The sequence below is a fragment of the Adiantum capillus-veneris genome, chromosome 7 (genome assembly GCF_014529385.1).
Source record: "Adiantum capillus-veneris isolate H3 chromosome 7, ASM1452938v2, whole genome shotgun sequence".
NCBI classification, from domain to species: Eukaryota; Viridiplantae; Streptophyta; class Polypodiopsida; order Polypodiales; family Pteridaceae; genus Adiantum; species Adiantum capillus-veneris.
The window spans coordinates 52,785,733-52,929,911 of record NC_140937.1 but is presented as its reverse complement, the minus strand read 5'-3'; the positions used below and the strand labels follow the sequence as shown (position 1 = coordinate 52,929,911).

Below are 144,179 nucleotides of genomic sequence, written 5' to 3'. Positions count from 1 at the left end.
ATGTAGAAGAAAGTTAGGTAGTTGGGTTCCTCTCGAGTCTGAGGAAAATTGTCTAAAGTTTGAACTAAAGGTCATAGTCCATTCACACGCTGAGCATAGAAGCCTTATAGTAACAAAAAATTGGAGAGTACACAATGTTAGAGAATCTCTTGAGTTTCTTGATGAAACATCTGAGTATAGATGCAAAGTGGATGGAATTTTTGTGAGCACAAGGATGGAGAATTCAACCTCTTGTGCATCACATGTCTTCCCCCAAAAAAGTTGTATTTGAACCACTTGCAAGGTCTTGACAAAACGGGCGTTCAATGCTGTAATCATTGCATTTTGCAAATATACATGTCTTTTTCACCTTATCGTGATCATTATTTATGTTGTTTTAAATTTACATGACACCATGATACATAGTCAAGAATCGAATGGTTGGAATTAAATTTTTAAGTACAAAATTATGAACCACCAAAGGGTGTATGTTCATACAGACAAATTGAACAAAAGTGTACATAACTTTTGTGGAGTAATCAATCATGAAAAATCACTTTTCTTTTTGCCTGGGAGGATCTTGCCTCGATCTTGCATCCTCAAAGACCCTTTTTCTTTTGTGTTCAGGAGGGGGTGAAGTTGGTTCAGGAGGGGGTGGTGGTGAGTTAGGTTCCTTGGGGGGTGATGACTTGGGCTCCTTAGGGCTTGGCATGGGGGAGTTTGCAGTGGGTTCTATGGGGCTAGTGCTTTGGGCTCCTGAGGAGTGGTTGGCTTGGGTGACTTGGCAACCTTCTTTGGCAACATTATACTCAAAAGAAGATTTTTTTCTTCTATTTTTTGTATGGCATCGTTCCCTCTATATGATAGTATTCTCCAAAATGTTTGGGTATTTCTTCATTTAACAGAGTCCTTACTTTCCCAACAATGTGAGGCCTAGGCAATCAAAATATTTAAGCTTGTAATACTTAAGGACCTTAAACCAGGTTTTAGAGATGGCCCTAAAACCCCTTCTACTCACCCCCACTCTGCTACAAACTTCTTGCATTTGAGAAGGTTGGACCAATAAATCCATAGCTTTCATTAAATTTTGAACTACCAATTTCTTTTGGGTTTGATTTGGGAAGTTTCAAAAGTTTCAAAATGTCACTCCTCATTCAAGAATCTCACCCTTTCTTGAACATTGGACATATCAAATCCTAAAAGGTTGGTCACATGTTCTCTAGTAAGCTTTTTTTTCTTTGTCCAGAACCTTCTTTTAAGTTTACTACATCTCTCATTCATTTTACTGGTGCTCTTAATCCTATTGGAGTTTATTTTAAAGTTTGAAGCTGATGATTTTCTTGTTTTAGAGATGCTATTTGGTTTTCAAGTTCTATAATTCTTGTTGCATTTGAAGACAAAGCAATTTGGAGATATTGAATGTAATGTGTATGATTAATGTGTAGCTGAGATAGCCTAGAACTATATCCTAGTAAGCCATCAACCCCATCTTCAACAAATCTCATCAAATCATGAGGTGTGTGAAAAGATGGATACCTTTTAATGCTCGGATCCAATGGAGACAAGCTTCCATCTGTCCATAGATCAATGTGTTTCTTCCCCTAGTTGCAAAGTTGTTGTGCTTCATTTGCTTTTGTAACTAGTCTTTGATAGACACTCCGCGTAGTAGCATATTCTTGTCTTAGCTTAATGTTCAAGTGAAACTTGCGATTATCACTATTGGAAGATGTATTACTCATTGTAAGTAATGAAGATCACACAAAAACTATAATGGAGATAACGTAGTAGCAGAGCTACTAGTATTAGAAAAGAAGAGAGAAAGCTCATGAAAGGTCAAAGAGAAAAAAGAGGGATTGAGTGATTCAAAAGTGGAAACAACTATTGGCCACCAAGTGAAGTAAATGAGAACAAAGTTCAAGGTGAGCCGCAAAGCAATGGGTTGAGATGATATCGTTTTGGATATTTAGAGATATGTACTTAGATACGCTTTAAATTGCATAGATATGCTTTAAATAACCAAAATGGACAAATTTGGAACCGTTTTGATCGTCAATGGCTCTGCTAATTAGTAAGTTAACCAATTCCTTACACATCCCTTTTTGAATTTTTTTTGGCCCTAATGCATTTCCCATACTGGAATGAGGGCTCTTTTCCTCTAATAGGGTAAAGATAATGGGTAGGTTCAAAAGTTACAAAGAATGTTAAAGGCAAAAAATGTGATTATATTATTAGAAGCATCCATGAAAGAGATTATTGTTTAGAGTATTGCATTGAAGAACCTAAGGCAATTGTCCCATCATGCACTGTCCAGAGAATTCATATTGCTGGTGGACAAAGTACTCACTAAAGTAGTCTTTTTTGCATCACAAGACATGTGTAAACAGCTAATCTTGCTAGAACCATAAGACTATGTGTGTTTGAGTGTGGGTTATTGGTATGTCTACATGTTGTCTGGAAGCATAGGTTGATGGTGTTATTCATCATGTACCAATTTGGGATTGACTAATATCGTGTGTGTGTGTGTGTGTGTGTGTGTGTGTGTGTGTGTGTGTGTGTGTGTGTGTGTGTGTGTGTGTGTGTGGACAAGGCCAAATTGTACTCGCTAGGGGGCCAGTGGAAAGGTCTTGAGATACACGACTCTACAACTCATTGGTCTCCTTGGCTATCTAAGGTGGGGAGCATCCTTTTCCATTATGGAGGGAAGTGGCCAAAAAAATCAATAATAAAGGTTTTCAATGATTGGGATAGTTTTTGGGACATCAGCAATAGCAACTAGAAAGGAATAGACCCACTAGCCTCCCTATTACATCTCAAAGGGACTAAAGAGTTTTTGACCAGTAGAGATTTAGAATGGCTTCACGGATGTTGGTTGCCTATCAAATCCAAATTTGAGTGGAAATATTGGCAATGGCCAAGTAAAAAACATTTCCTAAAACCACAAATCAATGAAGTGTACAACACCCTTATGATGTCATCAGATTGGTTCTTCCCCTTGAACAAGCAGTGGAATGAGCAATGGCCAAAATCAAGAAGGGTGGCTATTGCGAAGAACATTTGGTGCCCAAAATGGCCACTTAGGATGAAGGGTAGAAGGTCCTTTAGACCCATTGGGGTGAAAATTTTGGCCAGAGGCATTGTCCTAGATAGATGCTTGCAATGCAACATAGCTAGTGAGGACCTCCTACACTTATTTAAGGAGTGGCCGACGATATGTGGACTAGCAAGGAAGATTTCTAAATGGGTTCAAAAGGTTTGGAAGATAGGGTTCTTTGAAAATGATCTATTTCTGGGTGGGAAGGTGTTCAAGAGTCAAGAACTTCTCATCCGCAACCAAATTATTAGATTTTGCTACTTCAAACACGTGTGGAAGGCTAGGAACTGCCAGGTTTTTGAAAACGCACTTGAAATTGCTAAGTTCTCAGAGATTATACAAGAAAGTAGGATAGCAACGGTCAGCATGTCATAAAATCTAATATCTAGCTAATCAAAACTATTTTCTCATATTGAATTGATCATTTAATGCTGGCAAATAAACAATAACAAGAGTTAGAATATAGACATATTCTTTTAGATCTATCTCAGCACGGGACCAAAGGGAGAAAAGGCAATGGGTACAAAAGGGAGATACTCTATCAAAGAGCAATGACCAACTATGGAGCTTAAAAGACCTTAGGGTTAGCTTCATTAAAGACCTCCAAAGGTGAGTGTTAAAAGTCCTTAGACCTAGGACCTTAAGCAAGCTGGGGCTGACCTTGAGGTGGGAACCTTTACCAAGCTTGAGGTGCTTGTCGTGCTTGCTGACTAAGGTACTTGAAGTGCTTTTCATGCTTGTTGGCTAAGGTGCTTGAGGTGCTTATCGTGCTTGGTGACTAAGGTGCTTGAGGTGCTTGTCATGCTTGATGATTAAGGTGCTTGTCATGCTTGAAGCCTAAGGATCTTGAGATGCTAAAAGTCAAAGAGGATCTCTACACAAGGGGGGGCAAGCCCTAGAAGTAGGATCAAGAGAGAGAATACTCACACACTGTAACATTTAATGGCATAGTAACTTGTGTGTAGCGAAAAATAGCATAAACATAGTGAGCATTTCATTAGAATAGATTCCTAATGAGAATAGCAAGTGTGCTTGGATGGAGAGAGAAAGAAAAAGCATAACACCTAGTTAGATAGGCATGAACAATACTTCAAAAAGAGAGAGAAATTAAGCTATTGACAACATTTGAGGATCGGATTTACATGGAGCCGGTCCCCCCTCCAAAAGGCTTTGTATTTTAGGTTCCCCCATCAAGGGAGACATTTTACAATACAATACTTTGTGTTTTTTCAATAACTTGCTAGTGAGATGAAGATGGAAGCTTCAAGCACCAAGCTAACACTTGTTAAATACAACATCAATTCCCTCACGGTCTCAGACCTAAGACCTCACACACCTTCGAAGATGGTGAGAGCTAGTGGGGTATAAGAGTAGAAATTGAGAGGAAGAAGGAGTATTCTTACGAGAAAGAAGTATATCTCCTCACTTAATCACTCATAAAAGCTTAGCATAGCTTAGTAATTAGCATGGTAGAGGAAATGAGCATGCATTGTATCTTGGATCTTGGTTGGATTTGCATCACAAAGCCAAGAGTTGTTGGTGTAGGCCTCCCTTCTATTAGCGGGTCGCCGTGACGGACGTTTGCAGCATAGCTCTTTTGCACTAACATAATGTCAATATGCAAGGAAGCGACTCGGGGCGGGGCACGAAGACTTAATGAGAGTGTCAATCTCACCAAAGTGAACTCAAGGGCTATTCGTTCTACGACAAAATCAAATCAACCACTTCCTAGTCAGACAATCAGTATGCGTCCAATCTCAACACTCAACGTCATCACGCCCTTTCGGTATCCTAACGAATCCGGAATGTCACAAAACTTAAGGAGAGGTATCACAACACTTATGGACTCAATCCTACCAAGTTCTGTCACCATCTGGAAAGGTACATAAATCACGATCCATCACAAAAAATGTGTAGAAAATTGAAACCAAAGTAATTGGAAAGATCTACTTAAGCATAGAAACACTTATCCATGGTCAAAACAACAAAAAACAACCATTTTAACTCCCAAATCAATGCATTTATCTCACAAACGATTTGTCACGAACCACAGCAGAATTGGAAATGATTACACTTATATTGTAGAGCAAGAGACAAGGAACGCAATGTGCTATTTGGAATAGAGTTCTGATTACCCGTTCAGGAGAAAAGAGGATTACAAGTTGTAGTCACAAGAAGCCTCCACAGTGCACGTTTTCTTTCTTCAGCTAATGATAATTCTTCCTTCAAAACTAAGGGTTTTGACTTTAAAAGTTAGGGGGCTTTCCCATGGCCATCCGGCCTCTTACAAGGGTTAGACTCAAAGAAAATAAAAAAGGGTATGGTCTAATCTCATCATGATTACAACTCATCTTAGGCTGAATTACAAGGTTTTTTTTTTTTTAAATAGAGTGTCCATCGGGTTTCGTGTGCATACGCCTGTATGCACCCGTATCCACCAAACATTCCCCCCTTCCTATTCATTGCAGGCCCTCGTGCAAGATGTCTCTAAGGGAGTCCACTTTAGTGCCTTCTTTCAAGCATTGCAATGAGATTTTTGAACTTTTGAGCTCTGGCTTCGATCTCGACTTTGGTTGCTAGCTCTCTGAAGAGATTATTGATGATGGTACTTTGGTAGGTGATGTGGCGGGCTGGCAGATCTTTCATCATTGGATTGAATATGGAAGAGTCCACTTCGAAGAAACCTGTCATGAAATCTTCTTCGAAGGTCTGCATGTAATGAGAGGGCAGAAACATGACTCTTGCATATAATCCCATGATAACATTTCTGCTGGGGATTTCGGTCTCCATATTCCAACAAATACCCCACGTCCCCTCGACAAAAACCTGCCATGGATGCTCTATTGCTTCAATATCTCTAAAAGTTGTAATGCACTTGATGAGCATTTTGGCAATCTTTACCAGCATCTGACAAGCAAGATCTGGGATCTCTTTCATCATATTGATTACTCCTTTCACAGATTGCACCATGTAATGCTCTAATGGAGGGTTGTTATTAAGCAGCTTGGTAATTACCCGCAAGTTCAGCACTGCCGGTCTTTTGCTTTGCCAACTATAAAAAATGTCCCAAGATCGCCGTCTGTTGATGGGACAGTAAGTGGGGTCGATCTTGAGATGTTGGGGGGCGTTCCTGTAATAGGTTTCGTTAGTTGTTGATCAAACCATTTTTTTCTCCAAAGTGGTTGATTGTCGAGGATGGTTTCAATTTGAAGGGCTGTAATCGGAACCTCTCTGTAGCCCCCTCTACTGCTTGTTTCAATTTCTAGGAGCATCTTTTGCTACCATAATCAAACGTCTTGCCGCATCAATGGTAGTGCAATCATTTTGTGCCCATGATTTTTTGCAACCTCATCTGGAGTGATCATGAGGAGGGCAGCCGATTCCAGCACTTTCAGTTCATATTGCATATACGCCTTGTGTGAAGGGTCTTTTACTTCTGAGTGTTGGAGCCCCATTGGTCCAACTGTTGTAATGAGCCCATCTTGTAAAGCATATCAAATTCCCGTTTTATGTCAAAGACGTCTTATCATTTTGATCCATCTAGGTTATGTAAAGATTAATCAGTTAGTCAGGACTCAGATTTGTTCCCACTTTGTAATAATGAGTAAGAGAACCCCATGTACATTTTTGAGCTAAGGTGACTAAAAGTATAAAAGTCACCTTAGAACCATTTTTTGAATAACATTTGAATATTAATCCTATGTCGTACGAGTCTGAGACAGAGAGAGAGAGAGAGAGAGAGAGAGAGAGAGAGAGTGAGTGTGTCTTATCCTCTTCTCTACGCACTTCTCCCTCACCGGATTCACAACGCGACCACACCATCGCGGTAGTCTCTCCTAGAGCTACGCGCCCACGCTACGCATTCACCGTTTCGAGTTGATCACGATCGATCCTTCCTCGAGCTTGTTTTGCTTGTAAGTAGCACAAACGGTGTCTGTTTTCAATAATCAAGTGCTTTATGGAATGAGAAAGATATTAGCTACACATAGATACTCATAAACTTAACTTTCGCCCACTTTTGGATTATGACCTGTTAGTCTATCGCGACTGTATTCGAGATAACTAGGGTTCAAATCTGGTGAGATTAGACTTATAGGTAAGTATATCCTAGTGAGAGGATGGTGCCTAGTAATTTTGATGCGATTCCGAGTTCATTGGACGTGTAAACTGTGTTGTGAGCGTTTAGGGATAGAGTGGGTTTCATTCTACCAGGGTTAGTGATTGATGCATCATAAAAGTGTGTATGTGTAGATTGGTCTCAGCCTGACAAGCTAACGAGATTGCCTACATGCACCTACGGGTTAGTTGTGTCATCGGATGATAAGTATGTTGTCTGTGTCGTGCTCGTGAGTATGAACAAGGGAGTAGTTTTGCCCTAAAACATTGGCGCCGTTGCCGGGGACACAAGACCTTAAGTAGGGAGATCTACGTCACTCGTGTGATGGTTGGCTTACTTTAGTTGTGACTAGAGAGAGCTTAAACTTTTAGAACAAGATCCAGGATAGAGTATCCTAAGGTCTAGTGGATAGCCAGGAAGCCTGTGTCTTGCCGAGGGTCTGCGACTAGTTAGATTTAGGTTAAGTAGGATAATGTGGAGTTATGGTTTTTGGTTTTGAATGCTTGTTATACTTGTGAAGAAATAGAGTAGAAAAACGTTGTAAAACCGCAAAAAACAAACAAAAAGAAGAAACAATAAGGCAGTTGCTTGCCTTGAAAGAAAAACCCACCCCATATACCCTTGAAAGGGGTGAAAAGAGTCGACATTGAAATTTATGATCCAACACTCTAGAAAACATAAAAACTGCGACCAAAACCAACAAAAAAAGAAACAGGTGATTGTCATAAGAAAACACTAAGTGAACCTAAAGAGTCCAAGAAGAGATATAACCATTAGCCTAGGGTAAACTGAGTGTGTCATGAGGTACGACTGGTGTTCACAAGTTTAAGATGAAGTGTCATCAAATTTGTATCACTTCAAGTGCAATGGAGTTGTGAATTGTCAGAGAAAAGTGAAAATTTGTGAAATGCTTGAGTTTGAGATCGAAATAAGTCCAAACTTCATAAAACTTGGGGGATAGACTTATATGGGCACAGGGAACAAGACTATGCAAAAACATACAAAAAATTAAGTCCCCATTGCTCTCTTCCTGGTCTATCGTGATAGACTAATGAAGGTGGTGATTGACTAGCAACAAGCAAAAAAACCTTTACACCACAGGTTTAACACATCAATACAAGGGTACTCACAAAAATTGAGTGAATTTGAACACCATTTTGACCACAACACTTCAAAACTGGTGTTTAGAGTCTGAATTCAGAGACAAGGGCAAGAAGTCTTTGACCAAATGTCCAAACAGTGCCAAAATTGGTCAATGCACTACACAAGGGGAGGCTGAACCAACTGTGGAGAAAACTTGGGAAAAATGCTAAAATTGGAGAAAGTGCCTAGTCTATCGCGATAGACCAAGGAAATTGTTGTTGGGGAACTTTTCTTTCAAATTTTCCCTAGGGAGAGTTTTATCAGGGCCTAAATAGCAGACACACCAAAATTCAAGGCATTTAGAACATTGAAGGTCAATCTGAGGGTCAGATAGAGAATCAAGCTCTGACTGAAATACTAAAATGGGACCAAAACCCAACCCAAGTGTCCAAACTTCATAAAACTTGAGGGATAGGCTATAGAGGGTAACTAGAACTCAAGGGTAAAGTCACAATTTTGAATTGACTTGTGCTGAGCAAATTGTCAGTCTATCGCGATAGACTAAGAAAGTAGTGAATTAGACACTTTTTGCAATTTGTGACTATACTGCTAGGACATACTCTCTATATAGATCCCAGCCATCATTTCATATTTGAAATTGGGCCACTAGAAGACTGACTAAGGGGTTGCTGTATATACTTGAAAGATTTTTGGTAATTCAGGGAAAACCCTTGTGAACAGACTAACCATCCTTGTGTAGATCCCAGAAGGAGATCAGCACAAAGCCACACAGGAAGAAGGAGTCCAGGTAAGCTTTAAGTTTGCAACCAAACTTTCATTCTTATGTATTTAAGGTCACGAGCCTTTGTTAAGTCAGGAGCTAAAAGTGTGAAAAGTCAAATTAGCACCACGTCCACCGAAGAGAGTGTAACTCAGACGAGGCTAGACCCATTAGCACCAATCATTGAAGAGGGTAGTGATACGGACACTTCGTCGGAAAAGTCCTTCTTCATGATGGGGAGTCAACAGCCAGGAGGTTTCAACGGTGAAGGACCAATGCCAGGGGGGAGCACCTCCCTACATCCTTTAAACGAAACCAAGTTCACTATAATCTTCTTGGAAGGATCTAACTCGAGGGGAGCCATAGTTTATTCTGACTATCGGGGATGCAAGTGTATTTGTATTGAAGAAAGACCGGCTCAAAGACTAGAGATAATTCGAGTCTATGATGATGGTGACAGATTCCGAGACGAAAAGGGAAACCACTATCTGATAGTGAGTAACCTTGAGGATTACAACAGATATGGGGATAACGTGGCAAAAGGGAAAATGGTTTCAAAAACCCAAGAACCGCCTCCTAACATCGATCGACCTGGAGCACTTTTTATGTATGATAAGAAAACAACTAGGGTCCCAACCTATAATGAGAATGTAGGGATTTACAAGCATGAAAGCGAGGGAATAGTCTCTTACTTTCGATGCAAGAAACCCTACCCAAATGAATTAAGCAAAGACAAGTTTCTTTACTTATTTTCTTATGAAACTGCTATGGGGAAGGATATTGTTTTTGTTGACAGATACGGGCGATAATACAAACGTATTCTCCCAGAAGAGGTTGAAAGGGCAACAGTTCCGAGAGCATCGACCTATGGCCCCGACGAAGTACCAAGAGCCACCTTCACCCCTAGCAAGTCGACTAATCCCTTTTCAGAAGAGTATGACACTACCTCACATTCTACCCGACCACCGACGTCCAACTACTAGGACCAACCAGCTACTCAGACATCATTGCAGGCATGGCTTCGGTAGAGTGTTACATTAGAACAAGACCGAACCCGAGAGGGTTATCAAACCGCACGAGGATTAAGGGATCTACAAGAACCACCACTCTATGCACAGTATCAAGGAGAGAGTAAGACTCAGGGGTCAACTGAGCTTGGAAGAACACCCCGAGAACGAGTTCGGAGAGATGAACCATCTCTCACGAGAACTGTTAGAAATTATGGATTAGGAGCACCACTGGGAGAGGAACCTGGCCACTACAGAAGACCAGAGGAGGTATATCGACTAGGATGGGGAGATCCCATGATGAGATTTGTAGACCATCGTAGAATTAGACCTTCTCAAGTGCAAAAATGGGTAAACAAGAAATATACGGGAAGCAAGGATCCAAAAGATCATGTAACAGCCTTTGTGCGTGTAATTAGAGCTGAAGAGGTGTTAGACTTTCCTACCCAATTTGCAGGATTCGGTTTAACCTTAGAGGATGATGCTGCTACATGGTTTGACTCGGTGGAGCGAAGAGACTTTGAGTCTATGGAGGAAGTGTTTGACGAGTTTATCGAGGAATTCTCACAAAGAGGAATAGCTCATAATACAGTCTCACAAATCCATAAATTCAAACAGAAAGATGGAGAGTCTGTGCGAAAGGCAGCCCTCCGATTAAAAAGATATGTTAAGTTCTGCCCCGTGGAAGAACTGCCAACTCAGTCCAGACTTATGCTTATATTTATCCAAGGACTAAGGAATGCAGATCTTCAAAAGGACTTACATATGAAAAGGAGCACGACGTTGAATGATTTAACCAAGAAATCTCTATACCTTGTGGACAATTGTGCGGTCTACAAAGAGGGTGAGTTCAAGGATCTTGATGATGATTCTTCCTCGCAATAGAGCGGAAGCAAATCTGCTAAGACAACACTGAAAGGAGAAGTAGAGGTAAGCCAAGGGCAGCTTGTAGAGGAAGTGCTTAAAAAGATTAACTTGTATTCCAAACCACAAGCTAAACAACCAAAATGGTGTGCGATTGAACGAAAATGGACAAACCATGGGACGGAGGAGTGTTATTATAACAAGGGATATGTGAGAGAACGACCATATGCTCCGCAAGCTCAGGCGACATCCCCTCAAGTCCCACCGATGCCTAGATATCAGACTGGCAACCTACCAGGACCTGTAGGCGTAGAAAGACCACAACCAGTGTTGGGACAACAACCACCCCTACCAGATTTACGACCAGTCGTCATACGATACACACCCACAGTAACTGAGTCGGATGAGAAGGCTTTAGTACCTATGCATGCATACTACGACGAGCCCAATGGATATGCGGAAAACTCTGTCTATTATCCACCGGACGAACCCTCGACACTAGAACCATGGAGCATGATAGGAAATACAGGACCACCAACTACTGCACGGGCAGCGGGAGAAGGACGATATAGCCTGGATGAAAGAACATTGTTGTTCATAGCCAACGGAGGCATGAGCGGGCAAAGAATTGCACACCAACAAGGAGGAGCTCCAGGAGCACCTCAACAACCTAAAGGACCATGCTACAAGTGTGGTGGAGACCATTGGCTGAGAGACTACCCTCATGACGAAATCGTTAGGGTCAACACATATTGCACCGAGTGTGGAATTACTCACTTGATCCCTGATTGCCCTAAAAACCCGAGCAAAGGAGCAAAAACTACCTTGAATATACTGGGAGCGCTACCTTCCAGTGGAGGGTCAGAAAACGAAACTCCGATTCCTGTTAAGGTCTTGACGAGAGCCCAAGCAAGGAAAAATGACAAGCATCCCAAGAGTAACGATGAAAATCAAGAAGAAATCAAGACTGACAAGTCTAGCGTCGGTCGTGATAATCCTTGGAAAGAACGAAGAGCAAAAATGAAAGCTAGACGTGAGTGAAAACAAAAAGATGTAGAAGCTGAGCTAACGATAGCTCGAGAGCAACTTAAACAGCAAAGAGAGTCCGACTCTCTAAAATCAATGGAGGGACCAAGAAGTGCAAGCTCGGGAGGGTCGGTATGGTAGATAAGATCAATGAACCCTTAGATGCAATCTTGCAAGCATATGAAGCAAGATTGAAGAACAGACAGACTCTAGAGCAAAGATGGATGACATATCCATATCCAGAGATAGAAAAACAGAGACTAGAGATGTGCAAACAGCTGATTGAAATGGCACAAGCTTTACTGGAGCCTCCACCTATGGAAGCGGGAGATAGAGTAATCAAACCACCAAACAATGAAACACCTCACAAAACCAAACAAAGGATACCCAACAAGATAGAAAACGTTAAATCCTTGCCGGATGTAGAGGATGCAAGAGACGTACCTAATAGCACTGATGAATCACTGAAAGATTTTTCACCATATTCCCCTATTGTGGAAGAAAATTGGCCTGAAGAGCTATGAGAAACTGTGCGAAAAGCTCAAGAAAAATATGAGACAAAAACAGTCGAGTCAGCGCCTTTCTCGGAGCTGAACTTGAATAAGCCTCCATGGGATTTAGACGTTAAATCATTTCAAGGGGATAATGGTTCAGTTGCATCCGAAGATAGCAGACCACAATCACTCAGAACTTTGCCATCATATATGGGGAACTATGAGGCAAGATCAGAAATTCGAAGAGTACCTTCTCAAAGAATAGGCGGGTCAAATCAATTGGACACTAAAATCCTGACAGACTTGTTGACTACTCCGGCCAAGTGTACAATCACATTGGCAGAATTGTTAAAAATTAGGCCAAGCATGTGGACGGAAGTGGGAAAATGTCTTGAAAATTTTGGCATAAGGAAGCCTCTTAAGTTCTTTGAAACTGAGCTTAATGACACAGAACCGAAGAAAGTCAACACTAGACCAGTGCGACTCAACAAGGTAGGAGAGTATTGTGAAGGTGAAGACAGCAACACAACCCTACCAGTTGAGTATAACGGCATAGAGAATAAGGAAATACTTGATAGTGGAGCTGGCATTGCCATTGCAACCAAAATGCTATGGGAAAAATGGGGAAAAACAGCAATACGAACAACTAGAATGAAATTGCAACTGGCGGATGGGCACATAGAAAGGCCTATAGGATTGCTTGAGGCAATTGTGGTATCTCTGTGGCATAGATTACGAACATAACTTTGCCATAGTAGATTTCAGCAAGAAGAACAACTATGAAATTATCCTTGGTAGGCCGTTCATGAGGCAACTCAAAATGGTGAAGGACTGGGGGTATGATTATTTGTATCTAAGACATGCTGAAACTACTACACGCATAAACATGAAAAATCATAGCTACCATGATGTCACGAGGACCCCTGTGGAAGAATTTGACTCAGCCACCATTAGTGGATCAGAAGTCCCAACGTGGCTTTGTAAGAAAAAGGAGATATGGATGTGCGGGGCATCTCAATGTAGTGAATTTGACCACAATGAAAGGACACTAGAGAGGGTCTTGGAAGACGATACCTATATAAGAGAACCTTTTCCTGAAGAGAAGCTCGAACCCCTAGAATGGTCTCAAATTTTGGCTGCATTGGATGTATGCGTCAATGAATTCACTCCCACCAAATTTTGTGATGAGAATGGCTACGATATCATACCATACTACATGTTGAGCAAAATTGTGGAGGAGGATAAGAACGATGAAGATACTGAGAATATGAAGACCAATAAAACAGAAACGAAACTTGAGATTAAGATAGTGGGCTATGTGGACATCCCCACTAAAGAAATCAAGCAGGAGGGAGAAGAATTTTATGATTCTTCTTATCAAAGTGAAAACAAGGATAATGAGGATGACGAGAAGTCAAAAAATACGGAGGAAGACGACAATCGAGATCAAGACAATGACGTCTTCTACAATTTCCCAAACCAAAGTGAGAGACGCCAAAAAAGATACAAGAGTAAACGGCACCATATCAGTCCACCAACCAGGCTGAGACCCATGCCGGAGTTTAAGGGTAAGACACATTTCCTTATAAACATTCATGCTGTTGATTGTGCTAAGGATAAAGTGTCAGAAAGATTTCTTAAGGTTGTTGACTCAGGATTTAAATCCAGACTGTTGAAACCTAAGAAAACTAGCAAACCAAAAAAAAGAGTTGCAATAGAAAAACTGAATGTCTGTGGTAGCCCAATTATGACGAAAATTGAAAGGAAAACGAGATACAATGAGTTGAAACAAAAAATGAAAAATGTATGGACAACTGAAATGGAAAGTAGCGATGGAACGAACGAGAGTGATGGGAGTAAAAAGATAGATGTACCTCCTCACTATTGTAAGTACACCATTCAGGAAAGAGGATTGGTGGTTCAGCAACCAATGAGGGAGCCTAAATCAAACGAATCCTACGATGGACCAGAGAACGCCAAGAAAATAGACTTAGCAGAGCCAGGAGAAAATCCTCGACCTGCTTACATTGCCACAAATCTAAGTCGAGAAGAAGAGGACTTACTGATCAAAACACTTAAGGAATTTCGAGATGTATTTGCATGGTCGTAAAAAGATTTGAAGGGAGTGGATGCTAACATTTGTGAACATTCAATCCCTCTGAAGTCTGATGCAAAGCCAAGCAAACAACGTCCATACACATATAATGAGACATTCGCCAAAAGGATAAAAGAGGAGATAGACAAACTTATGGAGGCTGAATTTATTTATGACATAGAACACACGCACTGGGTGTCCCCAATAGTGGTGGTACCCAAGAAAAACGGGAAATTACGAGTGTGTGTAAATCTCAAGAAGGTAAACGCAGCCACGATAAGGGACAACTATCCTCTTCCTATCACTGAACACATCCTGGAGCGAGTGGCAGGCAAGCAAGCCTATAGCTTTATGGACGGATTCTCTGGTTATAACCAATTGGGAGTCAAACTAGAAGATCAATACAAAACAGCATTTGCAACAGAATGGGGCATATATGCGTTTAGGGTAATGCCATTTGGCTTGACCAATGCTCTAGCCACATTTTAGAGATTAATGACACACGCTTTTAAATAATACTTGCAAAAATTCTTGGATATTTACATGGACGACTTGTGTGTCTATTCTCTATTGAGAGAAGACCATATAGATCATCTGAGAAAGGTATTCGAAAAATGCAGAACGTATAGGATTTGCCTCAACCTAGAAAAATGTGTATTCATGGTACGACAAGGTAAAATCTTAGGCCACATAGTGTCGGCTAATGGAATTACCACTGATGAAGACAAGGTAAAGGTGATCATAGAATTGCCAAGACCAAACATTGTACGAGAGGTACAATCATTTATGGGACATTGTGGATACTACCGACATTTTATCTACATGTACGCTATAATAGCAAAACCCTTGTATAGTCTAATCACGCTCTTCATTGGACAAATGAATGTGAGGAGTCATTCCAGAAACTGAAAGCTGCACTGGTATCTGCACCAATTCTAAAAGCACCAGATTGGTCAAAGATCTTCCATGTACATGTAGATGCTTCGGCATTTGCAATAGGCTGTATATTAGCACAACCAGATGAGGGTAAGACGGAATTTCCAATCAGTTATGCTAGTAGACAACTCAACAGTGCAGAAAAGAATTATACTACCACTGAGAGAGAAGGATTGGGTATGATATATGCGCTAAAGAAATTTCGGCATTACTTACTCGTGAAAAAATTCACATTCTTTGTGGATCATCAGGCACTCTTGTACTTAGTAAACAAACCTTGTAACACGGGACGAATTGTAAGATGGTTCATTGTGTTACTGGAGTTTGATTTTACGATAGTAGTTAAGAAAGGAAAAACGCATCAAAGAGCAGACCACCTTTCTCGACTACTACATGGCGAAAAAGCTGCCGGGGTAGATGATGATCTCCCATACGCATACCTGTTTAATATAGAGATGATACCGAAATGGTCATAGCAAATTATTCCGTTGCTGACATATGGAATGAATCTTGACAACAAACACACGATGGAAGACATTAGACAAGCACGAAATTACACAATGCTTGCGGGAAGAATGTACCATCATGGAAACGATGGGATTCTAAGGTTGTGTATAGGCCCAGAGGAGTACGAAACGTATCTAGAGACAGGGGGGTTCCATAGAGGAAATCAAATGATGTATGAACAATTAAGAAGACTTGGAGTGTATTGGCCATGAATGGCAGGCGATGTAGCTAATTACATCAAGAAATGCGACTTTTGCACATCCAATACCGCTGTGGATTATGCCACATTATACCAAGTGACAGTAGCACCCGCATGGAGTCATGCTATTGTGGAATATTTAACTAATAAGGAGCTGCCAGGAGATTGGTCTAAAGCCAGACAAAAGGCTCTACAAATCGAAGCGAATAGGTATACCCTCATTAGTGACCAATTGTATAAAAGAGGAACTGATGACCAGCTGAGGTTAGTTCCTCATGAAAATGACTACTTTCCATTATTGGAACAAGCTCATGCAGGCATAGCAGGAGGTCATTTTTCAGCAGAGAGAACCGTAAAAATCATTATAGTTGCAGGTATATGGTGGCCGACCATGATTCAAGATGCAGCAAAATTCGTGAAGAGGTGTGATGAATGTCAACGCACTAAGGTACCAGTTAAAAGAGACGAAATGCCCTTAAGACCAATGATGAGTGCTCGAGCATTCGCTAAATGGGGATTGGACTTTGTTGGTCCTATCACTCCACCAGCGTATCGTTCACAAGCACAATATATCATAGTGGCCACGGACTACATGACCAAATGGGTGGAAGCAAAAGCCACAACGAAAGCAGACGCTAGAACCACGGCACAATTCTTATATGAATATGTGTTTACACGTTATGGCCTTCCAATCGAGCTGGTGAGTGATAGAGGGACACACTTTGTAAATGAAGTTATCCAACATCTCTTAAATGAGTTTATGGTAATTCATCGCAAATCTGCACCCTATCATCCACAAGACAATGGCCAAGCGGAAGCGACCAACAAAATATTGTGCACGGTTCTTACAAAACTGGTTAGTGAAACAAGAACAGATTGGGATCAAATGCTCTATTCGGCATTGTGGGCTTATCGAGTTGCATATAAAAAAACACTCAATGCTACACCATTTAATATGGTATATGGGCTAAATGCAATATTGCCTATTGACTTTTTGATCCCCACACTAAGGGTAGCCAAACAATTGGACTGGACGGGGCATGAACTTTCCAAACGGTTAGAGGACCTTGAAAAATTAGATGAGTTACGACTCAATGCTGTAGCGGCCATATATGCAAAAAAAAGACAACAAAAAGAGTTTTTTGACAAACATGTCAAGAACAAGGACTTTAAAACGGGAGACTATGTCTTGGTATACACCCTTAAACAACATGCCAAAAAGCTAAAGAAAAGGGGAATGGGGCCTTATTTGATCCAAGAAATATCATCCAGCGGAGCAGTAAAACTGTCGACACTAGATGGAAAAGAAATGCCAAACTGGATTAGTGGGTGTCGTTTAAAAAAATATCATCTACCTTTAACACCGGAAATGTTGTTTCAACTGCATTATGGAAAAACCTATAGACAGGAACAACAAAGAATTCAGGACCAGGCACAACAAGAAGCAAAGGAATGGATTGCTAAACGAAGGCAGTTTCTCAGGACAATAAACATGGTCACCCCAATGATGACTGACGAATATCCTCTTTCAACATCCCAAACAATTGAAGCGGATATACAAAGCGACGAATTAGAAAAGACCATGACAGACCTTAGGGCTCAGGAAGATAGCATCATCAACGACTTGGAAGATACATGGTGTAGTCCTTACATAAAAGCTTATGCAGGCACAAAACAAGTTGAAATCTACGCATTGCTTGACACTCGAGCAAAAATGAGTGTCATCAGCTTTGAGCTCTTTCAGAAACTTGGAACAATGAAGACGATCCCAGAGACACACCGGTTGAAAGTAGCATCGGGTGATGAGGTGACCACGTTGTGGTCTATTATAATACCAATCACAGTGCAGGCACACCCGTACACTAAAAAATTCCATGTACTGCCACCAGGTAGATCAGCAACGCCGTGTATCTTAGCAGTGTCATGGATGAAAGCTAACAGGATATTCATTGATTTGGATACTAATGAAGCACTGTTCAGAAATGAAAACTTTACAGAACCCTTCTTATCATATAAACAATTCATGTCAAGGAGGAAACAAAAGTCAATACAACCGCAAAGATCTGCCCAACAACAAACAAAGTTTACAAGTCCAGCAACGTCTTATCAAAAATCAGCAACCATGCAGGGAACCAGGCAAGTTTGGGTATGGCGTAAAGAGATGACCGAGACACAATTACATCAAAAGCGGAAATACAAAGTTTGGATAAGGCACGATAGCCTAATTCCTATAAAAAAGGAGTCAGAAGAACAGACAAAACACTGAAAGCCATCAAAACTTCAAAGAAACATAGTCAATCTGTCAAATACGTAACAGACTATATTGGTATGGCGGCCAAAATTGCCAATTCAAAACGAGCCAACAACACAAGAAGGGCGGCCAAAGATGACAAACGAGCAGTTATCTACAACTGTCAAGGTCATGCAACATCATGCAAACAGCACGAGGAAACAAATAGAATCAACAACAAAAACTACAAGGATGTCTAAGACCGAAGTCATCAAGGCAGAAAGAAAGAATGTTCCACCAGATACGACAATATCGACTTCAAAGGAACCACATACGCCAATTCAAAAGCAGTCGAAAACAATCAAACAAAGAGCGGCAGATCTATAACTACTCCTTGCAAAGAAAATCTGCCAGCCAACTCAAGCTACCACAGGAAGCCTCAACGACAAATTCCAATAAGCGAATCGCTTATAACTTCCTCTTGCACTGCATCAATTCTTTCTACATGCATTGACTGCAAAGGCATATAGGGCTATATTACAAGGCCTGCATTAGCACGAGTTCACACCCATGCACAGCACATACCCTTGACGATACTCTGTCATCCGGGAGGACTCCAACTAGGAGGGGGGGAGGCATTCCAAATGCGGACTCATGTCATATATTAGAGGGCAATGTTTGTGAGAAATTTTTCAACCATTTTTGCGTTTTATTGTGTGATTTTGGAAAAAAAGAATATGCCCTTGTAATTAATCTGAATTGGGGACCAAATCATCATTCATGAGCCCCTAGGGATGTGTATAGACTATAAGGAGAGTCAAATCTGGCCAAAAACTGTCTAAAAACAGCAAAAAATAGGCCAAGGTTGACGATAATGAGCGAGATTGTACATAAACGAGAGAAAAGTGAGCTACAAAGTGTTTTGCTTTTCATTGGTATTTTTCTAGGTTAGAATTGTTATTTTCGGGTTATTTTGGGATTTATTTGCTTTATTTTAGCCATTTTCTAGCAAAAATTATAGAAAAAAATATGTAATCCAGATGGATACACAAAAGAAGAGACGCCTGATCAGAGCAAGGTAAAGAAGACACGGAAAAAATAGGGACTGCAAAGGTGACAGGGCAAAATGACCATCGTCATGAAGGGACCTCCAACAGGAGAAATCTACAAAACTGGTAAAACTGGAGCAACCGAAGTCCAAATCAAGAAATTTGCGAGCCTAAACCGCATCTCGCAAAAAGTTATAACCACAGGTAAACGATTGGAAAATTTGGTGTCGGAGTTTCGATTACATATAGAGAGGCTAGGCTAGAAATCCCTCATTTGAGTCATTTTCCATAGTGAGAGAGAGAGAGCTTACTACAGCAGTTGAGACTTCCAGGAGCTCATCCATCGCGCACGGTCACCAGATCGACATCAGATATGAGAGGTATGCTCGTCAACACTGACTCTAAGGGTTGTTTACTTCAGTTAGTCGCAAAAACTCGCCGGCATCACAATCACAACCTGTGCCCGCATACGGTAGACCGGTTGTTAGGGAGACATAGAGGCCACCAAATGGAACAAAATTGAAAGGCACAATGCCTATAGCTTAGGGATCGAGTCTATGACCTCGGAAAGCGTGAAGGAAGCCGCTCGGAAAACCCTAATTTCACAGGACCTGCAAAAGGGCAACTAAACCAAGGTGATCGGAAATGAGCCAAAATTCATAGACAGCGAGCCAATAACCTAGACAAACCGACTGAAGGGTTAGACTATGAAAAAGTTCGTCAAAACAGAGCCTAAAGTCCCTATCTAACGAAAACCGCACAAAGCGTCACGATACTCTAAAGGGCCGACCAAGTGACAAAATGACACCAAATTCAACAAGGTACATCCTAAAGAGGTCAACTACGAGATGGAATGTGTCCACTTGGGAAAAAAACTCTTCCACTAGGGCAAATGCCGGCAACAGACCAGAAGGATGTCCAAATGGTCGTTCTTGGTGTTGTAAACACCAAAACAACAACTGACTGCTTGGATGGAAGGTCAAAAGGAAATAAAAGGCAGCTGGAATGATACAATGACCAAAAGGAACCGCGACCATCACCTAAGTGGTCCACTTCGACTCCAGGACCAGCTAAGTGCTGCAAACAGGGAGTACACTCTACTAAATTGATTAAAACTTGATGTGTGTGTCTAGGAGGGCCTATTAAAACCATGGTGGTCAACTAACATCAAGAAAAAACTGGTAAAAATGACCAAGTGCTAGTCTATCGCGATAGACTTGAATTTACACTTAGACAAGTGAAATTTTGACTTTAACTTCATGAGGGGTGCTAACAAGGATTATTAACCACCAATATAAAGTCAAAGTGCAAGAAGGATCTTTTCTGGTCAAAAACTTAGTCTATCGCGATAGACTTGCTACCAATTATTGGGGGAAAGACTTTTCAAAAGTTTTACAAGCTAGACTTGAGGAAGCACATGAAGGCAGTACACCAAATTTGGTGACAAGATGGACTCCTATGGCAAGCTGAGAAAGACACGGTGAAAACTCAGAGTCAGAACAGGACATCTCAAGGGCAGACAGGTAAAATTCTCATGTGAGGGGTCAAGAAACCTTGCATCAACTGGGAGAAGGCAGACAGATGGTCACAGAGCCAAAAAATGACAAATTGGCACTAAGTACCAGTCTATCGCGATAGACTAAGCAGAGAGATACTGGACCATCTTATCAAAAATTTGAAATATCAGTTGTCTTCAACATGATGCAAGAGGACCACCCAGTAAGTTTGAGCCCAAAACAACACAAAATGAAGGAGATAGACCAACATCTCCTTGGCAGGAATCTAGAAAAGTGAGAGTTGATCTAAAAAGGGGTCACTTGACATTCATTTGAGGTGAAAATGAGATCAGATCATGTGCAAGGTATGGGAAACCAATTGGTGGAGGCACAACTGCAAAATAGGACCTTGGTCAAAAAAAAAGGTTAGTCTATCGCGATAGACTGAGCAAAAGCTGCAAATGAACAGATTTTGAGCCTGGGCTTATAGAGTGACCTTACATGCCTTGTGAGCATACACCACACCAAATTTCAAGGCATGTGGACTTGTTCTCCTTCACCAACAACATCAATTTGAAGCCGCCAAAGTCGCACAATGGAAGAGCTTGTCTATTTGCTAACATTTTACCTTAACTAATCTTGGGACTAAGAAGGCTCATCTAGATGCATGATTAAGTAATAATCAATTTAGGAGAGTAGTACTATGTTTGTGCATTAACTGTTAATTGTGAATACAGGATCTATGGAGGCTTCTCCGGGAAAAAGAAAAGGCAAGAACCTGGCAACGGAAGGTGCAGTACCCTATGCACTTCTATCCAATTCCTTAAAGCCAGCAGCCACCTGGATACCTGCAGATGTGCAACAAGCAGCAGCCTTTCAGATCTATCAAGGTTCATATGTGGATGACAAAAGGAACTTAGTGGATACAATGATGATTCCCAAGGAGGCAGAGAATTACTTGAAAAGATCACCGCAAAGGTCATGGCTCAAAAAAGTTGGCTTGTGGAACTTTGTATCACTACCATCCGTAGGGATAGATTTCAAGAGGGTACAACACCTAATAGAGACTATCCAAGAAGATGGAACTTGCAGAGTAGCAGGCATGGATAATGAAGTGATGGAGATCCAGATCACCAAAGAGATCATCAAAGAGGCATTGAAATTGTCAGATCAAGGAGCCAACATGAGGGAAAGAAGGAAAAACCTCACAGTCTACTTGCAAAAGTCCAAACTACCTTCTTTCGAACTCATAGCAAACCTGGAAATAAGAGAACTGACACAGATCTATAGCCAGTGTTTGTTGAGCTACAGCAAAAGACCGCCAAGATACACTACACCACACGAGATCATCTCAACCACACTGACATGGGCTATGGGAATGACCCATGAGTTCTATATAGATCATGCGTCATATCTGTTTGAAGAAATGACAAAGCTAAGGCAGGACAGACCAAGTTACATTGCAGGAGGAGAAGTCCTAACCAGATTAATATACCATGCCATAGGCGCGGCAGATTAGTTGCCACCTGCCCCTCATCAGAACGACTGGCTGGTATTAAGGGAGAATATCGAAGACAGATCACAAACGAAAGTACCGGCCTCTATTAACACCATTGGAGGACGCAAGCTGGAAAGAGTAACAAGAAGTACACAAGAAAAGATGGAAGAAGAAAGAAGAACCCAAGAGGAAGATGCCCGACTAAAGAAGCGGAAAGCAGAAATGGAAAACAACACCAGGTTGCAGAAGATAGCAAAAATGGAAAGGATGCTAAAAGGATTTTCTCTAGAAAGATCTTTACGAGGCGATGTAGGCGCCACTTGGAAACTTTCTAGTAGCACTTACACACTGAGAACGAAGAATAGAAACAACCCAGCTTTTGAGTTGGACTGGTTCGAGAGGTACATCCAAGAAAGAAATGCTAGGGACGAACCCGAATTGCTACTAGAAGAGGAGGATCTCCAAACTTTGAGAGATCAGTTGAGGCCAACTTCACGTGATCAGGAAACACCGCCGCCATCTCCAAGGCCAGATACAAGTGAGAGGCAATCTAGCCCACCTGCTGACTCTACTTTGCTTCAGAAACTTCACATCGTGATGACAGAGTTCACACACCTCCAAGTGAAGAAGAAGAGGAAGAAGAAGAAGAAAGAACAGATGGACACCCAAACACTGGAACCATATCACAAAGTGATAAAGGCAAGCAAAAGGAGGTGGATCAAACTAAAGATAAAGCTTCCTCCTCTCAAGAAATTGAGCTGGAAGCTACTATAGATGAAGATTTGCAGTCAATGGCGACAATACTAAACAGAACAAGACTGCACAGTCAATGGTTAGCTGATCAAAACCGGTCCAACAAGATGAAGTTACAAAAAACCCATGAGGAAGTTCTGAGACTGCAAGAGCAAAGGGAGGACACTCTAAAGCTGATCAGCATCAAAGATGCTGAGATCTTGGGGCTCAAAGGCACAGTAAATCTTCTCAAAGACAATTTACAGGAGTCTGAAGACTTCAATGCCATATGTGAAGATACAATAAACGTATTCCTTGAAGATGTCAGTGACAGAGATGAACACATCCAAAAGTTGGAAAAAGAAAAGCAAGATGCGTTGGAGACCATCAAAAGTTTGCAAGTCTTCATCGATGACTTACAAATTGAAGTCAAAGATTTGAGAGCAGTAACAAATATACAAGTAAGAGAAATCGAACAAGCTAAGAAGCAAAAAACATCGCTACCAACACCACCGGTAGTCCACCCAGAAGAAGAAGTGGCTGCACTGAAGAGGGAGTTGGAGTTGGAAAGAAAACAGCGTTTAATGATAGCCGAAAGTGCGGTTAGAGCAGAAGATCAACTACAAAGACAAATTTCAGATTTACAAAGTGAACAACAACAAGGACCAGCTCCTGACACTGAAATGGAAAGCATTGTTTCCAAATCACTCAAGGAAGAAAATGAAAACCTGCACATTAGGTTAAAACAGTTAGAGGAGTCTGCCGCTCAAAAGGAAATGGAATTTCAAGCCCTACAAATCAATAGTAGAACAATATCCGCGCAAATTGCAAGTCTACAAACTGCAAGGCAACACCAAGGACAGGTACGAGTGCACCTGGAGCAAGCAACAACAAATTTGGCTGGACTCGCCGAAGTATATGGGGGTCAAGATGAGTACGAGGAAGATTCAGATGAACAGGAGGCACCAGATACACAGACTGATCAAACCGGCTCCAAAGACCAAGAGACAGAAGAAGATGCCGTCACAAGATTGGAAGAGCAGAGGCTGGCCGAGCAGATGGAGAAACAATCAGAAATGATATGGTACAAGGCGATGCAACTAGAAAAGGAGTTGCTACAAGGGCTCTCCAGATCAGGGAAAACGGCAGCAGAGCTACGGAGTGAATGGAATGCCCCTATGTTACCCTATGCTCTGCTGATATACGAAACTCTAACACATCAAAGGCAGCTCGAAAACGAAGCACAAGTGCCAGTGTTTGAAGGAGAAGCACAAGATCGGGAGCAGCAAAATAGAATAGTAAACAGCCAGCCAAAGTGGAGGCGTCAATGGCTCTTGGATCATCCTAATAACCTGATCCACTTAGTCAACGCACCGCCCGAGCTGAGGAATGACAGAACTTTTTTCCCAACTCCACGGGCATACACCTATAGCCAACATAAAGCACTACAGAGCAGAAATCCGACATGGCTAAATTATCCAGTATTGCCAGGGCCAGCAGAGGGAGAGAGAATATCCGGTTCTTACATGGTGAAAACCCTTCAGGGCGCCATCGCAGAATTCGGAGGCTCTCCCGACCTATCCTACAAAATGCTCTGCAAAATAGCTCGAACCTTTTTGGCCTGTCTCACAGTCTTCTCAGAAAGCTGGACGTCAGAGTATGTGAATACCGAAAGAAGCATCTCGGAGTTGTCATACGATCTAAGTGGGCCACCGACGGAGCCAGTATTGTATGCCTTTTTCAAACGGCTAATGTTTATGCCAAGCTACCATCTCCAAACCTTTGAAGAAGCATTTTACACAGGCTTTTTCATGTACAAGTCAAAAAAATTTGGCCCACTAATGGAAAGCGAGTCTATGCGATATGATGCATTTCTACATCAAATTAACCAAGAAAGACGACAACGACAATGAAGACAAAGACGATCATGTCGTGGTAGACATGAATTAGGAGGGGGGGAGTGTTGGAGCCCCATTGGTCCAGCTGTTGTAATGAGCCCATCTTGTAAAGCATATCAAATTCCCATTTTATGTCAAAGACGTCTTATCATTTTGATCCATTCATCTGGGTTCTGTAAAGATTAATCAATTAGTCAGGACTCAGATTTGTTCCCACTTTGTAATAATGAGTAAGAGAACCCCATGTACATTTTTGAGCTAAGGTGACTAAAAGTATAAAAGTCACCTTAGAACCATTTTTTGAATAACATTTGAATATTAATCCTGTGTCGTACGAGTCTGAGAGAGAGAGAGAGTGAGTGTGTCTTATCCTCTTCGCTACGCGCTTCTCCCTCACCGGATTCACGATGCGACCACACAATCGCGGTAGTCTCTCCGAGAGCTACGCGCCCACGCTACGCATTCACCGTTTTGAGTTGATCACGATCGATCCTTCCTCGAGCTTGTTTTGCTTGTAAGTAGCACAAACGGTGTCTGTTTTCAATAATCAAGTGCTTTATGGAATGAGAAAGAGATTATCTACACATAGATACTCATAAACTTAAGTTTCGCCTACTTTTGGATTATGACCTGTTAGTCTATCGCGACTGTATTCGAGATAACTAGGGTTCAAATCTGGTGAGATTAGACTTATAGGTAAGTATATCCTAGTGAGAGGATGGTGCCTAGTAAGTTTGATGCGATTCTGAGTTCATTGGACGTGTAAACTGTGTTGTGAGCGTTTAGGGATAGAGTGGGTTGCATTCTACCAGGGTAGTGATTGATGCATCATAAAAGTGCGTATGTGTAGATTGGTCTCAGCCTGACAAGCTAACGAGATTGCCTACATGCACCTACGGGTTAGTCGTGTCATCGGGTGATAAGTATGTTATTTGTGTCGTGCTCGTGAGTATGAACAGGGGAGTAGTTTTGCCCTAAAACACTGAGATGGAGTGCTGAATTTCATCTTGCGTGCCTTTTCCAGTGCTCGTAGTAGGCATTTCTGTTTGATGAGTTTCGAACGCTGATTGTTCGAATCTTTCACCCTGCTCAAATTCTCTTGGGTCCTATTGATACTTTGTTTGATTTGCTTTCAGAGCCTCTACTTCCTTTCTTGCCTCAGCCAGTTGCCTCTTTAAGTCTTTGATTTCCTCATCCTCGGCCTGTTGTAGGACCCTATGACCTGCTGTCATGATCTGTCTGTCATATCTTTTTTGTTTTAGGGCCTCCTTTAACTCTTTGATTTTTTGGCTCAAGGAAGTAGAGCCTGCAGTCATAGTTGAAGAGAAGGGTGTCTCCTGTATGGCCGGGAGTTGAGTGAGAGACCTCCTAGCCACTGCAAATGAGCCTTGTAGCTTCTCATTTTGTTCCTTTTCTCTGGTTAGCTCCTTCTCAAGGCGTTGCTGTTCGATCTGTAATGCGGAGTTCGCCTCGTTGAATTGTTTCACTTCTTTGTAATAGTATGTTAGATTTTCTTGTTCTCTCTGCAACTCCGATTGCGCCTGGACTTGTGCTTTGATTTGTTGCTTTAACTGCCAGGATTCTACTGCTACTCTACATGCCTCCTTTTTGTTATCTTCTAACTTTAGCTCCTTGAGGTTGTAAAGAGCTCTTTGACATTGGAATTGCAGTTTGATCTGCTCTAAGTGACCGTCAATGTCAAATGAGCTAACTATCTCCGCTCCTTCTTTTATGGCCGCTTGTGTGCGTGGCCTTCTTGGCCCATGCTGGTCCTTTTGACTCTCATCCGACTGCTCAGCCACCTCACCTTGCTTTTCCTTTTGTTTCAAACCCTTTAATGCATCAGAGGTTGTGGCAGGCTTTGTCTGTGATTCTGTTTGTTGATCCATTTGCTGTTCCGTCTGCTTTTCATCGACCCTTTGCTCCGGCTGTCCTGCACTTTCTCCTTTATCTTGTTTAGACCTCTCTGAAAGTGTCTCACCATCCTTGGGAGAACCGAGGTCTTGATCTTGTTGGTCCTATGTGTTGCGTTGTCCCTCTCCTTGCAAGTGACTTTTCTCCTTTTAACTCTTTCCCAATTCGTCAGATGATTCTAGATCATCGACACGTTGCTTCTTTGGTTCTTCTTGCTGCCTCTGCTCCATCTTTTGCTCGAGCTCATTGTGAATTCGTTGCCACATGGTGCTGGCAATTTCCCGTTTCTCTTCAGCTTCCTTCCTCTTTTGTTGCTTGATCCTTTCCAAGGCCTCTGTTTGCCTGCATATCAGCAAAGCATTCTCGACTTCATCGTCTTCTTTCTCGTCATCCGCTTCTGTTTCTTGGATTTTATGCTGATCTTTCTTTTGTTGGCGGAGCTTTTCCCTCAATGCCTGAGCCTCTTCCATTGTCCTCCTGGCATGAGTGATGGGGATAGCTTCTACCAAATGTGCAGCCTTTTTCTTTAACCGAGTATATCCCAGGGTGTATGGGCTATCCTTCTCTTCCTCAAAGACTGGTATTTAGAAGGAGTATCTCTTGGGTGGGCTCCCTCTTCCTGGCTGCTCCGAGAATTTGACTCGGTTTTCTCATTGTCAGAATCCTTTAGATTTGCACTTTGTCTTGTTTGTTCGACCCCAGGATTTGGCCTTGTAGAAGGTCCTGCCACTGGTCTCACAGCTCTTTTGGACCTGTGGATTAGATATTTCTGTGCTTCGGTAGGTGGTAGATCGTCGATCATGCCCAGTGCTTGATAGGCTATTCGTGTGAGCATTGGTCCTCCAGATGTTCATGTAAGCTTTACTTCTTTGACCGCCCTTTAGGATTGCTTTGCTTCCATGATCGTGTCAAGAAGATAATTGCCAAAGTTGCAACTGACCACCCTGCCTTCAGCAAAACCCATCGCCATCACCACTTCCATATGCAACAAGGGTTCAGTATATCTAGGCGGCTTCTGCACCTTGAAATGTTGTGATATAAGACACAATGGCAGTTCTGTTTCTGAGTATATCGGGTCTTGATATGTCAGCTTGTGGCCGCGTTGCTTCAAAAAGGCTTTATCATTGTCGATTTCCTTCGTTTTCTGCAATAGATTGTGCATCCCCCACGACAGATGGAGGGCTTCTCATTGATTATTTCAGTTGTAATTTTTACCTTAACAACTATCCCATCCTTGTCTGTCAGAGTTGCTTCCCCATTGTATTGAATTGTACTTATGAGCTCGTGAGCTCGTCTGAAATATGTTCCCCAAGGAGGCAGTCTTAAGAAATTGTCGAGCTCTAGGCACCTAACCCCTGCTTGCACTTCTGGTTTCTGGTGCAAAGTTCACATTTCTTGGGGGAATATGGTGGTCTTTACAATTTCTCTGTTTGCGGCTTGGAACCTTCCGATGAATATGTTTGCCGGAATTGCTTCAAGTACTTGTTTGGTGAGGTGAGCTTTCTCATTTGATGAGATATCGGTTATCTCATAGGGTGCCACATTCCACTCCCTCTGTGCTTTCCTTCGAGGCATCCTGTTGCCAATTTGCAAGTGAAATCAGGTTTTAGCCATTGATCAAAATTGTCGAAAAGTGTAAACTTGACCATAAGATAAAAAAGTGAGCTTAACCCTGTCAAAACTACTCCAAATTTCACCAGTGCACCTAGGATTACTATAGGCACAAAACTATAATGTAACAGATGGATTTTGGCAAAAGGAACATGGATCGCGATCCATGTTGGGAAGCATTTGAAAATTCTAACTTTGGGAAGTTGCCCCTGGGCATAAGGGGATGCTACTGAGCAATTTTCTCTGGATTTAGAGCTTGAGGTACATGGATCGTGATCCATGTTGGGCAATATTTTGGAAATCTGATGATACCATTTGGTAGGGTTCATCTTGATTATGACTTGGTCCAAAAAGTTTGGGATTTGGATCAACGGTTTGACACTTGGGCTAAATTTTGGAAATCGTGTAGAGGTTCAGAGATTTTGGCTTTTGGAAGTGGATTTTTGGGATTCAAATGGCTTGAAACTTCATGGCTTGGCTTTCTTGATCATACTGAATCAGATGGCATGGGTTTTACTTATTTTGGCCAAAAAGGTACATGGATCGCGATCCATGTTGGGAAGCATTTGAATACAGTTCTTGTGCACATTGGTTCCTATAGGTTTTTCTAGTACACTGGTGAAATTTTTTCAACTTTGGACATCTTTTTCCATAGTTTGCCCCATTTTTTAGTTTATGGCCATATTTTTTCCGTTTTGACCAAATCTATTTCTGGCAACCACTTTTGGAGTCATGTTTTGCCTGAAATCTCTCCTTGCTTTGATTTCTGATGATTGAGGTCTGATGATTGAGGTATGTAGTTCATATCTTTGCTTGGTTCCTTGGAAATTTTCCCCTAGACATTGAATTCTTTTGAGAAGGCAAACTGAATCCTGCAAGTTTCACCATTTTGCAAGTAAACTTTTGCTTGGTTTTGATCCCATCACCATTCTTAGGTTACGTATGCTTGTTGATAGGCTTTGAGGAGAGTTTGAAGTTTCCCAAAGTACTTTAGCAGTAATTTTGACCAAAAGACCATTTACAAACTGAAAGTAGCAATCCAGGTGGATTTGATAATCTGTAGATCATTTTTTGTGATCATTTTGCAACACCAGTACTATTTGTACATTGTCCAGGTAGTGAGCCACTTTTATCCTGATTTTGGCAAAAAGGTACATGGATCGCAATCCATGTTGGGAAGATTTTTGCACAAATAGTCATGGGGTTTTGTTCCTGAGCCTCTATTGTTGCTCCTATAGAAGTTTCCTTGATTTTAGGGTTTTGGGAACATGGATCGCGATCCATGTTCCAGCACCTTTTCCTACTGTTTTTAGCTTGGCTAATTCTGCCAAGTAGTTGGGGTCTACTGATGAACTTTTTCTTGTTTTTGATGGGTTTTGGACTTCCTCATTGGCCCTGTTAGTTTGCTGATTTTGTGACCTTGCACTGCTTTGATTTGTTGTTTTGGTTCTGTTGATACAGTATGGGTCACACACACATGCTCTTGCAAGGTTAATGATCATACTTGACAAATCTGGTGTAGTGAGATCCACCAAGGTGGTCGCAACAGGCAGAAGCAACTCCGCAAACTCTATGCTCCTGTGGCTCTCTCTCTCTCTCTCTCTCTCTCTCTCTCTCTCTCTCTCTCTCTCTCTCTCTCTCTCTAAATGCAAATGTTGGGAGAAGAGGGGGAGATTGACCGCTTAGAATATTCAACACAAGCTTTCAAGCCATCACCATCAAATTGTCCACCTCTTCTTCCAATTTCCAAGCACACACACTCACCTAGACTATGACACACACACACACACACACACACACAGAGTAAACATAGAATTGACATAGACAAACTTGTAAGAGAGGTGTAAGAGATGGAGACTAGATTAGAGAGTACACAGAAAAGTAACCATAGCTTAAGAGAGTAGAGAAGAGAATCTGCAAGAGAAAGGCCTAAATCTAGCCCCAAACTCCACGGCAATACTCTTGTGGAGTTGGTATTTAATATATTACTTTGAGTTTTAGGTGCCAAAAATTGAGGCCCCTCTTTTACAACCACTTTACTTTTGCAAATGAGTGAAGCTCATTAGTTCTTGCATGACCCATAAGGGGAGTTCCCACTACAACTATTTACAGAGCCATAGTGGCTTATTGAAATGATGTTCTAAGATACTGTGCAATTATAAAATGGCCAAGAGTAATTACTGTCGCCTCTTCGTCAACTCTCCGCATTCCACTCTACAAAATTATCATCAACTCAACTAGTAAAATAAATAGACAGCACATAATTAACCATTATGCCCAGCTATCCCAATTGCATCTAACCACTACAACAGGAGGGTGCCCAGTCTCGTAACATCCCTCCCACCAGGGATAGCAACTGTCCTCAGTTGCTCAATAGAGAAATCAACTGGACCGTGAGTGATGGAAAGTGTGGAGAAGGTCGGGAAAGTTGCGAAAAAACTTTTCAGGAATCCATTTGGCATCCTCTCTATGGTGGCCCTTGAAAGTCAAAAGGTAACGGTTATAAACCATTCCAGTGCGTGTAGTGGTGGTTTCATGGTCAACTATTTTATCAGGGATGAGTTGCTCTTCTTGGTCTAGTGAAGGTGGGTCTTCATAAATGTGGTATGTAGGTAGGGGTCCTCGGAATGGGCGTAAACGACTAATGTGAAAGGTGTTGTGAATGTGCCAATGTGCAGATAGGTCTAAACAAAAAGAAACATCATTAATGACAGCTGAAATTTTGAATGGTCCATAAAAACGAGGAGCAAGCTTAACAAAGACATTAGTATCAACACTTTTGATCCTTCGTTTTTCGATGCGAAGTAAAACATGATCACCTTCTTTGAATTGGTGTGCCTTGCGGTGCTTGTTAGCATGCTTGGTGTAAAGTTCTTGTGAGTGTTTAATGGCAGAATGCACACTTGCATAAATATCATGAAAGTCAGTAGTGAAATCATCAGCGGCAGGCACAACATTAGAAAGGCGTGAAGCAGGAGTAGGAAGTGAGTGACCATATACAATTTCAAAGGGAGATTTACCCATGGCAGTGTGAGTGGTGTTGTTGTATGCAAATTGCAGAATATGTAGGAGTCATCCCATTTCTTAGGTTGAGAGGAAACATAAGCTTTCAACAAGTCAATAATAGTGCGGTTGGTGACTTCGGTTTGACCATTAGATTCAGCATGAAATGTAGAAGTGAAGTCAAGTGTAGTGCCAAGATTTTCAAATATAGTAGTCCAAAAAGCACTACAAAATTTTGAGTCTCAATCAGAAATAATCACTTTAGGCAAATCATGATGTGGAAAAACAGTCTTCAGAAACAAAAGTGAAGCTTGATGTGTTGTGAGTGTTTTCTTACATGGAACAAAGTACGCTTGTTTAGAGAAACGATCAATAATAGTCCATATCATGTCATGTTTGTGTGTTGTGAGTGGGAAACCAGTAACAAAATCCATGGAAATATGTTCCCAAGGTCTTTCAGGAATGGGGAGAGGGTGTAAAAGTCCCAATTTCTTACCTGTAGCTGCTTTGATTTTTTGACAAATCAAACAAGTTGAAACATACTGTTTAACATCCATTCTCATAGTAGGCCAATAGAAATCACGACATAAATTTTGAAAAGTTGCAGAAAATCCTCTATGTCCAGCATAAGGTGGTTTGTGCAATTCTTCAATAATTAATGTACGAAAAGGTTTAGTCACACACAATTTTTGTTTGAAATAAAGGAAGTTTTCTTGAATAGTGTATTCGAGAAATGTGTGTACAGAATTATCAAGCATGTGCAACCATGTCGTTTTGAAGTCATCATCATGTGCATAAGTGTCAGGCATAGTGTCAAAGGAAGTTCTCGTAATGGTTGATAGATGATTAAGTGAGGGTCTTCTACTCAAAGCATCGGCTACAACGTTTTCTTTACCAGGTTGGTATTGAATGTTGGGTTGGAAACTTTGAATAAAAGCGGCCCACTTAATATGTCTATCATCTATTAAGGGCTCAGAAAGTAAATATTTGATACTTTGTTGATCAGTTTTAATGATCAAGTCAGTACCCATTACGTAGTGTTTCCAGATTTTCAATGCATGTACCACAGCAGTCAACTCTTTATCATAAGTACTGAACTTTGTTTCAGATGGTTTGAATTTACGACTTTCGAAAGCAATTGGATGGTTATCTTGCATAAGGACTGCACCGATACCTTTTTCACTAGCATCAGTGACTACCACAAAGAATGGTCTTTCAAAATCAGGCAATTGCAATACAGGTGCATTAGTCAAAGCATGTTTAAGTGCATTAAATGAGCTTTCTTGCAAATCATTCCATTCATAAGGCGTGTTTTTCTTCAACAAGAGAGTCAAATAATGTGCTTTGTAAGAAAAATTACGAACAAATTTCCTGTAATAGCTACAAAGACCAATAAAATATCGTAGCTCATGCAAGTTTTTGGGTCTAGGCCAGGATTGAATGGCTTCAATTTTCTTTGGATCGACATGTATTCCCTTACCCGATACAATATGTCCCAAATATTCAATTTTAGATTGGAAAAATGAACTCTTTTCAGGATTCAAATACAAGTGATTTTGTGCAAGCAGATCAAATACACGTGTTAAATGCTGCTTATGCTCTGCTTCAGATTTACTGAATACCAAAATGTCATCAAAAAATACATTCACAAAATCTTGATGGTCAATGAAAATGCGATTCATCATGCGTGTGAATGTAGCTGGTCCATTTGTCAAACCAAATCACATGACAAGAAATTCATAGTGTCCAGTTTGTGTTCTGAAAGCAGTTTTGTAGATATCATGTTCAAACATTTTGCCTTGGTGATACCCTAATTTAAGGTCAATTTTGCTAAAATGTGTGCCGCTTTCAGTTTGTCTAATAGGTCATCCACTCTAGGAATAGGAAACCTATTCTTAATGGTGATCTTGTTTAAAACCCTGTAGTCGATACACATACGAAAGGTTCCATTTTTCTTCTTGACAAGAAGTACTGGAGCTCCATATGGTGAACTACTAGGTCGGATTAGGCATCGGTCAAGTAAATCAGTGATTTGAGTTTGTATTTCCCTGTGTGTGGTAGGATTTACACGATAAGGTGCTCTACAAGGAGGTTCGCTACCCGGTATGATGTCAATTTTGTGGTCTTCGTGGCGTGATGGTGGAATTCCAAGTGGCAGATCATGCATGAAACAATCTTTAAATTGTGAGAGAAATTCAGCGTGTGTGGAATTACGTGAAGTTTCAGTTTCAGCAGCAATTTGATTTACCAAGACTAGATATGTTTTAAACTGTTTTCGAATTGCTCGTTTGGCTTGAGTGTGAGAGAGAAGTGGAAATTTTTGTTGTGCCAGTGTTGCTTGGATGGAGAAAGTTTTATTATTATGAGTGAGAGACATTGTACGTGTTTTATAATTAATCAACGGGTCAAATTCATGACGAAATGGCATTCCCAAAATCATATCAAGACCATGCAATGGTGCTACCAAAAATGTACGTGCTTGTGTGAATTCACCAATGCAAACTTCAATAGTGACTTGAGTTTCACAATTAAAACGTTGATTATTAAAAACAGTTTTGACCTTATGAGGTGTGGAAATGAAATCATGGCTACTACCATCATCTAGAAGAATGGTGACATTTTCACCCTTAACAATGCCTTGCACTTTAAACAAAGTGTGAGGAGATATAGGAGTACCTGAGGATGGGTTGTCATCGTTATCATAATCAGGATCATATCCCTCACCGTAGTTAACTTCCACTTCGTTGTCGTCAGGTATAGCATCTTCGATGAGGTTAAGAGTAGCTCCGTTGGGGCGGTTGTTGTTGAAGGGTTTTTTATTTGAATTTCTGTTGACTCCATTGGAATGGCTATTGGATTGACCATTGCCCTTAGCATGACCATTTGGGCACTTGTCTGCATAGTGACCATATTGAAAGCATTTAAAACACTTCACCTTTTTGTTACCATTAGAATTTGGAGGAGAACGTTGGTTGAAAGGATGTTGGTTGCCTCGTTGCTGAGTGTTGTTGTGGTTGTTGCTCGTATGAGGTTGAGCAGTGGTAGGAGGATTGTCAAATCTTCTTCTTTTGAAAAAGCTACGGCTTTGGTGTTTACTTCTGTCAAAGTTATGAGAAAAAGGAGGTCTCTTGTTACGGTTAGTGTTAGCAGGTTGATCAGTGTGAGAGGAATGTCCACCTTTCTTCTTTTCTGCGTTGAGAGCCAAGTTAATGGCCTTTGACAGAGAATCTGGTTCGAACATATCTACCTCAGCACTAATTTGTAGTGCCAAGCCTGATATGTACTTTCGCTTAAATTTCCTACGACTAACATGTTCAATAGCTTGCAATTGAATTAGACAATTCCAAAAACGGTCAGTGTAACCCTGTACATCTTCATTTCTACCCTGTCGAATTAAATCCCATTGACGTCGTGCTTTAGCTTTATACTGTGTGGGCAAAAATTGGGGTAAAAATACTTTTTTAAATGCATTCCATGTGCGTTGTCTTCTTCCATGTTGTTTGGTGGCATTCCACCACAATGCAGCGCTACTAGTGAGATGATTGGATGCACACTTTACCATTTCACGCTCGGGAAAGTCTTCATCATGAAAATAGTCATCTAGTTGACTAACCCATGCTAGAACCGTGCTAGCATCTTTAGTGCCATCAAAATCTTTGAAAGTGAAGGCTTTTCTGCTAATTTTGTTTTTCTTGGGTGCCGGTGCAGATTCGGTGCGTGCAGAATGCAATAATTTATCTTCAAGTTCTTGCCTTCGCATGCGTTCATATGTGAGTGACTGCTGTAAATTTTGAAGTTGCTCTGCAATGGTGGGGGCATGAGGAAGATGTGCCATGATTGCGTGCTTTTCTTTTTCTTTTTCTTTTTTTTCCTTTTTTTTAAATTTTAATAAATAATTAAATGGTAATGCTTAAAAAGGCTATTTGGTGGTATTTGCAGATGCAATATGCGGAATAAAATAAAATAAATAACAGAAATGTAATGTACTTAGCTGAGAACGAGCGGTGGTGTCGAGTCCAGAATGGCGATGCGCTAGGAAATTGCCAGAGAATAGACAGTCCGACGGTGCGTCACCGAGCCAGTTGAATTTTACAACGTCCAGTCCTCCTTAGTCCCAAAATTAATGGCAGTCAGTTGGTAACGAAAAGGAAGGTTTACCGTAGCTTGAATGAATAGAAACGGCTTTCGTGAGACGTAAAGCCAAAGGTCATTGAACTGGTGTATGTACGTCGATTGAAGACGCCGCCCTATTTGAATTATGACTGTGAGCGTAAAAAGGGCAAAGAGTGGGGTTGACGGCCTTTCGAGAATAACCTACGAGGTTTGTATGAAGTGGGTAGTTAATCGAGGGATTTTTGAAAATGAGGAACAAAACGGGTCAATTGCTTTAATGCTTGGTACGCAACTGATCACTTTTTTTTTTGTTGAGGAACAAGGGAAGACTGATTGCATAAATAAATGGGTCTTTTGCCTCTCTTTTTTTGTGTTTTTATAAAACAATGCTTGCAATGGGCAGCCCTGGACCATCCAGTGGGAACTCACTTTGCATGAGGACACTATATTGAGAGCATAAAGTGTTAAAAAAAAAAAACTGAAAATAGACTGCAGGCAGCGAGGGCGACAGCGCTGATGGATGTTGGAGCTTTGGTGTCGTGCAGAAGCCGTTCTAGGCTGCGGGGAAGGAGGACGAAGTGAGCAGCAGACCAAGGCATCCCTACTGGGGTTAATTAGGTGGGTTTTGGTGGAGGTCGACAGAGGGGGGTAAGTTTGTGTGTAAGCAGGGATTCACACAGACTTTCCTTGATGCCTTCCTTGCCTTCTCTTATGCCTCCCGATGCCGCTTCGCATTGACAAGCCGAATCACGACATGACTCAATTGCCTTGTTTCCTTCAATTCTTGCTCTCCCTTTCCTTGCCGTCAAGGAGTTTAGATCCGAATTCCTAATTGCTATTTCCTTTCCCACAATCCACGAGAGTTAGCCAAAGAATTGAATTTTTAAGCTTGCCATACCAATTTCGATTGTCGATGAGTAGAAATAATTAGCCGATTGCCAATTAGTCGTCACGTAAGCCTTGATATTGCAAACTTGGTGCTGCAATTTCGTAATTTGCTCCTTTAAATTTGAATTCAAATGCCGATTAAGCTTCCAAAGAAGATTTGATTTGCAAATTCGATAATTTGAGAAATCGAGTTTGTCGAATCGAAAAGTCCCTCCTTGAAATTGAAATCTGATGCCAATTCAACCGAACTGTACGCTCTGATACCACTGTTGGGAGAAGAGGGGGAGATCGACCGCTTAGAATATTCAACACAAGCTTTCAAGCCATCACCATCAAACTGTCCACCTCTTCTTCCAATTTCCAAGCACACACACTCACCTAGACTATGACACACACACACACACACACACACACACACACACAGTAAACATAGAATTGACATAGAAAAACTTGTAAGAGAGTGTAAGAGAGGTGTAAGAGATGGAGACTAGATTAGAGAGTACACAGCAAAATAACCATAGCTTAAGAGAGTAGAGAAGAGAATCTGCAAGAGAAAGGCCTAAATCTAGCCCCAAACTCCACAGCACCTCTCTTGTGGAGTTGGTATTTAATATATTACTTTGAGTTTTAGGTGCCAAAAATTGAGGCCCCTCTTTTACAACCACTTTACTTTTGCAAATGAGTGAAGCTCATTAGTTCTTGCATGACCCATAAGGGGAGTTCCCACTAAAACTATTTACAGAGCCATAGTGGCTTATTGAAATGATGTTCTAAGATACTGTGCAAATATAAAATGGCCAAGAGTAACTGTCGTCGCCTCTTCATCAACTCCCCGCATTCCACTCTACAAAATCATCATCAACTCAATTAGTAAAATAAATAGACAGCACATAATTAACCATTACGCCCAGCTATCCCAATTGCAGCTAACCACTACAACAGGAGGGTGCCCAGTCTCGTAACAGCAAATGAGCTTTTGTTGCCCTTTTTACTATATGATCCCAGTCTACCCGAATTGCCCCATTTATACTTATCTTCATTGCTGATATCTTGTTGGACACATCACCTGCGGTTCAAACCGTCCATCATTCTGACACTCGGTTTACAAATGGCGTTCGATCTGCAGTTTTGATCCTTCAGAAGTTGGCTCAAAATTCATATTGTGTTGAATTTTTCCATATCTGCCATGTTTGAAGTCCTTGCTTTGAAGTTTCAGTGTTTGCTTTCAAAAGTCGATTCTAACTTTCCTGGCTCGACTTATCAATTTTCTGTTGATTACCTGTCATTTTTTTCTTTTTTGTAAAAGAAAATTATTTACAATGATTATTAGTCGGCCAAAAAGTAGCCAAAATTAGTGTCACCTCCCTTATATACATACTCTTATTCTGGTATTAGATGGTGATGGTATGGCTCATGATTATACCAACTAAGAGTCTTTGAGGCTCTGAAAAACTTGTGTTTTTTTAAGGAAACGAAAAGAAAAGAAAAGAAGTAGGATGATAATAGTGGTATATACAAATGATACTCCGATCGCATTTCCCCCCTTTCGAGAGTGAGTCGTCCGCGACAAGCATGTGTCAGAGTGCATGGGAATAAAGCGCGTGTCTATGCATAGCCATATAGTGTGGCTCTATGATGCTCATGGAGGATATGCATGGGAAAACAAATTGCTGTGCAAGAGATAGGTGCTGAACAATATGTTCAGGGACTGTTGGTGGCGAGGTTCCTTGGAAGCTGCGTGGTCCGAACAATAGTAACTGTAGAAGGCATGCTCTGTGTTTGACTGTGACCTGCAAAAGTTTTGATGCTGCCGATGGGGTCGATTGTTGGCATTTTTTGGGTTGCCATCAAAATTTCTTAGGTATTGGTCCACTAGAAGAGGCATCATGAAGGCGATGTTGTTTTGGTTGCCATACCCATCTGAGTGTGGTTGAATGTCGAAGAGAGTGGTCCATCGGGTTAGGCTGTTTGACAACAGCGATGGGCAATTCGTGAAGGTTTAATTTTTGTGTAGGCAATATACGTTTATGTGTATTGATTTGGCGTTTAGGTATCCACAATTGCCTAGGCTTGGTTCCATGATTGATTTCTTAACCCATATTTTCGTAACCATGGTGGTGGATGATCGCTGAGCTGCCACATGTGGCGATGGTAGAGGTTCCCATTCATAGTCCATTTGTACGAATGGCGTGGCTAAAGATTGGACCTCATGTTCGATGTGTAAAGTGTTGTCTTGTCAGTTTGGTGTGACCTGATAAGTGTGCATCCACAACACTCCCAGAATAACTGCTTCGTTCAAATGATGATCTTCGACCACATGAAATTGATGTCGATAAATTGTCCCATCAATGTTGATTAGCAAATTTATGTGGCCTAGACTGTCCATAGTACCTCTGTTTGCCACCTTGAACCCCATAGTGTTCGGCATTAGAGGTTCCTGTGTGATTTTTCTAAAAGTGGAGAAGTTAACCACATTAGCCATGGCCCCTGTGTCTACTAACGCTCTTTCGGTGGTGTCGTCGGCAAGTTGTAACTGAATGCGTAGGTCCATTCCTCCTAACCATGTAGTCTCCATTTGTATGGATGCTATCGGAGCATCCTAAATAGCCACGTCCTGTTGTTCTTTCCTCTAGAATTTTGCTTGTTCCCTGCGTTTCAATATTCTAAGTTTGGCCTCTTGTTGTGCTTGTTCCCGAATGTCCTGTGCTTGACATCTGCGTTGAGTTGTTGCATGGAGTGTTGCGAGTTCGTCTGGTGTCAGCAAAAGAAGATATTTCTTTAACCTGCAACCACTCGTCCAATTAGGCATCTCCTCTCCCGCCAATGTTGCAAGTTTAATGGCACCACTTTGTGATATATCATGGATCACAAAAGGCCCCATTCCTGCTTTTTGAGTTCTTTGGAGTGTTGTTTCAGGGTGTACATGAGAACGTAATCCCCTTTTTTGAACTCCTTACCAATCACGTGTTGATCATAAAAAGCTTTCATTTGCTTTTTTTGAGCATATATCCTAGCTATCGCTTTAAGTCTAGTTTCATCTAACTGCTCTAGGGTGTCTAGTCTCTCCAATAGCTCTGGCCCATCCTAATTGCATTGCCACTCTGAGGGATTTGATTAGGAATTCCAATGGTAGTATCGCATTAATTCTAAATACCAGGTTAAAGGGAGTCATTCCAATGGAGGTTTTAAAAGCTACGCGGTAAGCCCATAAGGCGGTGTGTAGCTTTTGATCCCAATCATTTATTGAGTCGGTGACTATTTTGGTGAGCATTGTGCATAGGATTTTGTTGGTACTCTCCTCATGTCCGTTGGCTTGGGGATGATAGGGTGCTGACTTGCGATGGACCACCATGAATTCATCAAGGAGGCTCTCAATGATGTCGTTCACAAAGTGTGTTCCTCTATCTCTTACTATTTTGATTGGTAGTCCATACCGCGTAAAGACGTTTTCGAAAAGGAACTGAGCTGTAGTCCTTGCATCATTTTTTTGGGTTGCTTTGGCTTCCATCCACGTCCTCATGTAATTTGTTGCTACGATGATGTATTGTGCGGGTGTCCTATATCCTCAAGGGTTGATGGGACCAATGAAGTCAATGCCCCATTTGGCAAAAGCACGTACTCCCATTATCGGCCTCAGTGGCATTTCATCTCTCCTCAGGGGTGGTTTTGTGCATTGACATTCATCACATCATTTGACATATGTGGTTGCATCCATGAACAGGGTCGGCCACCATATGCCTGAGTGTAGCACTAGCTTTGTCGTTTTATCAGTGGAGAAGTGTCCTCCGGGTTGTCCCGAGTGTGTTTGATCTAGAATGACGTAATATTCGCTTTCTGTAGCACACAGTCGTACTTGTTTGTCCTTTCCCCGCCTATACAGTTGGTTGGCAATGAGCAGATACTGTTTGGCCTCTTCCTCAACAGTTTTCCTTCTTGCTTTGTCCCATTCCGTTGGAAAGGTTTTTTTTTTTAAGTACTCAATTATGTGAGCACTCCATTTAGGTGCTTGTACTACCCGAAACATTGTGGCATGTTCCATTGGGGCTGTATTATACATCTATCACAGGATTTTACATATTTATGGACACTGTATTCCATGTTTGGCCAGTAGACGCCCAGTCTTTGTAACCGTTGGCATGTCTGTGTTTCACTAGTGTGAAATCTTGTATTTTTTATATGAGCTTGTTTGAGGTAGTAGGTGGTATCTTCAGGCTATACACATAGTCTCAGTATCCCATCCTTACCGTGTTTGTACAGCCGTCCTGCTAAAAGGATGAGATTTCGTGCTTGATGGATCATTGACGGTTATCTTTCTATCTGCAAAGAGCCGATTGTGAGAAGAGGCATGATCTCTTCGCTCCATCTCGGCACCATTTCTATGTTAAACAGATATGAATCAGGAAGTTCATCATCAACACCCGCAAGTGCTTTCCCATGAAATAGTCGTGAAAGATGGTCTGCTCTTTGGTGTGTGGTCCCCTTTTTTACAACCACTGTGAAGTCAAACTCAAGCAACAGTATAAACCAGCAAACAATTCTTCCAGTGTTGCAAGGTTTATTTACTAGATATAGCAATGCTTGATGATCCACAAAGAAGACAAACTTGTTTGCTAAAAGGTAGTGTCTAAATTTCTTGACAGCATAGATCATTCCCAGACCTTCTCTTTCCGTAATGGCATAATCTCTCTACGTCGTTTAGTTGTCGACTAGAGTAGCAAATGGGAAAATCCATTTTCTTCTCTCCAGGCTGGGCTAATATGCACCTGATGGCATAGGCTGATGCATACACATGGACATGGAAGATTTTGCTCCAGTCAGGGGCTCGCAAAATTGGAGCTAAAATTAAATATTGCTTCAATTTTTGAAAATCTTGCTCACCTTCCTCCGTCCATTCGAACTTAGTGATGAGGGCGTACAATGACTGAGCTATTATAGCATACATATATATGAAACGCCTGTAGTATCCACAATGCCCCATAAATGCTTGCACTTCTTTCATCTTCGTTGGTCTCGGTAGTGCAGCAATTGTCTGCACCTTTTCTTGATCAATTGAAATGCCGTTTTTGGACACTATGTGGCCCAAATATCTACCTTGTCTTACCATGAAGACACATTTTTCCGGGTTTAAGCAAATACATACGTTCTGCATTTTTCAAAGACTTTTCCTAGATAAGTGATGTGGTCACTTTGTCGATGGGAATGAACACAAAGATCATTAATGTAGATCTCCAAAAATTGTCTGAGATATTCTTTGAATGCGTGGGTCATTAGTCTTTGAAATGTGGTCGGGCATTGGTCAATCCAAAAGGCATTACCCAGTATTCAAATATACCCTACTCTATCGCAAAAGCTATCTTATGTTGATCTTCTACCTTAATCGTCAACTGGTTGTAGCCTAAGAACCCATCCAAGAAACTATAGGCCTCTTTCCCTGCTACCCTCTCAATAACATGATCAGTTATTGGCAATGGGTAGTTATCCTTGATGGTGGCTGCATTTGCTTACTTGAGGTTTACACAAACACGCAGTTTGCCATTCTTTTTGGGTACCACCACAATTGGGGACACCCACTCTATGCTCAATCTCGTAGATAAACTCAGTGTCCTTCAGTTTGTCTATTTCCTCCTTGATTTTCTTTGCAAAAGTTTCATTATACGTGTAAGGACGTTGTCTGCATGGTCTGACATCACTCTTAAGGGGAATCGTGTGCTGACATAGCTTTGGATCTATCCCCTTTAGATATTTGTATGACCATGCAAAGACATCTTTATATTGCCTGAGCATATCGACTAGAAGTTGCTCTTCCTCTTTAGTAAGGTCTGTGGCAATATATTCCGGTTTAGGCTCCTCACCTGGTTCTGCTAAGTTGATGCTTTTCGTGTTTTCAGGCCCATCATATGAAGTTCCTGGTTCTTTGGTATCTCGTTTGGGTTTTTGCACCACTATCTTCCTATCCTAAATGGTATACTTCTTATAGTGGGATGGTGCATCGAATTTATCATCATTTGATTCCTCGTCAGTTTCCATTTCTATTGTCCAAACTTCTTTCAAAGCTCATTTCAAATCATTGTATTTGACTTTGCGCTCCATCTTGGACAACTTAAACGGTTTTTTGGTATTCTCCTCTTTTTTTGGTTTTTGTTTTGATGTTGTTTTGGTTGAGTCAGGTTTCATATATCGCCCTGAAATCCTGTCCTTGAGGCAGTCAGTCGCTTCGACTAATCTCAAGTACTGTGTTTTGTCAGTCAATTGAGGTACTAAGTCCTCATTGTGCTTGTTGTGGTTATTTCTACGTTTATCTCGATACCTGCGTTCTCTTCGAGGGTTCTGATTTGGGAAATCATAGTAGATCACTCAACGATCCTTCCGTTTGATGCTCTGGCTCAAGCTACTAGACAGCTCATCGTCCGCATTATCCTCTAGCATCTTATCAGTCGAGTCTTGAAAATATTATTCGTCATTCATTTGGACAAGGTCCCTTATAGAGATTTCGTTCACTATGCGTCGGCACTCGGCCACCCCTTCCTTGTCAGGTGCATCTTCCTCTGTCTTCGAAGTTAGGCGGACATTCATCATCTAGAATGGAATGATATCATACCCTTCCTCATCACAAAATTTGGTGAGGGTCACTTCATTGACACAAACATCAAAAGTAGCTAGTATTTGTTGCCATCCAAACGGTTCGAACATCTCTTCTGGAAAAGGCTCTGGTATGTACGCTTCATCTTGTGCAGTCCCATCAAGAATGCAGTCTTCCTTTTTTAGACTTCCACAATCCAAAGCTTCTCCTATCCATCGGTGAGCTTTGTTCTGGAGCCAAACCGGTATTCCTCCTTCTTGGTCAGTTGTGGAATGCAAGTCTTCTCCTGGGGCTCTTTCTACTTCTTTATAGCTATGATCTGTGACACTAATTTTCGTAGTGACATCCTTGTTCCTGAGATAGATATAGTCGTAGCCCCAATCTTGCACCATTTTGAGCTGATGCATGAATGGTCTGCCCAATATGATGTCAAAATTGTTGCTCTCATCGAAATTCATAATAGCAAAGGTGTGCTCATATGCAATTCCACAAGAGGTTACCGCAATCTGCTCCAAGATGCCAATAGGTCTCTCCAGGTACCCATCCGCTAGTTGAATTTTCATTCTCGTTTTTTTTAGAGCAGGTTTTTTCCATTTTTTCCACATTGTTTTGGTGGCTATGGCAATTCCGGCTCCACTATCCAATATCGCTACAGATTTTACACCCTTGTACTCTATCGGTAGGGTAGTATTTCCTTCTTCACCTTCACAATAGTCCCCTACATTGTTTACTGGCACTGGATCATGTTTAGTTTGCTTCGAGGGTTGTGTCTTTAACATGTTTTGAGAAGCCTCGGGTGAAGGAATTACAAGCCCTATTTTTTCCAATTTTTTTGCGAACTCGTCCCAAAGATGCGGTCTAATATTCAGCAACTATGACAAAGTCAGTGTACAATGGATAGGTGATGACATCAGCTCATGAAGAGTTTTAGTGTCCATCATCTTAGGATTGGCTTTCCATTGATATGGAACTTTCCTTACCTCAGATCGAGTTTTAGGGTTACCAATAAATGAAGGAAAAGTCTTCAACGACTGTGGTTTACTGTCTTTCGATATCGATGGGCCTGCATCTCCATACAATGATCGGATGTCATTTGGGTAGAGATGATGCTCCAGGTGGATTTCCAGGATAGGAGCTGACACAAGTGTGGCACTTCCATCTTTCCTATTCCTAATGTGTTCCCATAGCTCTTGAGGCCATTGTTCTTCTACCTCCGGAATTGGCAGTGATACTTGAGAATGTGTTCCATCTGTTGTATTGGCTACCACCCTCGTATCCAAAGGTGTTTCGCTGACCAGATTGGGTAGGTTATTCGCTTCAATTCCCCTCTCATCTAACTCCCAAATCTTTTCTCGTATGAGTACCTCGGTTTTTGGAGTCGTAGGAACTGATGGTTCCATAAGCGCTTGAGCGGCTTGAATGAGCTCTTTGCACATCTTTAGCCTCTCTTTCTCATAGCCTGGATGAGGGTACATTAACCCTCCTATCCTCTTGGGTTTGGTTAGGCTTTAGACTTGCCTCGTAAGCTTTCAGAATTGCTCCAAGGGTTCAACCACCTTGTCTACTAAGACTGACCCTCCTGATGGTAGTTCCGACAGTTTCTTTGTCTCGTTGTTGCCCTTAAGGTCTCTTTCCTTTTGAAGTTGTTCCTCTGTTTTCCGCAATTTGTTTTCCAATGCCATTTTTTCCTTTTCTCTTTTGGCTTTCATCTTGTTTTGTTTTGCCTTCCAAGATTTTCTAGGGGTTTGGACAGACAAGTTGTCTATCTCTGTTTGGCTGGCCGAGACATTCTTTGCTACCTCATTTGCTTGAGCTCTAGTGATCTATTGGAATGTTCCGTTCTGTTTTTGATCCACTTGAGCTTGGCACAATCCCTATTTTGTTCATGGTTGCTTTTCCTTTGTTTTCGGGGTTTTTGGGGCAATGTGGAATAAGATGGTTGGACGTGCATCCGTCCACAGAATCCAAAAAATTTCACCCGCTCTCCTTTTTTTGGACACACTCTAGCCCTGTGATCACCGCCACATTCATAGCATGGTCCTACAGGTGGTGGAGAAGCTTGTGGAGCTCCCATCAGTTGTCGTGTTCTAGGAGGGTAGCCTCTAGGTTTGTAGCCCTGATTTTTCATAAACATGAGCATATTCTCATCGACCAAGTAATGATTTTTGGTTGGTTGTGCTATGTATGCGGGGTCGGGCATTTCTTCCGGAATTATCCATGGATTATGTCCCTCTAGAGCATATGCATTCCTATCAATTTCCCTTTCATAAGTATGGTCTGAATCTTCTCGGTATGAGACTACCAAGATCATACTCTAATCAGAAGGTGGTTCTATGGGTTGAGAAATCCTTACCATAGCCCTATTTTCTTGGGGTAAAGGAGGTTGATGTCCCAACACCGGTTGAGCTTTTTCCTAAACCAAGATTGGGTTATTTGGCCCCACTTGGTACCTTGGAGGGGGCGGAAGTGGTTGTCCCCCATGTGGTCCGTATTGTCTCTCTCTAACATAGTTCTGATTATAGAAACATTCGTGAGTTTTGTGGTTTGTCCATTTTTGTTATGTAGCACACCATTTCAATATTTGTTGTGCGTTCGCTCCTGGCCTTTGTTGAAGGTTGTACCACTGGGTTGGATGGTCATCTCCAGTATCGCATTTTTGGGTGGGCGGTTGTCGTGTGTTTAGGTTCGTCCTATTTCCTTGGTTCATCCTTCTGATCACTTCTTCGATCATTTGATCAACGCTGTTAACCCTCACGGCTCACGGACACCCCATCACCTACGACGGACGTGTATTATGTATTTGGTAGAGTCAGGTACCGGGCTTGTCGGTCCAATAGGGAAAGGTAGAGTGATCGTCGATGAGAGGCGCACTTTAACTTGGACATTCAAGGGATTAGTTGGCTAAGCATGGGCGCCCAAGTGTGAATGGGGTGAGCTCCTATAAAAGCCAACTAAACCTAATTTTTACTCATTCTCTCATTTGTGCAATTGAAGAGTGCTCTTGCTCCATCTCCATCTTCTTCTTCTTCTTCACCTCCTTGTGTGTGTGTGTGAGAGAGAGAGAGAGAGGGAGAGTGTGTGTGCGATCGAGCATTACGAAGGAACGACGGCGGCGAAGCGGTTGAGCGCGGCACGACTGCAACTTCTTCTTCATCGCGGCGAGGAATCCACCACGAAGGCGAGCGTAGAGCAGTGAGTGACACACCCTTTGTTTTCTTGAGCTTGCTAGTTTAGGCTTGTTGTGTGCTTGGAGCCGTTTGTGGCTCGCACACGGTGTATTGGCAAGTCCCTTGCTTCGACAGTGCGGCAAGGAGCGCACATTTTTGGCGCCGCTGCCGGGGATATGCCCTACACTAAGCTCGGTTAGCACTTTACGCTTCCTTGTGGTGCAATTTCTATCATAGGAAAGGCAGGGAAGGAGTGTGTGGACATTTCTGTTTTTTGCGTTTTCTGCATTTGCTGTCAAGTTTCAATTTCTACTATTGTCTGCATTTTTTGAATTTCTGCAATTTCTGCATTTTCAAGTTCGGCGTTTTCAAATTCTGCAATTTTCTGCATTTCTGCGTTTTTTTAATTTTTTGCAATTTCTGCATTTTCTGCAATTTCTTCGTTTTTTCTGCAATTTTTGCATTTCTGCGTTTTTCAATTTTTTGCACATCTGCGTTTTTTCAATTTCTGCGTTTTCTGAAATTTCTGCATATCTGCGTTTTCAATTTCTGTATTTTCTACACCAAAAAGAAAAAGGAAAAAAAAATCGGAAATTAAAAACGCGAGTGAGCGGGCGGCGAAATTTTTTGAAAATAAAAAACGTGACTCTTAAAACGGACGGGTTGGTTTGTATAAAAGATAGATCGGGATCGGGATCATTTTCCCAAGCCCAAGCCCAAGCCCAAGCCCAAGCCCAGGTCCCAGTCCTCGGTCTTATGATATATACTAGACTCACTCTTATATATATACCCTACCCCCTCAAGAGAGAATGAGAGCATGTGGGACAAGTCCTCCACTCTCCTCCTTTCTCTTCCCACTTGCACCCTTAGACTTTCTAGTTTGGGCCTAGTTCCCTACTGGAAATTGACAATTTTAGGGATTCCGAGGGCATAGAGTGACCAAACGGAGGGCTGTAAAGCACGGCACGACCCTCTGACCGATACGCTCGTTTCGAGCTATCACACGGCCCATTCCATGACACACTCTAAAAAATCTAGCAAAAAAACAAACAAAAAACACGCTAAAAACTAGTCACAAGGCCTCCTAGAGCAGCTTTTTGACACCTTAGGGTATCAAAAGCACATGCACTTACGCTCTGGGCGGGTGCTAGAACACGAGCATATTGAGAGTGCCTCTGTTCATACGGACACCCATTACCCATCCACGATAAGCTCTAGACCCTCAGCAGGGACACAAGGTAGCACCACCCAAGACCCTAAAATAGCCGCTAGTGATTCCTCCTCCGACTCAGAAATCATGGAAGCATACCCTACCCAAAACACTGAGAGAGAAGGCCATGCACCTCCCGAAGCTCCACAGCCTAGTACTAGTATGTTTAGCCGTTTCATGGAAACATTAGGTAGAGCTACTCGCTCGGAACCTAATGCAAATGAAGCACACGAAGGGGGTGGGGAAGTGGACTCTCCTTTCACATCGCACGTGGACCCCACACCCCCAAAGAGTGTCCATGTGGATATCCTGCCAACTTCTTACCAAGAAGGCCCTGTTGAGCTGCCTCCTTCAGAAGTTCCCTCTAGAGTACCGTTGGTGACAAGTAAAACCACGGGGAGCAATATTGCTTCTACCTCACAAGAAACCGTTAACACGTCGACTCTAGAAGGATGGTTCATTAATGATCATTGGACATACGACCTCCACACTGAGGTGTTGACGGATCTACACTCTGGCCACGCCTACCATGTAGGATGGATAGAGATTGTACAATGCACCTCTAGTGCCACGAGCATCGAAGATCAACAGAAAATGATCTGTAATGTTATCCATGGCATTATTCAATCAAAAAGGCAAAACCGAGGGGTAAATATACTCTCAACTAGCCCCATGAGATTTCTGGATACGAGCAAGGCTCAACAGCCTACTCTATCACAAATGGAGACTCCTCTAATGAGTCCCATGGACCCATCTTACGTCATTTCACCTGGGGTCTCTATGCAATCTGAGCCTCCGAGCGAAAACTTTAGCTTCCCTAACTTGGCTCAACCCTCTATCAAGGAAAACACAGTGCTCACTCCAGGGATAAGCCTGACAGAGAATGTACCGATGACATCTACGGTTAGCGCAGTGTCACTACCTAGTGTCGTAGTACCTAATATGGGGCCTCGACCATATGTGCCTCTAGCCCCTTATGCACACATGGCCCCCACACCTCCAATTGTACCACTTGCTTATGCTCCTCAAGTGCCGCTCTCTAGCTCTTATCCGAGTGGGCCTATGCCCGGTTATGTTCCATATCCTGCATCATCTACACATATGCCAAGACCGGCACCCGTTCCTCTCCCACATATGATTCCAAGAGTACCTCCACCGGCCCTACCTCCTCACATAGGTGACTTGGCAGCGTTTGCTCAAACCATAGGTCGATCTATCGCGAAAATATGCGTCACGCATCTGATAGAGAGCCTAGAAGTAAGGCAGTACAAATTGCCAAACTCACGCAAAAATTCAATGGGGATGAAGATGCTAGGAAACACATTGAAGTGTTTGAACAAGTATGTGATTCCTTAGGGGAACGCAACGAACTACATAAGTGCAATTCCTTAAGCTTGACATTAAGTGGGAAGGCTGGAGATTGGTATAGAACCCTAAGGGTGGACGAGAAAACAATCTACCCTACCCTTCGAAGGTTGTTTCTAAAGGAGTACATACGAGAAGGTGTGCTTTGGGGTGTAGCATCTCAGCTACAGAAGGCCGACGTAAGGAAGGAGAGTCAGTAAGGGACTTCATTAGTTGTCTAAAGCACTTAAACTCTCGCTGCCCTGTAAATGAGCGCTTCAACAATAACCAACTGCTTGATCGATTCATTCGAGGGTTGAGGAATGAAGGAATCTATAATGGACTAGTGATTAGAGGTATCACAACCTGGGAAGATGTCACTGCCAATGCAATCCAATTAGAGGACAACTTGATGATAGCATGCATGAGGGTGTCTACTGACACGAGATCCACTAGCTCACAAGCCATTGAGTATGAACCCATGACTGCAAAGCCCATTGCCAATGAGCCAAAGGTATTTGAGACATTCTTGACAGACCTCACCAAGGCAATCCAAGAGTCTCTTAAGGATAATCGACCCCCTCAAAATAGTCACATGTATCCAAGAAGGGAGCAACAATGGTGTTCCATTTGCTTAGGTCCACATAACACTAGTGAGTGCCCTACGTTTAGAGTAAAATTTAATGGAACTTGCAACGCATGTGGTAGGTATGGTCACCAAGCTAAGGATTGTTTAATGATCAAACGTATGATGGCAAATAGACCACCTGTAGCCTGGACGGATGCGCCTCGAGCTCCTGTATTGATGCCTGCTCCACCTGTTGAGCAACTACCGCAACACATGGTCCCTAGATCTCAAAATGTTGTACAAGCTACACCGTTACCACCTCCTGTGCTAGGACCGCAGCCCCCGCATCCAAGAGTCGCCCCTATGAACCAAGTGGGTTGCGAGCCATCAAATGCTTATCCAGATGGCTGTGAGGAGGAAATAGACACTAGTATTGCCTACGGACTTGATACATTGGAAGAGTGTCCTATATACTACATGGAAGATTGTTGGGGACAAGTCAAGCCGGTTTATCAAGCTGCTGCTCTCGCATCCAGAGGTCAAAATATCAACACCCAGGCTAGGAGGCCACCTCTTCAATGCTACGAGTGTGGTGGACCACATCGAGTAGCGGAGTGCCCTATTAGGCTGCAAAAGAATGCTGCACAGATGCAAATGAATCAAGGGAGCACGTCTGCAATGCCAATACTCACATGTAATCGTTGTGGCATAGATCACTTGATTGCCCAATGCCCCTATAACCCAAATGCGCCTAAAATCACACCCCTGAATTTGGTCGAAATTGCTAGTGTGACATCGCCAATACCACCCGTCGCACCCGCTTATGCGATTACACGGTCCATGCTTCAAGGGCCAAGCCATATCCTCGAAGAGAGAGATACCGCGTCAGTTATCCAAGCAAAGAAAAAGAAGACACGAAGGAAGAAGTCGCAGAATATGGAAAATTCAAAGCCAAGTTCCAAAACAAACATAGGAACAGGAGATGACCCCGTGTATATGAATGACCTCGAGGATGATTCAGATTCAGTCGAGACAATGGAGACTAGAACCAATACCACAAAGGGAAAGACCGACAAAGAAAACCGTAACATGGAACCAAATGAAAACCGAATAAGAGAAAACCATAAAGAGCCTCTGAAAACACCACAAGTGTTTCCAAATCCAATCCAAGACCCCCAAGATAAACCGCAGGGGCAAAAAGGGAAAAATCGTAAAAAGAAGATTGGGACGTACCCAAACCCAGTAGACGAGATTGAGCAGGTGAAACATCTAAGAGGTTTAGTGGAGGAGACTCAAAGGAAACTAGAACCAGAACCCATGCATATCAAAATTCATGACACAGTGTTTCCCACGCAAGTTCATCCACCCCACATGAACCATAGACCGTTAGCCATTTCTAGTATCATCCAAGAAGGGAGTGAGGACGGGACATCAGAAAGTGAGCATACACCCTTCTTGTTGGAAAGGATGTTTAACGAAGGAATACCTGATCCCATTGAGGAATATGAGATTCCATCCTCACCAGTTCCTAGTCAAGGACCTACACCCTGCAAAACACCAATGAATGTTGCCAAACTAGTGGACTTCATGTCTTCTGAGGTCCGAACCACGATCATAGCAAAGCTGTATGGAGATCCTGAGTTATTCCTTGCACTTCGAGCATTCCTTAACGGAGAGCTACGAACGGGATTACCGCAGTTTGCGCAACCAAATAGGCCTGACTCGATTATGATTGATGAGGAAAATCATGTGCAATCACTTGACTTAGATGGACACGAGTCTGTGATTGAGGTACCCATTAACGAATTAGGGCAGTATTTTGAAGGCGACGAGTCTAATGCGACCCTACCCATCACTACCAAGGGATTAACTATAAAGGGAATTCTTGATGGTGGTGCGGGAGTTAGCATCGTTACAAAAGATTGTTGGGAATCCATGGGAAAACCCCGCCTCAGTGTTACTAACATTGTGGTAAAGATGGCAAATGGTACCATAGCCAAACCTATGGGGATGCTCAAGGATCTTAAGATCAAAGTTCTAGGACACAAGGTACGACATACGTTCATTGTAATGGATTTCTCTAAACACCTTATGTCATATGAAATGGTTTTAGGACGACCATTCATGAGGGAAGCACAAACAGTTCATGATTGGTCTAAAAATCATGTCTATTTGCAATTCCAAGACTCTGTCCTTAGAGTGGATTTGGTGACTGGTAAGGTACACCCCTTAGGGAGTAAAACCATTATTGATCATCGCTCTGACACCACAGTTCACTCAGCCCCACTACAATATTGTTACACTTGTAAGAAGGATACAGACATTGGCCAAGATTCTCCTTACATGGATGTGTTACCGGGTATGACGGAATCAGACAATGTGGATTGGGTCCACCTAGCATCAACCATAGACACTTGGGGAAATAGGGGGACGACCTGGGTAACATCTGAGGGGGATGAAATGCCTATACCCTTAAATATGCTACAAGCAATGCATATCGCTTTCGACGAGACTCATCCTAAGGTAACAAAGAAAACATACAAGTGGGTCCCTAAAGCTTCTTTAGTGACCATATCTAGTGCTAAAAAACAGAAGCCTTGTAAGAAACGTACCACTCGCTCCAAGAAAAGTAAGAAAATGTTGCGATGGATCCCTAAACGACTATTGGAAGCCCAAGGCTACTATCAAGGAAATGATCAAATCTGGGTGCCAAAACGTAGATTGTGCTCTTACCTATCACCTAACCCAAGTGAGCCCAATCCCGTAGCTCCAAAACGAATCAATGATCGTGGAAAGAAAAAAATCACAGAATGCTACACACCTACTCCCGAGCTAGTTTGGGTACCAAAGAAAGAACGATTTGTTCCACCTAGCTCAGGAAGGGGGGAGTCCCATGAAGATTCTAGCTCCTCATGTAATACATCCATAGAGGTAAAAGCTTCTACACAGCCTCCATCTATAGTAATGGACCTCAATGAAGCTACAAAAGAATCCACACCTCCCAGTGTTCAAGAATCACCTGATGAACCACTTCAAGTTCAATCCTGGGAGAGTACCTTACCACCCTTGCAGCTTGACAAGGCACCTAGGGTAGTAGAAAACTACTGGCAAAAATCCTCACCTATTACCAACTGGAATAATTGGTTTCAAAGGGTGACAAGCTCATTTCAAACGGTATGATCTACCCAAGGAAGGGGGGAGTGTTTGCTGACAGTCATCATTCATTTGTTTCCCTCTCAACCTTTTTCCCTGACCTCTCAATTCCAATCTTAGGGAATGTACATATAAAGCTTTATACTCACAAAAAAAATAAAAATAAAGAGCAAGAGCAATTAGCAAACGAGTATGCACATTAAAGTCAAAACATTGACTCAGACCTACACATGTCACATCTGGTACAGTGAAACAGAAACCTATGCCATAAAACACCTTTTGATCCTCATCACTTGAGTGATGGAGGGTAGGTAAGATTAGTACGATAGGAGTGTTTCTGTTTTAGAGTTGCGTGATTAGCGAAGTTCTCTTTTTCTACTAATGTGCCTCCTGGAGGTATTCCTTTTGTTTTCTAGTGTGTACAGGAGCGTGTTGCTATTGATAGGATTTGGACCTTCATGGAACCTTTCTCTCGTTCACACTTCAAATCAAGCGCGACCATCAACACAAACAGGTGTTTCTTATCCATTAGCATTGCCCTTATCTTTTGCATCCATGTTTGTCTGCTTTGATTGTGATTGGTAGCATAATATTCAGCGCATTGGCTTAGTATCAAACATTTAATTCAATGTAATGTTTTGTCATAATCACTTGTCTAGGTTTAAAAATCAAGCAGTCCGACTAAGCTAGTTTGACCAAGCTAGGTATTAGAAATCTTCTCTTAATACCATGGGGAATGCCTTCCTAATAAACAATGGTTACTTAGGTTCTTAATCCGATTTAGGGCTTTCTAGGGCTTAACCCTATTGACCTTTAGCTTAAGTATTATAAAGGGAGTTTACTAATGTGATGAGCCTGGGGAGGGTAACAGTGTTATATGACCCCCCGAAGTTACAAAATTAAAATGCTGAAAATGAACAAACAAAAAATCAAAGTGCCACAATGTAAAATTTTAAGCTGGAAGAGAAATCTCAGCTTGATTTGGTACTTCACTCACATGTATCGCCTATGGTACTAGAGCCCTAGAGGTTCCCAGTGTGGGCGCTTTTCCTTGAAAAGCAAAAAACCCAAGGCATACAAAATAAGCACACACATCATAATTGAATCAATGTGAAAAGACTTTGGGGGGTCAAAGAAAAAGTAATCAGTCAGGCGATGATTTCATGAGAAATTCCTTTTATGGTAGCTTAACTACAAAGTCTTCTAGGTATAGCCTCTAGTCAGCCCTCGAACATGAATACTTGGCTCTCGCGATTAAACAACTTAATTGACCACAGAAAATTAAGAAGCTTACCCATGGTATTAATATTCGATCTCTAGTGCTTTTCGACCGTCAAATTAGCGACCCCAGACTTGTTTAATTTTCTACCTTTACATCTGTTTATGCATTTGATTACATTGCAATTTAATGTTCATTGCTGACAAATTGTTTGAAATTCTTTGACCAATCAATGTGTCTACCTAAAACTGCATATGCTTTTTAAGAGAATGCAATTACTGTGCCAATGTTGTTTGATTTTGCAGTGACTGAAGAAGGCTAAGGACATTCATCTCAAATGCTCTTCCACCTCGACGACCCAGCTTCAACTCAATAGCTTCCGAGGACGGAATCTACATCAGGAAGGGAGGCATGTTAACCCTCACGACTCACGAACACCCCATCACCTACGACGGACGTGTATTATGTATTTGGTAGAGTCAGGTACCGGGCTTGTCGGTCCAATAGGGAAAGGTAGAGTGATCGTCGATGAGAGGCGCACTTTAACTTGGACATTCAAGGGATTAGTTGGCTAAGCATGGGCGCCCAAGTGTGAATGGGGTGAGCTCCTATAAAAGCCAACTAAACCTAATTTTTACTCATTCTCTCATTTGTGCAATTGAAGAGTGCTCTTGCTCCATCTCCATCTTCTTCTTCTTCTTCACCTCCTTGTGTGTGTGTGTAAGAGAGAGAGAGAGAGAGAGAGAGAGGGAGAGTGTGTGTGCGATCGAGCATTACGAAGGCACGACGGCGGCGAAGCGGTTGAGCGCGGCACGACTGCAGCTTCTTCTTCATCGCGGCGAGGAATCCACCACGAAGGCGAGCGTAGAGCGGTGAGTGACACACCCTTTGTTTTCTTGAGCTTGCTAGTTTAGGCTTAGTGTGTGCTTGGAGCCGTTTGTGGCTCGCACACGGTGTATTGGCAAGTCCCTTGCTTCGACAGTGCGGCAAGGAGCGCACAAACGCCCAGCACAGTTGGGTTTTGCCCTCCCAATTTTGTCATGGACTCACTCGTGGTTGAAGAGGTGCTACTAGTCCCCTGATTTGTGTCTTCAGTCACCTCCCCATATGCCTTGCAGTTATCTACAAGATACAACGTCTCTTTCATGACTTGCTCAAAGGTTACACAGACTTTCAGGTGTAAGTCCTTTTTGAGCGTGTCATTTCGCAGTCCCTCTATGAAGAGGACTGATAGTCTTTCATCCTGAGGTAGTTCTCGAGCAGGGAATCTTTCTATGTATTTCTTGAAACGAAGCGATGCTTCCTTCACTTTTTCTTTTTCCTTTTTCCTAAATGCATAGATCTGGGAGACAGTGTTATGCTTGATCCCTCTTTTTGAGAATTCCTCGGCGAACTCTCGGAGAAGTTGCTCAATACTTGGGAATTCCAAGTTGTTTAATGGTTGAAACCAAGTCAGGGCAGTACCTTCCAATGTCAACCCAAATCCTTCATATTGAGTGTGGAAATCAGTTACTTGTTCCGCTCGCAATACTTGTTTGAAGATTGAAACATGGGCATACGGATCGCCAGATCCATTATACCTTTTGGGCAAGCATTTTGCCACCTGAGATGGTCGCATACGCTTGGCCTCTGCAACCATTCTAACAACTCTTGGTCCCCCTGGGATGGCTTCTCTTGGTTTGTAATCTCCTCTTGGTACTAACAGTGGTATCCTATCCGTCCTTCGTTCATCAAGTCGATCTCGTGTGATAGTCGGAGGGATTCCAGTGGTGTAAGTGAATTGAGGAACAGAGCTGCCCCTATGTGTGTTCATGGAAGCCCTAGTCGCCATCAACCCTGAGGGTTCTGTTCTTGGAACTCGTTCATGTCCATAAGAATCCTCCACTCTGGTTCTCAAGGGGCTCTCAAGTACAGTCTCAGGTCTGATGTGAGTAGTCGTGGTTTTTACATCTTTCGAATTTACATAGTATTGGTGGAGTGGTCCTCCAAAATATGTATATCTCTCTAACTCCTTCTGATCCATTGGGGAGTACTTTCGACCATACTTGTCCATTATGACCACCTGAATACTTCTACCCTCCATGTACGTGTAAACATACAAGTTTTTCCGGTATGTTAATTCTTTGATGCGAGGCTTGTCACATCTGTAATAGAGTGTTTGTTCTCCATTATTGAACTTATAAAGCCCCACATATGTGTTGTTAAGGCGCTCTGTCTCATTGGTGCATCTGAGTACCGCGTTTTGTTTCTCCATTTTGGGTGGTGCATCAGCCGGTTCATTATCTACTTTGTCCTTGGTGCCAGTCATTCCCCATTTATCCACAATATAAGGGTTATGAACCACTAGGTACATCATCCCTCTCGATCGAAATATCTATCCCTGTCATAATCAACATCTACAAGGTCACTGAACTCGCTCTGCTTATTTTCCAGCTTAACACAGTAGCGGTCCATTCCATCCTTATAGATTTTGGCTTTAAGCACATTTTCAAATCAAAACTTCAAATACAACAACTTCACATCAGATGTAGGCTAAGAAGGACCTGCACCCATCGAAGTTGTTTCCTTAGGGTTTGACTTGTTAGAATCTTCAGTCATGAGGCCATATGATCTCTCAGACGAAGTGTCAGAGAAACTTTCCTCTAAAATGGGTTCCAAAGGCAACAGTGGTCTCTGATTCACACTTTCTTCCGTTGAGTGATTACTCCCTTGATCAAAGATGTTGTGGTTCCTATTCTGGTACAATCTTCATGATCGTAGATTCATGAAGAATTGGTAACAAGAAAAATCCAAACCGAGTTACCTCATTAAATAGTTTGAATCTCCCATTTGTTCTTGCTTGCTAGGTAGTATCTTCTAGTACCTGCAACCTGTCAAAAATGTGCTTGATAGTTGTAAGCTTACAGCTGTTCTTGATAGTTCTTGCTTTTGTTCGACAAAACTTAGCACACACTTCCCTACACAACCTCAACAGTTTTGTTCCAATTTCAATTTTGAAAGAAGCACCTGGTTGCTATGGCCTAGCTCCTTCTGTGGTAAGTTTCTGTCTCTATTCTGGCTCAGAGGTACATGGATCGCGATCCATGTTGAGAAGCCAATTGAACTTTTGTTGCTATCATCAGTTTTAACCTGATTAAGAGGTCTTCCAGTACCAATGTTTTTTGAAATGAATCTCAGGACTGGAGGCTAAGTTGATTTTGTCACTTACCTGAGCTTTTGTCAGTTCTGAGCTGTTGGAATGGTTTCTTGCTTCCAATTTCAACTCTGGAAGGACCACTAGACTCTATGTGATACCCTCTAGCTATGGTACTAGTTTGGTGTCAATTTGTGCCAGGGGAACATGGATCGCTATCCATGTTCCTTTGTGTCAAAATACACTGAATTTTGTCCCACAGCTAGTCCTTGGCCTAGTGATGCTGACTATATGTTTTTTGAATGCCTTAAAGCTTTTTTGGACAAACAAAAGTCTGCTTCCCTCCTTGATCTGATTTTTGCCACCTTTTGCCCTCTTTTTGAGATTTTCTGATAAGGGTCCTTGAGGATAAAGTACTCCAATTGTTATCAATTCACTGCTTGTCCTTTATCAGCTCAAATTTCCAAAAAGGTACATGGATTGCGATCCATGTTTTGGTCTGACACTTTGTGAGCTGATCACACAAGGTATGATGATGCTATTCCTTAAGTCTTTTTGGATTTGGTCAGTTTTTTCCAAGTGAGAAGCAAGGTTTTGTGTCTGTTTTGCGGTTTTTTACAAACCACTCCTTTTCTGGTATTTTGACCAACTTTTCCCACTTTTTGTCTATGGCTCCTTTTGGGAAAGTTGTTCAACTAGTATTCAGGAGTACTCTGGTCAAATCTCAATGTCGTTTTTCTACCTGGAACATGGATTGCGATCCATGTTGGGAAGCATCTAGGCATGAAATTTGGTTATGTGGATTCCTTGCTTCTGGTTGGTCCCAATTCTCATCCCTTTTTGGATTTGGACAAATAAAAGTTCAATTTTTTCTTGTTTTCCTTTTTTTCCAAGGTTTTGGTCTGCTCACTCCAATATTTTGATTTTGTTGACCTTCTAGCCCTCTTTTTCTCACCAAACTCAAGGTTCTGATGCCTGAGAGCATGTCCTAAGCAAAGGAAATAATTTAAGCACATTTTGCCAAAAAGGTACATGGATCGCGATCCATGTTTGGCAAGATTTTTGACAGGTTTTTGCACAGTCTTTTCCAACAAGTGTTTTTATCCCCTTCTTGAAAGTTTTACTGGGTTTGGTCCAGTTTTGAAGCCCTGGCCATCACTTCTTCAATTTTTCCAAGTTATGGTCTTCAACACCAAAATAAGGTTTTTGACAGTTTTTCCCTCGATCCTTTTGGCCACAAATGATGGTGTGATTTGTTTGCTAACCTACTCCTATAATTGAAATGAATATGCAAACATATATGAACTCAACAATACAAAAATAACAACAATGTGTGTGGTGAAACAGCCCTTTCCAAGCATGTGAAAAATCAAAGAACGAAATCCTATCTTGTACTTCACTCACAGTTTTCTTTGCTCTTAAGGAATAGCACTGGCTAGTCTCGGACTCCAGTCTCTATTAAGCACTAAACCTACGTCTAGCTGCTTCATTGTCTATGGGTAAACGGAACGAGTATCAAAAGCTTGAAGGGAGATTTTTGTTTTTTGTTTTTTTGTACACTGAGTCACTCACCACCTAAGGATCGGTTTCCCCGACAGCAGTGCCAATGTTAGCGGGTCGCCGCGACGGACATCTGCAGCATAGCTCTTTTGCACTAACATAATGTCAATATGCAAGGAAGCCACTCGGGGTGGGACACGGAGACTTAATGAGAGTTTCAATCTCACCAAAGTGAACATAAGGGCTACTCGTTCTACGACAAAAGCAAATCAACCACTTCCTAGTCAGACAATCAGTATGCGTCCAATCTCCACACTCAACATCATCACGCCCTTTCGGTATCCTAACGAATCCGGAATGTCATGAAACTTAAGGAGAGGTATCACAACACTTATGGGCTCAATCCTACCAAGTTCTATCACCATCTGGGAAGGTACATAAATCACGATCCATCACAAAAAATGTGCAGAAAACTAAAACAGAAGTACTTGGAAAGATCTACCTTAAGCATAGAAACACTTATCCATGGTCAAAACATCAAAAAACAACCATTTTAACTCCCAAATCAATGCATTTAGCTCACAAACGGTATGTCACTAACCACATCAAAATTGGAAATGATTACACTTAGATTGTAGAGCAAGAGACAAGGAACGCAATGTGCTATTCGGAATAGAATTCTGATTACCCGTTCAGGAGAAAAGAGGATTACAAGTACTAGTCACAAGAAGCCTCCATAGTGCACATTTTCTTTCTTCAGCTAATGATAATTCTTTCTTCAAAACTAAGGGTTTTGACTTTAAAAGTTAGGAGGCTTTCCCATGGCCATCTGGCCTCTTACAAGGGTTAGACTCAAAGAAAATAAAAAAGGGTATGGTCTAATCTCATCATGATTACAACTCATCTTAGGCTGAATTATAGGGTTTTTTCCAAAAAAATAGAGTGTCCGCCAGGTTTGGTGTGCATATGCCTATATGCGCCCGTATCCACCAAACACCTTCTCACAAGCTTGGAGTAGATGATGAGCTTTCCATTAAAGCTTGAGAAGGAGAGAGAGTCTTCTTTGCTTCACACATGAGATTGTGTGAGTGTGTGTGTGTGTGTGATAATGCCTTGCCAAAATCAGTCCCCCTCTCTCTCTTGGTCGACCCCTCTTGCATTTTACTCATGCTGACATCCCATTGGACCCTGCAAAGCTTAGCCAATGATAATTGAGAAGCATAAGTAATAGCCTTGTGACATGTGTCCCCCATTCCCCTTTTATGAGAGCTTTAGGTAATTAAATAATGCAATTAAACCCTCATTGGACCTCTTAGTCTTTTGGCCAATAGGAATCAGGCAAACCATTGGGCTGCTCAATGCTCATTGGACCCCTTGGAAGCCCCTTGGAAGACTGTCCAATAGTCTTCTAGAGAGCTTAATTTCTTGGTTCTTTTATCAAGTGTTTTTAAATGAATTAAACTAAATGTACTCTAGCCTAATTCTCATTGGTCCACCTCTACGGCCATCCAACAGGTTTTGAATGTACCTTGGGGCAACTGGGCTAGGGAGCTGACATGTGTCCCCTATTCCTTTTGTGTAAGGGGAGCTTGCTAGAGAGAGAGAGAGAGTGTGTGTGTGTGTGTGTGTGTGTGTGTGTGTGTGTGTGTGTGTGTGTGTGTGTGTGTGTGTGTGTGTTTCTCTCTGATCCCTTACAAGAAAGGCTTGCCCCCTCCAAGATAGAGATGTGGGAAGACTTTTGAGTCTTCCCACAAGCATCAAATCTTTCCTAGGTTTTGACCATTGAACTTAACCTTTGAATTTTGGAACCTTAGCATTTTTGAAGTCTCAATGGGCTGAACCTTAGGGTCTTTGAAGCCCATTGTTTCACATTTCTCTTGTACAGATGGCCCCCTCTTTGGATCCCTATTTTCCCTCCTTTGGATCCCTACCTACCTCCCCAAGAAGAGAGAGAGCTTAGGAAGCGTCTTGTTGACACTTCCAAAAGAAGACTCTCTCTGATAAGAGAAGAGGAGGAATCCAATGAATGAGAAAGAAGTGAATCTCCAAATGTGTCTGAAGATGTGGCTCAGAAGACGGAGATCTTGACGATCCCCAACTCCTCCCAAGAGGAAAGGATCGTCCTATAGTCCTTCTCCTCATCATCTCGAAAGGGAAGAGAGGAAAATCAAAGGAAGAAAAAGGCAAGAAAGAGGTCACCCTCTTCTCCATCTTCATCATCTTCATCATCTTCCTCCTCTTTTGAAGAAAGTAGCGGCTATTCTCCTACAGAATACAAGAGGAGAGGAAGTTCAAAGAGGGAGGAAAGAGTAGCTCTTTTCTCACCTATGACAGCACCTTTGGTGTAGCCGACAAAGTTTTGGCCTTCATCTAGCAATTTGATGCATCCTTTGGAGGTGAGGGCTTCATAGAGTCCTCCAATCTGCATCATGTAGCGATGCACTTTCACAAATCTGCTCGACAATGGTGGGCTAGCCTTTGTGGCAATGGCAAAGCTCCAAAGACATGGAAACCTCTACAAGTTTCCATCATGAAACAATTCCTTGCAAGCAACGCCAAATGATAAAGTGCTCACCATGAATGGCGGAGTTTGAAGCTACTCTCCAACAAGTCTATCCACAAATATGTGGACAATTTTTGGAATTTACATCTCAAAGCTACAGTATTTCTAAAGATAGACTTTGTCAAAAAACAACAACAATTTTGTGCGGGATTATCTGAAGAAATGGCCGAGTATATCAACTCACAACGGCCCTAGTACTATCACCGAAGCCATCCACCACACTATGGTTTCTTCTCGCATTAATTAACAAGGGGCTAAAAGGTATGCCAAGTCCATGGAAAACAAAAATCAAAATGATTCAAGAGGAAGAACAATGCTCAAAGTTCTTCCCAAGGCAATTCCAACAACAACAACAAGACCACGGAGAAAGGAGTTTACAAAGGTAAAAATAAACTCTCTCCTGAAGAGCTAAAGGCTTTTTGAAAGGATCATAAATGTTTCAAGTATGGGGAGCAAGGGAATGGTTATCATTCTTGCCACAAATAAATACACGCAATGAGACTCCTAGAGCTTCCACGGTCGAAGCTCCAAAAGAGGATGCTCATTGCAAAGGATCATCCATTTCCTATGCTTGGGGGAATGTGATGGAGCATGATGCCTTCATCCTTTTTTACCTTGGCTCTACTCACAACTTCATATAAACAGAGTTGGCCACTAAGATGGGCATACAAGCTTTTGATATGGGAGATACTGTAACTACTGATGGATCTTTCAAGGAACAACAAGCCTCCATTACTCCCTTCATGTCCAAAGCTACGTCAACAAAGAGGACTTTTTCACCTCCCCTCTCCAACATGAAGATGTTATCCTAGGGGCACCATGGTTCCACCGCATGGCTGCAAATATGAATTTCCTTGGAAGAAGAATTTATTTCACCTACAAGGAAAAGAACAGGTACATAGTTGCCAATGAGTCGGGTCGTACTATACCTCTTGTAAATTCACCTGCTTTTGATAAGTCAATGAAAAACTCAAATTCTGCGTATATGATTATTGTCAAAGAGTCCATAAATGATGCTAATGTTTTATCAAAACAAAGTGGTAGAAATCAAGAAGAATTAGAGTTGTCTAATTTTCTAAATAGATTCCAAGATGTTTTTATCAATGGCATCCCTATGGAATTACCTCCAAAACAAGGGGATGATGACCATAGAATAGAGCTTCTACCTAGGAGCTCACCGCCTAATAAGCCTCCTTATAGAGTTTCTCAAGCTCAACAAAAGGAGATTATGAGGCAAGTGCATAAACGGGTAAATAAGGGGATGGTGAGACCTAGTTCCTTTCCCGTTTGTTCACCAGACCTACTAGTGCAAAAGAAAGACGACACATCTTGTATGCGTGTTGACTATAGAGCACTAAACCGGTCCATACCGTGGGTAGAAGATTTGTTTGATAAGCTACAAGGCTCTACCTACTTCATTAGGATTGACCTAAAAAGTGGTTATTGTCAAATAAGAATAGTGAATATGAAGATATTGTAAAGACTAATTTTCGCACAACGTTTGGTCTTTACAAATATCTTGTCATGCCTTTTGGCTTGACAAATGCTCCGGCCACATTCAACCGCCAAATTGAGAAAAAATTTAGGCCCTACCGCAAGTTCAATGGAGTAATCTTTGATGATATCATCATCTACTCCAATTCTCTCAAGGAGCATAAGCAACATCTCTAGGTAATCTTTCAAGCTTTGAGGGAGAATAAACTTTTCATTAATCAAAAGAAGAGCGGATTTTTCCTTCAAAAGATTCAATACTTAGAGTCATATTATCTCTCAAGATGGAATTTATATGGATCCAAAAAAGTTAAAGGTAAAAGGATGGCCTAATCCAAGGAATTTGTATGAGTTATGAAGCTTTATTGGTATGTGTGCATACTATAGACGCTTCATAGAAAAATTCTCTCAAATAGCAGGACCATTACATGACTTAACAAAGAAGAACGTTAAGTATGCATGGACCGCTAAAGAGCAAAATGCTTTTGACAAGCTTAAAGAAAAGCTTACGTCCCAAACAATGCTTACACTACCAGACCTCTCAAAACCATTTGAGGTCCAATGTGATGCTTATGGAAATTTCCTTGGAGCAGTCTTGCTCCAAGAAGGGCATGCCATAGCATAGGAAAGTCGAAGACTCAATACCGATGAAGTGTTGGGCATATACGAAAAAGAGATACTAGCTATCCTACATGCCCTAGATACATCGAAGCACTATCTTTTGGGGACTCCATAAGTCTCAAGTACTTCATGACGAAAATCAAGCTTTCTAACAGACAAATGAGGTGGAAAATTTTTCTTTCACAATTCAATTTCATATTGCTCATATTGCTAGTAAGCATAATCAAGTGGCCGATGCATTATCATGACGACCAAGAGTAAATGCAGTGTCTATAGTGACTCACAATGATCTATATTCTATGATAGATGAGTATGCTACTAACCTTGATTTGAAGGACATAATGTCAGCCCTTGCCTTAGGGAAGAAAGAAGAACCATTCACCTTGCATGATGGTTATCTTCTTCATGGCAACAGATTATGTGTTACTCCCTCCCTTTGTAAGAAAGTGATGTATGAATCCCATGCTCCTCCTTATGCGGGGCATAGAGCGATTCAACCTACTCTTTGAGGAGTAGAGACATATTTTTATTGGGCCACCATGAAAGTGGGCATACAAGAGTATGTTTCAAAATGTGTGGTATGCCAAAACACAAAGTATGATGGAGGGAAGCAACCTAGATTACTCCAGCCATTGCCAATCCCTAATTTTCCATGGGAGATTATATCCATGGATTTTATCTTTGGATTACCCAAGTCTATCCATGGGAATACGGGAATATGGACAATAGCCGATAAGTGTAGCAAGAAAGCATGCTTTATTCCTGTCAAAAAGACTATTAAGGCACACCAAATGGCAACCCTCTTCAAATCCCAGATTTTCAAACAGCATAGATTGCTAACATCCATTGTGTCAGATAGAGATCCTAGAATGACCAATAATTTTTGGAAAGGTCTCTATGAAAATCTAGGTACAAGGTTGAATTTCTCTTCAGTCTATCACCCACAAACGGATGGCCAAAGTGAGATAGCTAACATTACAATTCTCGATCTACTAAAGACTTATGTTACAGAAGTAGATCAATGCTCACAATGGGAGAAGTATCTACCACTTGTAGAGTATGCGCACAAAAACACTATCCATACTACTACAGGAAAGGCACCTTTTAAAATCATTGAGGAAAGACCTAAAAGTCCCTTGCTACTTAAGGTACGTGGGAAGATCTTTTCTGCCAATGAGTATAGCCGAGACCTACAAGAATCTTTCCAAAAGATTAAGGAGGCTATATCCATCTCCCAAAAAAGGCAAAAGTATGTTGCTAAAAAGCACATAAGGGCCTTAACATTCAAAGATAACGATTGGGTCTTACTTAAGTTTCCCAAGGCTCGATTGAGGTAACCTACAAGAAAAATTTATACAGGCCACCAAAAGTAACATGCTCAATTAGCAAAAAGATACTATGGTCCTTTTAAAATCTTAAAGCCAATCAATGAGATGTCATATCAACTCAGGTTGCCCAACCATTGGCTCATATACAATGCTTTTTATGTAAGCCTACTCAAGCCTTACAAAGGAGAGCCACCAACAGTACCAATTATTGAAGACCCCCCATAGACCAAAGATCAAGAAGAGGTGCTACAACCCAAAGCTATCCTTCGACATGAGGACAAGGTACTAAGACATGGTAAGATTATCCGATGGTATCTTATTAAGTTCAATATCCTTTTGAAGATGTTAGATGAATGCAAGGAACATAGCTTAAGGATAGTATGAACCTTGTCAATGCTTACAATGCTACACTAGAGTAAGAAAATGTAAATGTTTTTGTCTTATAAGACTAGATTTCTCTTTTTATTGTGCATAAATTTGAGTAGTATGCATGCTTAGAATCATGTTTGTGATGACGATGTCTCCCAAACACCAAGTAGAATTTGTCACTCTACTTTAGAAAGTATGATATGGACTAAAGAGCAAACATGCTTGCGGCAGCTAAATCTCCCAAGCACCAAATGGATTAGTCATCCATTGTGGAATGATGTTGTAGGGTATAAAGGGATCCTCTACCCGCTAGGAAACATAGACTAAGACTAAGGCTTTATCTTCTCTACCTCATTGTCGAGGACGACTATGATTTCAAGAGAGAGGTAATGTCAGAAAATCTAATATCTAACTAACCCAAATAATTTCCCCATATTGAACTCATCATTTAATGTGGGCAAATAAACGCGAACAAGAGTTAAAATATAGATGTGTGCTTTTAGATCTATCTCAGTATGGGACCAAAGGGAGTGAAGGCAACAGGTCCAAAAGTTGGATGGTCTATCAAAGAGAAATGACCAGATAATGGAGCTTAAAAGACCTTAGGGTTAGCTTCATTAAAGACCTCCAAAGGTTAGCGTTAAAATTCCTTAGGCCTAGGACCTTAAGCAAGTTGGGGCTGACCTTGAGGTGGAAACCTTGTCCAAGCTTGAGGTGCTTGTCATGCTTGCTGGCTAAGGTGCTTGAGGTGCTTGTCATGCTTGATGATTAAGGTGCTTGAGGTGCTTGTCATGCTTGAAACCTAAGATTCTTGAGATGTCAAAAGTCAAAGAGGATCCCTACACAAGGGGGGGCGAGCCCTAGAAGTAGGAGCAAGAGAGATAATACTCACACACACTCTCAAGGAAATCCATGACTTAAGAGGAAACAAGGACACATGTCAAGCACCTACACATACTGGCCTCATATTGTACCTAAAGCCTATTGGATGGCCTTTAAAGGGTTCCAATGAGAATTTAGTTATTCATTTATTTATCCTAGATTTATTCAAGCCCTCTCTCTCAAAGGGGAAAGGAGGACACTTGTCCAAATGCTACCCTTGTTGCTTGATATGAGTAAAGCATGTGATTGGCTAGGCTCGGTGAGGTCCAATCAATGACAAGCTTGAGCTAGAAGAGGGGGTCGACCAAAGCAAGAAGGGGGTATGCTTGAGGGTATACTCTCTCCCCCCCACACACACACACATTCACACATTCATTCTCATTGTGTGTTGAGCAAGAACTCCATCTCCTTCTCCAAACTTGAGAAGTTGAGAGCCTACACCAAAAACTCTTGGCTATGGCTAACCAGGAGCCATGCTTCAAAGAAAAATCTTGTCATATTCCTCATCTCCATTACTATGCTACTATGTTATGCTACTACAAGAGTAATGACAGGTGAGGAAACTATTTCTTTCTCGTATGCTACTTCTTCTTCCTCTTCCCTACCCTCACTCCCTACTAGCTCTCTCCACCTTTGAAGGCGTTTGAGGTCTTGGGATTGAGTCCGGTGACAGGTTAATGCTTTGGTAAGATAGTTAAGGGCATAATCTTGGTTCATGAAGCTTACCGTCTTCATTGCACCAACAAGGTCTCAAGGAACACAAATATTGTATTGTACCAAGTCTCTCTTCATGAGAGAATCTTTAATACAAAAGCCTTTTGGAGGGGGGACCGGCTCCAAGTAGATCCGGTCCTCAATTGTTGTCAATTTCTCTAATTCTCTCTCTCTCTCTCTTACAAGTATTGTTCATGCCAAGATAATAAGGTGTAATGTTCATTTTGCTACCTTTAATCAAGTACTCTTCTTATGCTCTTTAAGGATTATCTTAAAGGAAATGCACACTATTGTTATTTTAACTCAGCTACAATCAATGTCATAGCCATATTCCATTACATAGCATGGGGAAACAGATGGACTCAAAAGAATGGAACACAACGATTGGTGGTGTATTGTCGAGATAGTATGCGAGTTTTGATCCATGGGTTAGTCCAAAATGCTCTCTAAGGTCCTTTACAGTGTCTCGAGGTGGCTCCCCCATCAACCGATGTATCGATGATTGTTGGGTGATGTCACGAGCATAACTAGAATTTGTAATTCTTTTGTCATGTTAATATAATTCACTTACCATTGTGAGTTCTATAAAAAAATACAAAGATAGTGGTGATGGTCTCACTCACTCTTTATAGAATATGGGTGTATGTGCATGTTCATATGTGCACACATGCATTTTTGTGTATGAAGCCTTTTTGGTTTTGTGTGTGTGTATGTGTGTATGTGTGTGTGTGTGTGTGTGTGTGTGTCTTTGATATATCACTCGCAATTAATTTATTTTAAAGACTCACCCACCAATCAAAAAGTGCTCGCTAGAAATTGCTCACCCAAAAATGGCATTCATTTGACCTTCTCCAAGTTTTGGTGCTATTGGTTTTTATCTAGATGCACTTATCCTTACAGTGCATAATGATAGTGCATGTTATCATGATCATGCTTCCCCTCTTAGCCAAGACCTTTCATGTGGCATGCTACAAGAGTCTTGCATGTCTAATATTAGGCAAGTGGCAAAAGTCTTTTGTTGTAGCCACCTTCTTAAATAGATAAGCAACGTTGATTGCCTCTCTTGTAATGTTGCAATTTAAAGGGATCTTCCTAAAAAAGTATTCTAGAGTTCCCTTTTAGTAAAGGACTATAGTTCTTCAAGTTGTAACTCGGCCAGATCTCCAATAATCTTTGTTGCAAGTTTCCTCTCTTTAGACCACTATTCTACTTCCTTCGATTTGCCTTTGACCGTTCATTTTTTTTCAAGGCTTGACTTTGTTTGCTCTTTTTAAAAGAAGGGCCTCTATCTTTTTATTTTTTTATTTTTTTGCCATACTCACAATCGTGAGTGGAGAGAATATATATTAACTTGAAAAAGAACAAAATGTGCCCTGAGGGGGCAAAGATTTCATAAGAGGCTTGAACACAACCAAAACAGGGGTGCTACAAAAAACCTCTTGAGTGATCTAAGCAACTCAGTGCATGGTGCCACTCTTTATCATTAACTACTGACCCTTTGTTAGCTTCTATAGCATGAAAGAGCTCGGACACACAATATCATCAAATTGAGCCACAACCAATGAGCCACAACCAATTTTTCCTCGAAGACCCAAAGGTTGCTAGACTTTCAAACCTGATTAAGGTAACAAAATCTGGTGATTTGGGTGTGGTCTGGCTTTAAAAACTACGCCCTCCCAATATTAGGTCATCTATCTCCTTATCTTAATGTTGAATCTTGTTTGAATGTCTTCACTCTTTCAATTTTTAGACATTGTGCTACAAAAAATCTAGGTTTTTCATAGTTGAAGCAATTGAAGTCTCATCTACCTCCCCCTCCTTGTTGCCCTCTCCCTCAACCAATATATCCCCCCTTTTGAATGATGTTGGTTTAGTCAAGATACCTTTCTTCTTCTTATTATAGCCAATGATATTATATGACAAACTCTCTTTCCTCTTCTTGCTATATTTCTGAATTTTTAATGCCCGTGTAATCAAGTCATGAAACTTCTCAGTAAAATTTGTGATTCTTAAATCTTTTGATTTCTTATTGTTTGAGCATAATTTGAGACTCTTATCTGATGTTTTTTGTCCACTTGCTTCACCAAATCTTGAATTGCTCCACATGTCTTTATGTAGAACTTTTCCTTGCTTGAACTTAACTCACACAAATCCTCTATGTTTGAATTACCTTCATTGAATTGGAGCAATAGGTTGTCTATCACCATCTTTTGGGGTTCGAGAAAAATAATACACTCCCTTTCAATTTCTCATGTTGTTTGCGGGCTTTGAAATGAACATCAAGATTCACGTTCATTTTCCCAAAATATGGAAATATTAAGTTTGACCATCACTATTTTATTTAACTTACATCCTGTTGAAGCTTTACCAAATGTATCGACCTTAGACAATTCATAGAATTTCCTCTACATCATCTGCATAATTTTTGGAACGCTTGTATCCAAATTTTCCAGCTTCTAAAGTCTCAACTTTTTAAGTTTCGTATGGAGAGCCTTTTGGAATGTATAGGTTATCTTGAACGTTTGGCATCTACATGAACAGGTCCTCTAGTCTTGTCCTCTCCATTGGAACTCCCATATCTCCTAGTTCCCTTACTAGTTCAACCATCAGTGTCCTCAATGGTGTGTTGTTTTCCTTGTGCTTAGTGTTGCCATAAATATCTCTTGTTGTAGAATGGCGTTCACCCTTAAATGGGATCCTTGTAAGATTTTCCAAGACAAGCTCATAGTAAGCTGGATCTTCATTTCTCTTGAGAGAGTGAGATTGACTGACTAGTTTCTATTAGTATTGAAAGGTTGAACGCACATCACTATCAAATCCTAGCTCAAAAGATGGTACAAGTGATACCACTATCCACGAAGAAGAACAATAGTAAGTGGATGTTTGTAAGATGGAGTAAGAACACTAGCACTTATGAGATAGTAATGGCACTATAACACAATGTATCCCTAAATGGAGTAATGAGCCCTTATTCATTAGTCTCGATGCATGGTTGCATTGTCATTTTTAGTGACAACATCCTCTTACTCCTTTGATTGTTTGACTAACTTGCTTTTGCTTCTCCATATGAGACTATCTTTCATCAACTATGTACATGTTATTGCTTCTACACTATTGAAGGGCTTTCCTCGTTCTTAGATCATGAGTACCATCACCCCAAGTTTGAACTCAAGCAGATCCATGGTTCCCAAAAACTATAAGATCTCTAGAAAACAGGCATAATGGTACATTTGTAAATGTATATGCATCAATATTGGAGGCTAATCTTAGTCAATTGTAAATACTTAAGATTGAGGACTAAAGGATATGACATCTTGCAACCAAATTATTGCACCTTATACAATATTTTTCAAAAAAATGGCCCTCGTTGAGAGAGAAAAAATGGGGAAATGGTGAGGGTTTTGAAACGATTTTTTCCTTTAGTGGCGAGGACTCACGATGGCCCGCAAGTGAAAAGATGTAGACATGAAACTCAAACGACTAGGAATATTGCCAATTAGGCAATTGTCTAGAAACAAAAAGGACAACAAAGAATGGATAAGTCCACTAAGAAAGAACAAGCGTTGTGGAGAGAATTAGGGGGATAACAAGAGTAACCTAGGAAGAAGAGAAGGCCCGAACACTTGAAAGTAGGGTCTCAAAGGTATGTGCATGTGCAAAAAACTTCACTTGTTTGATCCCTTGAATGCCCAAAATGGAAAGTGTACATAGTTCAAGTGCGTGAGCCATGTCAAAACCATGCCACCTTGAGCACACTACACAAAAATGTACATGTGTTTGGGCGTTAGGATTGTGCCCAAGATGATAGCTCCCTTTAGTCACATAATCACCCTACTTGTCAAAGACCATCAAGAAAGCCATGCATACACATGTGATAGTGCACAATGTATTCCCATTTATGGATCCCATGATGTCAACAAAGACCTATCTATCTCTAGGTAAGAGGCCACACCATAACATAGTTCTCAAGTGATGTCATTATTTTTTTACAAAGGAAATAGCCCTCTAGCTAGTTTACCTTAATCCTTCGACTAGTATCTCCATCGTTTTCACAGGGAATGTTGTTGGTGGTCTGACACTTCTTACTCCCTTGTGAACTCTCTCCCCAATGGTCACATCTACTATGATCATTGTACTACACACATTCACCTCACTATACCATACATCCTCATCACTTTTCTTGGCTGAAATGTTCTCACATGGAGGCGTATCACATTCACACATGTAGCTCTTGTATACCTCATTTACAATATGGGTACAAAAATAGACTTGTTAGGCATATACAAAGAAGAATCATTTTGACACATAAGGCATGCATGTGGGTGCCCATGCATAAACAAGGAGTATGCTTCACACATGGCTTGTCTGCATATAAGTGAAAGTTCACACACAATGGTTGTCTACAAATGTTTCCACATAGGTGGAGGGTGTTCACATACATAAGGTGCAACAAAATCTCACACTCAAAAAACCTTCCCTTGTGGATTTTGTGCAACTTACATAATCCTCCCCTCAAAACACACTAGGGTGAGGGCCACAATCATAATTTCCTCCTTTTAAACACAAGGGTAAGCAGACAAGTTGCCCATAGACAAGGCTCTACACACACGCTTCCCTACTAATGAGAGTTGGTATACAAAGTGCTTTGATGTTGTACAAAATATCATCACTATTGTAGATATAGCCCATAGGCTTGTATTTATCTTCAGAGTTTTCAATACCAAGATTGATTTTTTATTTTCTTTTATCTTTGAAATGTTTTTATGGTTGACTTGTTGTGGTTTATAATCTTTAAACCTACAATTCTTTGTAGCATCATATTCTTACCACAAATGATGAAGGATTCAATTCATAGAATTCCTTTGAAAGATGACTTGTCCGTCCACGATGTGTGCATTATAAATTCTTTTTAATGCTTCTCTTGTAGCGGTTTTTGGCGACAATTAGAGCTCCTCGAGTGTTTTTGGTTGTAGGCTTCTTTTCATGCTCTTGAAGAGAATTGATGACATTTGCAATTTTAGGCATGGGGTCTTTTCCTTTTACACTGTCACAATTTGCCCAAAATCTGCATCAAGAACAACCTTTAAAAGCACATCAACTTGATCTTCATTTTCTATTGGTCTTTTGACATGGGTGAGTTATGTGCAAATGCTTTTGAGCCTGTTGTTGACGAGAGAAAAACTATTCTCTTCGAGCTCCATGAACAGTCCAAAGAGTTGTATTTTTTAAGCAATCTTGGAATGCTTGGCAATAGCTCGAAATGTCTCTCTATAGTAATCCATGCCTCATGTGTAGTGGTTGGATCACCAAGATAGTGCACAAAGTTTTCCCTGAGTGAAGCAAGCAAGATGCCAAGAGCTTGTTTGTCTTTAGCTGCAAATTGTGCGAGATTTTGCCTAGTTTCTACTCTTTCTCCTCAAGTAGTGGCTTTACAATTGACCATACTTGTTTTTGCATTAAACAACCCTTGGTTTTTGCCTGCCATGTGTGAAAACCTTGACCATTTAATTTGTCGAGATTTTTATCTCTGTCATGATGGTGCACCCCTGTGAAGTCTGAGAAAGGTCTTACTCGATTGAAATGGTAGTGTCTAGTCTTTGATAATGCAGCTTACATCAAGATGAAGTTATCATCATATGTGATAAATTTGACATACATAATGGGTTGTAGATCTTACAAAAGTTGCAACACTCTTTGATGACTCGGTTTCTTAATGCTTATCGTATTTTCTCGATGTTTAGAATATTTATGAAAGATGTTGGGAGAAGACAAGATTTGATTAGTTTGAATAGTGTGTTTATATATGTAAGCTCAAAACTTATGGTGGAAATTTTGTGGGTGGCAGTGGGAAGGAGGGCTAAGGCATTTCTTATATGAATGCCTTGGAGACTTTGGCATAGCTCTAGGACTCAAGTACCAAAGGGGGCTGTGGAAGGGAGAACCACCAAGGCCTATGAGTGAAGGAATGAGAGCTAGAGAATTGGAGACTTTTCAAATATCTTTGAATTTGGAATTCAGTAAGCCAAAAATAGCTTTTGACAGCAATCAATGAGTCGTGGGCTTCACATGTGATTAGGGTCCAAAGAAGATCGAGACGCAACAGTTTGCTGGAGGGTGGCACAGTCAAGTGCATTGTTTGAACTAAAAGGCGGTGGCCGCTTTGCAAATAACGATGAGGGCTCGGGATGCCTACATGTCCTGAGAGAGAGCAGGCAAAGGTAGCCTCTTAACACATAAGGCATGCATGTGGATGCCATGCACAATTCAAAGGGTATGTCTACATGGCTTGTCTACATGCAAGAGGAAGCTCACACGCAATGGCTTAGTCTACAAATACTTCCACATAGGTGGAAAGTGTTTACATACAGAAGGTGCAACAAAATCTCACACCTAACAAGTTGCTTGTGTTTGTCAATATTAAAAGAGACGCTTATAGAGGCATGGGAAACCCTTAAGAAACTTGTTACGAGTTTGGCTTGCTTGCCACAACTTCAAACTTTATAAATTCTATAAGCTCGGGCACAATCTCCTAGCTTAAGAAAGGAGGATTTGAATCAGATTTATGTAATCCAAGAATGACCTACTTGATGCTCTTTGTATGTAATGGCTTAACATTACATTCCATACATTTTGCTCACATCAATTCTTTTAGAATTACCTACGTGATGCTTTTTATATGCCAATAGGTTATGACATGGTGATTTACTTATATCAACCATCCCTCAATCAACATCTTTATTCATGAGATTTTATATAACTTTGTGTGCAATCTGCTTTTATAGGTGGGACTTAAATTAGATTAATAATTTAAGAATGGTAAAGTGGGAGGATGACCCTTGTTTTTCATGTTCGAGACTTGTCAACTAAAGCAATGACCTACATACTTAAAGGGTATGCTATGTACATGGTTGTGATTGGCATTAAAATCCTAGCCTGAGGTTGCATAGTTACACAATGCCATAGATAGCATTGGAATGCAGGTGAGTGCCTTTATATGGTCTTTCTGTTGTTGCACAATGGGAGCACCTTGTTGATTTAATGTTGAGGACAACATTGCAAGTGGATGAAGGGCTCTAGATGCTCCACACCAACACCTTGTAGCTTTTGCATGTCTGTAAGAAATGCTATCATCTTCCCGCCTGTTTATGGCGATGGCCTATACAGTGTTCTTCATATGTATATAGCTCCTCAGAATGTTGTGATCGCAGCCATTGCCAAGCCTAGGCAAAAATATTGTCAATACCTACACCACTCATTTATATTGGTAAGCAGCTCTTCACTACATTTTGCGCTCTTTACTAATCAATAACATCTATAATCATCGAGTGCATTGAGAATCAATCAAGGAAAGGGCCATTTGTGTTAGATCCGGTAACTCTTCGAATTTTGGCCTAAAAACCAGGTGATTTCAAGTGTCTTTTATTTGGTTTGAAAAAATGTTTTGGCAAGCCCTGTACCGTCACAGTGCATCCCTCGCAATAAGTGGATACTGATGTAAAAAGGGACAAGAAAGGGGAAACCACACTTTCCATGATGGCCGGCCTTCACAGGAAAGCAAAACATTACAAATTGTGTTGGGTCTGGTCTCTAGCCATCACAATGACTACTACCACCAATAACATCAAATCTTCCTTTCTCCAGCAATATGAGACTAGTAACCTCCAAAGAATACAAAACATATTTAGGCTACTTTAACTCTTGTTCGACCACAACAATTACATTTAAAGAGTGATTCAAGACGCAAAGGCAGTATTTTTTACTATGCATTACCACACAGCAGCCACTCTCTCAGCAAAAAATCCTACTTTTGAATATTATTTAACCATGTGTGATGCATGCACAAAAGCTCTACATTCCATGCCTCCAACTAATGTACAGGATGCTTGTCCCCTCGCCAAAAATTTCGGATCCTCCTTGGCATTAGAAACGATGAGTTTCGTGCAGAGCCACCAAGGTCGTAACCTGGTAGTTAAGGTGGATGTGTAGGTGTGTAAAGACCTAAGTGGCATCTTTCACATTTCAATTCAATTGTACCTCAATACGAGTTTCTGGCAATCTGAGCCACAAAAATAATTTGGCACATAAAACATGTAAAAGGTAAGCAGCTGCTACAATAAGTAATCAGTCATACATATTTGTAGTTTTGCTTTCATCAGGCCAAGGAGATTTTACCCACATCGCATAGATGCTTCAAGAGAGTATACGATCCTACTCAATAAACTCAATCCTTCCATCGAGAAAAACGGCTAACAACTAGCTATCAGATCATTTCTCGAGCTCCTTTCGCAACTGCTGTGAGAAATCATCATTCACATCATCGTCATCCCAATCATCCTCCCATTGTTGTAAAGCATCTTTTCCCTCCTCTTCATCATCCCACTCTGCAAAGACATCTCTCTCTCTCTCTCTCTCTCTCTCTCTCTCTCTCTCTCATCAACAAATATGCGCACACGTTCACATACACATGGCTACACAAACCTTCCATGGGACATCCACTCCCCCTCTCCCACAAAAACTAACCTAACCTCACACAACACTTGACTCACCGCTCAGAGAACGTGACAACATGGCCTCCAAAGCATCCGACATAGCCAAGTTGGAGGACAAGTTCACAACAAGAAGCTTTTGAATGGCAATGTCAAGGCTCTCCGAAATCAAGAACAAGGTGAAAAGGTACGCAGTGTTCAGTACAGAATGTACGTAGGATTGAATGGTTTGAGTTATTAGATACATAAAATTCATATGATTTTTTGGTTAAAAACTTACAATCTAGAATACTTCAGGAGATTTGTGGTAGATTCAGAAGTATCAATTGACAAATGTTAAAACTCCAAACCAAGACTGCCATAAAATATAAAGTTTGAGGCTCTCCTACAATTGGACGATACCCTAGACCACTTGAGACATCCCATCACTAAACAATTCAAATTGAACAACAGATACAAAGCTTCAACTGACCCTAACTATTAAATACAAGAACAAACTCCAAAAACTATAAATTACACAATGGACGTTAGATAAGACTATCTGCTATCATTTTGAAACTACGGAACACAAGTTCCACCCCAAGAGAGCATTGGCCCCAAACCCTGACGCCCCTTTCGGTATTTCCTTATATGATTTGAACACGTTACAATGCCGGCGGCACTCCTCTGCACCTAGGCACATATTTATAGGCCATTGGGCCACGGAAAGCAGTTTACATGAAAAGTATCAAGCTCAAAAGCATCTGGTTCAAAAGCTGGCACTGAAAAACAGCCATCGCAAAATAGGGATATCCGTACACCTACCACGTCAGCAGCTTGTCAGCACAATTTACCGGCACCCGTACACTGCCAAGTCGGCATGTCAACGTGATTTGTGGGATGTTGTCGCAAACTGATGACGTGGCATGACCAACTAATGGACAACTACCGAGGGGCCAAAGGGGACACCTAATAAGTAATCCCAAACTTATGGACAACTGCCGACAAGCCAAAGAGACGCTAGGCATTCAAAAAAATAATGCGTATGGACTGTAAAAAATAATGCGTATGGACTGTTGACGTGGCTGGTTGTATGGATGTCCGTGCTATGCGCTGCTAGCGTGGCAGGTGTATGGAATTCCGGGGATTGTGCCGGCCGCTTTGGGCGCTAGTTTTTGGCACTAGATGCTTTTGGAACTCAAGCTTTTCATGTAAACTGCTTTTCAAGGGGAAGGGCCTTTAGATAAGACCCTAGGCTCTCCCTCTTGCTCATTCATAGCTGACCAGCCGGTAAGCAGAGGAGAGCTAGGGCAATTGTACTTGCTCAATTGTTAATACAAAAAAAAAAAAACGAAAGGGGCGCCAATCTTTGGGGCCAATCTCTTTTGGCACAGAACTACGCCGAGCCGTGTCGACTCAACTGAAAGGTGATTGAATTTTGTGAAGTGTTTTAAGTAAATCTCTCTCTCTTGTGTCACGACAGATTTCAGACTTGGGGTGACCAAGTTTGTTACAGATGTCCATACAACAGCCACATTAGCAATTTTTAAGCAATGTCTGGTGTGTGTCTGGGTGGGTGCTTAATTTTTAGGCCTCATCGGACGAGGTCCCATAATCTAGCTAGGGGTTAGGGTTTTAATCCTAATCCCTTCTTTAAAGACTAGACCACTCGGCAAGGATCAGCAAGTTAGTAAAGACTTCTTCTTCTTTTATTTCTGCTAGGGTTTAGGCCCCTCAACCGCAATCTGCAAGTTGGCTAGGGTTAGGCTCAGGGAGCCTATCACAAACTGCTGACGTGTCAAAGCCCTGTAGAATGGAGCCAACTTACACATGCCCGCCGAGGGGCCTAGACCCTAGAAGAAGCAGAAGCATCAAAAGAAGAAAGCAACTCATTTCCGCCGGCCTGCTGATGTGGCAGATTGTACGGATTTCCGGATTTCATGTTGAACTGATGACGTGGAAACTGTACGGATTTTCGCGTTTTGCACTAATTGCTGATGTGGCAACTGTACGGAATTCCGGATTTTACGCTGGAAGCTTTTTCGCATTGCTTTTGGACCAGAAGCTTTTGAGTTTTGAGTTTTGAAGGCTTTTCACTGTAACTGCTTTTCAAGCCAAGGGCCTTTAAATATGTGCTAAGGCTCATTCTCTAGCATGCTTCCTAGAGAAGCTGCAGAGTCTAGAGTACCAGCTTGTATTGTGTTGATGCAATATAAAGAAATACCGAAAGGGGCGCGAAGGTTTGGGGCCAATACTCTCTAGAGTGGAATTCCACCACTCCGTGTCACGTGTCAACTCTCTCTCAGTTCAATTGTTATTGAAGTGCTAAAAGTCTGTTCAGTCTGTTCTTTTCTATCGGTACATGGTGCCCGTCCTGTGATAGTGGTATCAAAGCATCTGTAACAGACTTGGACACTCCAAGTCAAAAATCAATCGCGACAGCACCAAATAACTACTTCAAAATCCACATATCACAATAGATTTGCACTGGCCCGGCGGAGTTCCGTGCCTAGAGATATTGGCCCCAAAGACTGGCGCCCCTTTCGGTATTTCTTTTTGTATTAATCAATCATCAAAGTACAAGAGAGCGGTTAGGGTTTCACTCTCAAACTCTGCGTCCAGATGCTCTGAGAAGTGAAGCCCTCACCACTTATTTAAAGATACAAGGGATGCCCAAAAGCAGAGCCCAAAAGCTTTTAAAATAAAAAGCATCAGTTCTCTCTCTCTCTCTTAGAGTCTTTTCTCTTTTTTTTTTTTTAAAGCAAAATTCGCGTCACCCATCATTTTCAAAAAATAAAAATTCAGCCTCCGCGATTTTCGAAAATTAGGGTTTCTGGCAAAAATTAGGGTTTGCAGGAATTTTAGGGTTTCTGCTATCCGCCACGCCATCACTTTGGGACATAGCCCCCTCTTGAAAGCATTGTAATCGACCGCGATTACGCCTGCAAAACCGACAAAAGCCATATACCGTCTTAGCAGACACTGACTGTTAGTACCTACGTACTAGGAACGCACATCTAGCACATGTACAAAATCGACAGTCACATCACAGACATCACAGGACATCACACGACATTCAACATTCATTCGGATCTTAGACCATGATTTATTGGCAATGTAGCTAGCAATCACATCTAGGTCCAATCGGGACCTCATCGATGTCCGATTGACTAACCCCTATTGCAACATGTCTATTCGAGATCAAGTAGACCAAAATGCTGCAATCATTTTGTCTGTATTTTGTCTATCAGTTCCTGCACTCACAAGAAGTCAAGAACAAATCAGTATCATAATCAGGAATTCCATTTCATGAAGTCATCTAGCAGAATACTGTCAGTTCTCAGTATCCCTGAAGCTCAAAGAGACGTCAGTGACTTTAGTATCAAAATCGAGGCATCTGTTGACAAAGGAGCGGAGTAACTCCCCTCTTGTGCATCCCACTGCACCAGATCTTCGGCCAAGCTGAGTTTCTGGGTTCCGTTTGGAGTAGACTATGCTAAACCAAAACATCGAGGTAAAGTTTCACAATCCGAGGAGTATCTGCTCGGTCCTCCTCCTCCATCCACTTCACATCAAATGCAAGAAAGTTCTTGAACTAAACCAAGAACCGCCTTAGGACTTTACCTTTCTTCGTATCGTTATGTGCCAAAATCTATTCAGGAACAAGGATCTCCTCGTTTTCTTCCAATTCGGGTTGCTCATCAGGCTCCCCATCATCAGGCACATCACCCTTAACAGGGTTCAAGAGACTCACATGCAATGCATTATGCATCCTCCAAGTATCTGGCAGTTTCAATCAGAAGGAGACATCATTTATCTTGTCAATGATCTGGAAAGGTCCGTAGTATCTCATACTAAGCTTTGGAAAAAGCCTCTCCTTTCCCTTTTTCTTTCGTAGGCGTGCCTTCTCAAAAGTAAGAGCACCCAATCATCCTCCTTCAGTTTCAAGTCGCGACGATGGCGATCCGCTGCCTTTTTCTGTCGTTCTTGAGACTCCTGCAAAGTCTCACGAACCTTGGCAAAAGCCGTATCCAAATCTCGCGAATATTCATCCGCTTCAAATATCTAATCTTTCGTGCTCAGGAAGGATGGAACCTTCGCAGCACTTTCAACAATCTCACATGGCGTCTTCCACGTCGAAGAGTGTATCGTGTTATTGTAGGCAAATTCCACCAAAGGTAAGCTCTTTTCCCATTGAGTCTTCTGTTCCGAGATACAAGACTTGAATAAATCTAAAACCACTGAATTGGCAATCTCAAATTGCCCGCCAGTCTGCAAGTGGAACGATGACGAGAACTGCAACCGCATGCCAATGTTCTCCCAAATTGCCTTCCAAAACAAACTCATAAATCTGGGGTCTCTATCAGAGACAATCGTCGCAAACGTGCCATGTAATCGGAAAATCATCGTGATCATTCTGTGTTCTCGGGAGATCTAAAATGAAATCCATTGCAATACTTTCCCAGGGGTGGGTGGGTATGGGTAAAGGCTGTAACAATCCCTGTGCCTTATGCCTGTCAAACTTGACCTTCTGGAATACCAAGCAACTGCGCACAAACTCTTCCACATCCTTTTTGAGTCTCGGCCCAAAGAAGTATCTCTCTACCCCCTTCATGGTGGTAGCAATGCCGCGGTGACCCGTAAAAGGTGGACAGTGGCATTCAGTCATACCTTATCCCTCAACGGCTGTGTAACGCACAACATAGTCTTTCTCATCAAGTAGCCTTCCCGAAGGGAGTATCCCGCTACTTTCTCCCCATCCCGTATCCGTGTGAAAAATATCTGCAAAATCTGTATCTGTGGCATATGATCGACCATGTCCTCGAAGCTCCTATGATGTATCGCGGAAATAGCCAAAACCAACGATTTTCGAGACAAAGCATCTGCCACCACATTCTTTTGTCCCTGCACATGGACAATCTGGAAGCGGAACTGTGACAAGATGTTCGTCCACCGCATCTGCTTTTCCGAAGCTGCCTCTGTGACAAGAAGTAGCGCAAACTCTGATGGTCTGTAAAGACAGTAAAATCCGATCCGAGTAGGTAATGCCGCCACTGAGTAAGAGCATGGATAACCGCCAAAAGCTCTTTCTCATAGATCTATGTTGTCATCTCCGGCCTAGAGAACAAACGGCTCTCGTAAGCTATGACATGGCCTTCTTGCATCAAGACCGCACCCAGACTACGACCACAAGCATCACAATATACTTCAAATGACTTCTGCAAGTCCGGCAAAGTCAAAATAGGTCCCGTAGTCAATTTCTCTTTCAATGTCCAAAAGGCAGTCACCTTTGTGGGTCCCCATGAAAAAGGTACTCCTTTCTGTGTCAAGGTATGCAAAGGGGAAGCAACCTCTACAAACTTTCGAATGAACCGCCTATAGTACGAACACAGTCCCAAGAAGCTTCTAACTTCATGGATATTCCTCAAATCGGGCCAATCACGGATAGTCTCTATCTTGGCCGGGTCCATTTGCACTCCTGCTGCTGACACAATGTGTCCCAAAAAGTGTATCTCTGGTAGGAAAAATTCACTTTTCTTTGCATTAACCACTAACGTGTGATCTCGTAATGCCTGAAAGACTTGAAGCAGATGATCTCTGTATTCTGCCTCATTCTTGGAGAAAACAATGATGTCGTCAAAGAAAGTGCCAACAAATAGCCTGTACTCTCGAAAAATCCTGTCCATCATCCGGTTAAATGTCGCGGGAGCATTGGTTAAGCCAAAAGGTATCACCAAAACTCAAATAACCCAAAAGTCGTCCGAAAAGCTGTCTTGTAGACATCTATTGGCGCTATCCTAATCTGATGATATCCACTCTTCAAGTCAATCCTGCTAAAGCACGAGGATCCCTGTAACCTGTCGAGTATATCATCGATCCTAGGTATCGGAAATCTGTTCTTGATGGTGATTACGTTGAGAGTGCTATAATCGATGCACATTCTCCAAGATTCGTCTTTCTTCAAAACCAACAACACTGGAGAGCAATGCGGTGAAGTACTAGGCTGGACAAGACCCTTTTCCAAGAGGTCTTTCACTGGGTTCATAATCTTTTCATTCTGTACTCGGCACACACGGTAAGGTGGCCGATCGGTGGCGTGCTTCCAGGTATAAGATCAATGGTTTGATCTTCAGGCCCTTTGAAAAGCAATCGACATGAGCGTGGAGAAAAATCCTGGCGTTCTTTTGATCAAGTCAAAACATATTCAACCTTTATCCATCGTTCAGTTCTCTCCCAAAAGAATGAGTAAGAAACTGAAGTTCATCAAGTACAATCTCTAAGCCCTTCATTTATCAAAGTCGCTTTCTCGGCCCGGTAGTCAACCACAGCATAGTTCTTGTCGTACCAAGAGATCTTGAGTAGAATGTCACTCGCGTGCCCTGAACATCCCTGTCATTATGCTCGGTGTAATGGCAACATCCCATCCCAGTGCCAGTCGAACTACCTCCGCCTGTGGCGTCAGTCTGTCGGGCGTAATTCCAAATCAAGCCGCCAATTCCAAGTGAAAAGAAGTTGGCCTTGGCTCCTTCAAAAGAGCTTCCTGATCCTTCACTTTGCCCCAAAAGCGGCAAAGTTTGTACTTTCATTCATTAGATTCGGTGCAGGTCCCACGCCACGTGGTACCAGTTCTGCTTTTCTATTTGCCTTTTCTGCCACATTCCTCAGCTGCTCTCGAACTCTCAGATCTGTAGTCGTCTTTGTCATTCTGTTCTCTCTGTGCCTTTTTAGGGCACTTCGCGGAATATGTCCATGTTCCCCGCATCCAAAGCACTTTCCCTCTTTGATGAAGCGAGCTCTCTCCTCAAGAGTAAGCTTGGGTCGTGCATCATTTTTCTCTGGGTTGCTCTTTTTCTTTCTACTTTCATTCCCAGAAATCTGTTCGGCTCGTTGTGTCATGGCCTCATCTGTGGGGTAGGTCAAACTGCGAGAGTGAATGGCAAAGCCCCGCTTCGCATGACTCATCAACTCCTAAATAGAAGCTGACTTCTATTCCAAGCAATGATCTCGGATCTCTGTAGGTAGACCCAAAGTAAACCGTTCAATCTGTTCTCTGAACAAGATCTTCTTGAATGAAGAGGCGGGTAGAAAAGAGCTCCAGGATCTTTCACAATAAGCATTGATTGTATCTTTCTTGGTCATCCGAAGATGGTTCCAAGCAGCTCGTACATCTAGTTCATATTCTTGCGTCAACCAAGAAGAAATAAAAAGCTTTTCAAATTTCAGCCATTTAACTGGCGCACTCTTGTTTAAAAGAAGCGTGGACCACCAAGTACAAGCATTCCCCTTAAGGTAAGAGGTAGCTCTCTGAATCTTGGAGTGCTCTGAATAGCGTCCTCTCGCGAAAGCGATGTCAAACTGCTGTATAAAAGACAAAGCCTTCGAAGCATCTGAGTATCCTGAAAAGTATCAAACTTGATCGAGTGGCCACCTTCCTTAAACTCTCGGACTTTCTTGCTTTCATCTTCGAGAAAGTCATACTGGTTGGCTTTGTAAAAATTCTTCTTGTTCGCATAAAAGTTTCCATGATCAGAATCTGAGCTATCTATAGACAAGTCCTCGGTAGAACTGTCGATCTCTGGGCGAGATGTAGCCTTCTTCTTGCCCTTTCCGAAGCTTTGTTTCTTGCTTCGCTTTTTACCTTTTCTGTCTGCTTCGCTCGAATCTGAAGAGCTAGAAGAACTGTCAGAAGAAGAAGAAGAAGAACTGGGTACTCCTTCAAATCGAACACGCTTCTTCTGTTTCTTTGCCTTGTCAAATGTCGACCGACGACCCAAATATCCCGGGAAGTCAGTGCCTTTCTTTTGCTTTTTGCCGTGCTTTTTGGCTTTCTTTTGCGCGTCAAAAAGCTGAGCAATCCGTGCATCAACCACGTTCTCCAGCTCCTTCCCCGTATATTTTCTTGGAGGCAGAAGGTTTCTTGAGAGCGGGTTTCGGGAGTGGTGTTGTGGTTCTTTGCCACTCCATCTATACCTCTTCCAAAGAGGTCTGGTTCATATATTTTGCCATCTTCGGGTCCTTGGCAAAATTGAGCATCATCTTTGTTGCATCGCCAATCAATTGACGACGCTCCATCTCTTGCTGCTCCGCCTGAGTAGGCCTAGGCGGGCCATACTCTCTGTCTGAATCTTCGTTGTGATCCCAGCCCGCATCTCCACATGCAGAGGGAGTCGACTGATCATTGCCTGAAGCCATAGGTGCCACCGAAAAAAAAAATCGGGGATCGGATTTCTCGTAGAAGAGAAATCGGTCGTGCTCTGATACCACTGTAACAGACTTGGACACTCCAAGTCAAAAATCAATCGCGACAGCACCAAATAACTACTTCAAAACAATTCACATATCACAATAGATTTGCACTGGCACGGCGGAGTTCCGTGCCTAGAGATATTGGCCCCAAAGACTGGCGCCCCTTTCGGTATTTCTTTTTGTATTAATCAATCATCAAAGTACAAGAGAGCGGTTAGGGTTTCACTCTCAGACTCTGCGTCCAGATACTCTGAGAAGTGAAGCCCTCACCACTTATTTAAAGATACAAGGGATGCCCAAAAGCAGAACCCCAAAAGCTTTTAAAATAAAAAGCATCCGTTCTCTCTCTCTCTTAGAGAGTCTTTTCTCTTTTTTTATAAAAAAAAAAGCAAAATTCGAGTCGCTCATCATTTTCAAAAAAAAAAAATTTCAGCCTCTGCGATTTCCGGAAATTAGGGTTTCTGGCAGAAATTAGGGTTTGCTGGAATTTTAGGTTTCTGCTGTCCGCCACGTCATCACTTTGTGACAGCATCAGGCGTGTGCTTTTTTGAAAGCATACCGGTCCTACCAAAGAGCAGACAGAGCAAGATCGCACTTCCAAAGTTCATTGGAAATCTTAGCTTCGTGCTCCGACCTCGGACACACTAACCACTCCCACCCTTACTACATCGTGCATCGGACGCGCTCCCGTCTTCACCGTTCATGTCTTACAGGGCATAACCCAAAAAGATCACTTGCAAGATAAGGATACAAGATTTGTTTCGAGTCATTGTTTTTCTCAAAAGCAATGCCATGCAGATGTTGATGTCTATAGCTACCAAGCCGCATAGTTCCAAGGACTTGGCAAGCTTCCAAGAAAATTTTTGCTTGAAGTAATATGGTTTCTGACATCTTCCTTCGGAGTGCAACTTCTGGCAGAGTGGGGTATGCTGAAATGCTTGCCACAGAAACCCTAGCAGATTATAACTTGAAATTTCTCAACATCTCTCAGTAGATGTCTCTTCACGAGCAAATGACCTTGGAGGTCCAGTGCGATTGCTATCTTGGGACTACCATCGCCACCAAAGAAAACACTGTCTGTCCAAGAGCTGATGGACCATGCTATGCTCGGCTACAACCTTATGGAATGAACCTAGCCCTAATTTTTGGTGCAAGTTTTAGGATGGAAAGTCAGTCGACTTTTCGAGCTCGGTTGATGTCGAGATTTCTTTTTAGGTTTAAGTTTTGTTTGAAAACTTATTTGGTGGTCTTGTTTGGAATTTGTTTAAAATGGATGGTATCTGTTTTGAACCTATCTTGGTGCCGATTTGAATTGTTTGACTCTGGTTTTAATACTAGTTTCATTGGTTGGTGATTGTACTCCTGGGTGAAGAAGTAAGAAATACTGTTTTGGTATTGTTTGAACCTCGAAACGACGCAGGTTGATGCTTGGGGAGCGTTTCGTTGTATGTATGAAAACCTTGGAACGACGCAGGCCGATGCCTGAGAAGCGTTTCGTTATATGTTTGAAAACCTCGGAACGACGTAGGCCGATGCCTGGGGAGTGTTTTGTTGTATGCTAGAAAACCTCGGAACGACACAAGCCGATGCCTAGGGAGCTTTTGATTGTATGCTTGAACCTCCAAGCGACGCAGACTGCGGCCTAGGGAGTGTTTGGTTGTACAGTCCTCTGAGCTTATGGCCCGGACCTTTTTAGGTTATTTACGGGAGGAGTGACGAGGTAGTTGTTGAGTAGCTTCATACTGCACACCGTTTGTCTCGAGGGAGTGCTCAGCGGTGCTGTTTGTTGTGTCTTATGACATGCATATGTAAGCATTTGTGTTGCATTGTGATGTGCCAACCACTGAATATCCTAATTGAATGAGATTGCGTGGGTAAGCAATTTTAGTGCATCAAGACACTCGTGGAAGATCAGTGTGGTCTGGGTGTGATGGCTAATTTTACTACGCCGGAATATCAAGAGTTCCAATCTGGACGAAAGGAGAAGCCAACTCCTTGATCAAAAGAGTTGAAAGGAGAAGGCAACTCCTTGATCAAAAGAGCCGAAAGGAGAATCTAACTCCTTAACAAAAAGAGAAAACTAATTGTCACTCGGAATGTCCCTCGAAATGACCCTCGGAAGTTTAGAAATTTTTTGAGCTAACTTGAGTTGTTTTGCACATATGTTGTAATCGCGGACGATTACTCTCTTTCAAGAAGGGGAGATGTCACAAACTGCTGACGTGTCAAAGCCTTGATGAATGGACCCAACTTACACATGCCGGCCGAGGGGCTTAAGCCTTAAACCCTAGAAGAAGCAAAAGCAATAGAAGAAGAAAGCAGCAGATTTCCGCCGGCCTGCTGACGTGGCAGATTGTACGGATTTCCGGATTTTACGCTGAACTGATGACGTGACAATTGTATGGATTTCCGCGTTTTGCATTGACTGCTAACATGGCAATTGTACGGAACTCCGGATTTTACGCTAGCAGCTTTCTGGCATTGCTTTTGGACCATAAGCTTTTGAGTTTTGAAGGCTTTTCACTGTAACTGCTTTTCAAGCCAAGGGCCTTCAAATATGTGCTCATTCTCTGGCATGCTTCCTAGAGAAGGTGCAGAGTTTGGAGTACTGGCTTGTACTGTGTTGATGCAATATAAAGAAATATCGAAAGGGGGGTCAAGGTCTGGGGCCAATACTCTCTCGGGTGGAATTCCGCCACTCCGTGTCGCGTGTCGTCTCTCTCTCAGTTCAGTTGTTATTGAAGTGCTAAAAGTCTGTTTAGTCTGTTCTTTTCTATCGGTACGTGGTGCCCGTCCTGTGACAGAGCCCTAACCCTCAGGGTCTTCAGTGGCTTGACACGTTAGCAGTTTGTGACATCCCCCCTGCTTGAAAGAAGAGTAATCATCCGCGATTACATTATGTCTGCAAAACAACTCAAGTTAGTTCAAAAATATGGACATTCAGTTTTCTAATTCTATATCAGAGCTCTTGACATTCTGGTGTAGCAAAACTAGCCATTACACCCAACATTTTATGTAGACCACGTTGATCTGTAACAAGTGTCTCGATGCACTAAAATTACATACCCAGGCGATCTCACCCAATTAGGAGTATTTAGTGGTTGACACACCACAATGCAGCACAAATGCTCACATACGCATGTTACAAGACACAACAAACAGTGCCGCTCGCCACTCCTCCCAGACAGACAGCAGTTTTAGGTATGAAGCTACTCAACGATTACCTCCTTACTTCTCTTGCAAATAACCTAAAAAGGTATGGGCCATCAGCTTAGAGGACTGATACAACCAAACGTTCCCCAGATCACAACCGCTGTTGCTTGGAGGTTTCGAGCATATAACTAAACGCTCCCTAGACACCCGGTCTGCTCGTTCATAGGTTTTCCAACATACAACCAAACACTCCCTAGACACCCTATTTGAGTCATTCAGAGGTTATTCAACAATCAGAAATACTCCTCCCAGGAGTAAGTTACAAACCGTTGAAAACAGAATCAAGGATTTGTCAAATCGGCACCACGACAGGTTTAAAACACATACAATCCATTTCGGACATATTCCAAACAATACTTTCTCAAACAAAGTTCAAATAGTAAAGCAATCACAAGATTCATTCAAATTTTGTTTGAACAGACGAACTTTGAGGACGACTGGCTTGTCCTTCTATATCAAGGAGATCACACGGTTTCGAATCTGGAGTGTCGCGTCATTCTTGTCGTGCCAAGGCATGCCCAAGAGAGCGTCGCAATTGCCCAACTTCATGATGTGGAAATTTGCTTTTCCATGGTATCCTTGGATGGTTACTAGGAGAACACCGATGAGAGGTACCACCTTCTCAGTGTAACAAACTTGGACACTCCAAGTCAAGAATCAACCGCGACAGCACCAAATAACCACTTAATCGCGGTCGATTACAATGCTTTCAAGAGGGGGGTATGTCACAAAGTGATGACGTGGCGGACAGCAGAAACCCTAATTTCTGCCAGAAACCCTAAAATTCCTGCAAACCCTAATTTTGGCCAAAAACCCTAAATTCCGAAAATCGCGGAGGCGGATTATTAAAAAAAAATTTATTTTTTATTTTTTTTGGAAAATGATGAGCGACGCGAATTTTGCTTTTGCTTTTTTTTTTTAAAAAAAAAGAGAAAAGACTCTCTAAGAGAGAGAGAGAACTGATGCTTTTGATTTTAAAAGCTTTTGGGGCTCTGCTTTTGGGCATCCCTTGTAACCTTTAAATTAGTGGTGAGGGCCTCACTTCTCAGAGCATCTGGACGCAGAGTCTGAGAGTGAAACCCTAACCGCTCTCTTGTACTTTGATGATTGATTAATACAAAAAGGAATACCGAAAGGGGCGCCAGTCTTTGGGGCCAATATCTCTAGGCACGGAACTCCGCCGGGCCAGTGCAAATCTATTGTGATCTATGAATTGTTTTGAAGTGGTTATTTGGTGCTGTCGCGGTTGATTCTTGACTTGGAGTGTCCAAGTTTGTTACACTCAGTTTGCCCAATGGCTACTTCGGCTTCATGTTCTCCTCCTTGTGAATCATAGTCAAAGTCCATCCGCTTGAGGAAGTTAGGATGATGCAATTCTCAAAAGCTCTGGATCAAAGAAAACAAGGGCTTTCAACCCATTGTTTTTCCATAAGCTCTGCACAATTCCTTAGAACCTTCGAGATTAGGCACACATTGGATTTATCATCAGACACACGAAGGCTGCTCTCTGTTGCTATGCATCTCCCGCCCCACACCCTCCCCCTTGCGCTACCCCTTCTCCATCCCCTCGCGTTGCCCTACCCCCCCCCTCGCCTCCCCCTCCCTCTCCCTTCACGCTGCAACCCCAGCTCGCCCACCGCTGCCCTTTTATCCTCATCCCGCCCCCTCCCTTACCAGCGCGCAGCTTCTGTTGCTTTCCCCCCATACTGCCCCCCTGCTCGTCCGCCCGCTTCTTTGCCTACATCCTTCATTCCCCCTCCCCCGAAGACTACGCTATGACCTTGCTGCGCAATGATGCCTCTTTGACATTGCTCACCGGTGCTCTCTTAGGGGGTTTATCTTCACTCGACCCCTTTCCTTCACAACAGCAAACACAGATGGAGGCTCATGCTCCGCCCGCGAGGGACTCTCGCGAAACCCCCTCGCACAACCCTACAGAGCCCACCATCCGACTTGTTCTCTTGCCGACAGGGTAAGCGAGCCTTGCAAAAGAGGTGGAGCGCCTCCACGCAAATTGTCATCTGCAAGATCATCGGCACCCGACCTAGCAGAGGAGAGGTGCGTGATCTCCTCCAGGCTTGCCTATAGCAGAGGTGGGAAAGATCATCGACGTTCACTTTCTCGAGCGTGGCTACTATCAGATAGAGTTTGAGACATTCGAGATGGCGTCAAGGTCATTGCGATGAGCCCCTCGGCCATCCCAGCAGTCAGAGCACATTTTCGACAGTGGCGCCATGGCTTTGACCCGACTATTGATGCTCTTGTCGAGGAGGCAGACCTACCCATCTCAATCTGCTTCCCCACCCTGACGAGAGAGTACCTCCCTTTACTTTCCAGGATGGCCTCTGAAATTGGGACTGTCTTGGAGACACCTCGCAAGGAACCTTCCATCGCTACAAAGCCAGCAGGCATACCTACAATACGCGTTCTGGTTCGAGACACCCACACCCTCTCAAAGGTCGTTTTACTACCTCAGGTGAGTGGTGATTGGTTTCGTCAGAGAGTGGTGTAACAAACTTGGACACTCCAAGTCAAGAATCAACCGCGACAGCACCAAATAACCACTTCAAAACAATTCACAGATCACAATAGATTTGCACTGGCCCGGCGGAGTTCCGTGCCTAGAGATATTGGCCCCAAAGACTGGCGCCCCTTTCGGTATTTCTTTTTGTATTAATCAATCATCAAAGTACAAGAGAGCGGTTAGGGTTTCACTCTCAGACTCTGCGTCCAGATGCTCTGAGAAGTGAGGCCCTCACCACTAATTTAAAGGTTACAAGGGATGCCCAAAAGCAAAGCCCCAAAAGCTTTTAAAATCAAAAGCATCAGTTCTCTCTCTCTCTTAGAGAGTCTTTTCTCTTCTTTTTTTTTATAAAAAAAAAGCAAAAGCAAAATTCGCGTCGCTCATCATTTTCCAAAAAAAAAAAAAAAAAATTTTTTTTTTTTTTAATAATCCGCCTCCGCGATTTCCGGAATTTAGGGTTTTTGGCAAAAATTAGGGTTTGCAGGAATTTTAGGGTTTCTGGCAGAAATTAGGGTTTCTGCTGTCCGCCACGTCATCACTTTGTGACATACCCCCCTCTTGAAAGCATTGTAATCGACCGCGATTACGCCTGCAAAACCGACAAAAGCCATAAACCGTCTTAGCAGACACTGACTGTTAGTACCTACGTACTAGGAACACACATCTAGCACATGTACAAAATCGACAGTCACATCACACGACATCACAGGACATCACCAGACATCACATGACATTCAACATTCATTCGGATCTTAGACCATGATTTATCGGCAATGTAGCTAGCAATCACATCTAGGTCCAATCGGGACCTCATCGATGTCCGATTGACTAACCCCTATTGCAACCATGTCTATTCGAGATCAATCAGACCAAAATGCTGCAGTCATTTCGTCTATCAGTTCCTGTACTCACAAGAAGTCAAGAACAAATCAGTATCATAATCAAGAATTCCATTTCATAAAGTCATCCAGCAGAATACTGTCAGCTCTCAGTATCCCTGAAGCTCAAAGAGACATCAGTGACTTTAGTATCAAAATCGAGGCATCTGTTGACAAAGGAGTGGAGTAACTCCCCTCTTGTGCATCCCACTGCACCAGATCTTCGGCCAAGCTGAATTCTGGGTTCCATTTGGAGTAGACTATGCTAAACCAAAAGCATCGAGGTAAAGTTTCACAATCTGAGGAGTATCTGCTAGGTCCTCCTCCTCCATCCACTTCGCATCAAGTGCAGGATAATTCTTGAACTTAACCAAGAACCGCCTTCGAACTTTACCCTTACTTCGTATCATTATGTGCCAAAATCTGTTCAGGAACAAGGATCTCCTCGTTTTCTTCCACTTCGGGTTGCTCATCAGGCTCCCCATCATCAGGCACATCGCCCTTAACAGGGTTCAAGAGACTCACATGCAATGCATTATGAATCCTCCAAGTATCTGGCAGGTCCAATCGGAAGGAGACATCATTTATCTTGTCAGTAATCTGGAAAGGTCCGTAGTATCACATACTAAGCTTTGGAAAAAGCCTCTCCTTTCCCTTTTTTTTTTCTTAGGCGTGCCTTCTCAAAAGTAAGAGCACCCAATCATCCTCCTTCAGTTTCCAGTCGCGACGATGGCGATCCGCTGCCTTTTTCTGTCGTTCTTGAGACTTCTGTAAAGTCTCGTGAACCTTGGCAAAAGCCGTATCCAAATCTCGCGAATATTCATCCGCTTCAAATTTCTAATCTTTCGTGCTCAGGAAGGATGGAACCTTCGTAGCAGTTTCAACAATCTCTCATGGCGTCTTCCCCGTCGAAGAGTGTATCGTGTTATTGTAGGCAAATTCCACCAAAGGTAAGTTCTTTTCCCATTGAGTCTTCTGATGCGAGATACAAGACTTCAATAAATCTAAAATCACTGAATTGGCAATCTCAGATTGCCCGTCAGTCTGCAAGTGGAACGATGACGAGAACTGCAACCGCGTGCCAATGTTCTCCCAAATTGCTTTCCAAAACAAACTCATAAATCTGGGGTCTCTGTCGAAGACAATCGTCTCAGACGTGCCATGTAATCGGAAAATCATCGTGATCATTCTGTATTCTCGGGAGATCAAAAAAAATGAAATCCATTTCAATACTTTCCCAGGGGCGGGTGGGTATGGTAAAGGCTGTAACAATCCCTGTGCTTTATGCCCGTCAAACTTGACCTTCTGGCATACCAAGAAACTGCGCACAAACTCTTCCACATCCTTCTTCAGTCTCCACCAAAAGAAATCTCTCTCTACCCCTTTCATGATGGTAGCAATGCCGCGGTGACCCGTAAAAGGTGGACAGTGGCAATCAGTCATAACCTTTTCCCTCAACGGCTGTGTAACGCACAACATAGTCTTTTTCATCAAGTAGCCTTCTCGAAGGGTGTATCCAGCTACTGTCTCCCCATCCCGTATCCGTGTGAAAATATTTGCAAAATCTGTATCTGTGGCACACTGATCGACCATATCCTCGAAGCTCCTATGATGTATCGCGGAAATAGCCAGAACCAACGGTTTCCGAGACAAAGCATCTGCCACCACATTCTTCTGTCCCTGCACATGGACAATCTGGAAGTGAAACTGTGACAAGATGTTCGCCCACCGCATCTGCTTTTCCGAAAACTGCTTCTGTGACAAGAAGTAGCGCAAACTCTGATGGTCTGTAAAGACAATAAAATCCGCTCCGAGTAGGTAATGCCGCCACTGAGTAAGAGCATGGATAACCGCCAAAAGCTCTTTCTCATAAATCTGTACTGTCATCTCCGGCCTAGAGAACAAACGGCTCTCGTAAGCTATGACATGGCCTTCTTGCATCAAGACCGCACCCAGACTACGACCACAAGCATCACAATATACTTCGAATGACTTCTGCAAGTCCGGCAAAGTCAAAATAGGTCCCGTAGTCAATTTCTCTTTCAATGTCTGAAAGGCAGTCACCTCTGTGGGTCCCCACGAAAAAGGTACTCCTTTCTGTGTCAAGATATGCAAAGGGGAAGCAACCTCTGCAAACTTTCGTATGAACCGCCTGTAGTATGAACATAGTCCCAAGAAGCTTCTAACTTCATGGACATTCCTCAAATCGGGCCAATCACGGATAGTCTCTATCTTGGCCGGGTCCATTTGCACTCCTGTTGTGTTGCTGACACAATGTGTCCCAAAAAGTGTATCCATGGTAGGAAAAAATTCACTTTTCTTTGCATTAATCACTAGCGTGTGATCTCGTAATGCCTAAAAGACTTGAAGCAGATGATCTCTGTGTTCTGCCTCATTCTTCGAGAAAACAATGATGTCGTCAAATAGCCTGTACTCTCGAAAAATCCTGTCCATCATCCGGTTAAATGTCGCAGGAGCATTGGTTAAGCCAAAAGGTATCACCAAAAACTCAAATAACCCAAAAGTCGTCCGAAAAGCTGTCTTGTAGACATCTCCTGGCGCTATCCTGATCTGATGATATCCACTCTTCAAGTCAATCCTGCTAAAGCACGAGGATCCCTGTAACCTGTCGAGTATATCATCGATCCTAGGAATCGGAAATCTGTTCTTGATGGTGATTTCGTTGAGAGTGCTATAATCGATGCACATTCTCCAAGATCTGTCTTTCTTCAAAATCAACAACACTGGAGAGCAATACGGTGAAGTACTAAGCTGGACAAGACCCTTTTCCAAGAGGTCTTTCACTGAGTTCATAATCTTTTCATTCTGTACTCGGCTCACACAATAAGGTGGCCGATTCGGTGGTGTGCTTCCAGATATCAGATCAATGGTATGATCTTCAGGCCCTCTCAAAAGCAATCGGCATGAGCGTGGAGAAAAAAATCTTGGCGTTCTTTTCTTCAGGTCAAAACATATTCAACTTTTATCCATGGTTCAGTTCTCCCAAAAGAATGAGTAAGAAAACTGAAGTTCATCAAGTACAATCTCTAAGCCCTTCATTTATCAAAGTCGCTTTCTCGGCCCGGTAGTCAACCACGGCGTAGTTCTTGTGGTACCAAGGGATCCCGAGTAGAACGTCACTCACGTGCCCTGAACACCCCTGTCATTGCAAACGAAGTTTGCCAATGCTCGGTGTAATGGCAACATCCCATCCGGGTGCCAGTCGAACTACCTCCACCAGTGGCGTCAGTCTGTCGGGCGCAGTTCCAAATCGAGCCGCCAATTCCAAGTGAAAAGAAGTTGGCCTTGGCTCCTTCAAAAGAGCTTCTTGATCCTTCACTTTGCCCCAAAAAAAAAACGGCAAAGTTTGTACTTTCATTCATTTGATTCGGTGCAAGTCCCACGCCATGTGGTACCAGTTCTGCTTTTCTATCTGCCTTTTCTGCCACATTCCTCAGCTGCTCTCGAACTCTCAGACCTGTCGTCGTCTTTATCATTCTGTTCTTTCTGTGCCTTATCAGGGCACTTTGCGGAAATATGTCCATGTTTCCCGCATCCAAAGCACTTCCCCTCTCTGATGAAGCGAGCTCTCTCCTCAGGAGTAAGCTTGGGTCGTGCATCCTTTTTTTTTTCTCTGGGTTGCTCTTTTTCATTCTACTTTCATTCCCAGAAGTCTGTTTGGCTCGTTGTGTCATGGCCTCATCTGTGGGGTAGGTCAGACTGCCAGAGTGAATAGCAAAGCCCCGCTTCGCATGACTCATCAACTCCTGAATAGAAGCTGACTTCTGTTCCAAGCAGTGATCTCGGATCTCTGTAGGTAGACCCAAGGTAAACCGCTCAATTTGTTCTCTGAACGAGATCTTCTTGAATGAAGAGACGGGTAGAAAAGAGCTCCAGAATCTTTCACAATAAGAATTCACTGTATCGCTCTTGGTCATCCGGAGATGGTTCCAAGCAGCTCGTATATCTCGCTCAAACTCTTGAGTCAACCAAGAAGAAATAAAAAGCCTCTTGAATTTCAGCCATGTAACTGGCACAGTCTTGCTTAATAGAAGCGTGGACCACCAAGTACGAGCATTCCCCTCAGAGTAAGAGGCAGCTCTCCGAATCTTGGAGTGCTCTGAATAGCGTCCTCCCGCGAAAGCGATGTCAAACTGCTGTATAAGAGACAAAGCCTTCGAAGCATCTGAGTATCCTGAAAAGTATCAAACTTGATCGAGTGGCCACCTTCCTTAAACTCTCGGACTTTCTTGCTGTTATCTTCGAGAAAGTCATACTGGTTGGCTTTGTAAAAATTCTTCTTGTTCGCATAAAACTTTCCGTCATCGGAATCTGAGTTGTCTGTAGACGAGTCCTCAGTAGAACTGTCAGTCTCTGGGCGAGATGTAGCCTTCTTTGCCTTTTTCTTGCCCGTTCCGAAGCTTTGTGTCTTGCTTCGTTTTTTTGCTTTTTTTCTGTCTTCTTCGCTCTAATCCGAGGAGCTAGAAGAACTGTCAGAAGAAGAAGAAGAAGAACTGGGTACTCCTTCAAATCGAACACGCTTCTTCCATTTCTTTGCTTTGTCGAATGTCGACTGACGATCCAAATATCCCGGGAAGTCAGTACCTTTGTTCTGCTTTTTGCCGTGCTTTTTGCCTTTCTTTTGCACGTCGAAAAGCTGAGCAATCCGTGCATCAACCACGTTCTCCAGTTCCTTCTCCGTATATTTCTTGGAGGTAGAAGGTTTCTTGAGAGCTGGTTTCGGGAGTGGTGTTGTGGTTCTCTGCCACTCCATCTGTACCTCTTTCAAAGAGGTCTGGTTCATATATTTTACCATCTTCGGGTCCTTGGCAAAATTGAGCATCATCTTTGTTGCATCGCCAATCAATTGACGACGCTCCATCTCTGTTTGCTCCGCCTGAGTAGGCCGAGGCGGGCCATACTCTCTGTCTGAATCTTCGTTGTGATCCCAGCCCGCATCTCCAGATGCAGAGGGAGTCGACTGATCATTGCCTGAAGCCATAGGTGCCGCGGAAAAAAAAATTCGGGGATCGGATTTCCCGTAGAAGAGAAATCGGCCGTGCTCTGATACCACTGTAACAAACTTGGACACTCCAAGTCAAGAATCAACCGCGACAGCACCAAATAACCACTTCAAAACAATTCACAGATCACAATAGATTTGCAATTGCCCGGCGGAGTTCCGTGCCTAGAGATATTGGCCCCAAAGACTGGCGCCCCTTTCGGTATTTCTTTTTGTATTAATCAATCATCAAAGTACAAGAGAGTGGTTAGGGTTTCACTCTCAGACTCTGCGTCCAGATGCTCTGAGAAGTGAGGCCCTCACCACTAATTTAAAGGTTACAAGGGATGCCCAAAAGCAGAGCCCCAAAAGCTTTTAAAATCAAAAGCATCAGTTCTCTCTCTCTCTTAGAGTCTTTTCTCTTTTTTTTTTTATAAAAAAAAAGCAAAAGCAAAATTCGCGTCGCTCATCATTTTCCCAAAAAAAAAAAAAAAATAATAATAATAATAATAATAATCCGCCTCCGCGATTTCCGGAATTTAGGGTTTTTGGCAAAAATTAGGGTTTGCAGGAATTTTAGGGTTTCTGGCAGAAATTAGGGTTTCTGCTGTCCGCCACGTCATCACTTTGTGACAAGTGGAGTACTCGCGCCTCCCAAATTAGTGCTTCATTTGTCGACAGATGGAGCATGTCCATGGAGGAGGCCTCGACCCGCAACACAAGCCCAAATACAGCCTCCTAAGGCTAGTCGGGCCCAGCATGCAGACACATGGAACTCAGGAAGGTTCTTCCTCCAAGACTGGTGCACACGCAGAGGAGGGCTGGAAGCAAGTGCGTGGTCGACGTCACGAAGGACCACCATGTCAGTTCGGCGGCCCTGGTGGTCGACCTGCACCAGGCCAGCAACCGTGGGTTACCACAGAGAACCATTTCGACCCCTTACAATAGGACGAGCCCACGAAAGTCCCTTCCACCTCAGCTTCTCCTCCGACAGCCCCTCCTCTCGCTCCGCCCACCACCCCTATCCCCCCGTCTCCATCACCTCCACCTCCCCCATCGCCCCCGTTATCATCCCCTCCCCTCCCATTCCTCCTGTGAGGATTAGTGGTGCTAATCCTATAATTAAGACTTAAACTTCATACTTAAGATCAAATTGAGACTCAAGAGATTGAATGTGTGTTTGATTAATTGAATGAATGCTTGAAAATATTGAGTATAATAGGCTCCTTATATAGGAGACGAAGAGACAAATGAAAAGACATGTCTCATGGTGAAGAGACGCGACTTTAGACGTAAAGACACATCCTTTTGACGAAGAGCTGCAACCATTGGACGAAGAGTCGCAACCATAGAGCGAAGAGGTGTGATCAGTCGTCGAAGGAGTGCGGCTTTTGGTGAAGAGGCATGTCTCTTGAGTGAAGGGTCGTGACCATCCAAGTGTAGGGGTTCTCCTTGGCATGGCACTTTGCATATCTGCAACGGAGTAGATGTAATATTGCAACATAGTCACAATCGTGACATTCCCTCCCATTTAAAATGTGAGCTTGTGTCAAAGAAATGACTTCTGATGTTGATAGAATTCTAGAAAAGCATTGAATCTGTAACAAACTACTGACGTATCAAAGCCTAAAAAATGGAGCCAACTTACAGATGTGGCCGAGGGGCCTAAACTGTCACAAAGTGATGATGTGGCTGCCCGAGAGCAAAAACCCTAACCCTAATTTCTACCAAAAACCCTAACTGTTGAAACCCTAATTCCCGACACCCTAACCCTAAAGCCTACAAACCCTAATTCTAGAAACCCTAACCCTAGAATCTACAAACCCTAATTTTGAAAACCCTAACCCTAAAACTTGCAAACCCTAATTTTGGAAACCCTAACCCTAAAACTACAAAAACCCTAACCCTAACCCTAAGGGCAGCAGGGAGATTTCCAAAAATTGCACTGGTTGATGACGTGGTAGACTGTACGGATTTCCGTGATTTACGCTGACAGTTTTTTGGTTTTGCTTTTGGACCAGATGCTTTTAAGTTTGAAGGCTTTTTATTGTAAACTGCTTTTTAAGCTAAGGGCCTTTAAATATAAGGCTAGGGCTCATTCTCTGGCATGCTTCCTGGAGAAGGTGTAGAGTCTCGAGTACCGGCTTGTCCTATGTTGATGCAATATAAAGAAATACCGAAAGGGGCGCCAAGGTTTGGGACCAATACTCTCTGGGGTGGAATTCCGCCACTCCGTGTCGCATGTCGTCTCTCTCTCTCTCAATTCAGTTGTTATTGAAGTGCTAAAAGTTTGTTTCAGTCTGTTCTTTTCTATTGGCACGTGGTGTCAGTGGTATCAGAGCATCAGGTGTGCTTTTCTGAAAGCATACCGGTCCTACAAAAGAGCAGAAAGGAGAAGCTAACTCCTTGATTGAAACAGCCGAAAGAAGAAGCTAACTCCTTGATCAAAACAGCCGAAAGGAGAAGCTAACTCCTTGATCAAAACAGCAGAAAGGAGAAGCTAACTCCTTAATAAAAAGAGCAAACTGATTGTCCCTCGGAATGTCCCTCGGAAATTTTTGAGCTAGCTTGAGTTGTTCTGCAGATATGTTGTAATCGCGGACGATTACTCTCTTTCAAGAAGGGGAGATGTAACGAACTGCTGAAATGTCAAAGCCTAAAGAATGGAGCCAACTTACAGATGTGGCCGAGGAGCCTAAACTGTCACAAAGTGATGACGTGGCTGCCCGAAATCAAAAACCCTAACCCTAGTTTTTGCCAAAAACCCTAACTACTAAAACCCTAATTCTCGACACCCTAATCCTAAAACCTACAAACCCTAATTCTGAAAACCCTAACCCTAGAACCTACAAATCCTAATTCTAGAAACCCTAACCCTAAAACCTGCAAACCCTAATTCTGAAAACCCTAACCCTAAATCTGCAGAAACCCTAACCCTAACCCTAAGGGCAGCAGGGAGATTTCCGAAAATTGCGCTAGCTAATGACGTGGCAGGCTATACGGATTTCCGTGATTTACGCTGGTAGTTTTTTTATTTTGCTTTTGGACTAGATGCTTTTAAGTTTGAAGGCTTTTTACTGTAAACTGCTTTCTAGGCCAAGGGCCTTTAAATATGAGGCTAGGGCTCATTCTCTCGCATGCTTCCTGGAGAAGGTGCAGCGTCTCGAGTACCGGCTTGTACTGTGTTGATGCAATATAAAGAAATACCGAAAGGGGCGCAAAGGTTTGGGGCCAATACTCTCTGGGGTGGAATTCCGCCACTCCGTGTCACGTGTTGTCTCTCTCTCTCTCAATTCAGTTGTTATTACAGTGCTAAAAGTCTGTTTCAGCCTGTTCTTCTCTATTGGCATGTGGTGCCCGTCTTGTGACAGGATCTTCGAAAATCTTTAGTCTTTGAGTTATCTGAAATCTTTGTCTTGAACTTTTGCTTCTTGCAAAACCTTTTTGCTTAGACTGCTAAATCCCATGTCATTGCATTATTCAAAGACTTTTTAGAGGAATATGGCATAATCAGGTTGACTGCAACAAGAGATTGACCTTCCAAATTCCTTCATACGATGTAACCTTCCTGATTTAAGATCTTCCGATAACTGTGAAACATTTGGCAAAGAGAAAATCTTCTCAAGGCATTTTTCGAAGGGGTTAACTTCATCTTTGCTAATCACTGGAGAGGATTTTGGATTGAGACTGTAATCATCTTCCAATAATGAATCCCAAAATTTTTCACAATCATCTTTAGAAATTGCCACTTCATGACTTGCAATTGGCATGTCAGCAACCAACAAAGAATCAAAGAAAGCATAATCATCTTCGGACTCAGAATCTGCAACTATGTCCTTATCTTTGTTTGGTAACAAGTATCACGTGGAAAAACTTCTTACTTGAATAATCTTTGCCTTCATCAATTGACTCAGGAGAAGTTAATGGATTCGAAAATTCATCGATTATAATTTCTGCATATGCATCGGAAATCATATTCGTTTCATGATCCACTGTATCATGTTGTTTGACTTGTACACGTGAGGCTTGAATCACTCGTTCCACATGATAAAGCCAGTGTAAAATCAGTCTACGTCCATCTTTTAACAAATTGAAAGTGCATCCTCGAAAGCTAATTGTTGGATCGTATTGAAATAGCCAATGCTGACCAAGAATCATGTCGTAGTAAGATAAAGGCATGACTTTGAAATCCAATTGATCTGCATAATTTTGAATCTCGAATTGCAGTTGTCGAACTGTCTCATCACAAGTTAAAATTGATCCATCTGCTAATTCCACATCATATAAGTGAGATGTCTTCTAAGTTGGCAATCCAAGTTGTCGAACTATCTGAGTGCTGACAAAATTAGTCGAACATCCACTATTCACCAAAATGTTGATGAAACAACCATTGAGAGTTCCAAGAAGGCTCAAAACTTGCTTTGAGAGAGGCTCCAAAACTGAAGAACCGCATTGAGCATGCTTCATAAGAATAGTTGTATCCTCTGAGACATAATTGTATTGACCACAGATTTTCCTTTATCCTTAGCAGAACCTAATTGTTCAGAATTCGATGATGTTTCCGCGTTGGAATTTCTTTTCAAATTAGACGCATTTGGTCTCTTTGGACATTGATACCAACCGCAAATTGTACATAATCCATCCTTCTTTGAAATCGAAGAAGCATTTGAGGAAGAGCGTTGTTGAGTATTAGAATGCCGATCTTGAAGAAAATCACGTCCTTTACCACGATGAAGTGGAGGAACATTTAAAGAAGATTTGCTTTGAGATTGTCGATCTTGAGAATAGAACCTGGAAGTTGAATAGGTGTTGTTGCTTGCTGTTTGAACTGAGATTGTTGTTATTGATATTGGCTATAGCTTTCTCTGCGATCGTGCTATGAAAAGCGAGCGCTATTTGAAGATCTGGCACCATGGAGAAAATTATGTGTAGGACGCTGATTATCGCCAAGACGCTCCACATAGGCAATTGCAGCATCCAAAGTGGTAGGGTTGTATTTGTGCATATCCTCCTTCAAGGTTGGTTCAAGCCCGTCAATGAAACTGTGTAGTTTATCAGAGGGGTTGAGATTCTCTATCTCCAGAGTTAATCTCTGAAACTCTGTGATGTACACGACCAAGGAACCTGTCTGGCTCAGGCGGCGAAGAGAGGACCGGGCATGAAAATCTGCAATGGTAGGTTCGAACGCCTTGCAAATAGAACACTGAAATTTGTCCCAAGAAGGTGTATACTTACCATCAGCAACCCGTCGTTGCTACCAAAGAAATGTTGTCTCTATGAGCAGAGAACTAGCAAGTGCAACTTTTTTGCTCTCTACTAAGTTGGTGTTGGACAAGTAGACCTCCATTTTGAATAGCCATTGGTCCAGCACACGCTTGTCGCGACGACCATTATACGGTTCCAATAGTTTAACATCAAGCTTCTTCTTCTGTGTAGCATTAAAAATTTCATAAAGTAATTGAAGTTAATGATTGTCTACCTCATCAGTTGGATCCAGTTCCTTTTGTTCGTCCACTGAAGCTTCGGAAGGTGTGGAAGATGCTTCATTAGGTCATCCGAGAAGTCATAGGACGACTTCGATAAGTGTTTTGCGTCTGCATCTGATCCAAGCGAGTGTGAAGTGATGTGAGGCTTGTGGAAAGTGTGGACATCTGTTCCTTGATGTCACGTGCACATCTAGCCCTATGTGCATCTGGACAAGCTATCTCAGGTCTAGGGTTCAGGTCAGCTTAGGAAGTGTTTTGGCACCTTTGTGAACCTGTGAGCAAGCCATGCATGTCCACGCACTTGTAGTTGTATATCCTCTGGTTGCACAACCATTAGTACCCAGCATGTCCATGTTCCGATCAGTGAACCCGACTTTAGGGGCAGTACATTTTATTGGCATATTATTTATTTTATTTATTAATTGTAAAGTGCAACGGAAGTGAATGTTGAACTTTGCTCGAGATGAGTGCTCTGAACTGTGCTCAAGGATTCCTTTTACTTACGAAAGTGAGAGCCTTCAATTGCTTTAGTGAGAGAGTGCAAATGATCACAAACAAAGCGGGTAAACACTGTGTATGAAAGTACTGAGACTGAGAGATAGAGAGAGAAGAATACGACACCAGACAAGTTGTCAAACCCTCCTCCAAGGGCCCCTCTCTCGATGGCGAGAGAAGTCTATGCTATTGATTGCACAATCTGATACAAGATACTGATGCAAGTTCTTGACACTACGATATAATGAGGTTCTAAGTCGGAGACGACGGCGACGACGAGGACGACGGCTGGCTGAAAACGCTGGTTTCAGGTGCTGAAAACGCTGGTGTGCATGGCTAAAAAACTCTAGTTCCATCTGCTGAACAAGTGCTGGAAAACGCTGGACAGTAGGGCTGAAAAACGCAATTTCAGTAGGCTAAAAACGCTGCCATACTGATCTGCTGAAAACGCTGGCGCTGGAATTGTTGTAATTGTTGAAAAACGCAAGGGCTTGCAGGGAGTTCTTGCTTGAGAAGGTTGCTAGAGGGCTTGTTGCAAAAGGTTGCACATGCTCTCTTTGCTTCTTCTGCTTCCACTAAGTGACTCCCAGTTTCCTTATATATTAACTTAGCAACTTTGCCCTACCCAGTTTCCCAACGAAGTCACTTATTAATAATAAGTGAAAAATGACTAAAATAGGGAAAATAGGTCTGTGCACTGTAAAAATGCTCCTAATGGGTTCTGATGGTAATCTGATGATCATGTTGTGTGCAACCAGAGGATATGCATCTTCTCTAAGAGCCTAGACATGCACGGTCTGCAAACAAGCTCACAAAAGTGCCAGAACACTTCCTAAGCTAACTAAACTGAATTGAACCCTAGTCATGAAGTAGCTTGTCCACGTACACATAGGGTTAGATGTGCACGTGACGTCCCCTCCTTTTTAAAGTGAGGTACTGGACCAAACTGTATGGCGTCGAGGGAGATCGCCAGCAGCGTTTGGAATCCTGGAAAGGACTCTTCGTTGGCCCACTCTGATGCGTAGGTCATGCGATACTTGAACTTCATAAAGGTCTTCAACGTTTGCTTCTTTGGCCACGCCAAAAGCGACGCAAAGTCTTCAATGCTTCAACTTCGTCAAAGTCATGCGTCTACCTTCTTCAAGAATCTCCGAAGATGAAAATTTTGAAACCACTTCTAATACAAAAACATGAACATACCCATTCCATACAAAGTGATTGGAAAAAGACTATTCTTTCGAAAAAACTGTGCAGGCAATGTAGATGAACAAAGAGACGGAGAGCCAAACCGCTCATCAAATACACACAAAAATGTGTCGAATCTTCACTTTCTAATCTAAATCAATCAACTGTGGCAAATCACAATGGAAATGCCGATACTTGATGCTCAATCCTTCTTGTGCTCTTTCGGATATTGTGTCATGCCAACGAAGAGACATGGAATGTGAATTCCTTGAGTGCAAACATTATCTTTTCATGAATAATCCACATACATCCGTGCTCATCCATGAGTGAATCATGTTCATCGTGCAATATGTCATGCCTATGAAAAGGGATCACATAAAGATGGTGATTAAAATACAGGAAAGCATCACGAATGAAACACTCGAACAATGCGTGCTGACTAATCATTCGAACATAGATACTTCTTGTGGAGGTTCTTGGAACCTCGACTCGAGAGACAAGATAGGTTCTTCCTGATCTATCGAATCTGCAATGAGGTTAGCTTCACTAGACAAAGTATCAACTAAACCATCAACCTTGGGAACAATCACATCTTTATCCTGCAAATCACCATGCTCGTGAATAATCACATCTTGATCATGCAAACCATCATGCTCGTGAATAATCACATCTTGATCATGCAAATTATCATGCTTATCATTATCATGCAAATCATGTGTGTCGTGCTTTGGAGAAGACAAGACTAAGAGAGTCTCCTTCTCCTGAGTCTGTTCAATCTGAGCATGCACATTAGAAAATAGCGGGACCAACTCTCGCATGTGTTGGTCTCTCTGTGCTTGTCTATCTTCGGTCGCCAAGCCCGCTTGCTCACGCTCACGCTCCAAGGCTACCCTTCTATCTTCGATTGCCAAGCGTGCTCGCTCGCGCTCACGCTCTACAGTTGCCATTCATTCTTCGGCCGCCAAGCGCGATTCACACGCTCAAAGGCTAACCGTCTTTCTTCGCGCTCGCAATCCAATTCGGCTTTTCTTTCTTTGTGGTCACGATCCATTTTTGCTTTTCTTTCTTCGTGTTCACGATCCAATTCTGCCTTTCTTGCTTTGCGTTCTAACTTCCTGTGCATCATCATCTTGACGAAAGCCTCCATAGGACTTGATGCAATCCTTGGCATAGATGGGGAGGGGGAGGGTCAGAAAAACCTCCTGGTGGGGAAAATTCTTCTTCGCCACTTCCATGCTCATCACCTCCATGCGAAGTATCCATTCAGCTTCGAGTAATGACCATACACTGAACTCTTGGGTTCTTAACTTCACGAGGAACTTGGGTTCTTGTGGTTCTTGGTGTTCTTGAGGTTCTTGAGGTTCTATAGTCTTGAGATTCTTGAGGTTCTTCTTTAGCTTGGAATCTGTGTGAAGGGCCGAAATCTGCAAATCTTGTATCTCCTGAATTCGGACTCTATGTCCGTGACGACAGCGATGATGACGATGCGACGACGACGCACTGAAAACGCAGATGCTGAAATCTGCGAATAGCGGGCTGAATCTACAAGCGCTGGCTGATCTGCCATGCGGCAAGGAATTGTTGCGGGAAGGTGTGTCACAAATTGATGACGTGGCGGACAACAGAAACCCTAATTTCTGCCAAAAATCCTAAACTTCTTGCAAACCCTAATTTCTGCCAAAAACCCTAATTTCCGGAAATCGTGGAGGCTATTAAAATAATAATAATAATAATAAAATGATGAGCGACGCGAATTTCGCTTTTTACTCTACGCAAGAGAAAAGAAAGAGAATGCTTTTTTTAAACAAAAAAAGGAGAGCTTGAGAGAGAAGAGCTTTTGAGCTCTTATGCTTTTAACTGGAAAGCTTTTGGGGCTCTACTTTTGGGCATCCCTTGTATCTTTAAATAAGTGGTGAGGGCTTCACTTCTCAAAGCATCTGAACGCATAGTCTGAGAGTGAAACCCTAGCCACTCTCTTGTACTTTGATCTGATTAATATAAAAAGAAATACCGAAAGGGACACCAGTCTTTGGGGCCAATATCTCTAGGCACGGAACTCCGCCGGGCTAGTGCAAATCTATTGTGATCTGTGAATTGTTTTGAAGTGGTTATTTGGTGTTGTTGCGGTTGATTCTTGACTTGGAGTGTCCAAGTCTATTAAAAGGTGAGATCTGCGAGGTTTGGGGGGTGCGGTACGGAGTCTTAACTGCTGAAAATGCAAAACGCTGATGCTATGGGCTGAACTGTCGCCAAGGAACTGCAAAACGCTAGGCTGATTTGTAACTTGCAAAACGCTGAGGCTGATCTGCAAATGCTGAAAATTCTAGGCTATTCTTGATGGCTGAAAACGCTAGGTTGTTCCCCTGGGGGTCTTGCTGAGAAGGTGCTGTCACCAGGAGGTGTATTTTCCTGTTGCTTTCTTTAAATATGTACTACATATTTTTATTATTTATTTTTACTTGTTTTCCCCGGAACCTTTAAAAAGGTGAAAATGGACATTGCATGGCCAGTGTGAAACGGCTGCAGCCGAACAGGTTTCTCACATCGGGAGTCTAGGTCGATCAATCTGGGACTGGTCGGGCCAGTTAGCACTTAATTTTGATGAGTATGGAAGTTTGTGTGGGCCAGATGGAACTTAATTTTGATGAGTATGGAAGTTTGTGTGCGCCAGATGGAATTTGGGCCACTCGGCAAGTGACTTATAACTTTATAAGTCAGTGGAAACTAGAGAATTAACTTAAAAGAGGCAAACTGGACACATGGCGGCTCTTGATGAATTTTCCACTTCCAGCATGAAGAGGGGGTGCCCAATTTGAGAGAGGAGGCTGACTTGACTCACAAGTGTGTGTGAATAGTGGGTGCAGGTCTACAGCTTTAATGGAAAGCTTGCCTTCTCCTCTGTCTCATGTAGCGCGATGATTTTGCTCTCGTGCATCTCTCTCCTTTGCCACATATGGTAATGCCCCACTAGTTGGGCTACTCAGATGAATATGTACAGTTCTGGGGGTTTAGGCGCGTTTGCTAAGGCAAGAGCCTTCTCAACAGGAACCGGATTAGCTAATTGCTAATCCCCCACAGGTACGCACAGTTCCATCGCGGAGGATTGAGAGTTTAGAGAGTTTTCTCGCGTGAAAACTCGTCCAATTCACAGGGGAACTGTCCCATTGCGTGCGGGAGCCCTTGGGACATGCATAGGCGTGTTCGCTCCGCTAAAAACGATCCGAAACAGGGAATTACAGCTTGCTGTGTTTTTCTGCAGGTTTAGGGTTTCGAACCTAAACTGCAAGAGAACACCAGGGGAGCCTCATGAGAGCCTTGAGATGCGTGTACAAGCTTTTGGGCACCTGACAGTGAAAAACAAAGAATTACAGCACGCTAAATTTCTGTGCGGCACACCAAAAAGCTTCCAGATAGCGGGGGAATCCGTCCTGGACAGGTACTTTTGACCTACAAGGGTTTTTGCACCGCTAGGCTGCCAAAATCAGGTCGGAAACCTGCGTTTTCAGCCCTTGCTAGGTTTGGACAGCTTTGTGAAAGCTTGTACTAAGCGCTCGGATCGTCTACCTTAAATTGAATAAAGAAATACCGAAAGGGCGCCAATCTTTGGGGCCTACAGGGTGTTGGTTTCGTGTGCGCAATGACATTCTAGTTGCTGGACGCAAGTGTTGAGTCTCTCTCTTTTCCATCAGTACTCTGTGTGTATTAACAGGTTGTAGATTTCATACCACCCTTTACTGTGTACAGGCCGGTTATATGGTTCTATCGACGGGATAAGACACTTTTTCCTCAAAGAGTGCGTCGTGGATTGTTGTGGGTGAAAGGATATAGAGTTAAGCACTATGGCAGAAAGGAGAGACGAAGGTTCTGAAAAGGAAGCATCCTCTTACAGTGGGCAGGAGGAGCAAATGGTTGTTGGCAAAGGGAAGCGACCCATGGAGCCAGAGGATGAGGATCTTTTGTTCAAAGCTCGGTTCTTGAAGATCGTGGATATCTTTGAGTGAATGGCTCAGAATCCGAAGTTACAGAAGTACTTACAGGCTCCTAAACAGGATGCCTCTCCCCTACCACCTGAAAAAGAGGGTTCGCATGCAGAGGGGTCTCATGACACTCATCGAAAGGCTCCTATGGAAGAGCAGCAGCAGGTGGTGAAGACACCCAATGTGTCTACAGGTCCAAAGGAACATGCGGTATCTGGACATGAGGCTGTGAATGGTCAAGGCAGTAATGAACAAGCCGTTCGACAGATCATTCCACCGTTTACTTCATATCCTGGTTACTTTGGTGGTGGTTCAGTGTTTCAGGCTATGGTTGGACCATCCACAGGTTTACAAGGATACATACCAAGAAATGTGTTTGGGGCAATGCAACCAGGTGCGGTTAACCCTATGTACGGGAACATACGTGTTCAACCAGGCTTTCAGGGTGCCTATGGCAATTTTGGGATGCTTGGAACTCATTTTGGCATGGCTGGTTTTTCACAACAAAATGCTCAGAATGCGAATAACCCTGGAAAAAAAGGTGATATGAGTGCTGGAATGCTTAACCAAGAAGTACCACTTCTTACAGCACCTGTTGATGATAATGTGGTTACTACGAACCAGCCAAAGGAATACAAGGAAGGCGGGGCAGCCGTGAACTTTAATGGCACACAGGAAAAAATGAAGGCCTTGACCTTTATACAACAATTTGATGCGGCATATGCACGTGGAAACTTCACAGAGTCTTCCAAGATACGCAAGGCTGCCACCTTTTTGAAGGGTAATGCGTTGAGATGGTGGACCACATTGTTAAATCAGGGCCAAGCACCTACAACATGGGTTCAGTTTAAACAGATATTTGCTCTTGCGTGGCTCACAAACACTTTTGAGGTGGATGTGATCATGGCGTGGTATGATTTGAATGCCTCAAATTGTGCAAATCTGGAAGAGGACAATCAAAAAATTTGGGATGCTTTGTTACCCATAAGCTCTTACAAGTTTGTACCTTGACAGAACAAATTGAAAGGTACTGTTGTGGATTGCCAAAGGAAATCAGGGACTACTGTACGAAGACCAATGTCATCAACATTATGCAGTTGATTGAGAATGCGACAGTGGCCAATAACTTGTTGCAGGGTAAATTCAGTGGATTTAAAGGTAGCAACAAGGAGTCCCAGGGCAAGCAATTTTCAGCCAAGGGCAATGTCACAACAACTATCACTGTACCACCTTTCAAGAAGAAGCCTTTCGAAGGACAGAGGCAATTTGAACCTTCTTCTAGGCAAAGCCAAGGGAAGAAAAGGCATTTTTCTGGCAAGACATTTGAGGAGAGGAAAGCTCTAAGAGAGGCCAAGAAATGCTACATTTGTGAAGAGAAGGGACATTTTGCGAATGAATGCCTGCAGAGGAAGTCACAGGATAAGGATGACAAGTCAGACCATAAAGGGAAGAAGCCAAAGCCAACTACAGGACTTGTCCCAAATTTGGTTAGTGATCAACCAAACATAGATGCCACGAAATTGTGTAGAGCATGGGACAAAGTTAGAGACCAGACAGTGCTGGTTTTCTTTGATCCAAGAGCCCGTGCAAATTTTATATCACCAGAATTGGCATCAAAGTTGGGCATTCGTGCAGAGGAGATGGGTATGACAGGTGAGGCAGGTTTGGCATGCCCAGGTCATTCAAAGCCTGTTACTCCCATTTTGGGGAAGCTCCGTCTGCACATTCAGAGTTATGTGGATGCGGAAGAATTCCATATTGTGCTACTTGAGGGTTGTGATGTGTTATTGGGTATCCCATGGTGTTACAGGTTGCATGCCATGGTGGATACTCACAATAGAAAGATTACCCTTGTACATAGAGGAAAGAGTCATGTCCTTGATGTAAAGCTTATAGGCGAGTCTGTTCCGGTTGTTTCTGCTTCTGCTATTTCATCTGTAATAAAGAATCATCTTGATCTTTGCAAAAGAAGTACCTAAAGTTGTATCTAATTTGTTTACTTTAGATAAAGACAGGTCAACTTTTTTGAGTGGTTTTGGTGATTGTTTTTCGAACTCTTTGCCAGGGGAGTTACCTCCTGAGAGACCTGAGGATCATACCATAGATCTTGTGCCAAGTTCTAGTCCACCGAATAGACCACTGTACCAAACTTGGACACTCCAAGTCAAGAATCCACCGCGACAGCACCAAATAACCACTTCAAAACAGTTCACAGTTCACAATTAATTCAACACTGGCCCGGCGGAGTTTTGTGCCTAGAGTTATTGGGCCCAAAGATTGGCGCCCCTTTCGGTATTTCTTTTTGTATTAATCTGAGTTCAAAGTACAAGAGTGTGGGCAGACGCTCACACTCAGACTGCGTCCAGATGCTCTGAGTTGTGAGAGGCCAACCCACATATTTAAAAATTACAAGGGATGCCAAAGCAAAGCCCCAAAAACTGAAAATCAACAGCTTTCAATGATAAAGCAAGGCTCTTTCTCTCTCTCACAAGCCCTCTTTCTAAATTAAAGCAAAGCTTTTAGCTCTCTCTCTCTCTCTCTCTCTCTCTCTCTCTCTCTCTCTCTCTCTCTCTCTCTCTATATATATATATATATATATATATATATATATATATATATATATATATATATATATATATATATGCTTTTCTGAAAATAAAGCAAGAGAGCTCTCTCTCTCTCTCCAATTGCGTAGGAAAAAGCAAGGCCCAAAACTGCCAAAAAGCTACCATACAGCATTGCCACATCAGCAGTACGAAATTCCGCAATTTGCGATGCGTTTTGCACTGACATCCGTACAGCTTGCCACGTGTCATCTCTGCAGCCAGCCAGCCACATCACCTTTTAGGGTTTCCTGCACGGTGTGTGGATGTGTACTGGCACGCCACATCACCAGTTTGTGACAACCACCATACAGGGTTAGTGCAGCCCAGCAAAAAGAGATTATGAGTCAGGTCAACGAGCTTTTAGAGAAGGGGCTGATTCAGCCCAGTTCATCCCCTTTTTGTTCACCTGTACTCCTAGTGCAGAAGGAGGATGGTTCATGGTGCATGTGCATTGACTATCGCGCCTTGAATAAGAATACCATCAAGAACAGGTTCCCCATACCGAGGATAGATGACATTCTTGATCAGCTTGAGGGAGCGTCATTGTTTACAAGGATAGACCTAAAGAGTGGTTACCATCAGATACGCATTAGGCCAGAAGATGTCCATAAGACTGCGTTCAAGACAACATTTGGTCTCTATGAGTTTCTTGTCATGCCATTTGGTCTCACAAATGCTCCTGCCACATTTAATAGAATGATGGACAGAATTTTTAGACCACATAGAAACTTCATGGGTACCTTCTTTGATGACATGATTGTCTACTCAAAGTCTAAAGAGGAGTATAGGGATCACTTGACCGCAGTTTTCAATGAGCTACGCAAGAACAGGCTACTCATTAATGCAAAGAAGAGTGAATTCTTTCTGGAAGAGATTCACTTCCTTGGGCACATTGTTTCAAAGGATGGGGTACACATGGATCCTGCTAAAGTCGAAGCAATTAGGTCATGGCCAGACTTGGAGTCCATACATGACATCGAAGCTTTCTAGGCTTATGTTCCTACTACACGAGGTTCATCCGAAATTTTGATGAGATTGCTTCTCCACTCCATGCACTGCAAAGAAAAGGAGTTACTTTCAAGTGGACAGCCAAGGAATTTTAGCCTTCAAACACTTGAAAGAGAAGCTGACTTCAGATCCGGTAATCATTTTGCCAGATCTTTCGAAACCTTTTGTGGTTCAGTGTAATGCATGTGGCCATAGTCTTGGTGCAGTTCTAATGCAGAATGGCCGAGTAGTCGCATATAAGAGCAGAATTCTTTTGAAGACCGAAAGGAACTTGCAAGCTGGCCGTAATTCACGCTCTCACTAGTTGGAAACACTATCTGCTAGGGGCTGATTTTGTTGTCCAAACAGATTATCAAACCTTACGATATTTTCTCACGCAAACGAAGTTGTCTGAGAAGCACATGCGATGAGCAAACATCCTGTCAATGTTCCATTTTCAGATTGTGCATGTGCAAGGAAAAAAGAATGTGGTGGCTGATGCATTGTCACGAAAGCCCCAAATTTCAACAGTGTCAATTCCGTACCATTGTGAATTAGACGAAATGAAGACACAATATGCTGAAAATTCAGATTTTGCAAGGATCTATGATCAGCTTGTTGATGGCCAACATCATGAGCACTATATGCTTAAAAATTAGTCTTCTGAATGACTTTCTCATGATGCATGGAAAGTTATGCGTTACTAAACAGTTACGGCCAAAGGTTTTGATGGAAAGTCATGTTCCACCTTATGTTGGGCATCCTGGAATTGATGCGACAGTGAAAGGGGTTGAGGCATTCTTCTCTTGCCCAGCTTTGCGTCAAGATGTTGATGCATTTGTAAGAACATGCTTAGATTGCCAAAAAGTCAAATTTGACAGACAAAAGCAACCGGGATTGTTGCAGCCATTGCCGATCCCTGATAGGCCATGGAAAAGCATAGCAATGGACTTTATCTTTGATCTTCCAAGGACGCAAACAGGCAATGATGGGATTTCGACTATCATTTGTAGGTTCAGTAAGCAGGCCCATTTCATTCCTGTTAGGAAGAAGATAAAGCCAGAACACATGGTCAAGATACTCATGAGCAATATCTTTAAGTATCACGGGATGCCTCAGTCAATTGTTAGTGACAAGGATCCACGTATGACGAGTCTTTTCTGGAAGGCATTGTTCGAGAACATGGGCACTATGCTAAAGTTCTCTTCTTCGTTTCATCCACAAACTAATGGACAGTCAGAAGAGGCAAATTCTACTGTCCTGGATTTGCTCAAATGCTATGTGTCAGAGCACAAGGCAACTTGGGAACGCCATCTCCCATTGGTTGAATATGCTTACAATAACACTATGCATACGTCAACAGGTAAGGCACCATTTGAGATAGGAGGGAAGAAAGTCCCACCCATTTTGCAAACTAAGAACAAGATATTTGAGGCAGATAAGTATGTGCAAGATATGGATGAAACATACAGGAAGATAAAGATTGCTCTTGAGAAGACTCGGGCTAAGCAAAAGAAAGCTGCTCATCGTCACTGTCGTGAACTTGTATTTTCACTTGGTGATTGGGTGCTTTTGCGCTTTGAAAAGGCCAGGTTAGGAAAAGGAAAGGCAAGGAACGTTTGTTTCCTAAGCTCAGTATGCAATATTATGGTCCTTTTCAGATTTCAGAAAATATCAGCGATGTAGCTTACAGGTTGAAGCTACCAGAAGGCTGGAAAATACATAATGCTTTTCATGTCAGCCTTCTAAGGCCCATTGTTGGTGATGTGCCAGAGAATATGCCTGATGAGGAACAGCCCGAAGTGGAAGAATTGGATGAGATTCTTGTTCCTGAACAGATATTGGCACATAAGGAAAGGATGGTTAGAGGAAAGGTTGCAAGACGCTACTTGGTGAAGTTCAAGAACTATCCATCATTGGATGCTAAATGGATGGAAGAGTCTGAATTAGTTGATTCACCTCAACTATTGCAACTATATCTTAAAGCCTTTCAAATGGAACCCACAGTGACTTGATGTAGCTCTATGGCGCAATGTGAGAGCATGGTTCATGATACTCAAAAGAGTAGTTGCGCAATTGTATATACTCTTTCAATACAGAATTTGGCTAGAGAAGTTTGTGCTTGAGAGTACACCAAAAGACTTCTATGCTTGATATATGTGTGGTAGCCAGGTTGGTGGGATTGTTTAATTGTCCAACGCTACATTTTTGGAAGCATGTATATGTTGGATTCCCATCATAGAATATATGTGTTATCAGGAGATAACAGCATGTATTATTGGCATGCAAGCGAGGTCGCTTGCAGTATTTCAAGGGTGGGGTGTGTCACCAGGAGGTGTATTTTTCCTGTTGCTTTCTTTAAATATGTACTACATATTTTTATTTATCTTGTTTTCCCCAGAACCTTTGAAAAGGTGCAAGTGGACATTGCATGGACAGTGTGAAACGGCTGCAGCCGAACGGGTTTCTCACATCGGGAGTCTAGGTCAATCAGTCTGGGACTGGTCGGGCCAGTTAGCATTGAGTTCTGATGAGTATGGAAGTTTGTGTGCGCCACATGGAATTTGGGCCACTCGGCAAGTGACTTATAACTTTATAAGTAAGTGGGAACTAGAGAATTAGCTCAAAAGGGGCAAACTAGACACATGGCGGCTCTTGGTGAGAATAATGATAATTTCGGGTTCAAGAGTGTCCGGAATCACGATCACCTTGCACCGAGAAGGGTTTTCGGGTAGAATTTTCTCCAGAATTGCGTCTATGTACGAGAGGAGGATATGGGGACATGTTCCTCGTCGGCCATAGCAAAGAGGGTGAAAGACTGCCAGGGCTGGAGGAGGGATGAAAGAAGGCAACGTTCGAATAATGGCAACGCTGACTGCTCGTCATGTTTTTTACGTAAGATGACTGGAGGTTTTGTGGATATTAAAAGGGTCCTTTCACATTGGGTTTAAATGTGGGGTTGATTTGGGGGAAGATTGGCAACCAATTTAAAGACTTTAAGCCCAAATTGTAAGTGGCCTGGGCTGCCAACGTAAAATGTCCAACGCACATAATTTCGTTGCCAAATGGGTGCGACCTTTGGAAAAAAAAACGTCAAGATGAGTGCTCCGAACTGTGCTCAAGGGTTCCTTTTTCTTACGGAAGGGAGAGCCTTCCGTTCCTTTAGTGAGAGTGCAAATGATCACAAACAAAGTGAATGACACTGTGAATGAAGGTACTGAGACTGAGAGATAGAGAGAGAAGAGAATACGACACCAGAATGTTGTCAAACCCTCCTTCAAGGGCCCCACTCTCTATGGCGAGAGAGGTCTATGCTATCGATTGCACGAATATGGTACAATGGTCTAGATGCACTGGACTTGCCGACAATGATGACGACGACGAGACGGCTGAAAACTGAAAACGCTAGGATCTGAAATCTGCAAATGCTATTTGCTGAATTCTGGCTTTGTGTCAACGAGGACGGCGATGGCGACGATGTGATGACAATGTGCTGAAAACGCAGGTGCTGAAATCTGCAAACTGCGGGCTGAAACTGAAAACACTGGCTAATCTAACCGTGCGGCGAGGATCTACTGCGGGAAGGTGAGATCTGCGAGGCTTGGGGCTGATATTGCAGAGTCTAAGTGCTGAAAATAGAAAACGCTGATGCTGGGAATCTTCAAAACGCTAGAATGATCTGCAACTTGCAAAAACGCAAGGCTGGTTCTGTGATCTGCTAACACCAGGGCTGATCTACAATTTGCAAAATGCCAGGGGTCTTGATGGCTCAAAAACGCTAGGTGATCCTGCTGGTCTTGCTGAGAAGGTGCACTGTAAGTTGGTGGATTTCTGCTACCTCTTTTGCCAGAAAGTGCTGGCGCTAGTTTCCTTATATATTAACTTAGCCAATTTGCCCTACCCAGTTTCCCAACAGTCACTTATTAATAATAAGTGAAAAATGGCTAGAATAGGGAAAATGGGTTCTGTGCACTGTAAAATGCTCATGATGGCTATTGACTGTAATGTTGATGATCATGCCGTGTGCAACCAGAGGATATGCAACCACTCTTAAGTGCCTGGACATGCACGGCTTGCGCACAGGCTCACAAAGGTGCCAGAACACTTCCTAAGCTGACCTGAACCCTGGACCTGAAGTAGCTTGTCCACATGCACATAGGGTTAGATGTGCACGTGACAATAAGGGTATGGGATGATGGCTGGTCGGCTGAGACCCACGCTGCTGCTTGTGTTAGGTCGTTCATCAAAAAAAAATTTCCTTTATCGGCTAAGACCCATGCTGCTCCTTGTGAAGGGGTGCAATTGAACGAATCATCCCGTGTTCAGTGTTCAACGTTTAGGCCAGCGTTTTGCAAAAGGGCATGGCTCTCCGCGAAAAGGTGCGAGCACCGACGAAGGGGCGCATCAAAATTTCAGCCAAGCAGCCCATCGATTTGCACAAAGGGTAGTGGCTGGAAGCATAGTTACAGGGAATGGCCATTTTTAGGTCTCCGTTCCCCATTTCCCGTTCCGTTCAACGTCCGTTCCAAATCCATGTTCCGTGTTTCAAAAGTGAGTATCTGTAACAGGGAATGGCGGTTCACGCCCGTTGCCATTCCCATTCCGCATTCCGATTTCCTGTTTCGGGTAACTATGGCCGGAAGGGATGCGAGCGAGGCGAAGGGTTTCCAAGTAGTGCCCTTTCACATAAATGGGTACGAGCACTGAAGCACGAAAGGGTGCAACCCAATGAAAGGGTGCAAGGCTTCTCCAGATACACCGCACACACATCTGTAGTCTATTCTGTATTTATTTAATAAGAACAGAACAAATTGAAGTTACCTTATCGTATGTGTGTGTATACCACCGTTCTTATTCTTCCATACAACTCCAGGAAGGGGGTGAAGTGTAGCAGCGAGGGTGAGAGGCTCATAACCTTCAGGTCCCGGGAAAAAAATTTGCTCTGATACCACTATGAGGATTAGTGGTGCTAATCCTATAATTAAGACTTAAAACTTTATACCTAAGATCAAACTGAGACTCAAGAGACTGAATGTGTGTTTGATTGATTGAATGAATGCTTGAAAACTGAGTACAATAGGCTCCTTAAATAGGAGACGAACAGACACAAATGAAAATATAAGTCTCATGTTGAAGAGACGCGACTTTAAACGTAAAGACACATCCTTTCGACGAAGAGCTGCAACCATTAGACGAAGAGTCACAACCGTAGAGCGAAGGGGTGTGACCAGTCGTCGAAGGAGTGTGGCTTTTAGCGAAGAGGCATGTCTCTTGAGCAAAGGGTCGTGACCATCCAAGCATAGGGGTTCTCCTTGGCATGGCACTTTGCGTATCTGCAACTAGGACTAGATGTAATACTGCAACATAGTCACAATCGTGACACCACCTTCTAGTCCCCCTACTCCGTCATCCACTCCCTCTCCTCCCTCACAGCCGGCTCAAGGGATAGGACCGTCATCAACAGCTAAGAGGTCTCTTGGCAGTGCTTTTGCCACGAGCCGCCAAGCAAGAGGAGCAGCCATTCCTACAAACACCTCTGTTGGCGCAAACGTCACCTTTTGCAGCAATCCCTCAAGGACTCTCGAGGACTGACTAGTTTCGACATCCGTCGCAAATGGGACTTCTTCGCTTACAACTTCACACTTCCTCAGTGATTCCTCTCCCGACTTTGAGGCGGCTTGCTACAGAGTCCATGTACTGTTTCTAGCAGCTAGAGGGGCAGAAGCCCTGGACACAGCGGTTGGTCTCTCCTTCCCACTGTGTGGCACGGACCACACTGAGTGGACTCTAGACTCAATGATGAACTCGCTTCAGGTTTAGGCTCTTGAGTTCTCTCATCACACGGGAGCTTGGGAGTGATAGATTTGATACAGACTTTGTGGTCGTTGGCCAAGTCCTTTGTGACACCACCGGATACAATAGGATGCAGACACATTGTGGTACATTTCTTTACTGACATGCAGAGTACACCCTGCTATGTATATGTACATCAGGACTCCTGGACAAAGGATGTAGCTCGACAGACCGCACACTCTACCTGGGCTTGGGTTGGACAAAATCTACAGTCACGAGTAGCTCAGGGTCGCATTATTTATTTTGGCTTTTAGGTATTTATTTTACTTATTTGTCAAAGTCTGGGTAGGGCAATTTACTAAGGTTGCTCTATAAGCAACCACTTGCCTCCATTGTTTACACATCAATTGTTCATTGCCAAGGTTGATTGGTTCTCTCTCTCTCTCTCTCTCTCTCTCTCTCTCTCTCTCTCTCTCTCTCTCTCTCTCTCTCTCTCTCTCTCTCTCTCTCTGCCCAGGTAACGCACAGGAGAAACACTAGCCGGAGAAGAAACCTTGACGCCGCTGGCCTCCCTGGGGCGAGGGGCAGCCCTGTGGGAGGTCACGCACAACAGCCTTAGCTCTGTCCCTGCCACCCTTCGCCAGGCCAACGCTCTCCACCTCTGCCGCTCTATCTCAAGTCGCGTTGCCTCAGGTCACGATGCTGCTCTGTCTCCCTGTTACCTCAGGTCGCGCTGCCTCACCCACTGTCGCCGCTGCCGCCGTCCAGCCCAGCCGCCGTCCCCTCTGCGCGCTCATCCAGCCCAGCCCAGCCGCCGTCCACGGCCCCTGCAAAAACGCCGTGGACTCCTCACATAACGCCTTTTCATATTACCCTATTTTCATTACCCTAACCTAACCTAAGCGACCCTTCACACAAAGAAAAAAAATCAGTGCTTCGATTGCAAGGGGAAAAGAAAATCTGTGTACGATGCAAAGAGGAGGCTCTCTCTCTCTTCAATCAAGCGCACGCGGCTCTTCGTGCCCACCCCACGGGTGGATCTGATGGACCACCTCCACTCTCAAATACGAGAGCTCAAGGCACGTCTTGCAGCCCTTGAGGCACGTTTCTCCTCCTTGGAATCTCAAAAGCAAGATGATAGCGAGCACCGTCTCGCCAAAGTAAAGGAAATCGAAAACACCTTCACCGCAAGCATGGCCAAACTTGCCACCCAAGTCCAAGAAGCAATCGTTGCGGTCTCCTCCAAAGTAGAAGAGTGCATGCAAGAACGTCGCCGACAGGAAGGACTAGCACTATCTGTTCGTATAGGCAACCTGCCCTCTACTTGGTGGGGAGAGAATGATGATTACACTTCAACCCTAGTGAACCTCAACCAAGGCATCCACCCAAACAGTTTGACCCCAACACAATTGAGAAGGTTCACCATGACAATTGCACCAACCAAGGCATTTTGGTCTTCAAAACTAAAGAGGCGAGCATAACACTTCTAAAACAAGCACGGCTCCTCAAGGGCACCACAGTATGGATAAGCGAGGCCTTGACACCTGCCCAACTTAGAGTCAAAAAACAAGAACTCCAAAAGGTTCGAGAGGCACGAGCAGCCGGCAAATGGGCTGTCTATCGAGGCGGCAAAGCCATTATCGAAGAATTTCAGGCTCCAAAAACCCCCAAGCCATCTTCCCCTTCTCCCTCCCCTTAGTGACATATGTCACAAGTTTCGTTGTATCCACATTAGCCATGATTCTCCATGTACTCCTCTAGTAAGAGGTCCAACGATGTATGTTTTCTTCGTCCCATAGGTCATATCTGACCTCCGAGGTCGATAATCTCTCTCTCTCTCTCTCTCTCTCTCTCTCTCTCTCTCTCTCTCTCTCTCTCTCTCTCTCTCTCTCTACGCTTCCGCATCATCGACTTTGACAATCGGGTGCCACGGTTTCTCCTTGGCAGGATTCGTCGACTGAATCCATGTGTGCTGCAAGTAAAGGATCGGATCCTTTGTAGAGGTAGAAGAATTGTTTGAGCTCTGATACCACTGGAATAGACTTGGACACTCCAAGCCGAAGACCTAGTGCAACACATGCAAGAAAACTAAAAGAGTCGAACGGTACTGAAATAGAGACGACACGGCACAGCGAAGTTTCGCGTCTAGAGAGACTGGACCCCACTGGCCCTCCTTCTCGGTATTTCTTTATTATTATGCTTCACAAAGTACAATGTCCGAGGGTCCTCTTCTCTCATTAGTGCTCCCAAGCTAAACTGCCGAAAAAGAGGCCTCGACAATCCTTATAAAGGCCCTTGGCCCAAAAGCATACATGAAAAGCATCAACTCCAAAAGCATCTTCTCCCAAAAGCTAGCGCTTAGAGCTGCTAACGCCTTTTACAGAATTCCGTATAGCTGCCACGTCATCAGCATAAAATGCAAGCGTCCATACAGCCTGCCACGTCATCAATGGAGATCGCAGAGGTCCGAGACTCTGTACAGCTGCCGCGTCAACACGTTTTTGTGCAAGCTTGAGTGTGTGAGTGGTCCTGCTTATTTTAACATCTTGTGTCCCTAGGCTCCGTCCAACAGGGTCCCATAAGTTAATGGGAACTTATATTTAAAAATAGGCCACTGGGTAAGCCTTGTAAGTTTGGTAAAACTTTTTCCGCCTCTTTCACTGGGGCTTTGACCCCTCTTTGTCCACAGTCCGTCCTTTAGGTCATGCCACGCCATCATTTTGTGACAGACAATCCGTTGCCCGACTCTTCTTTCTCAAGTGCCTCTTGTTCTTCATGAGTCTAATGACTCATCACTCTACAACTACATCAAATTCATCCTCTGAGTACACCCTTTGTCTTGGTACCGCCAGTGTAGGTTTCTTCTTCAAAGCCGACTTGAGAGGCAAACAGATGGTATCACGCCATCGAGAGTGCATCTCATCAAGTGGATACTTCGCCAGAAATTTCACGTGTTGGGGATCCTTGGTCCCTATCTTTTGGACATTTCCACATCACCGGGGGGAGTCTCTTAGGAGTAGTTATCGAGGCAATGTTCAAGAAAAGTGTCTCTCAATTCATCCTTGAACCAATCACAAAACCAAAACAACCGTTTAGGACGAGGATAAAAACTCCACCTAAAATTTGTACAAATTAGTGTTAAAAATGCAAATTTGCTAATTTTCCTATTAGCAGTTGCACTAAAGGGCTTCTTGGATGTTTTTAAAATCCAATTTTTTTAAACACTACATGAAGGACATCATCTAGAAGGCCATTCATTCAAAACCATCTTATGGCATGCATGGAGTTCGACACCAATACCTCACCTTAAGAGGAGAGGATGTCACATACACATGGCTCTGTGTGCCATGAGGACATGCTTCATCGACTTCCAGAGCCAATTCTATACATATCTCTAGATGGGAGTGTCTAGAATCCTAGGAGGATTAGTACCGGCAATTTTGTGAACCTATTCGCAGGACTTGCTTGTCCGAACAAGTTCATTAGATTTGGTTTCCAATTTTGGAACCCTCTTGCATAAATGGTTTGTTCAAGCGTTTTGACAGATGTTATTACACGTCGGTAGGCATCTGACATCATGAGCATGTAGGTCTAAGTTAGAGAAACGTGTAGGTCCTGTCATTCATCAAATGGGTCACAAAATTGTGAGTTATCGTCAGAAAACTCCCATGTGCGCACATTTGCAAATATTTTCCAACCTGGCACAAATTTCCCGTCTTGTCCTAAGAGAAATCCACTATAAAGGGAGCCCATTGCCCAACATCTCTCATTAGATGTGCCTAGTGTTTTTGCATTGCATCTGCAAGCTTGGCGTTTTGCTCCCAGTTCCAAGATTTCAACGAACCATCCCAACGTTTTCAGATTTCAGCCCTTTCCCTCAGCGGAACTTGCCCGGATCTGCTAACGCTAGACTCTCCATTGCAGCCCGGTACTTCGGCAACCCATTGAGCCTCTTCTCGGCCATTCCCTCGCCGCATCCAGTGCTCCCTTACTGTCCATCATCGACATCATCATCGTCTGCGTTTTCAGCCCTGTTCCACGCAACAAATTTGCTGTGTTTTGCGTGCCAAATCTGTGTTTTAGCAGACAGCTTTCAGCCCTTGATTCCTCTCACATCGGGAGCGCAAATCGTCCCCAAATCTACCCCTTGGTGGCCATTAGCAACCCCACATCGAGACAGATCCAAAGGTGCATCAAATCAGCTCCGGAGGTGCTTCATCTTGAAGAGTTACCGATGCAACATTCCCCATTCAAGTCAGTGGAGTCTGCATTGAGGTATTGCATGTATGTACATTCCGCTAGTCTTGGGGGGCCTTGAGAGGGTTGGTTGAGACACCATCTGGTCTCTCTCTCTCTCTCTCTCTCTCTCTCTCAAAGGAACCATCAGTCATGCTAAGCAACACACATTCAAGAAAGGAAAGACGTAAAGATTTGTAAAAGTATCTTGTCTGACACTAAGTGATCACACCTCCAAAGTCATCATTTGCAACTACCTGCATGTGTAGGTTATGAGGTGCACATTAGTGCACATTCATGCCACACTAATCAGCTCATTGCGAGACCAAAAGGCATGGACTCTACTACACCGTACATAGTGACGTTGTAAGATGCCCACCAAAATGTAACCATACCTAACCATGTCTTAAACAATCAAAGAGGGTTATGCATGGTTGGATTCTAGGCATGCATAACCTGCAAAACACAAGGTTATTTACTAGACTTTCCAAGACTTATATTTCTCCTAAGGTCATAGAAGCATGTCCACACAGCACACAAAGTGACAACAGAGAGAAACTTTTGCTTCATTTCAAGCATGGCTCAGGGAGGAAGGTTTTCCAATATTACGCGATTTAAAATCTAGCCAGACATAACGCGTTGTGGTTGGATGAGACATGTGACGCCTCATACATGACACGTGCAAAACTCACAAGCCACAGGCTGATTTTGACATTTCACCATTGCTTCATGTATCTTGTTAAACAACATGGCCACATATTTGCACTTCATCCAAGAGATTGGCAACCCAAGCCCATGGCTGTGTCAAGCCAGTAGCAATGTTCAGGGGGTCCACAAACACAGCTACCTTTTGTTTGCCCGCAGAGTTCCCATGCTCCTTTCATGGTGAATTATTATGCCACACGATGTCTACCAACTTCCACTCATTCTAAAATGGTTCCCAGCCTCAATGAAACGGTTTCTGGTCCACTCAATGTCAAGTAGATTTGATGATTAAGGAGACCACAAACCCAGGCTCCAGCTACCTTCATGTGTTCTTTTAGTGGGAAATCAACATCTACACAATGTCTGCCCACCTACAGTAATTGTTGACAGTACATGGCCTCAATGATAAATTTTCCAATCCAATTGTTGCTATGATCAAGCCATGGCGCGTGTGATACAACAGCTCCCCTGCTATACAGCAATTTGTTGATCACTCTAAGATACCTATTCTCTTCACCTGAACAATTTCTATGACTGTCTGGCATTCTGTTGTCTAGCATAGCGGAGTGTACAATTTGTAACCAGTGATGGGTTATCGTCTACAGTTTTTCTTTCGGCAGGGCAGAAGTCACATCAGACATGCACCCTGCTTGCACTGTTGGAGTGGAGAACAACAATAAATCTCAAATTTTACTACTACGGTAGGTATGTGCGCATAGCAAATCTCACGCTGACAGACACGGGGGAGAGGAAGGACCTTCGTTCTCGAACTCTTCAAACTCGTCATCATCTTCAAAAAGATCCAGCTTAGGGTCTTCAGCAGCTGGGGGGTCTTTAGGTGGAGTTTGAGTCGCCATTGCCTGCAAAGTTCAGTAAAGGTTTGCAAAACTTGCAAGAACAAGTGAAGGGTTCACGGTGGCTTTCTTAAACAATAAGAAAGTGAGTAGCCTAGGGGGTACCGGCTGGAAGAAATTCCAGAAATCACTCATTAGCGGAGTATATTCGCACTAGGCATGGGAGAAGATCACGCAAGGGAAGGGGGGCGAGGGCAACACACATCGATCGTGCAAACACGCAGATGAAGAGGTGGGGTAGAGGCGTGGTGGAGGAAACAGGGGTAGGGTGAGCTGCAAAAGTGCCGCAAACCTGCGGGACGAAAGGGGAGGGGAGGGGGGAAGGATATTTTTTTAATTTAATATGCATGCCTGTAGGCATGCGAGCGCCACTGTGGTTGTGGTCTACAACAATTCAGAGAACGTCGATAGTCATTGCACATCCGTGTTCGACTCTCCTACCCCATTTTAGAGGGTGACCCTCTGTTGAGGGATATCTTGAGGTGCAAAGAATGGATTCTAAGGAATCTTGGGACGAATGAATAAAACAGAGTGTGAGCCAGTAGGTGATTATGTTCGCACCCAGTTTTTAAAAAAAAGGAAAATTGTTGATGCTTTTGAAGATTCTCTTCTCTCTCTCGATTGGAAACAAGCAACCTTTCTCTCTCTTTTTCTATTCTGGGAGGAGCCGCGTTAGCAGCGCGAGTGGCTCTCTCTCTCTCTCTCTCTCTCTCTCTCTCTCTCTCACACACACACACACACACACACACACATAAAATCGTTAGGTTGAGTTTAGCTAAATTATGTAAGGTGAAGCATTGTTGGGGAATGTCTCTTTTATTAAGCAATCGAGTTTCGTCCTCGCAAAGAAGCACGTTGGAAATACTAGCAAAAATTTTGAAATTCGTAGCATTTTTGAAGTAAGTTCTCACATATTTCATCGGTTTTTCTTCTCTTTGCCATGGTTTGCTCATTAATGTGTGTGTGTGTGTGTGTGTGTGTGTGTGTGTGTGTGTGTAAATACAAATGTATATGTATATGTATGTATGTATAGAATTTACTAGAATTATGCAAGGTGAACCTTCACTTTAGAATTCTAATAGAGTAGAATGCAAGAGAAGTCAAGCCATGTGAGGATGTGAAATGAAAGGTGAAATAAAAAGATTCATTTAATATTTTAAAACCAAAATAATCTTTAAGGTAAGTCTCAAATCATCACTGAAAACATTGAAAGTATACTCAACTCAACTATTCTCTAAGGCTTCTTTTAAAAAGCCAAAAATTGGAAGGTTTTAAAGGATGGGGGAAAATCTTGGCTATCGGTAATTAAAAGATCTCAGAAGAACATGATAATGGATCACCTTTCGGATAAGGGGGCGAGTTGGTTGGGATCGTTGCTGATGTAATTATGGTCCTTGGATGATGTCATGGCTCAACACTAGCATGACAAGACATTTTAATTTTTTGGGTTGATTAATATAATTCACTCACAATTGTGAGTTTTGGATAAAAAAAATCTTCAGCGAATATGAGAAGAAGAGAAGTGTTGTTAACGTTCTGGGAACGATCACTCATAAAGTTGTAGAGTCCCTCCCTCTCTCTCTCTCTCTCTCTCTCTCTCTCTCTCTCTCTCTCTCACACACACACACACACACACACACACACATAAAAACTAATATCTAATTCTTCCAAATGATTTTCTCATGTTAAACTGATCATTAAATATGGGAAAGTATCAGGGGAGTAAAAGCTAGAATAATGGTAAGGCTGCCAGACCGGTCTCTGCAGGGATCCAAAGGAGGGAAAATAGGGATCCAAAGGGGGACAGTCTGCAAAAGAGCAATGTGCTTCAATGGGGCTTAAAAGACATAAGGTTCAGCTCTATTAAGACTTCCATAGGTTAAGGTTCCTAATTTTTTATGTAGGGAAATATTGGATGGTCATGGGAAGACTAAAAAGTCTTCCCACATCCCTATCAAGGAGGGGGCGAGCCATGAGAGTAGGGGATGAGAGAGAAACACACACACACACACTCCAAAGCTCCCGCTTTACACAAAGGGAATATTGGACACATGTCAGGCTCCTAGGCCAGTTGCCCCCAAGCTTCGCTCAAATCCTATTGGATGGCCATAGAGCTGGACCAATGAGAATTAGGCTAGAGTAAATTTACTCTAATCAACTTAAAAATGCTTGGTAAAAGAACCAACAGAAATTAAGCTCCCTAGAAGACTATTGGACAGTCTTCCAAGGTGTCCAATGAGCATTCAGCATCCCAATGGCTTGCCTGATTCCTATTGGCCAGAAGACTAAGAGGTCCAATGAGAGTTTAATTGAGTTATTTAATTACCTAAAGCTCTCACAAAAGGGGAAAGGGGGACACATGTCACAAGGCTAGCAATTATGCTTCTAATTTGTGATTCGCTAAGCTTTATAGGGGCCAATGGGATGCCAGTATGAGCAAATAGCAAGAGGGGGGGTCGACCAAGATGAGAGAGTAGGCTACATTTTACTCTAACTCATTGCCACACACACACACACACACACACACACACACACACACACACACACACATACACACACACACAACTCGTGTGTGCAAGAAGAACTCCATCTCCTTCTCCAAGCATTGGGAAGTAGAGGCCTACTCCAACAACTCTTGGCTATGGAATGCAAATCCAACCAAGAGCCAAGCTTCAATGGCATGATCATCTCCTCTACCATGCTAATTACTAAGCTAAGCTATGCTATTAGAGTGATTATGTGAGGAGAATACTTCTCTCTCGTAAGATACCTTCAGGCTGCATTTTACTCTAACTCATTGCCACACACACACAACTCATGTGTGCAAGAAGAACTCCATCTCCTTCTCCAAGCATTGGGAAGTAGAGGCCTACACCAACAACTCTTGGCTATGGAATGCAAATCCAACCAAGAGCCAAGCTTCAATGGCATGCTCATCTCCTCTACCATGCTAATTACTAAGCTAAGCTATGCTATTAGGGTGATTATCTGAGGAGAATACTTCTTTCTCGTAAGATACCTCTTCTTCCTCTCAATCTATCCTCATTCCTTGCTAGCTCTCACCATTTTTGAAGGTGTGTGAGGTCTTGGGACTGAGGCGAGGGACACTAGGTGTGTTTTCAAGCATAATTTGGTGTATGAAGCTTCCATCTTCATTACACCAACTAGTTTTATCAAGGAACACAAAGATTGTATTGTACAAAAGTCTCCTTTGATGGGAGAAGCTATAATACAAAGCCTTTATGGAGGGGGACCGGCTCCATGTAAATCCGGTCCTTAACTATTGTCAATTGTTCTATTTCTCTCTCTTTTCAAGTATTGTCAATGCCAAATTAGCTAGGCGTAAATTGCTATGTTGCTTTCTCAATTAAGTACTCTCTCTATGCTCATTGGGAACTTGTTCTTAATGAAATGCTCACTATGTTATCAATTTCTGATATACACAAGTTACTAGTGCATTAAATGTTACATTGGTATCATAGCTATTGGTTTCTCTTTTCTTGCTCAAGAAGAGAGGTCCTCAAGCTTGCTACAAAATGGTTGGTGTTATTAATTTCAAAAGAGTAAGTAGAATAGGGATTTTTCATCCTTGAAGCACGTCTGCTTTATGCAGTTAACGGGGACACCGTTGAGAGCTATGGTCTTAATAATGGCACCCTACTGGGCTTGCCTATGGCTTAACCATTATTGAGCTATTAGAAGCTTGACAGCAACCGGTGCTATCTTGGCTCTGTTGAACCCTGTCTTCTATTCCTTGCAATCAATAATATTCGAGCCACGGGTATAGATGCTTGAGTGCTTATCTTTGAAGGTAAAAAGGAGTAGCAACTAGGGCTTGAAGTGCCAAAGTACAAGTAAAAATTTACACCTAAAATTTACTAGTATGGCTGGCAAATGAAAAGAAACTGAAATGAATGTTGATAGCTTTGATTTTGCTAATGAAAGAGTAACTAATAATGTCCCTATGCTTGTAAACTATCTTGTTTCTAGGCTTCAACAAGCCCTGGGCAATCCATCCCTCCAAGGTGAAGAGCTACAACAATTGTGCACCCATAAGGACTCTCTCCGATACGGGAAGAAGAAGAGGATCCGTACAAAGGGCTCAAAAATCTACTACTCGATGACGCATCTCCTTCTCAAAGAAGAACCCAAGTTTCAACGGTAGAGCCCCCACCGAAAGAACGAGAAAGAAGTGAGTCTTTTGCCACCTCGGCGGAGATGGCTCCACGAAGATGGTGGGTAAAATGCTCTCCAACACCCCCTAAACGGAAAAGACCATCGCATACTTCTCTACACCATAATTCAAAGAGGGACAAGAGAAAACAAGAGAAGAAAAAGGTGAGAAAGAGGTCACCCTCTTCTCCATCTTCTTCATCCTCTTCCTCTTCTGAAGAAAGTGATGGTGCAGACAAGGAGGAACAAGGGAAGAAAAAGGCGAGAAAGAGGTCACCCTCTTCTCCATCCTCCTCATATTCTTCCTCTTGTGAAGAAAGTGATGGTGCATCTCTTGAACCACCTAAAAGAAGAGGCCATAGGAAATCCTATGCCGCTTGGAAGAGGTCGTCCAATCTCAAAAAGTTCAAAGAGGGAGGAAAGAACGTCTCTTTCCTTACCGACGATGGCACTTTTGGTACTACAGACAAAGTCTTGGCCTTTATCTAACAATTCAATGTGGCGTTTGGAGATGAGGGCTTCACGGAGTCCTCTAAGCTACGTCATGTAGCCATGCATTTTCAAAAGTCCGTCAGGCAATGGTGGAAGCTCCACGAACATGGAAAGCTCTAAGAGCTTCCATCATGAAGCAGTTTTTGGCTACCGATGCCAAAGACAAAGTACTCACCAAATGGTGAAGCTTGAAGCTCTCTCCCTACGAATCCATTCACAAATATGTAGACAAGTTTTGGGATTTACATCTCAAAGCCACTGTCTTCAAAAAGATAGATTTTGGAGAGCAAAAACAACAATTTTGTGCGGGTTTAACCGAGGATATGGCGGAGTATGTTAACTCCCAAAGACCACGCACCATATCTGCGTTCATACACCATACCATGGTGGCTTCGCGAATCAACTTCCAACAAGGGGCTAAGAGAAATCTTAAGCCCACAGAAAACAAGGACCGTAACGAGCCTAAGGCGAAAGACAACGTCCAAAAGTCTCCCAAAGGCAACGGCAACAACAACAAAGCTAAGGAGAAGGGAGTTTATAAAGGATTAAAATAAACTCTCTCCTGAAGAGCTAGAGCGTTATCAAAAAGATAACCGTTGTTTCAAGTGCGTGGAGCAAGGGTATGCCTATCATGCTTGCCCCCACAAGAATACACGTAATGAGCCTCCTAGAGCTACCTTGGTCGAAATTCAAGAAGAGGATGCCCATCACAAAGGATCTCCTCTATGCCATGCTTGGGGAAAGGTAAGAGAACATAAAGAGTTGGCCACCAAGCTAGGCATCCAAGCCTATGAGATAGGAGATGTCCTACGTGCCGATGGTGCTTTCAAGGGGTAAGAAGCCTCAGTTACTCCCTTAATTGGGAAATTGAGGCTCCATGTCCAAAGCTATATGGACAAGGAGGATTTGTTCATTTCTCCTCTCAAGCATGAGGATGTAATCCTAGGGGCACCATGGTTTGATTGCATGGCTGCCAATATTAAATTCCCTGAAAGGCAAATCTACTTTAGGTTCAGGAAAAACGATATGTACATAGATGCTAAGGAGTTGGGTAGTACCATACCTCTTGTACATAAGCAAGCTTTCAATACATCAATAAAGAGCTCTATTTCCGTGTACATGATTTTTGTTAAAGATTCTCAAAATGAACCTAATGCTTTAGCAAAAGAAAATATAAACAATCAAAAGGAATTAGAGTTATCCAATTTCCTCAAGGGGTTCCAAGATGTTTTTATTGACGATATCCCTTGTGAACTACCTCCCAAACGAGGTAATGAAGACCATGCAATTGAACTTCTTCTAGGAATTTCACCGCCTAATAAACCTCCTTATAGAGTTTCCCAAGCTCAACAAGAGGATATTATGCGGCAAGTGCATGAATTAGTTGAGAAAGGTATGGTTAGGCCTAGCTCATCTCCATTTTGTTCACCAATGTTATTAGTGCAAAAGAAAGACTACACATATCGTATGTGTGTTGACTATAGAGCACTAAATAGGATCACTATCAAGAATAGGTTTCCCGTTCCACGGGTAGAAGACCTATTTGATAAGCTACAAGGGTCAATCTACTTCAGTAGAATTGACCTAAAAAGTGGCTACCATCAAATAAGGTTGATCTCAAGACATTGTAAAGACCGCAGTTTGCACTACTTTTGGTCTTTACTGTTGGGGTGTAGGCCAGGTGGCCGTGGGAAACCACCCTTGTACACTTGATTTCACCTAATCAATATAGGGAGAAAAAGAGGAAGGATTGACTATTCTCTTTCTTCTCCACTAACCAACACAGTGGTGGCTGCCTGTGCATCTCCCCCTTCCCCATTCTCTTCTTCCCTCTCTCTTGCACACACTCCGTACACGCACACGCGCACTCATCAGTTGGTATCAGAGCTTAGGGCATCCGACCCCGAGCCCCGGCTCACCACACATGCAACGACCCCAATCGAGATAAGGGAGCAAGCAGTCGGAACCTTCCGGCAATGCAGTGTGTAAGCTCGAGCTCGATCGACTGTGGGAGCAGGAGTTTGTAGTGAGATCATTGGGGCAGCCAGAGAACCGAGGAGCAAAAGGAGGGCTCAAATGGGGGAAATTGAGCTAATTGTGGCAACCAACTGAAATCGAAGGTTTGCAGGTTTGTAGCTCTTGGGAAATATAGTACGAGTCAAAGGCATAAGCCTTTTGCAGAGCTTGAGCACAGAAAATCGACACAACGGGCAGCAAGGGAAGGCTTGGAGCAGGACTCGAGGCAGTAGCTCGAGTTTGAGCAAATCCTACCGTGCAAGAGCTTGGAGTTTGTGGAACTTAAGCTCAACATCTGAGCCAGAATCAGAGAGCAGTGAGATTGAAAGCCTTGAATGCTTGGAGCAACCAAGCAATAGATGCAGCAGGTCGGGGGAAACTCAGACGAAATTGAAGCTTGGGATTTACCGTGAGCAGGAGAGCAAAAACGAGCTTCAGCTCGGTAGACAGTAACTTAACAAGCATTTAAGCCTTGAAGGCTTACAGTATCGGAATCTACAATTAGGCTTGCGAGAAAGTCGGCAGCATAATCGACACAGCAGGAGTAGGAATAGCAAGGGAGATTGAGACCGGTTTTTGCAGGTTCAAGCAGGGCACCCACACACACACTGTGTGTGTAGCACTACAGGTTGGGGACTCAAGAGGAAAAGAAGAGTCTGTGGCACTCTTGGAAGCTGAAATTGATGGATCTCTGGAACCTGCAGATGTAGCGAGTGTTGCAGGAGTTGTAGCGAGTGTTGAAGGAATCGAATTGAGGGGAATTGAAGGCTTGCACCGCGTAGCAGACAGAGCAAGCAGTCGGGCAATGAGAGCAGCAAGCAGCAAACCCAAGCAATTGGGACCTTGCATCGTGAGCAATCGGGTGCAATGACGAGCTTTGCAAGGGGGAGCATCTCGGCAGTGGGTGATGCAGTAAGGTGCAAACACCTGCAACGGCAAGCAAGGTCGAATTGCAGAGCAGCGCTACACACACACACAACAACAACACTGTGTGTGCTTGCTCGTCAGCGTTGGCACAGACTCAGCAGTAAAGATTAAAAAAAAAAATCGATTTGTTTTTAGCCATAAAACTTTTTGTGTGCATGGGTTCATTTCCACACAGAGCCCCCGACAAATCCCATTGTTTGATGCTCCGACCCCCGACTCCTCTCCTTGAGCTCGTGAAAAGTAGCTTCTCAAAAATTTGCAGCTTATGAGATAGAGAGAGTGAGAGAGAGAGATTGACACCGTGCTTGCGAGCGAGCTAAAGCAACCGAGTCCGACAAATTTTGAGAGCAATCTTCACAGATCGAGCAAAATCTGCGATAGATACCGATCCGACTCGGTATTGACCGCTCGAGCATTGGCGTTTTACGGCTATTCGGCTAGCCACTTCCGCCCGGCGGCGGAAGGCGACATCGACATCGACACCGCTCATGCGCACCGGCTCGACACTCCTCATTGCGGCGGATCTCCGACATCCGACCCAGACAACGGGCGTTTTTCCCTGACGAGCGCATTCCCGCGATCGACGATCGAGCTTGCGACATGCGCGGGTGAGGTACCTCTATCATAGAGGAGTGACACCCGGCATCTGCACCGAGCGCACCGATCGCCCTGTACTACACAGTTTACGGATACGACACCTTTGGCAGCTATTCGACTAGCATATTTCTGCTCGGCGCGGCAGAAATCGGCACATAGCGACATCGACACGCAGGTTACAGGCTATAGGGGGGTTTTTAAGCCCATTCACTCACAGAATCTCTAGGTTACCAGATGCAGCGCTTTTCACAGGCGATTTGGCAGTCATTTTGACAGCAGATTCTCTGCGGACACATGCGTTGACAGATGCATTTTGTTGTGAGCACACTTAGTGCTACTGAGCTCTTTTGAGAGCAGATATCCCCACAGGGATCACTTTCACTGCATGCAGCAGTTCTTGGCGCCTGTTTGAGCGCGGTTTTACTCATGTACGTTGAGTTGTGGACACTGCCCACTGTACTACGTGTGGAGCCATTTTTGGCTATTTTGGCGACATCTCAGGGCTTTAAGGATTTTGACGATGAACTCAAGTCTATCTTCTTATTATGCTCTCTACCCAGTTCATGGGATATCTTTTGCACAGCCATTAGCAATTCGGCTCCGAATGGCAAGTTAGAATTCAATGCTGTCAGATGCGTTGCTCACTGAAGAGATTCCTCGTAAATCTCTCGATAATGCTAGTCATGGAGATGCATATATGGCTGGCAGTTCAACAAAGCCAAGATGCCATGACAGGAACAAATACAAAAGCAAAAGTAGAGAGCGGAATCCTCGTAGTCCTAGTAGACACAGGAACCAAAGTAGAGACCGCAATGCCAAAAATGTCGAGTGTTACTATTGCCACAAGAAGGGTCATTACAAAAAGGATTGTCGCAGTTTCCTAAGAGATCAAAAAAACATGCAAAAGGATAATTCTGGCAAAGGCAAAAGTACAGTGAAGATTGAGGAGCTCAATATTGTTGAGTCTCCCATGCCTACCACTGCAGTAGAGGATGCTCCTCCTCCAGTGATGCTCATTATGCCCACAAAGATTCATGCCGAGGTGACAGAAGATGCCTCAGATGTTCTCATTTTCACTTCAGATCTCACTCCAGATGCTTTAGTTGCACAGGATGAGGGTTATGCACAGAATTGGATCCTTGATTCTGGTGCAAGTTTTCATGTCACACCGCATAGAGAGTTGTTTTCCTCTTATGCATCCATGCATGGAATAGTCAAGCTTGGTGATTCCTATGAGCTTGACATCATTGGCATTGGTGATGTGAAACTTCAGATGCATAATGGCACTACTTTTGTGTTGCAGAATGTCAGACATGTGCCCAAGCTTACCAAAAGCTTGCTTTCTATAGGAAAATTGGATGAACTTGGCTACACTACAGTTTTTGGTAATCGTCGTTCTTGGATGATCCGCAAGAACAACCTTATCATGATGAAAGGCAATAAAAACGGATCCCTGTACTCTTTGTTTGTTTCGAGTGTCGACGAACACTCTATCTATGTTGCCGAGCTGCCGTCTCCTGAGTTGTGGCATAGCCGGCTAGGGCATATTAGCCAAAAAGGGAATGAAAACACTTCAGCGTTTTGGCTACTTACCTGTGTTAGATTACACGGACTTTCCATTGTGTGAGCATTGTCTGTATGGCAAACAGACTAGATTGACATCTTCGCCATTGAATAAAAAACTAGGCGAACCTCTAGACTTGGTGCACAGTGATTTGTGTGGTCCAATGCCACATAAAACTCTAGGGGGGGCGAACTACTTTCTCACATTCATAGATGATTCTACCAGAAAGGTGTGGGTGTATCTCCTTAAGCATAAGGAAGAAGTCTTTTCGACATTCCAAAAATTCCTCGCCATGGTTGAGAACCAATCAGGAACAAAGCTCAAAGCTTTTTGCACGGACAATGGTGGAGAATACGTCTCCACAGAGTTCAAGGATTTTTGCAATAGAAAAGGCATTTGGCGGCAGTTTACTGCTCCATACACACCTGCACAAAATGGGATAGCTGAAAGAATGAATCGTACGATTCAAGAGCGAGTTGTCTCTATGATGTCTATGGCGAAGATTACTCTAGAGTTTTGGGGGGAAGCTGTTCTGACAGCAGTGCACATCATCAACAGGTCACCTAGTTCTCCTTTGAATTTCAAAATTCCAGAGGAATTATGGACTGGCAAAACGCCAAGGTATGAGCATTTACGTGTATTTGGATGTGAAGCATATGCACATGTGCCCAAAGAACTTCGTCGGAAGTTAGATCCCAGATCACACAAATGCATCTTTATTGGCTATGGTGCAAACGGAGAGATGGGATATCGTCTCTGGCACCCAGAATCAAACAAAGTCATTCGTAGCTCACATGTGATTTTCAATGAATCAAAAATGCACAAGAAGCCCATCAAAGATGTCGAATACAGACGTGTTCGTTTTGAGGATGTAGCCTTCGAACCAACTCAGTTCAGTAGTGTTGCACCTACTCCTCAATTGCAAGATACTACTATTGCTCCGGAGAGAGCAGAGTCCAGTAGTCAGGCACTGAGATGCTCTGAGAGAGTATCACGTGCGCCCGAGCGGTTTGAGCCGGGTATACACCACATTTTGGTCACTGACAGTGGAGAGCCAACCTGCTACAAAGAAGCTATACAAATGGAGGATAGTGTTAAGTGGGAGCAGGCTATGCAATCAGAATACAATTCGATTGTGGCTAATGAGGCATGGGATTTGGTTGAATTACCAAAAGGCAAAAATGCTTTACCTTGCAAGTGGGTATACAAGAAGAAGTATACAACGGAAGATCCCGAGCCTAGATACAAGGCTCGTCTTGTTGCCAAGGGTTTCAAGCAGCAAAAAGGTGTGGATTTTGATGAGATTTTCTCTCCAGTAGTCAAGATGACTACACTTCGCACCGTGCTTGGCTTGGTTGCTATCCAGGACATGGAACTTGTCCAAATGGATGTGAATACATCATTTCTTCACGGGGATCTAGATCAAGATGTCTACATGAAACAACCAGAGGGATTCGTATGTAAAACCCAAAAACCAACGAGGATAGAATTGGTTTGTAGACTTAAAAAGACACTCTATGGCCTCAAGCAAGGTTCAAGGCAATGGTATCAAAAATTCGACAAATTCATGCAGTCTCAGGGTTACATAAGAAGTCAAGAGGATCACTGCTTATACACAAAAAGATTGAACGATGGTTCTTTAATCATCTTGATCTTGTATGTAGATGATATGCTTATCGCAGGCAAATCAATTGATGAAATCAATCAGTTGAAAAAGATGCTAAGCACTCAGTTTTCCATGAAAGATTTGGGAGATGCCAATCACTTTCTTGGTATGCACATCAAGAGAGATAGGCAACGTGGAATTCTTGAATTATCTCAAGAAAAGTACATTCACAAAGTCTTGAAACGTTTTAGTATGCAGGGGGGGAAGTCATACCCCAATGCAAGCATACTCCAAACTTAGCAAGGAAGACTCTCCCAAGACAGTGGCTTAGAAAGAGAAAATGGCGAAAGTACCATATTCTTTAGCAGTTGGTAGTTTGACGTACGCTATGGTAGCCACAAGACCAGACATTGCACATGCAGTGGGAGTGGTTAGTAGGTACATGGCAAACCCTGGCAAGAAGCATTGGGAAGCAATGAAGAAAATCCTCAGATATCTGAAAGGTACAGTTAGCAAGTGTTTACGCTTCGGAAACAGTGATGCATCTATTGTAGGTTACACGAATGCGGATTATGCGGGTTGCGTGGATCGTAGAAGATCCACATCTGACTATGTGTTCATGTTTGCTAGAGCAGCTATCTCTTGGAGATCGTGTCTCCAAGATTGCACGTCCTCATCTACCATTGAGGCAGAATATGTTGCTGCGTCTAACGCCAGCAAGGAAGCCATATGGTTGGCTCGTCTAGTGGGAGATTTGGGCATTCATGAGGTTCCAGTGCTACATTGTGATAGTCAGAGTGCCATTGCTTTGGCAAAGAATCCAGTGTTTCACTCAAAGTCGAAACACATAGAGGTCAGATACCATGTCATACGAGATGCATTGGCTGGCAAGCGTATCGAGCTCGTCAAGGTTCACACTGATGAAAACCCCGCAGATGCTCTCACAAAGAGTCTAACCTCGGAGCAATTTACACATTGTATAGAACTTATGGGTGTAGGATGAAGCCTCGGCAATGCTTCATCAACTTTGTATAGACTAACTATACTAATGCCACTATTGGCCACCGTGACCTTCAAGTGGGAGGTTGTTGGGGTGTAGGCCAGGTGGCCGTGGGAAACCACCCTTGTACACTTGATTTCACCTAATCAATATAGGGAGAAAAAGAGGAAGGGTTGACTCTTCTCTTTCTTCTCCACTAACCAACACAGTGGTGGCTGCCTGTGCATCTCCCCCTTCCCCATTCTCTTCTTCCCTCTCTCTTACACACACTCTGTATACGCACACGCGCACTCATCATTTACGAGTACATTGTCATGCCTTTTGGCTTGACCAATGCACCAGCCACATTTAACCTTTTGATGGAGAAGCTATTCAGGCCTCACCAAACCTTTACTAGAGTGCTCTTTGATGATATAATCATCTACTCTAGTTCATTAGACGAACACAAGCAACACCTTTAGGTAATATTTCAAGTTTTACGAGAGAATAAACTTTATATTGATCGAAAGAAAAGTTAATTTTTCTTACAAGAGATTCAATATTTAGGTCACATTATCTCTCAAGATGGCATCCAAATGGATCCATCAAAGCTAGAGGTAATAAAAGGATGACCTAATCCAAGGAATCTGCATGAACTAAGAAGCTTTATAGGTATGTGTGCATACTATAGACGCTTCATAGAAAAGTTCTCACAAATTGCGGGACCATTACATGACCTAACAAAGAAAAAAGTCAGATATATATGGTCCACCAAGGAGAACAATGCTTTCGAAAAGCTTAAAGAAATTGATGTAGACCAAGCTCTCCGACAAACAAATGAGGTGGGAAAATTTCGTTTCGCAATTTCATTTTCATATTGCTCACATTGCTGGCAAGAATAATCAAGTAGCCGATGCACTCTCAAGACGGCCAAAAGTGAATGCGGTAACCATAGCAACTCACAATGATCTATCTTCTATGATAGATGAGTACGCTATTGATCCCGATTTTAGAGATGTGATTTTAGCCCTTGCACTAGGGAAGAAGGAAGAACCATTTACCCTAACAAGATGGTTATCTTCTCTATGGCAATACACTATGCGTTACTAACTCACTACGTGACAAAGTAATTTATGAATCTCATGCTCCTCCTTATGCGGGGCATACAGGGATTCAGTCTACCCTAAAAGGGATAGAAACATATTTCTATTGGCCTACCATGAAAGCAAACATACAAGACTATGTTTCAAAATGTGTGGTATGCCAAAAGATGAAGTTTGATAGAGGGAAGCAACCTGGATTGCTTCAACCTTTGCCAATCCCTAATTCACCATGGGAGAGCATATCCATGAATTTTATCTTTGGATTCCCAAGTCTATCCATGGGAATACATGCATATGGATTATAGTAGACATGTTTAGCAAACAAGGACATTTCATACCTGTCAAAAAGACTATCAAAGCCCATCAAATGGCAACCCTCTTTATATCACAAATCTTTAAGTACCACGGCTTGCCAATGTCCATAGTGTCGGATAGAGATCCTAGAATGACCAATAACTTTTGGAAGGGTCTCTTTGAGAATTTAGGTAAAAGGCTAAACTTCTCTTTGGCCTATCATCCCCAAATGGATGGCCAAAGTGAAATAGCTAACCTAACAATTCTTGATCTACTAAAAACTTATGTCACAGAAGTAGATCAAAAGTCCCAATGGGAGAAGTACTTACCCTTAGTGGAGTACAAAGGGTCTCAATCTTTTCATTGTGTCAATGACTATAGTCAAGCAATGATGTATGGGCTAAGGTGTAGACTATTGTCTTGCTTTTGCCATGCGTGCATGAAAGGTCAATGTAGGAGATGCACAAACAAAGACCATGCAGAGGGGTGGGGGTACTTGCTAATACATCCCATAGTCAGGGATGAAAATGATGGTGTATCATCCAATGATGAATATGCCCCCATATACGTTGGCCACCACGATGACCTTAGCGATGCTTTAATGGTTGTCCAGAACTTTGCAGTGGCTGTAGAGGAGCTAGACACAGACTTCTACATCCTCAAGTGCACTTACACAAACTGCTTGACTAAGAGATTTGAAAGGGATAAATGGCACAACCATATTAAGAACACATCATTTGTTGTTGAGGGACTATTTTATGACAACGTAAATGGGCGAGATGATACCTATGTGCTTTTGGACAACAAGCCCACTTCTCTTATCTACTCTCAACTAGTGCGATGCATAAGGTTTCCATGTGCCCAATGGAAGGGGAGCCTAATGTATATGAACTGTCAATTGATGTATTTGAACATCTCTATTATAGCATGCCCCTAGAGGACAACTTGTAAAGCTCTATCTATGTGATTAGTTTTTGTCTCTCTACTAAACCACTTGTTAGAGACTTTCCATCACTTTAGATCCACTTGAAAGGCACTAGCTAGCACTTGTTAGTGACTTTCCACCATTTTCCAACACTTAATAGTTTTTGACACGCACTAGGATAGCACTTGTTAGGGACTTTCCACCACTTTCTAGCACTCTAGCACTTGATAGGGACTTTCCACCGCTTTCCAACACTTTAAATCCACTTGAAAGGCACTGGGATAGCACTTGTTAGGGACTTTTTACCACTTTCCACCACTTTAGATCCACTTGCACTGGGTTAGCACTTGTTAGGGACTTTCCACAACTTTCTGGCTCTTTAGATCCACTTGACAGAAACAAGGCTAGAACCTGTTAGGGACTTTCCACCATTTTACAACACTTAAGATCCACTTAATAGGCACTAGGCAAGCACTTGTTAGGGATTTTCTACCAATTTCCATCACTCTAGGTCACTTTACAAGCATTGGGCTAGCACTTGTTGGGTACTTTCAACCGCTATCCAAGCACTTAAGATCCACTTTATAGGTACTAGGCTAGCTTTGTTAGGGACTTTCTACCAATTTCCAGCACTTAAGATCCACTTGACATGCTTTGGGCCATCACCACCTCAAACACCCTTTTTATATACATAGGTTAAAATAGCACTTAAGACTTTATAAAAAATTCAAGAACCATAGACCACAACATCCATTTCAACTAAGAGAGAAAAAATGGATAAGGTAGAGGTCTAGACATGCACATTATTATCACTTGACCACTTGGCCACAGAAAGTTTTCAGAGAATTTGGCCAAAACTTCAAAGCACCTTAAGATAAAAATAAGATAGGCATCGACACAAGTATTTGTGTATACTACGTATCAATTACATTTGTGTATATTCGACACAAAAGCATTCATGTATATGTATGAACAATTTTTCAACCATTATGACACAGAGACACTATCTAGCTACATAGGGTGTATTATGGCCACTTTTGACTACTTGGCATCTTTGACAAGTCTGGAATTTCCATAACTTCCTTCCGCTGTACATTTTCAATGACAATGTCCCAATTCCATTGTGCAAGCCTCTCGTTCCTTGCATCAAATGGACACTCACTGACAGCTTTCACTCTATCAACACTTTCGACCCACTCGTAAACAAACGCCACCACATCCTCTTTCACAAACTTCTCCCACTACCTCTCATCCTGATTCTCCAAGCCAAGCAAAATGAAATAGCATGCAGGATCATTGAAGTACATTTTATACAAAGAATCATCTAGCACTAATGTGTTTGACTTATTGAACCGAGGAAAAAGATACCAGAAGGTTTCTAACTTTTAGAAGTACATTGGACTTGGAGGGTTATCAAACTTCCAACTACTAACATGGCAAGCACCTTGTGAGAGCCATCCATTTAGGCATCTTTTTCCTTGGTTCAGGCACTTGTTACTAGCTTTTTCTAAATTTCGGTGTGCACGAGGTCACAGAAACACCTCTACTACCTCACTCAATGCAAATAAGAATACCTTTGCATCATTCCGCACGTAATAGCTGATGTTGTCATCTCCAATTATTTTGCTAAAGTATAGCATTGACACGTCCGAGGGCAACCAATTCTTTTGGATTTTGTGCACGTACGCAAGCACATATGATTGCTAAATCTCGATTGCCAATGAAGCGTCCAAAGCGAGTAAACATATTGCGCTCAATTTGCTCTACCTCATCTATGGATGGTTGAGGTATTGAGCCAACCACATGAATTTTAACTACATAACACATGAAATGGTCAAAACAATTGAAATTAAGACACTGCACAGAAACTGAGAAAAAGCACTTATACATTATGTGGATGATTGACAATACGATAGCATGGTAAAAAAAGCTACAAAGCTGCAAGAAGCTTGCTCGGGTTTTGGATCGGATTGTGGTAGTACTTTTTTTTGGGGTCGCGGAACTACCCATCTTCCACCTGCTTGTTTTTCTTTTTGCGTAGCTCTCTAGCAACAAATTGGAGCATTGCTTCCATTTTGGGCTCCAACGACACTTCTTCCTCAAACGACACACCCTCATTCGCATTGCTTGGCTCTATAGTTTGAGCATGAATAGGCTCTTCATTTTTCATGGGAGAACAGAGCCCAACAACAGCAACCTTTCCCTTCTCGATATCAACACCTTGATTTGCAATAAAAAAGCATGTAAGAAGATCAAGTAGTAAATGATGATCATAATGATCTCTCTAACCATGGATCACAAGTATGTGGATAACCTGTAGATAAAAACGAAACCTAACCTTGGTAGAACCCTGTAAGTTCTTGTACTTCCTCAGCATGGAATCAAGGTCAAAGAGCTTGTCCACATCATGTGTGAATGATGTGGAAGCGCTTGGGTGACAACCCTGATCAACCACTACTCGCTCACCGGCACAATGCATACATTTAGTATACATACTAAAGTAGCTTGGTTCTTGTTCTATGAAATCACCAACTTACCTAACAGGCTCTTGCTACACATTCCCTTGTGCCCAACATTTTGCTATAGCAGGTATCTCGCATTGGTAGTCGGGTACAATGCATTTAAGCTCAGTCACGTAGACAATTGAAAAGCAAAAGGGATGGTACTTGTGGCAACATGACAAAATAATAAACCCCGACCGCATGTTGGCCCGACAGAACTTGCCCACATGCCACACAGTTCCCTCCATGATCACAGTATCAACACCCAAAACAATCTTGGGTGGTGGGGTAGGCACAAGCAAAGCCCTGCCCTCTCGCTTCACAAAGTTGTAGGCCTCCATCATGAAAGAGGACTTCCTTTTAAGATCACAATGCACCCTCTCCATTTCTTGAACTGTTGTCTGTACAAAATGAAAAACAGAAGATAATTATGGATTAGATAATCAACCATGAAGCACTCCTGAGCACATCTAAGTACTTCTAAGCACAATTGCACTTCAAAGCACCTCAGAGCACTTCAGAGCACTTCAAACTACTTAGAAATGCTTCAAAGTGCATGGAAGTGCTTTAGAACGCATGACAACTAATAAAATCCAAGTAAATCACTTAGATGCTAGCACTTTTGAGCACTTCTAAGCACTGTACAGCTTTTATAAGCATTTTGAAGCACTTGTAGGAACTTTTCAACACTTCTTTGCATTTGAAAGCACTTATAGGCATTTCCAAAGTGCTTGGAAGTGTTAAAAGTGCTTCAAAGCGCTTGAATATCGATAAAAACCCTTGTAAATCACTTAGATTCTAGCACTTGCGAGCACTTCCAAGCATTTTATGGCATCTTTTAGCACTAAAGTGCTTCAAAGTGCTTAACAAGGGTGCTTTGAAGCACTTTAGAGCAGTTAAAAGTGCCCTCACGTGCTTAGAAGTCCTGACAAGCTTAAATAAGCACTTTGAAGCACTTCAAAGGACTATGAGGCTTTTCAAAGTGTTTAGGGTACTTCAAAGTGCCACGAAGTGCTTCAAAATGTCCTTGTTAAGCACTTAGAAGCACTTTAGACAAGTTAAATGTGCCCTCAAGTGCTTATGATTGCTTACAAGCTTTAATAAGCACTTTAAAGCACTTCTAAGGGCTTGAGGGAACTTTGAAACACTTATTAGCACTTTGAGAGTTTTCAAAGTGCTTAGAAGTGTGCTTTGAAGTGCCCTTGTTAAGCACTTTAGAGCAATTAAATATCCCCTCCAAAGTTTGGAAGTGCTTTCAAGCTTTAATAAGCTCTTTGAAGCACTTCTTAGTACTCCACAACACTATGAAGCCTTTCTAAGCACTTAGAGGCTTTTTAAAGTGTTTAGAAGTGTGCTTCAAAGTGCTTCAAAGTGATTAGAAGTGCTTCGAAGTGCTTAACTATTGATGAAAATTCATATAATTGGTAAACTATACCTACACAAGAGTGACTTCTTGGCCTTTAGCATCTGATGACACACCACTCACGCTCAACACCCTTGTGAGTACTTCGATCTCAGCTTCTTTTTGGAGGATAAGAGCTGCATTATCTATTGGGGCTACATTCAGTGCCCACAACTCTGCTCTCAGCCACTCCGTCTCTGCAATAATTGGAGCACAAGCATTGTAGTATGTGTGACTGCCTTCGCTACACAACCATAAATCATGCTTCTCAGGCAAGACGACCTTATCGGAGGCGACCTTGTCTTCATATTTATTGGCTTGGTAGTCAAGGTCATCGGCAATTTTCTCAACACACTCTCTGTACACAGGCTAGGATTAGACCTCAAAATGCTTTGATGGGAGGTTGGACATAGTAGCTCCGTAGGACTCTACACCAAAATCCCTTTGTTCTGGTAATATAGACACATCGTAATCAGACTTGAACTTCATCATCTTTCTATTTAGGCCCCCCTTTTGTGAGTTCACATTCTCGAATACCATTCCACCAGCAATTACCCATGCAATTTTGTGGCCTTCAGGAGATTCTTTGGCAAAAGCACAGTTTTCATAGGCAAACCTCCTAGAAAACTTTGTCATGAGTTCACCATTGGAAGGGGTGGCCTGGTACACTTTCTGGTAGAGGAGGCGATAATCGTTGTAGAGATGATCATGAACCATGCTAAGGAAGACCTTCGTCTTCTTCCTCTCAAGGACCTTGAACAAAGTCAGCCACTCGTCACGTGGCAAATCCACTTTAGTGAGATCCTTGGGCAGCTTGCCCTCAAAGCTCAGGCCATGCTCCTTGTGCAACTCCAACATTGAGAAGCAAAAACGTAACAATGTCGGGTACTCTAAAGATGCTGCCAATAAGACCCGAAGAAAGTTAGTTTTGTTGCACCAAAATTGACTTGCATGTGCATAGACATGACTTTAACATGCATGCAGTACATGCATTACATATAGATAAGGTGAGGTAGCACAATACCTTTCCGAGCTTACTTAGCTGTAAGGGGGCCACTTTTAGAGAGAGATTCATAATCTGCAAGTGCAGATTTCGGCATGGGGGAAGGAGTCATTTAAACAGACTTTGCAGGCTTGTTGACCGCTCTCTTGGACCTCCAGGACGGTGTTGTCATCTTGGAGGGAGTGCTCATTTTTGTGTGCAATGAAGATCAAATGACAATGAGATTGTGCTAAGAACACAGAGGTGAAATAGCAAGGCTAGGGTATGATGGAAGAATCTGAGTCACAAAGCAATGCAAGAAGAGTCTCGAAGCTTGTGTAGAGGACGGTGCTGAGGAGACCAGCGGGGGTCACAACTTTACATTAGTGTACTTTTAAAAGTATGAGAGGCCACATGTGTGGGCTGTAATCATCCGAATATTTTAGCTAGATACACATGTACAACTTGCATGCTTTTATAATAACTTAACACCGTTGAAAACATATTTTCCTTTTCTCTCCTTTTTTAAATTTGAAAAACACTCAAGTTGCCTCCTCCTGTGGGCTATTGGGGGCTATTGGTGGTACCACCAATAGGTGTCAAAAGTGGTCCCACCTATACATGCCATCACCCTTTCTCTCCCTCTTCAAGTTGTGTGGTTAGTATGTGTTCATACATAGTCACATTGGGGAGATGGACCGGAATGGCCACACTCATGCGAAGTAGGTATGTTAATTTCATGCTTGTGTAGTTGTTGACTAGGGGTTGTGATTACGGTGATTGATGTGAGAGGTTAATTTCAATCACATGATTGTTTGAAAGTGATTAGTAAGTAGGAATGTGTGGTTGATTAGAGGAAGCCTCTTCCATGGCTTCTCTCTATGATGGGTAGAAAGATCCCTTGAATCCTCTATATTGATGCATCCTATGATGCTTGTGCCTCCAAGCGCTAGCCAGGTTGCCGATCCACGGATTGATAATTTTGTGTGGGTTGCAATTAGACCGTGCTACAACGTCTCCCTACATTTGGTGCCGTTGTCGGGGACCGAAATCCTAAGCTAGTGAGAAGAGGATGTTTAGAATAGAGTAATTTCACTACTAGTTTCATTGGTTTTTGAGTGTGGGTAACTCAATTTTAGTTTGATTTGATTGTGTGTGCAAGTAATTGAAAGCTAAGTTTTCACTAACTTCTCACTACATTACTAATCTCGCTTCACTTCCAAGCTAATTGTACTAATTTCATGCTAATTTTTACTAATTTTTGACTAACTTCAACAACCTAGATGCCTGCTTGAGTCAACATTGCCACACACACACACACACACACAATCTTCTAGAGATCTCATTAACTTGCCGCAATGCACACACCCACCGTTTTCAATCAAAACTTGACATGCTAAAGTCTGACTACTCACAAGTAAGGGGTCGTTTGGAAGAACAAAGGATATCATTCTCCTCTTTTAGAGGTCAAACTATAGAAAATGCAAGTTCTTGACTTTTAGAAGTTTGCAAAGGAGCTGCATTTTTCTTGCAAAATGGTATGAATTTTGAGCCTTAATAGAAAGCTATTATTTAAAGCATCATGTAAAGCCCTTAGAGAAAGCCTCCCCCTCATTCAAGTATATGATCTCCCCCCCCCCCCCCCCCCCCCCATTTACGTACATAATGAGCATGAGGCTCAAACTTAAGTTCGTGCCTCCATCCTTACTGATAGGCACAAATCCCACAAGCCTCCATGATTCCCCTGATTTAAATATATAATGAGCATGAACAAGCATGGAGGCTCCATGCTTTCCCCTCATTTACATACATAATGAGCATGAACAAGCATGGAGGCTCAAACTTAAGTTTGAGCCTCCATGCTTGCTAGTAGGTATAGATCCCACAAGCCTCCATGCTTCCCCCTCATTTACATACACAATGAGCATGAACAAGCATGGAGGCTCAAGCTTAAGTTTGAGCCTCCATGCTTGCTAATAGGTACCAATCCCATACTTGCTTGGTTAAGTTAAGATATTATAAGCTTGCCAACCACCCTCGTGGGTGGTGCTAGCTCAAAACATCTTAGCAAAGGGTAGAGATCTTCTCAAATTTTCTATGTGGACATGCACTTCTCTAGATGCTTCCTTCTTGACCCAATACATATTCTTGGTGTCACTAAGGTTTATTGTCGCTATTAGAAGACTATGGTGTTGGTTTGAAATGGTGTTTGGTGATGGCACTCGGTTGATTGGTGTTGAGAGAAGATGTGCTTTTAATCTAGGATATTAAGCACTAGACAATAGTGATCCCCATAAGCTTCATCGCTAGCACACTTAGCATAGGGTAAAACGACCTACTACGTACTAGACTAGAACAAGTTGTCGCGACTCATCCTGCTATGCACTTGACCAAGCTGTCACAACTCAAAGGATCTACTACACAAGACGTCTGACAAGGGCCCATTTAAATGTCCTTTCTCAAAAGTCTAAAAAGAATAGGGTTTAGCAATACAACAGGGCCTCAATTCTAATGTCACGTGTGATGAGTGATACCAAGTTACATTTGACAAGTTGGTGGTGGTGGTAATGAAGAGATATGGAGGATTGCAGCTGGTGCAAGTTTGGATCAGGGTCCATAGGGTGGAGCTACAAATTGTGGAGGTGAGGGGGAAGGTCTAGGAGAGCGCATGTGTGGATGAGCTATCCCACGCCTTACACATCATGGATGATTCCTACTCGAGTCATCTCAGTTGACTCATATCAAGCGGTGCGTTTGTTGCGTGAAATAAATCTGGTGGAAGCAGGATGATGATCCAGAAACACCATCAGGTGAAGAGCTGGCGGTGCCCTCCTCAATGAAGTGGGAAGCGGGATGATGATCTGGAGCAACATCAGGTGAAGAGCTGGCAGCTCCCTCCTGAACGAAGGTGGCATCCTCAAAGTCAATGAGGAACCACTTCTCATTATCTAAATGTCGTCCTGCTGCTCCTACAAGATCATAGCCAGCGTGACCTCACCTCCGCCTGAGGGATCACACCTTGTGCAATCTCATTTGAGCACTTGCAAAAGCCCCTCCATGGAGGCGGGTTTCTCCCCTCGTGGCTTGAACTTTTGAGAATCTCATCATCAGACGTCAGATCTCTTGAGGATCATCAGCTTGAAGCCACTTGAAATTCAAATCAAAGTGAAAATTCAAATTAAATTGCATCTTGAGGCAGCTCAATTAACCTTCCCTTTTATTTTTTTCATTAATTTTTTCAAAGTTTGGGTTTTTTCATGTCTTGTATGTTTGGAGCATGATGGCACCACCACAACTCACAATGTTTTTAAATTTGGTTGAGTCACATTAGAGAAGTCGTGCTTCTCTACATTTTACAGCCTTGTGCCTCGCCCTCAAGTTTGAGCCTTGAGCATTGGAAAAGTGCCTCAAACCACAACCCAACTCTCTATCCTTCATGTGTGACACAAGTAGTTCTCCTCTAGACTTTAGAGCCTTGTGCCTCACCCTCAAGTTTGAGGGTTGAGCATTTT

General features: G+C 42.7%; 1 long non-coding RNA gene across 1 annotated transcript; it reads right to left on the bottom strand.

The window, feature by feature from the left end:
- Positions 1 to 74,510: 74,510 nt before the first annotated feature.
- On the bottom strand, positions 74,511 to 121,397 carry LOC147453857 (uncharacterized). The gene is made up of 2 exons (XR_015188568.1): positions 121,010 to 121,397; positions 74,511 to 74,834 (listed from the first exon to the last, which is right to left on the bottom strand). It is a non-coding gene; the product is annotated as an uncharacterized LOC147453857 (long non-coding RNA).
- Between the last annotated feature and the right edge of the window lie 22,782 nt (positions 121,398 to 144,179).